The 144,179-nt window shown below is 49.2% G+C and overlaps 5 protein-coding genes across 5 annotated transcripts; all 5 read left to right on the top strand.

Moving 5' to 3' along the window:
* The first annotated feature begins 78,972 nt into the window (after positions 1-78,972).
* Positions 78,973-82,589, top strand: LOC141204935 (uncharacterized). The gene is made up of 3 exons (XM_073663977.1): positions 78,973-79,002; positions 79,044-79,134; positions 81,523-82,589. The coding sequence occupies exons 1-3, from the start codon at positions 78,973-78,975 to the stop codon at positions 82,560-82,562; spliced, it is 1,161 nt and encodes a 386-aa protein (XP_073520078.1). The 3' UTR covers positions 82,563-82,589.
* Positions 80,599-81,048, top strand: LOC141204990 (fucolectin-1-like). Its single transcript, XM_073664043.1, has one exon. It carries the CDS (start codon positions 80,599-80,601, stop codon positions 81,046-81,048), a length of 450 nt encoding a protein of 149 aa, XP_073520144.1.
* A 25,484-nt stretch (positions 82,590-108,073) lies between the features above and the next one.
* On the top strand, positions 108,074-143,476 carry LOC141204934 (uncharacterized). The gene is made up of 12 exons (XM_073663976.1): positions 108,074-108,231; positions 108,476-108,616; positions 108,746-108,925; positions 109,009-109,132; positions 109,194-109,198; positions 109,512-109,602; positions 111,990-113,020; positions 128,171-128,428; positions 128,512-128,635; positions 128,719-128,816; positions 129,015-129,105; positions 139,791-143,476. Exons 2-12 carry the CDS (start codon positions 108,539-108,541, stop codon positions 141,380-141,382), a joined length of 3,672 nt encoding a protein of 1,223 aa, XP_073520077.1. The 5' UTR covers positions 108,074-108,231; positions 108,476-108,538; the 3' UTR covers positions 141,383-143,476.
* LOC141205002 (pentraxin fusion protein-like) lies at positions 111,067-111,569 on the top strand. Its single transcript, XM_073664058.1, is given in 2 exon segments — positions 111,067-111,136; positions 111,139-111,569. Coding segments are annotated over 2 exon segments (501 nt in total).
* On the top strand, positions 113,029-128,165 carry LOC141204985 (uncharacterized). The gene is made up of 2 exons (XM_073664035.1): positions 113,029-115,093; positions 128,015-128,165. The coding sequence occupies exons 1-2, from the start codon at positions 113,843-113,845 to the stop codon at positions 128,033-128,035; spliced, it is 1,272 nt and encodes a 423-aa protein (XP_073520136.1). The 5' UTR covers positions 113,029-113,842; the 3' UTR covers positions 128,036-128,165.
* Positions 143,477-144,179: the final 703 nt, after the last annotated feature.

Here is a 144,179-nt window from a genome sequence, read left to right as displayed (position 1 = left end):
AGCAGGGCAGGACAGGACTGCCGGAGCAGCGGGCAGAAGCAGGGCAGGACAGGACTGCCGGAGCAGCGGGCAGAAGCAGGGCAGGACAGGACTGCCGGAGCAGCGGGCAGAAGCAGGGCAGGACAGGACTGCCGGAGCAGCGGGCAGAAGCAGGGCAGGACAGGACTGCTGGAGCAGCGGGCAGAAGCAGGGCAGGACAGGACTGCCGGAGCAGCGGGCAGAAGCAGGGCAGGACAGGACTGCCGGAGCAGCGAGCAGAAGCAGGGCAGGACAGGACTGCCGGAGCAGCGAGCAGAAGCAGGGCAGGACAGGACTGCCGGAGCAGAGAGCAAAAGGGTCAGAGCGGAGCAAGGCTGCCGGAGCAGTGAGCAAGGAGTCAGAGCAGGACGGACAGGGCTCTGTTCACACGGAACAGACAGGAAGGGAAAGGCAGAGCCAGATACCCACAGGGTACTTGCAGTGAAGTAGCACGTGGACCACAAACTCACAAACGGGAGTACAGAGACAACAAGCAGGAGTTAGGTACGAGTTCAGACTCTGCAGAAAAAGGAAAGGAACGGACATAGACGCAAAACAGGTAAAGGATAGGAGAGAGTTCAGACTGGAACTGAGTGTACGGAAGAGACCGACACTGCAGCGGGATACAGGAGCGGGTCTGGGAATACGGCCCCCAGAGAGGCGGAACGAACAGGCAAGGAGCGTGTTCAGACAGGACAGACAAGATACAGGAACGGATCTAGGTAATCGGCCCCTAGAAGGCGGGAGGAACAGGCTAGGAGCGTGTTCAGACAGGCCTGGAAATACAGCCTCCAGGAAAGGCAGCAGGCAAGAGTACACAGACAGGACTCAGTTCAGACACGGGAACTGATACCGCAAGGCAGGAGACATAGACAGGACTCAGTTCAGACAGGAACAGATACCGCAAGGCAGGGACACAAACAGGACTCTGTTCAGACGGGAACAGATACCGAAAGGCAGAGACACAAACAGGACTCTGTTCAGACGGGAACAGATACCGCAAGGCACAGACAGGCAGATCTAGGAATACGGCCCCTAGAAGGCGAAAGAACAGGCAAGAAGCGTGTTCACAAGAACAGACCACAGTTCAGACACAGAACTGGAAAACAGGCAGGAAAACAGGATAGGACCTGGCATGTCAGAGACAAAAAGCCGACTGACAGGACACAATGCTCAGGCGCCATCTTGAGGAAGAAGGTGGTATAAATACCCAAAGATGGGCAGCAATAGGCTGAAGGTGCAACAGGGGCGTGTCCGCAGCAGGTACAAGAAACAGGAAGTTCAGCGGGCGTCGCCCTATGCAGCCAAAACAGACAAACAGACAGCAAGGAGGGAAGCCAGAGAGACATTCTGGACTGGAGATCAAGTGCGCGCTCTTGCACAGTGGGAGATGGACCACCATGCAAGGACGCCGCCAGGTATGTTACAGTACCCCCCCCCTTACGCCCCCTCTTCTTCAGGCCTGCCAGAATCTTCCGCAGGGAATTCGAGGACCAGTCGTTCACTTCAAGGAGATCACTTCCACTGTCCACAGGAAAAATTGATCTCATCTGGTTAGCTAGGATGCTACCTCCTATCCAGCCATCCTTAGCAACAGACGAAACGGGTGGAGTACCAGGAACAGCACACAAGGAAGTCTCTCTCCACATATTTTCAGGTGGCACCCCAGAGGGTACAGGAGACAACTGGAAGTCCTTCACCGGGTTGGAGGGGGACAGAGACTTGGGGGTAATCTCTGCTTCGAGGTACATCTTGTCAAGCTCACAGGAAGAAATAGACGGGTTATCAGGTACATAATGAGGAAAAGTCACTGTCTCTTTGTTATCTGGTGGTACCCCGGAGAATTCAGGAAACAACTGGAGGTCCTCCGCCGGGTCAGAAGAGTGCAGAGGCTCAGAGAAAACATCTGCTTCAGAGTACACTAGGTCGGACTCACTGGAGGAAGCAGGCGAGGTATCGGGTACCGAGTATAGGAAAGTCTCTGTCCATTCACCACCAGGTGGCACCCCGAAGGGTTCTGGAGACAACTGGAGGTCCTCCGCCTGGTCAGAGGGGTGTAGAGACTCAAGGGTAACCTCTGCTTCAGAGTACACAAGGTCGGACTCACTGGACGAAGCAAGCGAGGTATCAGATCCAGGATATAGGAAAGTCTCTGTCCATTCACCACCAGGTGGCACCCCGAAGGGTTCTGGAGACAACTGGAGGTCCTCCGCCTGGTCGGAGGGGTGTAGAGACTCGGGAGTAACCTCTGCTTCGGAGTACACTAGGTTGGACTCACTGGACGAAGCGAGCGAGGTATCAGGTACAGAGTATAGGAGAGTCTCTGTCCTTTCGCTACCAGGTAGCACCCCGAAGGGTTCTGGAGACAACTGGAGGTCCTCCGCCTGGTCGGAGGGGTGTAGAGACTCGGGAGTAACCTCTGCTTCGGAGTACACTAGGTTGGACTCACTGGACGAAGCGAGCGAGGTATCAGGTACAGAGTATAGGAGAGTCTCTGTCCTTTCGCTACCAGGTAGCACCCCGAAGGGTTCTGGAGACAACTGGAGGTCCTCCGCCTGGTCGGAGGGGTGTAGAGACTCGGGGGTAACTACCACTTCGGGGTACCCATTGTCAGACTCACAGGACGAAGCGGACAAAGTATCGAGTACCAAGTGTAGAGAAGTCTCTCTCCATTTGTCATCGAGTGGTATCCCGGAGGATTCAGGAGACAACAGGGGGTCCTCCGCCAGGTAGTAGAGGTGCACAGACTCAGAGGTAACCACAGCTTTGGAGCATCCTTGGACATGCACACCGGTTAAAGTGGGTGAAGCATCTGATGCCGGGTGCAGGAAGTTCTCCTGTGTGGAGTCTGGATGGGCAGAAGTCTCTTCGGGCAGGAGAACCGGAGCACTACCCACGCACATTACCCGTTGGGGCTTCTCTGGGATACAGGGAGATGAAGCTTCAGTAGGGACTTCAAGGTTGGGGTCAGGAGGTCTCAGGGAGGACAGACCCTGGCGTGACGGCTTGCCTCTACGTCTAGCACGTCTGGACTGCCTCTTGAGGTTGGGAGAAGTATTCCGGAAAGCGTAGTCACCCTGTGAGGATTCTGGGTGGGCAGTAGTCTCATTGGGCTGGAGGACTATTGCGGTACCCACACACATTACCCATCGGGGCTGCTCCGGGACATTGGGAGGTGAAGCTTCAGCAGGAGCCTCCGGGTTAGGATCATCGAAGACCATTAGAAAGGCCACCAGGAAGGCCATTAGGTCCAGGAGGATCGGATCCTGTGTTTCATATAGGGGGTTGATCCATTCCAAGGCATCACCCGCCAGGTAAGACATAATGAATGCCACCTTAACCCGATCGGTGGGAAAACATAGAGGGTAGAACTTGAAGTGTAGCATGCATTGCTCCACAAATGCACGACTTTGTCTTGGATCCCCATAGTAACGTGGCGGATCCGCAGGAACGAGAGCAGATAGATCCATCTGGACGGGTGCGTAATTAGCCTGGAACTCAGCTGAGAAAAAAAAAAAATTATTTATTTATTTTTAATGCATGTATTCGCTGGAAAACTTCTCAGAGAGCAAAGGCCGTGGGGCTCAACGGGAACCATGGCCTGAGCATGCTGTTATGCACACGCCCGGACTGACTGGCGTGTGCGGGTGTTGTGGTTCCACTGGACCATGGACCGGAGAGTGCCTGGAGGGGCGTGACTAAGTATCTGGCCGATCCGACCAAGGTGGCACGACGGCATACGACGCCAGTGCACCAGGGAGAAACCGGGCAGAGGGACCAGGTGCTACTCCAGGTCAAACTCCGGACACGGGGGTTGACCCACACTGGGATTACTGGAACAGGCAGGTTAGGCTGGCACAGACTGGTGGATGTAAGCAAACACGGCAGGTATGCAGATGGGTGGATACAGGCGAGTATGCAGGCAGGGAGGTACTGGCCGAAAGGACGGGCTGGAGCACAGAAAGGTTAAGACCCAGTACAGACTGGGTCACAGAACCGCAGATGCGGTAGACAACCACAGCAGAGAGGGAATGCCCGAAGCGGTGGGCAAGAACAGAGCAGGACGGGGCTGCCGGAGCAGCGGGCAGAAGCAGGGCAGTACAGGACTGCCGGAGCAGCGGGCAGAAGCAGGGCAGGACAGGACTGCCGGAGCAGCGGGCAGAAGCAGGGCAGGACAGGACTGTCAGAGCAGCGAGCAGAAGCAGGGCAGGACAGGACTGCCGGAGCAGCGAGCAGAAGCAGGGCAGGACAGGACTGCCGGAGCAGCGAGCAGAAGCAGGGCAGGACAGGACTGCCGGAGCAGAGAGCAAAAGGGTCAGAGCGGAGCAAGGCTGCCGGAGCAGTGAGCAAGGAGTCAGAGCAGGACGGACAGGGCTCTGTTCACACGGAACAGACAGGAAGGGAAAGGCAGAGCCAGATACCCACAGGGTACTTGCAGTGAAGTAGCACGTGGACCACAAACTCACAAACGGGAGTACAGAGACAACAAGCAGGAGTTAGGTACGAGTTCAGACTCTGCAGAAAAAGGAAAGGAACGGACATAGAGGCAAAACAGGTAAAGGATAGGAGAGAGTTCAGACTGGAACTGAGTGTACGGAAGAGACCGACACTGCAGCGGGATACAGGAGCGGGTCTGGGAATACGGCCCCCAGAGAGGCGGAACGAACAGGCAAGGAGCGTGTTCAGACAGGACAGACAAGATACAGGAACGGATCTAGGTAATCGGCCCCTAGAAGGCGGGAGGAACAGGCTAGGAGCGTGTTCAGACAGGCCTGGAAATACAGCCTCCAGGAAAGGCAGCAGGCAAGAGTACACAGACAGGACTCAGTTCAGACACGGGAACTGATACCGCAAGGCAGGAGACATAGACAGGACTCAGTTCAGACAGGAACAGATACCGCAAGGCAGGGACACAAACAGGACTCTGTTCAGACGGGAACAGATACCGCAAGGCACAGACAGGCAGATCTAGGAATACGGCCCCTAGAAGGCGAAAGAACAGGCAAGAAGCGTGTTCACAAGAACAGACCACAGTTCAGACACAGAACTGGAAAACAGGCAGGAAAACAGGATAGGACCTGGCATGTCAGAGACAAAAAGCCGACTGACAGGACACAATGCTCAGGCGCCATCTTGAGGAAGAAGGTGGTATAAATACCCAAAGATGGACAGCAATAGGCTGAAGGTGCAACAGGGGCGTGTCCGCAGCAGGTACAAGAAACAGGAAGTTCAGCGGGCGTCGCCCTATGCAGCCAAAACAGACAAACAGACAGCAAGGAGGGAAGCCAGAGAGACATTCTGGACTGGAGATCAAGTGCGCGCTCTTGCACAGTGGGAGATGGACCACCATGCAAGGACGCCGCCAGGTATGTTACACTGATGGTAGCTGCCCCATACGTAGCACTGTGCCTGAGGTAATGGGGGGGATGGGGAAGTAGTACTCATAGCTGCACAGGCTGATGGTACGGTGTTATTCCCCGGGGAGACGGCCTATATAGCCACTGTTACCCGCAGTCAGAGTGCCCAGAACGCAAGTAACGCCCTGCCTTCTGGACCCTCCTCGGACAGAGGAATAACAGAATCAGGTATGGACCCAGAGCCGGTCCCAGTGAGGACGTGGCCTTAACCTCACTTCTGGCTTCCTCCAGCCAGGAGTTTCAGGCAGCTCTGCACTCAGATGCTAGCCTGGAGACGTTAAGGAGCCTCGCTGAGAAACCCACCTCCGAGTCGGATAAGGAGAGGGTATTCTGGGACCAAGGGAGGTTGTACTGGGAGACAGTTCCCTGTACACCCCAACAGGAGTGGCTGAGGGAAAGACAGCTGGTCGTCCCCTACCAATTCAGGGATGAGTTCTTGCGGATCGCCCATGAAATTCCACTCGCTGGACACTTGGGGGTCAGCAAAACCAAGGCCCGGCTGTCTCATCACTTTTATTGGCCCAAAATGGGGACAGATGTGGTGAACTACTGTCGCTCCTGTACCACGTGTCAAAGAGTGGGAAAGTCAGGGCCGGCTCCCAAAGCCCCCCTGATCTCTTTGCCAGTGATAGAGGAGCCTTTCCAGAGGATTGCTGTGGACATTGTGGGACCACTGGCCATACCCAGCAGCTCTGGAAAACATTTCATCCTTACCGTGGTAGACTATGCTACCCGGTATCCGGAGGCAGTAGCCCTGTCCTCAATTAGGGCGGATAAGGTGGCGGACGCCCTCTTGGCCATCTTTTCGCGAGTAGGCTTTCCCAGGGAGATGCTTACCGACCAGGGGACCCAGTTCATGTCACGCTTAATGGAGGCCCTATGTAAGAAAATGCAGGTGCAGCATCTGGTATCGAGCGCGTATCATCCCCAAACCAATGGTTTGTGTGAGCGATTCAACGGTACCCTCAAACAGATGTTAAAAATGCTGGTTGAGACCCAGGGACGCGACTGGGAGCGTTACCTCCCACACCTGCTATTTGCTTACAGAGAGGTTCCACAGGCCTCGACGGGGTTCTCCCCCTTTTGAGCTCCTGTATGGCAGGCGTGTCCGAGGACCCCTTGGGTTGATAAGGGAATTCTGGGAAAAAGAGCCGAGCTCCCCAGGAGTGTCCATCATGGAGTATGTCATGCGCTTCCGTGACAAGATGCAGACCTTGACGCAGTTGGTGCATGACAACATGGCGCAAGCCCAGGCTGACCAGAAGCATTGGTACGACCAGAACGCCCGAGAGCGGACCTACCAGGTGGGTCAGAAGGTGTGGGTGCTGGTCCCCGTACCAAAGGATAAGCTTCAGGCGGCCTGGGAAGGCCCGTACGTCATTCACCAACAGCTCAACCCGGTCACCTACGTGATCACTCTTGACCACGCGCGGGGTAGGCGGAAGGCTTTTCACGTTAATATGATGAAGGCTCATCAAGAACGTGGAGCCTGCGTCCTACCGGTCTGCAGCCTGCCCGAGAATGGGGAGGACGACCCCCTCTTGGACATGCTGGCCCAAGCGAAGGCCAGCGGGTCCCCAGAGGATGTAGAGATAAGCGCCTTGCTATCCGCAGACCAAAGGTCTCAGATGCGAGCAGTGCTGAAACCCTTCCAAGCAGTGTTCACCATCCTGCCTGGCAGGACTGAAGTGGTGGTCCATGAAGTGGACACCGGGAATCATGCCCCACTCCGGCGGACAGCCTATCGAATCTCCGACGAGGTGCAGCATGTCATCCGCCAGGAGGTCGAGGAGATGCTGAAGTTGGGCGTGATTAAGCGGTCCAAGAGTGCGTGGGCCTCACCTGTAGTCCTGGTGCCAAAGAAGGACCGGACCACCCGGTTCTGTGTGGACTACAGGGGGCTCAACGCTATCACAGCCTCTGACGCACAACCAATGCCACGCATTGAGGAGCTGGTGGAGCGGTTAGCCAGCGCGAGCTATCTCTCCATTATGGATCTGAGTCGGGGATATTGGCAGATTCCCTTGAGCCCCAAGGCCCAGGAGAAGTCCGCCTTTATCACCCCCTTCGGATTGTATGAATCCACGGTCATGCCTTTTGGCATGAAAAATGCCCCTGGCACGTTCCAGCGAATGGTCAACCACCTGTTCCAGGGACTGGAGAGGTACGCAGTGGCGTACCTGGATGATATTGCCGTCTTCAGTCCCATCTGGGAGGATCACCTTGAGCATCTGCAGCAGGTGCTCGGGCGCATTCACCAGGCGGGCTTGATCATTAAGCCAGGAAAGTGCCAGATGGGCATGAACGAGGTCCACTACCTGGGGCACCGGGTAGGTGGGGGTACTCTGAAGCCAGAGCCTGGGAAGGTGGACGCTATCGTGTCCTGGCCCACCCCCAGGACCAAGAAGCAGGTGCAGTCCTTCTTGGGTACCGCCGGGTACTATAGACGCTTTGTACAAAACTATAGTAGCCTTGCGAAGCCCTTGACAGACCTCACCAGGAGGAGCCTACCCCATTCAGTCAAATGGACAGATGAATGCGAGGTGGCCTTTCGGGCTTTGAAGACTGCCCTGAGCAGCTCTCCTGTGCTAAAGGCGGTCGACGGCACACGGCCACTCTTCGTACAGACCGACGCCAGTGAGTTTGGCCTCGATGCTGTACTCAGCCAGGTCGACTCGGGGAACCAAAAACACCCCGTGTTGTACCTAAGTCGGAAACTGCTGCCGAGGGAAGTGGCCTATTCCACCATAGAGAAGGAGTGCCTGGCCATTGTATGGGCCCTCAACCGTTTACAGCCTTACTTGTACGGGCACCCCTTCACTGACCACAACCCCCTGAGTTGGCTGCACACCATGTCCGGTGCCAACGGAAGGTTGTTATGCTGGAGCCTCACCCTTCAGCAGTACGACTTTACCGTTCAACACCGCAAAGGCAGCGAGCATGGCAATGCCGATGGGTTGTCCCGGCGAGGGGAGCCTCCAGAGATACGCCTGGAGGAGTACCAGAAGGTCCTACCTCCATAGCGCAGTCTAAAAAGGGGGAGATGTCAGGCAAAATGTATTTTTGTCCTAGTTTTAAAAATGAGAGATGTCCTAAATCTCCACCCCCTGCTCATTTGGAAGAGGCTACATAGAACTTCTCTGCTTTCCCCAAACCAGGAATTTTTATGACCGCCATAAAGCCTCAGCCCAGAGCAAGCATTCTGGTCTAAACTGGAAATTCCCTCCAAGATTCTATTGTCTAACTGTACAAACTTTTAATGTCGATTTTAATAATGCACATGACTGTCACAAACACACATTTTTGAGATGTTCACCTTTTTCCAATTGTGATGGTGTGGTTTTCGTGGCTGGGAGACCACCAGGAACCTGGGAAATGGATTCTGAGCTTCTGAGCGTCATAGAGATATCATATTTGATATCCATCTTCATGAATAGCGGTGACGGCAAACATGATGTCTCCATCTTGGATGTGGGACCCCCCCATACCAAGATATGAAATCTGAAGGATTTTTATGTCTTATGCAGCTGGGTGGGTTCACAAAACCGAGCCCCTGTGTGAGGTAAACAACATGGGTGTCTCCTAATGTTTTGGCCCCTTACTAAAAACCAGAACGGCCATTTTAATTCATTCTTGCCCTGGGACATCAGACGCATGCACCCCTCGCTGCGTGGAAGAATCACATCTAATTTCCGGGGAGCCGCCCCCCCCCCCCCCCCCGCAGAATCTGAGACCATCACCTCGTGGCGCAGGTTTTGTTATCCCTTATCCTTTTTATTTTAATAACTGTTTATGCATATATGTAAATTGTCTCTTTAATAATATCTTGTATATATTTTGTAAACACTGCCCACTTTCGGGAGCAAATCATTATTATTTACCAGCTTCGTTCTTCTTGTCCTATTTCGAGCAAACACGTTCCTCACCCGATAATTCACGTTACCGAACAGGTACCCAATCCACCTGTTAAGCGATCGGTTGTGGAAGTATACCAATATTTATGCGGTATTGTGGTTTGAGGGTGGCTGGACGGAGGTATATATACGTTCCTGGAAGGAACTGGTGGTATATATACGTCCTGTCACATCACGTGCCACAATAGTCAACATAAATTAGAGCAGCTGCGCCCGTGCTTATCCCCAGTCAATACCGTGTTTGACCAGCAGGATAAGGGGGCGCCAGAGGGCTGCAAGGTCTGACCAAGTGTGTTTCCCTGACAGTAGCTAATGACACCAGGTCGTCCAGGGAGGGTGGTATGTCACGACCGGCTAGCTCATCCTTGATCCGTCCGGAAAGCCCCTCCCAAAAGGTGGACACCAGGGCGTCATTGTTCCAAGTAAGTTTAGATGCGAGGGTTCGGAAACGCACTGCATACTGGCCCACAGTGAGACTCCCTTGGCTGAGACGGAGAAGTGAGGAGGCACTAGAAGATTTTGGTCCGGGCTCATCGAACACCTTCCGGAAGGCAGCGAGGAAAGCCTGAAGATCGGACACCAGGGGATCCCCTCTCTTCCCACAGAGGGTTAAGCCACGCCAACGCCTCTCCGGTGAGGTGAGACATGATGAACGCCACCTTGGCCTGGTTGGAGGTGAGTTTAAAGTGCAGCGTGCACTGATTTATGAAGCCCCAACAAAGAACGGGGTCACCACCAAATCGTGGAGGTGCTGAGAGCCGGGGTCCAAAGCCGGGTGCCACAGCGCCACTGGGTTGAGGTGCTGCCGGAGTGGGTGCTGATCGGTTAGAGACAGACACAGTCGACACAGTCGGGGTGGACAGCGCGTCCAGGCGGGAGTTGACTGTCCGCAGATAGGACAGGATAGTATCCTGTTGGGATCTCTGGTGAGAGACCTCTTGGTACGGGTCTGAGAGCGAAGGACCTGGGAGCCATCGGGTTCCATGGCCTGTGCAAACTGTTACGGGTCCGGGTGGTGGAACCTCTGTGCTGAGATGCAAGGAGGGACCAGAGAGGAGTAACTAAGTGCCAACTCGGACCGACCCTGGCCACACGGCGGCTTAATCGACTCCGCGAACCAGGGAGGGACCGGGCAGGTGGACCAGGGACCGACCTTGTGTGAGAGCAGGAGACGCCCACGGGTCAGATGGCTGAAGCTGACCGGTACAGCGAATGAACACGGCAGGTAGCTTGACGGGTGATCCGGGTAGACAGACAGGCGGGCTCGGCAGGTAGACAGACAGTTGATTCAGGTAGGCAAACAACCGTACACGGCAGGTGGCTTGACAGGTGATCCGGGTAGACAGGCAGGCGGACATGGCAGGTGGCATGACAGGCCTGACAGGTGATCCGGGTAGACAGGCAGGCGGGCACGGCAGACAGGCAGGCTGGCGGGCACGGCTGACAGGCAGGCGGGCACGGCTGACAGGCAGGCGGGCACGGCTGATAGGCTGGCGGGCACGGCTAACAGACAGGCTGGCAGGTACTGGAACCTGAGGGCTGAGGAGAGTGTTAGCACACAAACAACAACCTTGCTCAGGCACCTCCATTTTGGAGGAGGTGCTCTATATAGGAGTGGTTCTTCGGCAGGTGGCCTGACAGGTGATCCGGGTAGATAGGCAGGCAGACATGGCAGGTGGCCTGACAGGTGATCCGGGTAGACAGGCTGGCGGGCACGGCAGACAGACAGGCTGGCGGGCACGGCAGACAGGCAGGCTGGCGGGCACGGCAGACAGGCAGGCGGGCACGGCTGACAGGCAGGCGGGCACGGCTGATAGGCTGGCGGGCACGGCTAACAGACAGGCTGGCAGGTACTGGAACCTGAGGGCTGAGGAGAGTGTTAGCACACAAACAACAACCTTGCTCAGGCACCTCCATTTTGGAGGAGGTGCTCTATATAGGAGTGGTTCTTCGGCAGGTGGCCTGACAGGTGATCCGGGTAGATAGGCAGGCAGACATGGCAGGTGGCCTGACAGGTGATCCGGGTAGACAGGCTGGCGGACATGGCAGGTGGCATGACAGGCCTGACAGGTGATCCGGGTAGACAGGCAGGCGGGCACGGCAGACAGGCAGGCTGGCGGGCACGGCAGACAGACAGGCTGGCGGGCACGGCAGACAGACAGGCTGGCGGGCACGGCAGACAGACAGGCTGGCGGGCACGGCAGACAGACAGGCTGGCGGCCACGGCTGATAGACAGGCATGGCTAGTTGACAGTCTGGCAGGTACTGGAACCTGAGGGCTGAGGAGAGTGTTAGCACGCAAACAACAACCTTGCACAGGTACCCCCATTTTGGAGGAGGTGCTCTATATAGGAGTGGTCCTCCGGCCATTGGCCAGGGACTCTTTAGGACGGCGCGCGCGGCCCCTTTAAGAGGGAGGGAGCGTGAACGCCGTAAGCACAGTGCCCGGGAAGCTGCGCCCTGCGCGCAACAGCATGAGGACGCCGGACCAGGACCGCGCCAGTGAGGGGAACGGCGTCTCTGCCTGGCAGGAGACAGAGACGCCGACGATACACATATTTTGTAAATATAAACAGCAGAACCGTTGAGTATACTGGCATAAGAAGCTTTATTTAATAAATAATTCATTTAAAAACAGTACATCACATCAAATATATAGGATATAACAAGGATGGAGACATGCAGACAAATGAGCCATATTCCTTTGCTGACCTCTACGGGGACCCCACCCAAGGGGTCATGGAGCACAGTGATGCAGGTATAGAGAAAGGAGCAAGTGATCCAACAGCTTAAATTCAACTATACTGAGTTCATGGAGCCCACTCTACCACCAAAGCTATGTAGCACCTCACTCACCCAATGAAGGGGGGCCCAAATCTGAGAGGAACAGCGCAGGGACGGAGCAATGGCAGGAGACAGCCTCTTTTTGACGCACGTTTCGACGGTGATTTCCCTTGGCTTTCTTAAGAGGCATGTGTGGTTGCGCTTTCAGGACCTTTAAGTACGCCCCCCAGGAGGTCACGTGTGTTGTCACGTGATTTTCCAATATGGCCGCCAAGCATTAGATGAAAACGGCGCATGCGCTGCGGCTACTACCGCCTCCATGTACGCGCCCCAGCCGTCAAGACGTCGGCGCGTGCCCGGAAATGCAGGCGAGCGCTATTCCCGGTGACGCTCCGAAGGCTTAGTGACAGCTGAGCGCGGCCACAGGGCGGGGGAGACTGGGCGCATGCGCACCACATCTGTGCACAGATAAATACAGAGGGAAGTATATATGGAGTGAGCAAAACCATTCCCTAGAATCAGTATGGCCGCATCATAAGGTGCCATCCCTTCATAATAATATTCATGCATAATATCAAACAAAGTATCTAAGAGAATATAGCACTAAGTAGTAATCATATAGATGCTGACAGACATCAAAATACAAAGGGGAGGACACACACTGTAAAAGTGTATGTGCATATAATCTTCATCATCCATCTACTCCGTTTCAAATGTCAGGATGGAAGGGGTCCACAAGCGGGATTCGCCTCCACGGATGGTATGGGGCAGAGTAGACAGTTGTTTGGGCGCAATCACTACATAAAAGAAGTAAACACAAACAGTAAGAACACATAAAATCCAAAAAATATAAAGACATATAGCCATGGCCCCTAGTCAATCGAACAGGATCCGCAGGAGAACAAGAACTCATTATATGAAATTCAAAAAATCAAATAACCTATCTCAGAGAAAGGAATAGAGAACCCCAGGTTCTCGTTCAGGCCCCGCGGAGCCACGGTGTCCAAAGTGACAATCCATCTGGCCTCTTTTTGGGCCAGAAGTCGCTTGCCATTTCCACCCCCTGAGCCAAGATGTATGACATCAATGCCACGCACCTTCAACGTCCTGGGGTCACAATTATGGACTACCTTGAAGTGGCGTGGCAGAGTCTTTAGCTCACGGGGATCGACCACAGTCCGAGCCGCACCAATGTCCCGCACATGTTCACGAACCCTGATTCTTAGTTCTCTTGTGGTAAGTCCCACATAAATCAGTTGACAACCACATATGGCATAATACACCACATGGGTTGTACCGCAAGAGATATAATTACGGATCCTAAATTGGCGAGAACCATCAGAGGACGTGACGGACGTGCTGCGCAGGACATTGGTGCAGGCGGCACACTAGCCACACGGAAAGGAACCCACCGTGGGTACGCGGGACCTAAAGGGGTTGGACAAGGGAGGAACATAATGGCTTGAAACCAGCAAATCACCCAGGTTATTAGCCCGCCGAAGTGTAATTTGTGAGTAATTTCCTATAGAATCCCATAGGGAGGGCTCCGCTCCGAGAATGCTCCAGTGGCGGGAGAGGATCCGCCGCATAGTCCCCCACTCATGGTTGAATGTGGAAATGTAGCGGATCCTCTCCGGTGTCCCCCGTTTTGGTACATTAGGAGGATAAATCTGATGGTTACGGGAAGTGTTCCGTGCCCTCACATAGCCACGGCCGATGCAGCGGTTACTATAACCGCATTGTCTGAAACGCTCAGCCAGGTCTGAGGCCTGTCTTTCAAAGTTGGAATCAGTGGAACAGATCCGCCTCATCCTAAGGAACTGTCCTACCGGGACGACCCGAATCGTAGAGGAGTCATGTGCGGAAGCAGCATGTATTAAGGAGTTGACCGAGGTAGGTTTTCTAAAGACATCAGTCTGAATAAAAGAATCACAGTCTACCTCCAAAGTGATATCCAAAAAATCAATCCATTTATGATGATACATATAGGTCAACTTAATAGCACGATTGTTGGAATTGAGCCGCAACATGAAATCGTCAAGCTCCTCCACCGTCCCCTGCCAAAAGAATAGGATGTCATCCATGTATCTAAGCCATGACACGAAGCGGTCCGCGCCCAGTACGCCCTTGTCGCCAAATATATCCCTTTCCCAGGTGCCCAGGAAGAGGTTGGCATACGAGGGCGCACAGGCCGCCCCCATCGCCATGCCACACTTCTGTATCATTGTATCTATAAATAAGAAATAGTTGTGGCAGAGGACTAAGTGGAGGAGCTCAAGGATAAACTCAAGTGATGGGCCGTCCAGCTCGGAAGTTCCAAGGAACAGGCGGGCCGCTGACAGTCCCAGATCATGGCCGATACACGTATAAAGACTCTCCACATTGGCCGTGACCAGGAGAGTGCCATCTGTAACAAGGACGCCATCAACCCGCGCGAGAACGTCCATCGTGTCCTTGATATATGACGGAAGGGTTTCCACCAACGGGCGGAGGTGGCTGTCAATATATTGACAAATAGGACCACACAAACTGCCCAATCCTGACACGATCGGACGTCGCGGCAGGTTGAGGGTGTTCATGTGAATTTTAGGAAGTAAATGCAAAGTAGCAGTCTTAGGAAATCGAACAGTTAAAGCCTCCACTGCCCGCCGATTAATAATACCCTGTTCACAGGCGCGGCCCAGGATCCCCTGGAGCGCAGCAGAGAAGGAGGCCGTGGGATTGGAAAATAATCTGGAATACGTCTTGATGTCTCTTAGTTGACATAGCGCCTCCCTCTCATATTTGGAGCAGGGCCACAGTACAATGTTCCCTCCCTTGTCCGCCGGCTTAATGACAACATCACGGAGCGATTGCAACTGATGTATCACTGTACGTTGAGAGTAAGTAAGATTATCATATCGCCTCCGTGTGGGGAGATGCCTCAAATCCTCCGTCACCAAGCGTACAAAGATCTCGATTGCAGGGCTCAAGGACAAGGGATGGAACCTTGTAGATCTCGGATGTCGCGGCTGTGGTAGCCCACCTCTTATGGGGGGGTTGTTCCTGCTCCAAAAGGAGGTCCTCCAAGTTCTTTAATGCCTTTCTCTCTGCCGCGGTCATCGGGCCATCCTCACCATGCGACCTGGAGTAAAGTTTTTTGAGAATAAGTTTCCGTGCAAACAGATGGAGGTCCTTCAAAGCAGTAAAAAAGTTAAATGCATTAGTGGGTGCAAAGGATAGACCCAAACTTAGGACCTCCATCTGTGCCTCGGTTAGTACATGAGTGGATAGGTTCACGACACGGAGTCCCCCCCGGGGATCACTAACCTGATAAGACGTGGTACGTTTTCTCCTATTAGTAGGTCTTGTCTGGATTCTCGGTAATGGAAGATTATCTGTTCCTGGGCGACCACCTGGGTTTTCCGATGGTATATGATCCCCATTTGAAGCAGTTGAAGCGATTGATGTCGAGCGAGAGAAGAAGTTGTTCCGGGATCTCGAAGTGATCTAACCAAGGGCATTCGCCATCTATATACACTCCGAGATTGTTTATCGTGTATGTCACGTTGAAATTTCTTAATTTTATTAGCATGTATTTCCTTAACCCATTTCTGACACTCCAGATCGACCTCATCGTTCAACTGCTTCAATTTATCAGTAGACATATCTTTCTTAAATTGAACTTGTAATTGTTCAATTTCAATCTCCATCTCATTAAGAGATGTCTCATTCAGTCCTTTCAGTAGTTTAAGAAATCCCAGGGAGCAGGTATCCGCCAGTTCCTCCCATTTATTCTTAAAGGTCTCGTCCTCAATCGGAAATGAGGGAAAGATTTCAACCCGCAAACCTCTGGGGATAAGAGTCTTATCAATATACTTCATTAAAAATGCATGATTCCACCAGGTGCGGGTTCTCCGTTTCAGGAGTGTTTTAAATTTATTAATGTTCTCCTGCAGACCCTGATCTGTCCCAAGGCCACTCTCCGCATTGTCACCAGATAATTCCTTTGCTGACCTCTACGGGGACCCCACCCAAGGGATCATGGAGTACAGTGATGCAGGGATAGAGAAAGGAGCAAGTGATCCAACAGCTTAAATTCAACTATACTGAGTTCATGGAGCCCACGCTACCACAAAAGCTATGTAGCACCTCACTCACCCACTGAAGGGGGGCCCAAATCTGAGAGGAACAGCGCAGGGACGGAGCAATGGCAGGAGACAGCCATATTCCGTTTGCTCCCCGTAGAGGTCAGCAAAGGAATATGGCTCATTTGTCTGCATGTCTCCATCCTTGTTATATCACACTTTTGTGTGGAGATGGGGGTTGAGTCTCCCCTCTAGACCCCCAACCCACACTGTTTATTATGTGGTCCGCAGTTTGTTTATTGACATATTTTGTAAGCACGGGTCCCGTTCGATAATGGTCCATTGGAGCGCCTCCCCTCCAGCTAAACTGAATAGTCTCTGCGATCTGTCTAGTAAGTTTCTTGTTTCTTCTGTTAATCCGTTTTTATTTTGTGTAACTGTATATTCTGTATTGTATTGTCCCCCTTTGTGAAATATTTTGTATATTTTTTCATAAACACTGCTTCCCTTTCAGATTAAATATAAAATGTAATAGTTCTTTCTTCTGTTCTAATCTCACCCCTCCCCCCGAAGCCATATACACTACCTATCAGCCAGAACTGATTGGTGATGACAGTGAATAATCTTAATTGGGTTATTGTGAAGCTGGCAGTGATCGTACGGGGGTGTATACACATATTTCATGAGTTGGAATTCGGAGGTGTGTATGCCATACGCTCACTGCTCGCTTGCCGATAGCTAAGTAATGAAAAATTGGGATCGTGCGTGTGCACAATCCCTGATAAATTGGTGGCAAGCAGTGGGATATTACAGAACATCAGTGGCTGGATTTGACTCGCCCCCTGGCCCGTGGGGTACTCAGGGCCGGGCCTCTGGATGCGGATGGGGAGTAGTAGTGGCGACCCGATCCCGTGCTCAGGGTGTCAGGCTTAAATGGAAACCGTCTTTTGATATATGTATGGGAAGTTCCGACTACGCCACCCTTGGATTGCGGTCAGGGATAACTGCCGCTGCAGTGCAGACCACTGGGGCAGATGTAAGTGTGCAGCACTGAGTAGTATAACCCCCCACGGGAGGAGTGTAGCCCCAGGGCAGTGTAAGTGGATGATGGAGGGGATGATTCTGATCGCAATAGCCAGGAAACGGAGGCCTCAAGAACTGTTCAGGGTCTTTATTGGGACAGGTGAGACGACGCAAAAACAGTCCCGGCTAGAAGGGGGCCTGGATGTCTGAGAACAAGTGGGAAGCCCTCCTGGTCAGGGTGAGGGTGTAGGCCTACCGTGCTCTCTGTGCTCTTTCTGGCCATTTCCCTCCTCGTGGTGTAATAGCCCACGTTCCTGAGCTCGCTGTGTCTTCTCGCCCGTATGGCTTGCAAATTGGGTCCCTTTCTACTCTTGGCCTGGTGCAGCTTTGCTGATCCCTTCTGCTGTGGCGAAACCTCCGGGCTTCTTAGGCCAAGGGACATACAATCCCCTGCGGGCTGGTTATTTGCTGTAGGACTTGGAATCCTAACAGCCTCGGATACCAAAGTCCGGTAGATCAGTTTCTCTCTCAGCCAGGACAGGCTCACTTCGCCTTCCGTCCCTGGATCGTGGCTCCTCTACTGCCACACGACCTCCTCAGTTACAGCTGAACTGACTCTCCCTTCTCTGGGACACCTCTCACTTCAGAGACAGGTCGTCCAGTTCTCCCTAACCCTGCCCCCAGTTCCAGCTTTTATAGGGGCAGCCTGCTCCCCCTACTGGCCTGGGACTGGAGGTGGTGCATGCTAATGGTCCCTAACCAGGGAACCCCCCCTTGCTCTCAGACACAGCTTTATTAAACATTTGTGGCATCCAGGCAAGGGTGACACATTCCCCCCTAGTAAAACTTAGTACTCCGGGACTAAGCTTAAAACAAGAGTAATATGCATGACCATTAAAACATTATAAGGCAAGTAAAGGCAAACGATGCACAGGTTGAGTTCTTAAGGTCACAGTGTGGTCTGTGACCGGGTGTCCATTTCACCAACAACAACGGGGAGCCTTAACCAGACGGGGGGTCTGCCGTAGCCCCAAGTCCTTGACAGTCCTTGTTCATTCCGTTGGTTAAGCTTCAAACATATTTACAGGAAAGTCTCGGTTACTCACAGTTCATAACCTGTTAGTCCATGTATTAACTGAAAGAAACTGAGAAAAAGCGTAGTTACTGGTCATGCGATTACATTTTAAACAATTCAACATTTTGCAGGTTATTTACATTTGCTATCACACCCTACACTTTCCAGCGAGCGGGTATTTGCCCCTTAGTGCTCCGGGTTGACCTACGTAACTCACTGTCTGGTGGTGGTCTAACCTGGCTTTTCTCACTAGCGCTCGGGGTGCAGTCACTGGCTAGACTTACTGGCAGGGCAGGCAGCTGTCTGCGGGTCCTTTGGCTTACTGCAGGCATGGCAGGCTCACTGTCAGCAGAGGGTTGACTCTCCTGGGCTGCTGGTGCAGGCTCTTCTGCCTCTGGGGCTGCTTGTTCTTCTTCCCCTTCCTGCTCTGGTGTAGGTTGTTGCTGAGTTGGTTGCAGGAAATGCAGGACGGGTACCACTATGGCGTTGTTTATTTGAGTCCAGGTCTGAGGGAACTCCCCAAGAACTGTGCTGATCATCTCTTCCTTGTCCTCTGCGGGTTCAAGGTCACTTTGATCCTCTTCTGCACTCTGTAGTTGCTCGGGGCACCTTTTTAGGTGGTCTCTGGAGACGGTACTAGTGTTATGTTCTGCTACCAGAGCTAAGGAAAGAGAGGAGATCTGTCCCTACGATAGAACTCAGCTTAATCCCTACGATGTAACAGACCAGGCTTATCAGGAAATCTCCTGTGAAACGCTCTGATAAGTCTGGACGCGGAAACATCATCCGACCTCACCTCAAGAGTTATCCTCGGGACCGAAACCCTTCCAGGCCACAAGATACTGCAAACTACCTCTATACCGTCTAGAGTTAAGGATGCGAGAAATTTCATATTCCCCGTCCTCCACCACCGGAGGAACAGAGGCAGAGGCGTCACAATCCGATACAACAGCTTTTTTCAACAGAGAGACATGAAATACCGGATTAATTCTCCAGGAGGTAGGAACCTCCAACCTAACAGCAGATTGGTTGACAACCTGAAGCACCATAAAGGGCCCTACAAACTTGGGACCCAATTTCTTTGAAGGAATCCTCAACCGCAGATTCCTAGAGGACAACCAAACCATGTCACCAACAGCGAACAAAACCTCCTGTCGTTTCCTATCAAAGTAGTCTTTAGATTTTCTGTTGGCCTCCTGAAGATTACCACGCACATCCGTCCAAACTCTCTCCAAATCACCGGAAAAATTCTCCTCCTCAGGCACGGCAGATCCCAACTTGGAGAACGACCCAAACGACGGATGTCTCCCAGAACAACAAAAAAAAGGCGAACAACCAGCAGAAGAAGATGTATGATTGTTCAGAGCAAATTCAGCAAGTGGCAGAAACTCAGACCACCCCTCTTGATTGTCTGCCACAAAACAACGCAAGAACTGCTCAACATCCTGGTTTTTCCTTTCTGTCTGGCCATTAGATTCAGGATGATATCCAGACGAGAACGACAAATGAATTCCCAACCTATCACAAAAGGCACGCCAAAAACGAGCCACGAACTGAGGACCCCTATCAGAAACAATGTCAGTAGGAACGCCATGAAGTCTGACAATTTCCTTGACAAAGGCCTTAGCGAGAGTTTTAGCGCAGGGCAGTTTGACGAAAGGAACCAAGTGACACATCTTGCTAAAACGGTCCACGACCACCCAGATGACAGTAAAACCCTCAGAGGGGGGAAGGTCAGTTATAAAGTCCATAGCCAAATGTGTCCAAGGAGCACTGGGAACCTCCAAAGGACAAAGCAACCCCGCAGCAGGAGTATGTGAGGACTTAGATCTAGCACATATAGTACATTGACGCACCCACTTAATGACTTCCTTCTGCCATCCAGGCCACCAAAAACTGCGACCCACCAGTCTCTTGGTCTCAGAGATTCCGGGATGACCTGCCAACCGAGATTCGTGACACTCAACAAACAAATCTCTCCTAAAGGTCCCAGGCACAAACAACCTCCCATGAGGAGTGTTAGAAGGGGCATTCTCCTGTGCTTTAAGAATCTCATTTTCCAAAACGGAGTCCAAAGCAGCTATCACAACACCTTCTTGTAAAATGTTCTCCTCTTTCTCAGCACCGACTATGGGAGAAAAACTGCGAGACAAGGCATCCGCCTTAACATTCTTAGTACCAGGGATGTAAGTAACGGAGAAATTAAACCGCGAGAAAAACAGTGCCCACCTAGCCTGACGGGCATTCAGGCGCTTAGCAGCATCAAGATATATCAGATTTTTATGATCCGTAAGAACCTGAACGGGAAATTCCGCACCTTCCAAGAAGTGGCGCCAGTGTTCAAATGCGAGTTTAATAGCCAATAATTCCCGATTACCAATATCGTAATTCAGTTCAGTCTCCGAAAATTTTTTTGAAAAAAAGGCACAGGGATGTAATCCATCCCCGTTATCCTGAGACAATACTGTGCCAACCCCCACAGAGGAAGCATCAACCTCAACCAAAAACGGCCTAGTAACATCAGGCTGCATAAGGATGGGAGCAGAGGTGAACCTCTCCTTGAGATACACAAAAGCTTCAATGGCCTCAGAAGACCACTGAACCGCATCAGCACCTTTCCTGGTGAGATCAGTCAGAGGTTTGACAATACTAGAAAAATTTTTTATGAATTTTCTGTAGTAATTGGCGAAACCCAAAAACCTCTGTATCGATTTCAAACCAATAGGCCTAGGCCATTCCTGCACAGCCTGAACCTTAACCGCATCCATCTCAAAACCTTTGCTGGAGATAATGTAACCCAAAAAACTAATTCTCTGTACAGCGAACTCACATTTCTCCAGCTTAGCAAAAAGCGAATTGTCCATTAATAACTGTAATACCTCACGCACGCTCCGCCAATGAGACTCCAGATCTGGCGAATAAATCAAAATGTCATCCAAATACACAACCACATTTTTGCCGATTAAAGGTCTAAGGATGTCATTAATAAGATTCTGAAAAAATGCTGGAGCATTAGTAAGACCAAAAGGCATAACCAGATTCTCAAAATGACCCACAGGAGTGTTAAAAGCAGTCTTCCATTCATCACCCTCCTTCATGCGCAACAGATTGTATGCCCCCTTAAGGTCAATTTTAGAGAACCACTTGGCCCCCAATAACTGGTTAAACAGATCAGGAATCAATGGCAGTGGGTAAGGATTGCGTACAGTAATTTTGTTAATCTCACGAAAATCCAGACAAGGACGTAAACCGCCGTCCTTTTTTTTTACAAAAAAAAATCCAACCGCCACAGGAGACTTAGAGGGCCTAATGTGACCGGCGGCCAAACTTGTCTGTATGTATTCCTCCAAAGCCTTCCTCTCAGGAATAGTAAGGTTAAATAAACGACTTTTAGGAAGAGTCGCTCCAGGGACAAATTCAATAGAACAATCATAGTCTCTATGGGGAGGCAAAACCTGCGATTCCTTCTCAGAAAAAACTCTCCAAAAATCCTGAATAGGAACAGGCAATTCTCCCCTATCCAAAGCTGCAATACGCCCCTTACAACACTTGTCATAACATTTATGGCTCCAGGATTTAATTTCACTGGTAGACCAATCCAGTACAGGATTGTGAAATTTTAACCAGGGCAATCCCAATATTACTGGAGAAGGCAAGTTATTCAACACTACCAAATCCAATTTCTCATGGTGAACACCATTAATAGTGAGAGGAAATTCACAGACCTTGAGAGTAATATTCTTCAAAGGGGAACCATCCACAGAAACCACAGCAATGGGGGATGATAAAGGTTCAGGTTTTAAATTGAGTCTTTCCACGAATCCCCCATCAATTACATTCAGTGTAGACCCGCAATCAACAAACACCCGAAATTCCATTAATTTTTCCTGAGCAATCGTGGAAGCAGCTAAAAATACACCCTTGGAATTTAAACAGGCAATACGGGCATGACTGACCATTTTTTTTTCTTTCTTCATACGAAGCTCACAGCCTTTAATCAAATGACCAGATTTTCCGCAATAGAAACACAAGCCTTCAGAAAATCTACGGTCTTTTTCTTGAGAGCGAGGTGCCACCGATCCAATCTCCATCGGTTCACCACTGTTAGTACACACATTCTCATAACCAGAAACTGACATAGCAGAGGATTTGCTCTCATTAACCCTTGCACGCAGTCTCCTATCCACCCGTATAGCTAATTGCATAGCCTGTTGCAAATCTTCAGGTGTAGGATAAGCAATTAGCAGGTCTTTAACCCTTTCATTGAGCCCAGCAAGAAATAGACTTTTCAGAGCAGAATCGTTCCACCCTGTTTGAGTAGACCAACGACGGAAATGAGTACAATATTTTTCCACATTACCTGATCCTTGTTTTAAACGTCTCAACTCAGTCTCAGCTGATGCGACACGGTCAGGATCATCATATAATAGTCCCAAAGCAGAAAAAAAACTATCCACTGATCTGAAGCATGAATCACTAGGTTGCAAAGAAAAGGCCCACTCCTGAGGCTCTTTGCGCAAAAGTGACATTATGAACCCTACGCGCTGGGATTCATCCCCAGAGGACTTAGGTCTCAAACGAAAATACAATAAGCAAGCATTTTTAAATGAAAAAAATTCTCGGTGTTCACCAAAAAATAAATCCGGCAAACATACCTTAGGCTCCAAGAAATGTGCTCCAGGACAGTTACTCACGTGCTGACGGAGCTCGGCCACCTCCAGAGAGAGTCCCTGCAGGCGATGAACCAAATCCTGAACCGACACCATGATGGAACAGAAAAATCTTTCCTTAGAGAATTTGCTGGCTGGACTTACTGTTATGTTCTGCTACCAGAGCTAAGGAAAGAGAGGAGATCTGTCCCTGCGATAGAACTCAGCTTAATCCCTACGATGTAACAGGGGACCTGATCCTGCGATCAGACCTGCTAAAGTCCTAAGCTAGTCTGTACGGAGACCTATAGATGTGGGGAAGGAATCCCTACAAGTACTAAGGACTGGGAGGAATATGGGACACCTAACAGAAATAGTAGCAGACAGACGAACAAACAAAATATATAGAACATAGAGGTCAGTAGACCAAGCAAACTAACAGAGCAAGACACAGAGCACAGGCTAGCTAGAAAGTAGATATACAATGAAGTCCAGCAAAGCCAGAAGGGCGAAGCAGGATTAAATAGGCCAACAAGGTCATGTGACCAGCAAAGGAAAAAAGACCTAAGAACAAGGTTCTAACAACTAGTGGTTTCTCCTCCATCCTTGGTGATTACGCACACCTTCGGGTTGTCGTGATCAGACTACAGTACTGTGTAGGGTTCCCTTTCCCACTGGTCGTCCAGCTTGTGTAGCCTTCTCTTTCACTTCAGGACCTGCTCACCAGGTTCTAGGGGACCAGCAGGGGCGTGTTGGTTGAAGAGTCTCTCTTGCCTTTCTCTCACCTGGGCCAGGCTCTTCTCCACACTCTCCTGTACCTTCTTGTACTGCAGTCGCCTTTCCGTATCCCAGTCCGCATCTGGGGAGGTGTCCTCGGGTGTCAGGATCCCCATCTCCAAGTCTATGGGCAGCTTACCTGGTCTGCCTCGCATCAGGTAAGCTTCAGTGCAGTTTGAAGCATTCACCGGGATATGGTTGTATAAGTCTATCAGGTCCGGCAGTTTCTCTGGCCACAGGCTGCGTTCCTCCAGGGGCAACGTCTTCAGGAGATCAATGACTATATTGTTCATATTCTCACACATCCCGTTGGTTTGTGGGTGGTAAGGAGTTGTCCGAATCTTCTTACAGCCATAGAGGTGGCAGAACTCTTGGAAGATTTGAGCCTCGAACACTGAGCCCTGGTTTGTCAGGACCTGTTCCGGATACCCGTGTGGACGGCAGAAGTATTGCTGGAAGGCCCTGGCCGCCGTTTGAGCTGTCAAGTCTTTTACAGGGACCACCACTAGAAATCGGGAATAGTGGTCCACGATTGTCAGGGCATAAACGTATCCTGACCGGCTTGGAGCCAATTTGACGTGGTCCAGAGCTACCAGCTCAAGAGACTGCTGGGTGACGATGGGCCTCAAGGGTGCCTTCTGGCTGGTGCGGTCCTTCCTCCTTAGATTACAAGGGCCACAGTCTCTGCACCACTTCTCTACAGCCCCTCTCATGCCGATCCAGAAGAACCGTCCTCTTAGCAGGAACTCCAGTTTCTTCCAGCCGAAGTGCCCCGCTCTGTCATGGTAAGCCTCCAGGACCATAGCTGCATCTCGCCTTGGGACCACGACTTGCCAGGTCAGCTCGTGCGTCCGGTGGTTGACTAGTCTTCTGCACTGCTTACGTTCATAGAGGAACAGCCTGCTCTTCTCTTTCCATAGCTGCTTGGCTTCTTCTGGAGCATCCGGATCTAGACGGGCGTCTTCCCGGGTCAGCAGGTCTTTCACCAGGCGGATTGCAGGGTCACCATCTTGGGTCTCGGCCCAGCTGTGGTGAGGTAGGGGATTGATCATGATGGTTGTTAAGTCTTCCTCCTTCACGCAGTGGAAGTATTGAGTGGCTCCATACCGGTGAAACGCAGGGAGTTCTACCTCCTCCAGCTCTTCTGGGTCTTCGCCTCCGTCAGGTAAGTGAGGCATTCTTGATAGGGCGTGTAGCGTCGGCGTCCCTGCCTCCTGCTAGGCAGGGACGCTGTTCCCCTCACCTCTCCGCTCCGTGCCCGGCGTCTTCCTCCCGCTCTGCTGGCAGCGCGCGCTGCTTCCCGGCCACGGTGCTTAGGGTGCGCGCGCGCTCCCCCTCTCGTAAAGGGGCCGCACGCGCCATCCTAAGGAGTCCCCGGCCAATGGCCGGAGGACTTCACCATATATAAGGCACCTCCTCCAAAATGGAGGTGCCCGAGCAATGTTGTTGCAAAGCCTTCACTCTGCTTCAGCCCTCAGGTCCCGTTACCAGTTACCTGCCAGTCACCTGCCAGATTCCTGCTTGTTACCTGCCAGTCACCTGCCAGAATCCTGCCTGTTACCTGCCAGTCTCCTGCCAGATTCCTGCTTGATACCTGCCTGATATCCGCTTACCTGCTTGCAAGCCTGCGGTCCGACGGTCTGCCTTCCTACACCTGTCAGTCTGTCTATGGACCAGCCTGCCCGCTCACCTGGGAGCGCTCACCTGCTACCTGCCTGCTAGCCTACCTGGAGGCTCTGCCGTCACTTGCCGTGACCACCTGCCTGTCCAGAGACTCTTGCCGCTCACCTGGGAGCGCTCACCTGCTACCTGCCTGCTAGCCTACCTGGAGGCTCTGCCGTCACTTGCCGTGACCACCTGCCTGTCCAGAGACTCTTGCCCGCTCACCTGGGGGCGCTCACCTGCTACCTGCCTGCTAGCCTACCTGGAGGCTCTGCCGTCACTTGCCGTGACCACCTGCCTGTCCAGAGACTCTTGCCCGCTCACCTGGGAGCGCTCACCTGCTACCTGCCTGCTAGCCTACCTGAAGGCTCTGCCGTCACTTGCCGTGACCACCTGCCCGTCCAGAGACTCTTGCCCGCTCACCTGGGAGCGCTCACCAGCCACCTGCCTGCTGTCCATCTACCCAGAGACTGTCCCTGTCACTTGCCGTGAGTACCCGTCCTTCTTCTCAGAGACTGTCCCTGTCACTTGCCGTGACTACCTGCCCTTCTACCCAGAGACTGTCCCTGTCACTTGCCGTGACTACCTGCCCTTCCACCCAGAGACTGTACCTGTCACTTGCCGTGACTACCTGCCCGTCTTCCCTGGGAGCCACCCGCTTCCTTACAAGGACCGCCCCCTTGTATAGTTGCTCAGAGGTTCCGCCTCCCAGACCCGTTACAGTTTGCTCGGGCCATGGAACCCGGTGGCACCCAAGCTCCCTCGCTCTCGGACCTATGTCATGAATTGTCCCGTCAGAGGTCCCAACAGGAGTCCATCCTGAGTCACCTGCGGAGTGTCAACTCTCGCCTGGACACTCTGACTGCTCCACCAGCAACCACCGCTAGTGTCATGACTCGCAACCCGGCAGCGCCGCTGCCCACCAATACCATGGTATCCTGCCCCGGACCCCGGCTTCCTGCACCTCCTTGCTTCGGAGGTGACTCCGCTCAAGCTCGGGGCTTCATAAACCAGTGCACCCTGCACTTTGAACTCTTGTCCCACCAGTTTATCTCCGACCGGTCCAAAGTAGCCTTTATCATGTCCCACCTCACGGGGGAGGCTCTGGCTTGGCTAAATCCTCTATGGGAGAGAGGAGACCCCCTGGTGTCCGATCTGCCTGCCTTTCTCACGGCTTTCCGAAAAGTCTTCGACGAACTCGGACTCAAGACCTCATCCGCATCGTCTCTGCTACGCCTCCATCAAGGGAATCTCACCGTGGGCCAATATGCCATACGGTTCCGTACCCTTGCTTCGGAGCTGGCCTGGGATAACGACGCCCTGGTGTCTGTCTTCTGGGAGGGTCTGTCCGGCCGTATTAAAGATGAACTCGCCGGTCGGGACATTCCTACCACTCTCGACGACTTAATAACACTTGCCACCCGGATTGACATCCGGTTCAAGGAGCGCGCCAAAGAGGTCACCCGTGAGAGGAGGTTTCCACGTCTAGCCCCTACTTTCCAGAAACCCGTCACTCCCTCCGTTACTCCCCAGGCACACTCACCTGAGCCTATGCAGGTCGCCCAGACCAAGATGGTCAAAACCCGTCAAGACTTACGCCGTGCCGAGGGGAGCTGCTTCTACTGTGGCAGTAAGGAGCACCGGATCCGTTCCTGCCCAGAGAGGTCGGGAAACACCTGTGTCTAGGATCGCTCAGAGAGGTCGTCCTAGACAAAAGTAAACCCTCTCCATCCCTGATGCTGTCAGTCTCTATCATCTGCGGAGAGAACCGCTATTTCGAACTGGCTCAACTTGACTCAGGAGCTGCTGGAAATCTCATCTCTCAATCCCTGGTAGAGAAATACCGCATTCCCACCAAACCTCTGGCCGTACCTTTATCTGTCGCCGCCGTGGATGGGGGCCTCTTACCACATCCCATCCAACTCATCACCGAATCTCTAACTCTACAGGTGGGAATGCTGCATTCTAAGAGCATTTCCTTTCATGTTCTGCCTGGACTCTCTCACGCACTCTTGCTAGGTCTACCTTGGCTCCAGAAACATGCACCCGTGCTTGAGTGGCAGACCGGAGAAGTCCTTCGCTGGGGACAGGACTGCCATAAGACTTGTCTAGTTCCCGTTCATCCTGCTCGTCCTTCTCCTACCCCAGTCAATCTACCCGGTCTACCGGTTCCCTATTGGTCTTATGCGGATGTCTTCAATAAAAAAGAAGCAGAGACATTACCCCCTCATAGACCATGCGACTGCCCAATCGATCTGATACCCGGCTCTACTCCTCCCTGTGGGCGTATCTACCCTTTGTCCGCTGCAGAGACCCGGTCCATGTCAGAATATATTGAGGAGAATCTGGCCAGGGGATTTATCCGGAAATCTACCTCCCCGGCGGGAGCAGGCTTCTTCTTCGTCAAAAAGAAGGACGGCTCACTCCGTCCATGTATAGATTATAGAGGCCTTAACCAGATTACAGTGAAGAATAAATACCCCCTCCCGCTCATTCCTGAATTATTTGACCGTCTGAGGGGGGCTAGAATCTTCACCAAACTGGATCTCCGTGGGGCGTATAACCTGGTCCATATCCGTCAGGGGGATGAGTGGAAGACGGCATTCAACACCCGGGACGGCCACTATGAGTACCTTGTAAAGCCCTTCGGTCTCTGTAACGCTCCTGCCGTCTTTCAAGAGTTGGTCAATGACATCTTCCGTGACCTTCTCTACTCCTGCGTGGTGGTGTACCTGGACGACATCTTGGTCTTCTCTCCGGATCTTCCTACTCACCGGAGGGATGTTCGTCAGGTCCTGCTCAGGCTCAGGCAGAACCACCTCTACGCTAAATATGAGAAGTGCATCTTTGAGCAGACCTCTCTTCCATTTCTGGGCTACATAATTTCTCAGACCGGCCTACAAATGGAGAAACTGTCTGCCATCCATAAGTGGCCCCGACCAGAGGGGTTGAAGGCTATTCAGCGGTTCCTGGGTTTCGCCAACTATTACCGCCTCTTCATACCGCACTTCTCTTCCCGGACTGCCCCTATCTCTGCGCTCACCCGTAAGGGCACTAATCCCAGAAGATGGCCACCCGAAGCTGAGGAGGCCTTTCTTTCCTTAAAACAGGCTTTCTCCTCCACCCCGGTGCTGCATCGTCCGGACGGCAATAAACAATTCTTCCTAGAAGTTGACGCTTCCTCCTCCGGAGCCGGGGCGGTACTTACCCAAAAGTCATCTTCCGGAAGAATGGTAACCTGCGTTTTTTTCTCCAAACTCTTCTCCTCTTCTGAGCGCAATTATTCTATTGGAGACCGAGAATTGTTAGCCATTAAGCTGGCACTGGAGGAGTGGCGTTACCTGCTCGAGGGGGCTCTTCACCCGGTAATAATTTACACGGACCACAAGAACTTGGCTTACCTTCAGAGCGCCCAGAGACTTAACCCGCGCCAAGCCCGGTGGTCCTTGTTTTTTGCCCGCTTTGATTTTGTTCTTCATTTTCGCCCAGCAGACAAAAACATCAAAGCTGACGCCTTGTCCCGATCCTTCCTGGTATCTGATCTAGAGGAGGAACCTAAGCACATCATTGATCCCGCCAGAGTAATGCAAGTGGCTCCCGTGAATCTAAATCGTCTCCCTCCCGGTAAGACGTTCGTAACAGTACCTGATCGGAAGAAGGTCCTACACTGGGGTCACTCATCTAAGCTAGCTGGCCATGCCGGTCAGAAAAAGACCCTCCAGCTCATTACCCGGCATTACTGGTGGCCTACCCTGCACAAGGATGTAATAGACTTTGTTTCAGCCTGTGTGTCCTGCGCCCGCAACAAAGTTCCGAGACACCTGCCAGCCGGTCGCCTCCTTCCTCTTCCAGTACCTGCTGCCCCGTGGCAGCATATAGCTATGGATTTTATAACGGATCTCTCTGTCGCTGCCGGTTGTACGGTCATTTGGGTGGTCGCTGATCGCTTTTCCAAGATGGCGCACTTCATTCCCCTGCCGGGCCTCCCGTCTGCACCTGAACTGGCTAAAGACTTTATCCGTCACATCTTCCGTCTCCATGGCCTGCCCCTCCACATCGTGTCAGATCGGGGGGTTCAGTTCACCTCACGCTTCTGGAGAGCCACATGTAAGTTGCTTGATGTCACTCTGGACTTCTCCTCCGCTTACCACCCACAGTCCAATGGTCAAGTGGAGTGGATCAATCAGAACCTGACCAGTTACCTCCGGCACTTCGTTAATGCCCACCATTCGGACTGGGTGGATCTCCTACCATGGGCCGAGTTCTCTTACAATAATCACGAGAGCGAATCTTCCTCCAAATCCCCGTTTTTTGTAGTCTTCGGTCAGCATCCTCGGATCCCGTTTCCCGTCTCCACCTCGGTGGACAATCCGGCTGCAGAATCTCTCGTTAGCGAATTCTCCTCCATTTGGGAGAGTACCCGATCCGCACTCCTTCAGTCGTCCGAGCGGATGAAAAAACACGCTGACAAAAAACGCCTGGATCCTCCACAATTCCGTCCTGGAGACAAAGTCTGGCTCTCGTCCAAATATGTCCGGCTCAAGATTCCCTCCTACAAGTTAGGGCCTCGGTTCATCGGCCCACTGGAAGTTATCAAACAAATCAATCCGGTGGCCTATAAATTGAAACTCCCGGCCAACTTACGGATCCCTAACTCCTTCCATGTATCTCTCCTCAAACCCGTAGTACTTAACTCTTTTTCCAAGTCTACAGGTACACCCCCTGCTCCAGTTTCTGCTGAGAACGAATTTGAGGTAGAGAACATTCTGGCCACCAAAAGGGTAAGAGGAAAAACCTTTTTTCTGGCAGATTGGAAGGGGTTTGGTCCTGAGGATAGAACGTGGGAGCCCCGGGAGAACATCCATGCCCCTCTCATCCTTGATAAATTTCTCTCTGGCCTAAAAAAGGGGGGGCCTAAAGGGGGGGGTACTGTAGCGTCGGCGTCCCTGCCTCCTGCTAGGCAGGGACGCTGTTCCCCTCACCTCTCCGCTCCGTGCCCGGCGTCTTCCTCCCGCTCTGCTGGCAGCGCGCGCTGCTTCCCGGTCACGGTGCTTAGGGCGCGCGCACGCGCGCTCCCCCTCTCTTAAAGGGGCCACGCGCGCCGTCCTAAGGAGTCCCCGGCCAATGGCCGGAGGACTTCACCATATATAAGGCACCTCCTCCAAAATGGAGGTGCCCGAGTAATGTTGTTGCAAAGCCCTCACTTTGCTTCAGCCCTCAGGTCCCGTTACCAGTTACCTGCCAGTCACCTGCCAGATTCCTGCTTGTTACCTGCCAGTCACCTGCCAGAATCCTGCCTGTTACCTGCCAGTCTCCTGCCAGATTCCTGCTTGATGCCTGCCTGATATCCGCTTACCTGCTTGCAAGCCTGCGGTCCGACGGTCTGCCTTCCTACACCTGTCAGTCTGTCTATGGACCAGCCTGCCCGCTCACCTGGGAGCGCTCACCTGCTACCTGCCTGCTAGCCTACCTGGAGGCTCTGCCGTCACTTGCTGTGACCACCTGCCTGTCCAGAGACTCTTGCCCGCTCACCTGGGAGTGCTCACCTGCTACCTGCCTGCTAGCCTACCTGGAGGCTCTGCCGTCACTTGCCGTGACCACCTGCCTGTCCAGAGACTCTTGCCCGCTCACCTGGGAGCGCTCACCTGCTACCTGCCTGCTAGCCTACCTGGAGGCTCTGCCGTCACTTGCCGTGACCACCTGCCTGTCCAGAGACTCTTGCCCGCTCACCTAGAAGCGCTCACCTGCTACCTGCCTGCTAGCCTACCCGGAGGCTCTGCCGTCACTTGCCGTGACCACCTGCCCGTCCAGAGACTCTTGCCCTCTCACCTGGGAGCGCTCACCAGCCACCTGCCTGCTGTTCTTCTACCCAGAGACTGTCCCTGTCACTTGCCGTGACTACCTGCCCTTCTACCCAGAGACTGTCCCTGTCACTTGCCGTGACTACCTGCCCTTCCACCCAGAGACTGTCCCTGTCACTTGCCGTGACTACCTGCCCGTCTTCCCTGGGAGCCACCCGCTTCCTTACAAGGACCGCCCCCTTGTATAGTTGCTCAGAGGTTCCGCCTCCCAGACCCGTTACAGGGCGTCAGCGTTGGCATTGGTTCTGCCTGCTCGGTACTTGATCGTGAAGTCATAATTCGAGAGTCGCGCCATCCACCGCTGCTCTAGGGCACCTAGTCTTGCATTGTCCAGGTGTGTGAACGGGTTGTTGTCCGTGTACACTGTGAACTTTGCGGAGGCCAGGTAATGCTTAAACCATTCTGTGACGGCCCACACCACTGCCAAGAATTCTAGCTTGAAGGAGCTGTAATTCTCCGGGTTTCTTTCAGTGGGCCTCAGCTTCCGGCTGGCATACGCGATCACCCTTTCTCTGCCCTGTTGGTTTTGTGACAGTACGGCTCCCAGCCCCACATTACTGGCATCTGTGTGGAGGATAAAAGACTGGCCATAATCGGGGTAGGCCAGGATCTCATCCCCCGTGAGGGCCATCTTCAACTGGCGGAAGGACTCCTCTTCCGGGTTGTCCACTTGAAGGGTGGCTTTTGACTTCTGGATTTGGATTGACCTATCAGGAGGTCCTGCATTCGAGGTGCCATCTTAGTGAACCCAGGGATGAACCTTCGGTAGTAGCCTACCAACCCGAGGAACTGCCTCACTTCTTTGATGTTTGAGGGGCTTGGCCAGCTCTTGATTATTGTGACCTTGTCAGGGTCGGGGGCTACTCCTTCTGCACTCACCACATGCCCTAGGTACTGGACCTTCGGTTTCAACAGGTGACACTTTGATGGTTTCAGCTTCAGACCATAGCCTGCCAGGGCTTCGAACACCTCCGCCAGGTGTTTTAGATGGTCCTCGTAGGTCTTCGAATAGACGATCACGTCGTCCAGGTAAAGTAGGACCGTCTCGAAGTTTCGGTGCCCTAGACAGCATTCCATCAGCCTCTGGAAGGTCCCTGGTGCGTTGCAGAGCCCGAAGGGCATACAGTTGAATTCGCTCAATCCCATCGGGCTGGTGAAGCCGGTCTTCTCCTTGTCAGCCTCTGCCACAGGAACCTGCCAGTACCCACTAGTAAGGTCCAAAGTAGAGAAGAAGTTAGCTGATTTTAGGGCTGCCAAAGACTCCTCTATCCTAGGTAACGGGTATGCGTCTTTATGGGTGATACTGTTGATTTGTCTATAGTCCACACACATTCTCATGGTACCGTCTTTCTTTTTTACCAGAACCAAGGGGGCTGCCCAGGGGCTACAGCTATCTCTAATGACCCCGGCTTATTTCATTTCTCTCAGCATGCCCTTTGCGTTCTGATAGTGTGCAGGGGGTACAGGCCTGTGTCTCTCCTTTATTGGTGGGTGGCTCCCCGTGGGGATGTGGTGTTCTACCCCTTTCACTCTGCCGAAGTCTAGTGGGTGCTTACTAAAGATTCTCTCGTACTCCTGAACCACCCGGTAGACTCCTTGTTTTTGGTGCAGGGGAGTGGAGTCAGCACCCACATGGAGTTTCTGGCACCAGTCCTCCTTTTGTTTCTGGGAGCCATTACCCTCCGCCTGTGGAGATGGAGGCAAAGGTTCGACGGCCCTGATAGCTTTGTGTTCAACAGCAAACAGTTTGGCAAGTGTAGCGTACCTGGGTAAGTGTACCTCCCTCTCCCCAATGTTGAGAATGCGAACAGGCACCCTCCCATGACGGACATTATCCACCCCCCTGGCTGTCAAAATGGTGGGCCTGCTGTCTGAGTACACGGGTTCTACCATGGCTTGGTAGTCTCTGCCTCTCAACCCGATTGCAGTCCGACACCAGATCATTATTTCACTTTTGGGAGGCATGGAAATGGGGAACGGGTCACTCATTCTTACGCTACTGATCTCACCACCAGACAGTTCTACCTGCTGCCGTCTCATCAGAGCCTTTATCTCTTTGTTGAGGACTCTCTGTTGGCTGGATCTAGCATTCATTGCCACCTGCTGTAAAATTACAATTATCTCTGAAAGACAATTTTCAATCACATTAGTACCCAAGGTTATTTTAGGGTGACTTTCACGACGGTCAATGTCCACAATAATCACTTCCTGTGCCGGCAGTTCAGCTTTACCAATCTTAATGGTCATCTCTTTGAACCCCATCTGCGGCACGGGCAAGCCATTACTGGCGATGATGCTCAAGTCATTGTCTGGATACCGTGTTATATCAGCATCAGTCCAATACTGCTTAAAAAGTACATAAGGGATAGTAGTTACTTGCGACCCGGTATCCAGCAAGGCACTCATGGGGATACCGTCCAGCACCACGGGTAAAACCGGGCGCCCCCCGACGTACTTATCACGCCAATTGTAAGGGCCTGGTGATCTTATGCCTGGGGGTTGGCCCTCTGCCCCAGGTTGGACCCGTTTAAATTACAGTACCTGGAAATGTGTCCGGGCTGGTTGCATCGACGGCAAATGTGCTGTCCATCCTCTGCGTAGCGGTCTGTGGGCATCCCTCGGAACGACAGGGTCCTCCTCTGTCGACGCCACGGGACATCCTCCGGACTTGAAGCCAACTCGATGGGTCTTGACGGGTCCACTTGTAACGCCTGGACGGTCCTGGTCAACGCCGCGACGCTCCTGGTCAGCTCCTGGACTTGGTGGTGCAGATCTTTCGACGGGGCTTGGTTCAGGGCCTGTGCATCGGCCCCCACAGAGTCCATAGAGGAGGGCGCCGCCTCCTGGTGATAGGTGAGAGCAGGGCGCCGGGGGTTTATAGCGCCACTTGGTGCGGGTTCACAGAGAACCCTTATGGCCCTGTCCTTAAATTGGGCAAAGGTCAGATCAGGGTTCTGAAAGAACATGAGGCGCAGCTGGGTCCTGTGGGCGCTAGACAGCAGACCTTCTATGAACTGTTCTGTTAGTAGCTTATCCGTTTCCTGCACGCTGCTAGGGTCAGCTTGTTTGATGGCTCTCAAGGCTTCCTGCAAATTTAGGGCATAGTCTCTGATCCTGTCCTGTGCCCGCTGCTTACATCCGTAGAACCGCATTTTAATTTCAGCGGAGGTACGTGTATCAAAGGTACACCGCAGCCGGGCCAGAATGTCCTTTGCAGTCCTTTTCTCCTCAGCGGGCCATGACTTTACCTCCCGCTGGGCTGCGCCAGTTAACTGCCCTGTCAGTATGCTGATTTTCTGTTCCTCTGTCAGGGGATAAACTTGAAATAAACTGTACAGCCTTTCCTTAAAGTCAGTTAATGCATGGGGCTCCCCTGAATACTTGGGCAGCCAGGCCGCTCCGGGGATGTAGGGCATGGAAAACGGCATCACCGCTGCTGCAGCCACACTGGTGGTAGTGGGCGCCTCCGCTTCCGACATCTTCCTCTCCCCTAGTTATCCGTGGCCTACCTCCCATTGATCCTCTTCCGTAGGCCGCGGCTCCGCTGGTGCTGCTCCGGGCGAGGACCTTGCGTCGCGTCCTGGTGACGTCAGCGTCGCTCTCTCTCCTTCCAGGACCTTGCGCAGCGTCGGTGCGTAGGGCGGGGCTTCAGGGCTCGCGCGGTTTGGACGTCCACGCCCCTCTTCTTCCCGCGCGGCGTCCTGAAGATGGCGTCCGATGGCGGGAACACGGCTGAGGATGGCGGGAAACGGCTCCGGATGGCGGGAAACGGCTCCGGATGGCGGGAAACCTCTTTTTCAGGTAAGTATGAAGTCTTTTTCAGGCACGCAATACCCGTTTGTGGCCGGTTGGTCACAATCCTGCCGACTACGCTAGAAAGCTGACTCGCCCCCTGGGCCGTGGGGTACTCAGGGCCGGACCTCTGGATGCGGATGGGGAGTAGTAGTGGCGACCCGGTCCCGTGCTCAGGGTGTCAGGCTTAAATGGAAACAGTCTTTTGATATATGTATGGGAAGTTCCGACTACGCCACCCATGGATTGCGGTCAGGGATAACCGCCGCTGCAGTGCAGACCACTGGGGCAGATGTAAGTGTGCAGCACTGAGTAGTATAACCCCCCATGGGAGGAGTGTAGCCCCAGGGCAGTGTAAGTGGATGATGGAGGGGATGATTCCGATCGCAATAGCCAGGAAACGGAGGCCTCTTGAACAGTTCAGGGTCTTTATTGGGACAGATGAGACGACCCAAAAACAGTCCTGGCTAGAAGGGGGCCTGAATGTCTGAGAACAAGTGGGAAGCCCTCCTGGTCAGGGTGAGGGTGTAGGCCTACCGTGCTCTCTGCGCTCTTTCTGGCCATTTCCCTCCTCGTGGTGTAATAGCCCACGTTTCTGAGCTCGCCGTGTCTTCTCGCCCGTATGGCTGGCAACTTGGGTCCCTTTCTACTCTTGGCCTGGTGCAGCTTTGCTGGTCCCTTCTGCTGTGGCGGAACCTCCGGGCTTCTTAGGCCAAGGGACATACAATCCCCTGCGGGCTGGTTATTTGCTGTAGGACTTGGAATCCTAACAGCCTCGGACACCAAAGTCCGGTAGATCAGTTTCTCTCTCAGCCAGGACAGGCTCACTTCGCCTTCCGTCCCTGGCTCGTGGCTCCTCTACTGCCACACGACCTCCTCAGTTACAGCTGAACTGACTCTCCCTTCTCTGGGACACCTCTCACTTCAGAGACAGGTCGTCCAGTTCTCCCTAACCCTGCCCCCAGTTCCAGCTTTTATAGGGGCAGCCTGCTCCCCCTACTAGCCTGGGACAGGAGGTGCTGCATGCTAATGGTCCCTAACCAGGGAACCTCCCCCTTGCTCTCAGACACAGCTTTATTAAACATTTGTGGCATCCAGGCCAGGGTCACACAGATTCCTGTCACTGAAAACTTGCACGGTTCTTGCGAGAATTCTGTTCAAAGTTTTAAGAAATCAGGCTCTGTTTTAATATTTTTTTATCTGGGACATTGCTGTACGTGTAGCAGTTGCACCTCCCCCACCTTTTTCTTGTTTTTCTGTCCTATCTTTTGTTTGTCAATGATGTCTATGCGTGGAGAGCCCTGGTATCACCAGCAGTCAAAGGACGCTATCACTGCTCTCTGTGAGCTGGGACAGATTGACTCAACAGGCAAAACCAAGGCCTGAATTGTTGCAAGTTGCCATAGAGCCAGTCCGACAGCAGAACCCTGATGATGGGGTCCCACCTGTGATTGCCAGCCATACCGGCAGCCAGGGTAGTATGGACCCCCACCTGCAGATGGTCTTGGAGTAGTTTGCAGCAGACGATCATGACGGGCGACTGCAGCTGATAATGAAATTCCAAGAGGCTGCTGAGCGACAAGCCCAAGATGAGCATCTGTACCAGCTGGCACTAGACCGGATTCAGAAGGAGCCATCCCCCACACAGACCCATGAGTCCAACAGTGCCAACAGTTTTATGCCCCATCCTGAGCATTTTCCTGTAATGGAAAAGGACGGGGACTTGGACATATTTCTGCGGGGATTTGAAAAAGCCTGCAGACAGGACTAGCTGCCTGAGGACCAGTGGCCAAGATATTTAACTCCAGGGCTCAGAGAAAAAGCTTTGGATGCATTTGCTTCTCTCCCTCGAGACCAAGATGGAGACTACAAGGCCATCAAGCAGGCCCTGATAAAAAAAAAGTACCAGCGGACTCCAGAGGTTTACCAGAAAAAGTTCAGAGCCCTCCAACGTGGACCACATGACAGCTACAGTGATGTGGTGGATGGGCTCAGGATCAACTTTGAGCAGTAGGTCCGAGGACTGTCAGTCACCACCATCGAGGGCCTGAAGGATCTGATGGTGAAGGACCAGTTTCTTTGTCTTTTCCCTGTGGAAGTGTGACAGTTTGTACTGGACCGGGAGCTGAAGGAAGCCACCAAAGCAACCCAGATTGCAGATGCCTATAAGGCCAAACACAAATCAGAGGTGCGGAAGTCAGCCGTCGCCAGCTGGAAAGGGGGTAAGCCAACAACCACCCCCAGTGTTCCAGCCAGCCGGCCCTCGGGGTCCTGCCCCATCTTCCAGCACTAGCCTGCATTTGACTCTCGGAGGTGTTATACTTGTGACCAAACGGGTCACATCAGCCTTGTCTGCCCCGAGAGGCAGGAGAGGATCCCCACAACTGAGGCCCCAGGGCCTACTGCAGACATTATTTTTGTGAGTGGGGCAGTTAGCAGGGCCCGTGAGAACTTACCGGTTACTGTGGGCAACACCATTACTGTTGGACTTAAGGACACTGGCGCAGAACTTATCCTCATCCGCCCTAAGTTCGTGTTGCCAGAAGAACTCATTCCTGGGAAGACCCTGGCTGTCACCAGGTTTGAGGGTGTTCGCCGTCCCATACTGATGGCCTGAGTTTTCCTGGACTGGGGTGCGGGGAGGGGGTTAAGGGAGGTTAAGCTATTAGTTCCCAATAGCACGTCCCATTAACGTGCTATTGGGAACTAATCTGGGACGGTTGGTTGCCCGATACATACCTGAAAACCCTCCCAGATCTGAAATGTCATGTGATGTCACTGTCAATAATGTCAATGTGATGCATAATAAAAATGTGTGTTGTGGTAAAGGGGAACTCGGCCACGTCATGTCGCGGGGTGATGCTGCTGAGGATCCCCTAAAAGGAGCAAGTATAAGTGCTATGGGCAATGGGAGCAGGCACGGACACCAGGAAGCAGGTCATCCCGTGCAGGTGACCAGTGTCTTGCCAGATGGTGACATGGACAGTGGTAGCTGCCCCATGACTAGCACGGCTCCAGAGATAATGGGAAAAGATGGGGAGAAACACAGGGAGCATAAGGAAAGTGGTCCTGTGCCGCCTACCAGTGTCATGACAGACTGTGAAATGGCCGCTTGTAGCTGCCCCATAGTTAACCCGGCTCCCCAGGTAGCAATGAGGGGTGGGAAGGTAGGTCCCACAACCGGGCACAGTGAGGGAAATGTGGGTCCCACTGTCTGTCAGGAGTATAGGAGGAAGGTACCCGTAGCCTGTCAGAGGGGTGGGAAAAATGTACCCCAAACCGGTCAGGGTGATCGGAAAGCTCGAACCAAGTCGATCATGGTGGTGGGCGAGTTGGGTCCACAGCTTGTCGGATCAGCAGGAAAGGGTGGTTATCCACTGGAGAATCCCATCTCCGAACCCCTGAAAGAGAGCGTATTATGGGGTGCCGTGGAAGTAGGCTTAAGAGGCGACCTGTAAATTGGCCCCTATGCTACCTCAAAAAGGGGGAGATGTCATGGAAAATGCTAAAAATCTCTCTCTCCCTCCAAACCCCTCTTCCCCCCTCCCCTATACGATTTGTCACAGGAGAAGGAGCTAGCAATCTAGAAAGGCTGCTTCTATGCAAAGTGGTAGGGCACAAAAGAAGTGGCCAAAAACCTAGGCTAATTACCATACCAAATGTAGAGACATGGGTGACAAATAGACACATTTGAGCATATGGGCCAGAGACTGAATGGGCAGGAAACTTCTAGATAAGGTTCAAAGGAAATCTACCACACTCCTCACAATAGCCGGGTCATTCTCATTTGCACAGGTGTTGAATCTGCAGTCTCATAGGCATGACACGAAATATGGAATATCGTAACTTCTATAATTCCGATCGCGATGGGATACATTTTTAGTGGCAGGGTTAGCTAAGGAACAATACGCATATTTTTCTGTATCTGTACGCCCTTCCGGTAAACTATAACGCAAAAGTACAAAAATAATGGACAGCAGCCAGGTCATGTCTGGTCTCAAAAGAAAGGTAAATTCTCTATAAAAAAATATGGCGTCACTTGCTAACTTCTGCTATCAACCAACGAGAAGTTATCGTAGAAGTTAGAGATTTAATAAAAACCATGCGACCTGCCAACGTGAGGTCATCACAGGGGAGTGTGTGGGCAGGGCTCCCCTTTGGCATAAAAGGTCCAGCTGAGTCTGGATCTATACTCATGCCGGGAGATACATATTTGTAAGCACGGGTCCCGTTCAATAACGGTCCATTTGAGCGCCTCACCTCCAGCTAAACTGAATCGTCTCTGCGATCTGTCTAGTAAGTTTCTTTTGTTAATCCCTTTTTATTTTGTGTAACTGTATATTCTGTATTGTTTTGTCCACCTTTGTAAAATCTTTTGTATATTTTTTCATAGACACTGCCTCCCTTTTGGATTAAATATAAAATGTAATAGTTCTGTTTCCTTTCTTCTGTTCTGTAATCTCCTCCCCCACCCCCGAAGCCATATATGCTACCTATAAGGCGTCAATCGGCCAGAACTGATTGGTGGTGGCAGCGAATAATCTTAATTGGGTTATCATGAAGCTGGCAGTGATCGTGTGGGGGCATATACACATATTCCATGCGCTGGAATTCGGACGTGTGTTCGCTATATGTGACATGCAGAAGTAGTGCTGTTGCAGAGTGTGACATGCAGAAGTGCTGTTGCTTTAAAACCATTCAGCAACTATTAGAAGTAACACAAGCACATGAGACAGGAAGTTTTGTGCTTCAGAAGCATCCATCAACTAGAGGGGTTAACACAGTCACAGGAGTAGGGGAGTGTTTTAGCAGGGCCCCAGGGGCATTGTGGGGAAGTTGTTTACTGCCTGGCTGGAGCCGAAGAGAAAGGTGGTGTTTGTGTACTGTATCTCACAGAAGCGCCCTTGCAAGTGAAAAGAATTCAAGTCAGGAGTGAAGCTAAGCACAGGTCAGGTAGAGTCCCTGAACTAACAGTGCAGAGAATTGTCAGGCAGAAAGATAAGGACTGGAAGAAATGGTGTCACAGGGATCATCTCCCTCAGCAACCCCCCCCCTCCTCCATCTCACTGTGCTGTAAAGAATGCTGTGTTCATTAATGTGCCTTTGCATTAGAACTGTGCTGTCCTGTACTACTGGGAAGACTGTGAACTGCTGTGCTGCTAAGGAAACTGTACTGTTTGTCACTGGAGCCTGTTGCTCATAAGACTTAACTTGCACTGGCTGTGCGGCTTCTTATTAAATGCTACTGTTCTACCGTTTGGGTACTCTTGTCAAGTTTGTCTGGTCAGCAAAGTGAAACAACCTACGTGTCTGTGCCTGACGGTCAGTACCCCTGTGTGCCTGAGAGAAACTGCAGCACATGGTCTATAGTCGCCCTGAGTAACGGTTCCCCCAGGATTCCAAAGAATTCATGTAACCTGTCTCGCCCCTAGCTGAACCTAGCGGCGTGCGGGTAGCATTGCTGGCCTGTACTGGGAATCCTGAGCAGGAATTAGCGGGTAGAGGGAGAAGAGGAAAAGTGTCTGGAAAAACACAGCAGCACAGCACCTCAACTCAACTCTGCTACACCAGTTAAAGGAGACCAGCCCTAATGAAAAACTCACTAGCAGCAATGGATGTGGAAATACAAATGAACAGAATTAGTGAGCTGCTTCTTCAGTTAACCTGTGAAGAATTGAGAACAGTAGCAGAACATACAAAGATGTCAGTAGAACAGATTTCCAAAGCACACAACCGCAGGCAACTGTTAGCTGCCATTAATGCAAAAATTGGATGAGCTGGGAGAGAAAGAAGCTGAAGACATCATGGGGACATTCCTCCAGGAACTAACACAGTTTCTAACCAGGTTGAAGTTGGAGTATAGAGGGGCGGCACCAATTACCAAAAGCGGGAATCTCCGTCCACAGACTGAACTACAGGAATTGAAAGAACAATTCAAAGCCCTAACAACGGCCCTGCAGGAATACACCAAAAGCTCTGAACGGGTGATAGACTCAGACAGGACCTTTAACCTGCTCAGGTTAGATAAATCAGGGAGACAGTCCTCTCTAACACCACAAATCACCATAAAGAAAGAGTTCAAGATCCGGGGACAGATTGGAGAGTGTGAACAGAAAGGGAGACTTGTCTTATAGGAACTTGTTGCACCAGATCGATGCAGGCTTACAGAAAGGCTACCAGCCAGATGAGATCGTTGAGGGGGTGGTAAAAGCGATCAGCCCAGGATTGAACCTCCATAGTATGCTAGAAATGAAAAGTCAATTGACCTTGCAACATGTGATGATGATTTTAAAAGGGCACTATAAAGAAGAGAGTACTTCAGAATTGTTCCACCGACTCATTAACCTCTCACAGAAAAATAAGGAATCACCCCAAAATTTCTTGTTCAGAGCAATTGAACTGAAGGATAGACTGATGTTTGCATCCAAAGATGTAGAAGCGGAAAAGAAGTTTTATGCTGGACTAGTCCAGAAGATGTTCTTGAGATCATTGGGAACGGGATTAATCAGCAAAGATATCAAGTTGCAGCTGAAACAGTACCTAGAAGATCCTGGCATTTTAGACGAAGTCCTAATTGAAAAAATGAATGAGGCCGCTAGTTTGGAGTCAGAGAGCAAACAGAAGTTAAAGAAAGGCTCTGCTCCTAAAATCTCCAAAATGAGTTATCTGAAGATGGAGACCCCCAGTGGCCAGTCCGAAGATCATCATAGAGACCCTCCAGTGCCACCTCTGAGAGGGAACCTTAAATCACCAACAAAAGGGAGGCCTGCCAGCTCTGACTGGGAGGAAGTAATAGGAGAACTGCGAGCCGAGTTGATGGAGGTGAAAAAGTTGATTTGTTCTAGGCCAGAACCGGTATCCCTCAGACCCAGGAGTGGGTTCTAAAACAGAAGATACCCAGTTTGTGAAGTGTGCCGTTCTTGAAATCACAGTACGGTGTGTGTCCACTGTCTAAGATGTGGTGAGCAAGGGCATTATGCCAAGGAATACCAATGGTCATGGTCGCTTGGGTTAAAAGAGAGGAGGTTACCAGTGCGAGGCGACTGGTAACCGCGACACGGAGGAGGCCCCAGAAGCAAATCCAAATCTCACCATACCCCAGAACGGTTCATGAGGTAAAACTGCTGCGTCAGTACTATCCCCAAGTGTGTTCCCATCTGCAACAGCTGCAGGGGAGACAGGGGCATCAGTTACTTAATGCCCAGTGCAGAGGTCAAACGATGTACTCCTGGGAGGAGGATTCCTCAGTCAGCACAGATAACCTCATCAGCCTAATTGGTGAAAGGTGCTTTATACAGTGCCAGCTAGATGGACTCCTAGTAAAATCACTGTGGGACACAGGAGCCCAAACGAGCCTTTTAAATGAAGAATGGAGAAGGCGCTACCTGCCACACACTTGCCTTCGGTCACTTAAAAGAACTATTGGGACCAGTGGAACTCCACAGCAAAGCCATCAACCAGACCGAAATCCCTTTCATAGGCTGGGTGGAAGTGACTTTCCAACTCGGGGCCACGAAGAACAGCAACACCATCGAGCTTTTGGTACCTTTTCTCGTGACCAGTGATCAGAACGTGGCAAAGGATCCTATCCTGGGTTATAATGTAATCAGTGAGGTCATCACGAAACACAAGACAGGGGCGTTGGTGGTGGATGCAATCGCCACATCGCTTGCCATACCCAACGCCGTGGCAGAAAACGTGATTCATAGAGTAAAGAAAGCACAGAATACAATGGAACTAAAGAAGTGAAGGTAGGCTTATGCCCAACCATCATCCCTGCAAACCAAATGGTGGTGGTGAGGTGTGGAGTCCGGGTAGAACCGGGAAGAAAAGTCCCAAAAAGTCCCAAAGGTTCGTGCCAAAAGACTTCTCAGAACTTGCGGAAGGCCTAGTTCAAGGTGAGACTGTGCTTACGATTCCTACTGGTGGGTTTGCTCGAGTGACAGTACTGGTGATGAATACTACAAAACACAAAATTAGACTGGATCCAAAGACTGTGTTAGGTCACATCAAAACCGTTAAAATGGTTTATCCAGCCAGTGTGAGACCAGCCCAGGGGTCTACAATGAATTCAGTCTCCCGACCAAGGAACAGGAGTTTCCCAGGGGAGGAAATTGCGCAACCCACCTCGGGGTCCTGGGATCCCCCAGTACCCCTGGAACACTTGTGGGCTGAAGATCTAGCGGTAGCAAAACAGATGCTGAGAGAAGAGTGTCATGCGTTCTCCAAAGATGACTCTGATATAGGCTGTATCCCATCGTTGCATTTGAAAATCAGTTTGAAAGACACAACCCCAGTAACCAGAAGTTACATGTCTGTGCCAAAACCATTACATCGTGAAGTGAAACAATATTTACAAGATGTCATCAACAGAGGTTGGGTCCAAAAGTCGAAGTCATCTTATTCCTCTCCTATTGTCTGTGTTAGGAAGAAGGACGGTATGTTGAGACTCTGTTGTGATTACCGGGAACTAAACCGAAAGTCAGTACCTAATCGGCACCCAATACCAAAGATCCAAGATATGCTGGATAGCCTATCAGGAAGCACCTTGTTCTCTGTCTTCGATCAGGGTAAGGCATACCACTAAGGGTTTGTCGAAGAGTCCAGTAGACCCTTGACAGCATTCATCACAACGTGGGGATTATATGAGTGGATCCGCATACCGTTTGGGCTCAGTTCATCTCCAACAGAATTCCAGAGGAGCATGGAGACATGTTTAGAAGGATTGAGGGACGATATCTGCCAGCTGTACTTGGATGACAATGTGGTACACAGCAAACCTTCCGGGAGCATGTTGAACACGTGAGGATCGTATTACAACAGTATCAACAACACGGAGTTAGGTTGACCCCAAAGGAGTGTGAACTGTTCAAAAGACAAGTCCGATTTCTAGGGAAAATTGTGTCCGGAGAAGGATATACCATGGACCCAGAAATCACTCAGGTACAGGCCTTAAAAGACAAGCGGCCCTCTACCGTCGGGGAGTTGAGGCAGATATAAGGATTCCTCTCCTACTTTAGTACTTAATTTCGCAACTTCTCCAGGATTGCCGCCCCACTTGTCGGGGTCGTAGCGACATTCCACTCGTCCTCCAGTCACTCCAAATTAAGGCTATGAGCATGGGTCAACCATTCAAAGAATGAGTCAGACAACAAGCTGGTTCAAACTCAGAGCATGCTCAGAAGGCTACTGGCAAGCCACGATCTCAGCAATGTTCTGTCTTTATTTCCGCATGCACAAACTTAAATACACTACATAATGGGGAGGGGAAAGGGGTTGTTCGGGGCGGGGTAAGCCATAAATGTCTAGTATCTGGCCACTCCTGATTGGTCCACATCTCCTTAACTCAGTCTCTGGGCAGACAACAGTCAGTTGATGTTTTGGTTTCATTTCTCTGAAACAGGTGCTTGGCTGATACCGGCGCCATCTTAGCATAAGTTTCGATCTGAGTAACACGTAGCAAGGAAAGCTTATTGTTATAAGACACAAAATGGTGGTTAGTACATAAGCAAAGCGTATAAAAGTATAAAAGTATAAAAGTGGAGAGAAAATATATATTCTTTTTTACCCTGACATTCCCCCCTAAACACTAAGCTTTCCCTTGCTTCGGGGCCTTTGAGACTGTCCATGTGTGGGGAGAGGGGAGGTGGATTTCTTCACCCAATCATCTTAGAGACTGCCCCCTTATGGGACGCCCCCAAACAATTGAGCCCTACCCTAAATGACACATGGAGTTCTCCCAACTGACCCTAAACTAGATCTCTCAATTGGACTCTGTCATGGGGGGTCTGGTCAGGCTTGTTCAAAGGAGTGTATTTCTCCATATCTTCCTTACTGGTATCATCATGTAACAGAGATGTGGTTTCTTGATTCAAAAAAGGTCCCGGAGGTTGGAACAGCATTGTTTATAGCTTTCCTGTATGAGGGGACTATGCAGCATACCATGTCATTCCTGCGCAATTCACTATGTCACAGTAATCAAATCGATACGTCTGGATTTTTGCGTGTGTATCTACCCAGAATGTGGTAGCTGTCCACCCTGGGACAGACAGTAAGCATATGGAAAGGATATAGAAGAAGGTAGTCATCTTTTATAGGCTCGTTCTGTCTCTCTTGCAGTGGGAGGCGTGAATCCAGGTGCTCTTGCCCTCAAGCTTCAGAGCTGTAGGAGTAGTCAGGATCACAGTGTAGGGGCCCTCAAATCTGGGTTGGAGACAGTCTCTCCGGACAAACTTCTTTACGTACACCAGGTCGCCTGGGGTGAAATCATGTACCGCATCACCTGTGGATTCTGGGAGAGAAGCAGACACTGCAGAGCGGGTGTTAGTCAATTCTTTAGACAGAGCAATCACAAATTTTACTACTCTATCATGTGTTTCAGACAACTCTTGGGGCCTAATTTCTCCTATTTTAGGTGGGGTCCCAAACAAAATTTCATAGGGAGTTAGCCCATGTTTAGCTTGTGGGGTGTGTCTGATATGATACAATACTATAGGGAGTAGGTCGGGCCAGGGGAGGGGATGATCTTGGGTCATTTTCAAGAGCTGGGTCTTGAGTGTGGAATTCATCCTTTCCACTTTGCCTGACCTGGCAGGATAGTATGGAGTGTGGAGGCCCAAATCTGTTCCCAACATGTTCCAAAGTTCTTTGTAGATATTTGCTGTGAAAGCTGGTCCTTGATCCGATTCTATGACTTGGGGAACTCCAAATCTGCAGGCAATTTCAGTGATCAGTTTCTTGGCTGTGACTTTAGCAGTCATGTTGACAACCGGGTAGGCCTCGGGCCAGGCTGAGAACATATCCACGGCTACCAAAACGTACTCATATTTTCCTGCTTTAGGCATTTGGATATGGTCGACTTGTATTCTCTGCCAAGGGTAGTCTGGTTTAGCCAGGTGTTGGAGAGGGACCCGTGCCGTACACGTTGGGTTGCAGGTAGCGCAGACAGAGCAGGATTTTGAGTATGCAGTCACAGTGGAAGAGATTCCGGGTGCAAAGTACAGTTTCTTGATACATGCCAAGGCTTGATTCTTTCCTCTGTGTGTAGGCCCGTGAGCCCATGCTGCCACGGCTGAGTACATGCGCCTGGGCAAGCAAGGTTTTCCGTCCACTTGATAAAGAGCTGAGTCGATCTTTAAATCTTTGCGACCTGCCAGCACGGCTCCTGCCGCTTTCCATTGCTTGACTTCTTCAGTGGGGGTCTTCCTTTGTTCCTCACACAATTTTTCTTCAGGCATCCTGACCCCCCTGGATTCCACTCGTGTCTCCGCTGGACTTGTATGGTCTTCCGCCGGCTGTTCTTTGGCCCTTGCTCTAGTGAGCACCACAGCTACGGTTTGCAGGGTCTCCCCCATCTCTTCTTCCTTTTCCTGCCACTTTGATGACACATTCTCCACTGCTGCAGTCTTGGCTGCTTGGTCAGCTAGGTGGTTGCCCCTGGCTTCCCTGGAATCTAGTCTTCCATGAGCCTTGACCTTGATAACAGCAACCTGAATGGGTAGTTCCAGGGCCTTCATTAGGGCCTTAATCCATGAGGCATGTTTCACTGGTGTACCTGCAGCTGTGATGAATCCTCTAGACTTCCACAAGAGTCCAAAATCATTGCAAATTCCATGTCCATACCTAGAATCGGTATATATGTTTGCCGTTGTTCCAGCTGCCAGGTGGCAGGCTTCTGTGAGAGCTACAAGTTCAGCTTCTTGTGCAGACATGTATGGTGGTAGAACTTCAGCCTTGAGGACTGTTAGGTCTGTTGTGACAGCATATCCCGTGTGGAACTTCCCTTGAGGGTCTGCGAAACGGGATCCATCAGTCCATAGATGCAAGGCAGGGTGTGCGAGCGGATGTGCCACCATATTCTCTGGAGCAGAAGTCTCTTCCTGCAAAATTTTTATACAATCATGAGGTTCCGCCAATGGACCTTCACCCTGTTCATCTTCCCCCCTAGAAGGTGGAAGCAAAGTGGCAGGGTTGATAGTCAGACATCTGGTAAATGTTATATTGGAGGGCAACAATAGGGAACACTGCAGCCGCAGGTGTCTTTGGTTGGTTAGATGTTTCGGAGATGTTTGTTGCAGAACAGCCGAGAGATCATGGCCAGCCTGTATAACTAGATCATGTCCAAGGACGATATCAGCTGACTTGTCAAGGAGGATGTGAGCAGCGTGGACCGCCTTAAGGCACGTGGGGGCAGTTCGAGCGACAGGGTGCAGGCGGGCTGAGTAGTAGCCTAAAGGCCGATACTTATGATCATAGCGTTGTGCTAGAACTCCAGAGGCATGACCTTCCGATTCAGAGACAAAGAGGTGAAATGGCTGAGTATAGTCTGGTAAGCCCAAGGCCGGGGCAGAGACAACAGCCTGTTTAAGGCGGTCAAAACATAGTCTGCGTTGGTGAGAGACACGTGGATCTTCAGCATGAAGCCAGACGGAGCCTTCGTCCTTAAGACAGTCATACAGGGGTTGCATAAGCTTTGAGGCATCCGGGATCCATTGCCTGCAGTAAGTGATGAGGCCAAGGAAAGTCTGCATAGCGGAGTAGGTGGTTGGGAAGGTGATATCCATGATGGCTTGTTTTCTTTCTTCAGTCAGATGTCTAGCACCTTGTGATATACAATGTCCGAGAAAAATGACCTTGGGCAGACACCATTGGACTTTGCCTTTCGAGACCTTACAGTTAGCTGAGTGAAGAAACCAGAGAAGGGATGTTGACATCTCTGGTAAATTCTCTTCAGTGCCGCAGAGTAAAAGATCATCCACATATTGTAGAAGAGTGACCTGAGGGTTCTCTTGAACCCATGGCCCCAGAATAGACTTCATAGAATGAATGAATTGGTTAGGAGAGTTCTGGGCTCCTTGTGGAGTCCTGGTCCATGTAAGCTGTGCTCCTTGAAAGGTAAAGGCAAAAAGAAACCACGAATCTTCATGCAAGGGTATACTGAAGAAGGCGTTGGCCAGATCTAACACCGTAAACAAGGTGGCCGTTGGAGGCACCTGAGACAAGAGGGTGTTTGGGTTGGGTACCACTGGAGTTTCTAAAATGGTAGCTGCATTGACGGCTCTGAGATCCTGAACCAACCGGTATCTTGGAGGCTCTCCTGGAGCGGTTTTCTTCTTTACAGGAAAGAGTGGTGTATTGCATGGAGATACACATCTAACAAGGACTCCTGACTCCAGGAGGGAAGCGATTTGGGTACCCAAGCTTTGTTCTTGTGCCGCCTTGAGGGGGTATTGTGGCAACCGTGGATACCTGTGTCCAGGCTTGAGGTGTACTTGGACCGGGGGAACCTGCAGGAGGCCAACGTCCTCTGGCCCGCTGGACCACAGAGAGTGAGGGAACTGTGAGGTATCAAGAAGAGTGTGAGGTTGTATGGTCATCATCATGAGAGGGAAGGCTTTGAGAACGCAGCAATCTTCAGTCCCTTGTTCGGAATGAGGATCTCGCAGAAGAAGCTCCATACCATGGTTTCCGAAGGTAATAGTTGCCTTCATCCGCTCTAAGAGATCGGCTCCCAACAAATTAACGGGGCAAGTTTCTGAGACCAAGAATCTTGTGAGTACTCCAGTGAATGGTCCTGCAGACACAGGGACTGTGAGTGGGGAGGAAGTATGTTGGCCTTCCACCCCAACACAGGTGAGGGTATCCGGTGATAGGGATACCGAGGGAGGGAGCTGTGTGGAAGAAATGACAGATGTGGCCGCCCCAGTGTCCACCAGGAACTTTAATGGTTGATGGTCCACCTGTAAAGTGACAGTCCCACAGGCGGCCGTGGAGTGCGTAGACGGGAAAGTGGACACTGATTGACCGGGCCGTCATTGGCGTGGGTGAGATGGTTCACGGGAAGGTCTATGGTTGTGTGGACCGTCATGAAACGAGCGGTCATGGTACTGTCTGCGGGTTGAACAGTCTCTGAGAATGTGATTAGGGCTACCACATTCCCAACACAGTATGCGTCCTTCAGAATCACGAGATTGTCTCTTGTCTCTAGGTGGCCCCCTGTCATTTCTTCTGTCTTGTTTTCTATATGTGGGAGGAGTATCATCACCTGTGCCTTTAACCATTACCCACTTGATTCCATGTTGGTTGCCAGGGGGTGGGTAGCTTTCTTGAGCTTGATATACCATGGCAGGAGCGGCTTTCTTCTTTGGCTTAGTATCCTTTTCTATTTTTAGCATGGCTTTTTGGAAAGCTTTGACAATGTCCACCGCGTCGTTAAAAGAAGAAGAACGGATCTCGGGGCGTACCCTCAGAACCTCATCTCTGAGGGCGTCTTGTAGGCCATCTACTAGGGCCTGAACCAACAGGGCGGCCTGCGTCTTGACGTGAGGACTGTATCCGAGATCCTCAAAATGCATGCTGAGTCTTGCAGCATATCTTTCCACAGATTCATCAGGGTCTTGTTGAACATCTTGTACAGACCCAGCTTGATCTGACAAGCGATCCTGAGCCCAGGCTTTTAACTGTTTCATGTATTCTAGGCCGGATTCATACGTACTAAGGGATCCTGCTTTTGTGGAATCCATGGCCTTTTCGATAGTAGGCAAGAAATATTCCTTGGCCTTCACAGATGTGATACCTGCCAAATCAGCCCAGGTTGCACCATAAATGGCTCTGGTTGTGTCCAAGCGTCTAGCATACTGCATGGGAGATTTATCGGGATCAGGAAGCTTTGAGACCAGAGTGTCTACTTGTACTGGGGTAAAGGGTTGATATTTGATCATCCCTAAAGGTCCAGGAACTTGTTGAGGACCGGGCAGCGTCGCATGTTCCTTGGTGGTGTTTGGGGTGGCAGTTAGGGAGGATTCTTCAGGCAACAGAACCGCATTAGGTATCGGTGTTGGGGAGGAGGTTGCCACTAGTAGCTTAAGGGCCAAAGGCATAGCAGCATGAACTGTTGGACTACGGACACATACAATGCGTATTGAGTCCAATCCATGGGGGAGAGTCTCCATGCCTTCCTTGAGGGCTAGTACGTGTTCCTCCATGCACGGCCCGAGTGGGTAGCCGAAAATTCAAGAAGATATAAGTGGTATCGCTAAAGTGCGTCTGGGCATATCCTGATGACTCAATTTTCCTGCATGAAGGAGTACTGAACGGATGGTAGATGTGAGAGTGGAACGTGACTCTTCGGGGTTCTGGGGGTCATAAATAGGACCCAGTGCATGTATGATAACATCAGCGGGCAGTCTACCCGCACGGGTGACTAAGGTCTGGCCTTTTGAAAGCTCTCCGTTTTCGGCTAAGTGAGCCTGGCATTCTGCAGCCAGAGTGGAACCAGCAGCAAGGGCAATTTTACGAGCCAATCCTCCAACATGGCTCATACGGGTGTTTGCAGGGTTGACTATGGCCCCCACCCGATGTGTAAGGATGTCACCATAGCCTATTGACAGAGTGACAGGGCGTCCTGATGGGTCTACTAGATTCCGGGAGCGGCAGGGGTCCCAGACTTCTGAGGGGCTGGGGGGTGGTGTTCTTTCAGCAGTTGCTTGGAGCAAGGGCCGGAGTATGGGTAATGGATGTGGGGTGGAGGATGCCATAGGAGACGTATGGGATAAAGGGGGGGGGGCTGGAGTATCTTGAGCCCATCCCTCATCTGGCTCCGTATCGTCTTGAGTAACAGTATGTTGGCGGAGGGAGAGTAGTCTGGCCTGAAATTCTGAGGAGTTGAGGAGGATATCCCCAGGATTATGGGCGACCCCTATGGGGAACAGTGGGAGCGCCTCAGCATCGTGGACTGGAGCAGAGGGTATCACATTAGTTTCAGATGGGTGCTCTGGGACTGCGGGCTTTTCCACCCGTGCTGGCGGCTGGTAATAAGCACCGGACGGATCTAGTAGTGGATATAGGCCGGATTGGGGCTTTCCGGGCCTCCCACAACAAGTAAAAGGTGTAGTAAGATGGCCGTTGGAGGGAGGAGTTGGAGTGGGAGTGGGATTGTTCTTGGAGGCAGGAAAAGGTGTAGTAAGATGGCCGTTGGAGGGAGGAGTTGGAGTGGGAGTGGGATTGTTCTTGGAGGCAGGAAAAGGTGTAGAAAGATGGCCGTTGGAGGGAGGAGTTGGAGTGGGAGTGGGATTGTTCTTGGAGGCAGGCTGGGCATCGTGCCATGGGCGGCCCGCCCCACAGACACAGCAGAACTCCGCCCAGGGCGGGTTCTGCTCTCCACACATACGACACGTCCATCCTTCCGATGATTTGGCGTCGGCGCCATTATAGGGTGGTGGCTGAGGGCTCGGTGTAGTGACAGGCATCAACGGGGTTACGGCCAATTTAGGGTCACATAACAAATCACATTCTGCAGCTTTCATGTATCCGAACAAAGGCTCGGCATTCTCTGTCCCCCCCGCACCATCTACTTCTTTCCAGCCCTCAACCTTTAACTCATTCGCTACTCTAAGATGTGCTTGAGCCTGGTGCAGGAGTCCTTGATCACTCAACATCCCTTTATTTATTTATTTTTTTTTGTTACGCATTCCTTCTACACTGAAGGCTGAAGTCTGCCCGTACTGGGTAAACTTATCATTTTATACAAATTCCTAACATTCTTAACAGCCTCCTTGCTTTCCCGTGACTCTACTAATTGGATGACTCCCACTGCACCATCCGGCATCTTGCCAGGTCTTTCAGATTTGAACATAAGCAACATTTTCTTATAGAAAGCAATGATCTGTCGCGACTCAGATCACTGGTGCAGTCCACATGTCGCCACCCCTCAGTGTAGAGCACACCTCAATACACTGATGAGATAGAGAGACACCTCAATCTATTTCCTTTCCTAACCTTGAATGGCGACTTTACAGTGCGACTCACCACGGCACCCTGATTACAGGTCACCACCCGTCAGTGTAGAGCACACCTCAATACACTGATGAGATAGAGAGACACCTCAATCTATCTCCTTTCCTAACCTTCAGTGTAGAGCACACCTCAATACACTGATGAGATAGAGAGACACCTCAATCTATCTCCTTTCCTAACCTTCAGTGTAGAGCACACCTCAATACACTGATGAGATAGAGAGACACCTCAATCTATCTCCTTTCCTAACCTTGACTTTACAGCAGTCTCTGTGGTAGACGAAGAGCACTCCTCAATTCGTCACAGATTCTTTCTCCCTTACACTTCAATTCAAGGATGGCTTGGAATCATCTATCAGTCACGGGAGGCAACTATCTAAGAAAAGTACAGTGACTGGTGGAGGAGGAGGTGGTGTGCACACGAGAACGCGCAGGCATGCGACGTCACTCGGTCTCACAGTTGCTGGTACGGGACGTGGCGCGGGACGCCCAAGGTCTCACCACTCGACCGGTCACCCACCCAGATCCAAACTGATAATCCCACAGGAACCGCTGCGGCTGACACACAGGCAAGTGAGACATATAAAATACATCTCGACTTACCATGTTCGATGGAGGTTGATCAGGCCTCAAATTCAGCCGCCGCGGTCACCACCAGGGAAGTCAGCAATATGGGTCCGGGAGGGCGGCGTACCGCTAGCCACGCCCCACGTTGGGCGCCATTTGTCGGGGTCGTAGCGACATTCCACTCGTCCTCCAGTCACTCCAAATTAAGGCTATGAGCATGGGTCAACCATTCAAAGAATGAGTCAGACAACAAGCTGGTTCAAACTCAGAGCATGCTCAGAAGGCTACTGGCAAGCCACAATCTTAGCAATGTTCTGTCTTTATTTCCGCATGCACAAACTTAAATACACTACATAATGGGGAGGGGAAAGGGGTTGTTCGGGGCGGGGTAAGCCATAAATGGATTGTTCGGGGCGGGGTAAGTCATAAATGTCTGGTATCTGGCCACTCCTGATTGGTCCACATCTCCTTAACTCAGTCTCTGGGCAGACAACAGTCAGTTGATGTTTTGGTTTCATTTCTCTGAAACAGGTGCTTGGCTGATACCGGCGCCATCTTAGCATAAGTTTCGATCTGAGTAACACGTAGCAAGGAAAGCTTATTGTTATAAGACACAAAATGGTGGTTAGTACATAAGCAAAGCGTATAAAAGTATAAAAGTGGAAAAATAGAGAAAATATATATTCTTTTTTACCCTGACACACTATACCTCCTCTTGGGGGGGATGACAGAGACAACAACACCCACGGAGAAAAAGAAGAATGCGGGTAGGACTGGGCTTAAAAGAAACAGCACCATTTCGTCCCAACAGCCTATTCTCTGGACAGCAGACCACCAGGAGGCAATGGAAGAACTAGTAGACTACCTGGTAAAACCACCCATCATGGGATATCCTGATTTCAATTTACCAATTGTTCTTCATTGTGACGCTTCTCAGGTTGGACTGGGAGCTGCCCTGTATCAGCATCAAGATGGAAAAATGAGAGTCATCGGTTACGGTTCTAGAACATTGACAGACGCCGAGAAGAATTACCATCTACATTCCGGAAAATTGGAGTTCCTGGCATTGAAATGAGCTATCTGTGAACGATTTAGAGATTATCTATACTACAGCAAAGAGTTTGAGGTATACACTGACAACAACCCTTTGACCTACAGTACAGACCAAAAGTTTGGACACACCTTCTCATTTAAAGATTTTTCTGTATTTTCATGGCTATGAAAATTGTACATTCACACTGAAGGCATCAAAACTATGAATTAACACATGTGGAATTATATACTTTACAAAAAATTGTGAAACAACTGAAAATATATCTTATATTCTAGGTTTAATAAGTGGGATTTCTTGCCTTATAAATGGGGTTGGGACCATCAGTTGTGTTGTGCAGAAGTCAGGTGGATACACAGCTGATAGTCCTGCTGAATAAACTGTTAGCTGCTTTTTTCTTTCCATAATACAAATTCTAAGTAAAGAAAAATGAGTGGCCATCATTACTTTAAGAAATGAAGGTCAGTCAGTGCGAAAAATTGGGAAAACTTTGAAAGTGTCCCCAAGTGCAGTTGCAAAAACCATCAAGCGCTACAAAGAAACTGTCTCACATGAGGACCGCGCCAGGAAAGGAAGACCAAGAGTCACCTCTGCTTCTGAGGATAAGTTTATCCGAGTCACCAGCCTCAGAAATCGCAGGTTAACAGCAGCTCAGATTAGAGACCAGGTCAATGCCACACAGAGTTCTAGCAGCAGACACATCTCTTCATCAATTGTTAAGAGGAGACTTTGTGCAGCAGAGATGCTTAGCACTTGTTGGCCCTTTTGCCTTCACTCTGCGGTCCAACTCACCCCAAACCATCTCGATTGGGTTCAGGTCTGGTGACTTTGGAGGCCAGGTCATCTGGCGTATTACCCCATCACTCTCCCTCTTGGTCAAATAGCTCTTACACAGCCTGGAGGTGTGTTTGGGGTCATTGTCCTGTTGAAAAATAAATGATGGTCCAACTAAACGCAAACCGGATGGAATAGCATGCCGCTGCAAGATGCTGTGGTAGCCATACTGGTTCAGTATGCCTTCAATTTTGAATAAATCCCCAACAGTGTCACCAGCAAAGCACCCCCACACCATCATACCTCCTCCTCCATGCTTCACGGTGGGAACCAGGCATGTAGAGTCCATCCGTTCACCTTTTTCTGCGTCGCACAAAGACACGGTGGTTGGAACCAAAGATCTCAAATTTGGACTCATCAGACCAAAGCACAGATTTCCACTGGTCTAATGTCCAATTCCTTGTGTTCTTTAGCCCAAACAAGTCTCTTCTGCTTGTTGCCTGTCCTTAGCAGTGGTTTCCTAGCAGCTATTTTACCATGAAGGCCTGCTGCACAAAGTCTCCTCTTAACAGTTGTTGAAGAGATGTGTCTGCTGCTAGAACTCTGTGTGGCATTGACCTGGTCTCTAATCTGAGCTGCTGTTAACCTGTGATTTCTGAGGCTGGTGATTTGGATAAACTTATCCTCAGAAGCAGAGGTGACTCTTGATCTTCCTTTCCTGGGCCAGTTTCTTTGTAGCGCTTGATGGTTTTTGCAACTGCACTTGGGGACACTTTCAAAGTTTGCCCAAGTTTCAGGTTGACTGACCTTAATTTCTTAAAGTAATGATGGCCACTCGTTTTTCTTTACTTAGCTGCTTTTTTCTTGCCATAATACAAATTCTAACAGTCTATTCAGTAGGACTATCAGCTGTGTATCCACCTGAATTCTGCACAACACAACTGATGGTCCCAACCCCATTTATAAGTCAAGAAATCCCACTTATTAAACCTGACAGGGCACACCTGTGAAGTGAAAACCATTTCCGGTGACTACCTCTTGAAGCTCATCAAGAGAATGCCAAGAGTGTGCAAAGCAGTCATCAAAGCAAAAGGTGACTACTTTGAAGAACCTAGAATAAAAGCCAAATTTTCAGTTGTTTCACACTTTTTTGTTAAGTATATAATTCCACATGTGTTAATTCATAGTTTTGATGCCTTCAGTGTGAATGTACAATTTTCATAGTCATGTAAATACAGAAAAATCTTTAAATAAGAAGGTGTGTCCAAACTTTTGGTCTGTACTGTATGTCCTTACTACAGCCAAACTGAATGCAACGGGTCAGAGATGGGTCGCTGAACTAGCTGACTTCAATTTCAGTATCAAGTACAGGCCAGGAAAATGCAATGCGGATGCTGATGGATTGTCAAGAATGCCACTAGTGCCTGAGGAGTTCATGTAAGAATGTTCAGAGGAAGTCAGTCTGGAAACAATTGAGAGCACTACCCAAGCAGTACAAGCTTATCAGGAGGAAGACACACCATTGTGGTGTCAGTTGACGGTGGAAACCACCATAAAAGCGAGAGAACAAGATCACCCCTGGTCTATTCAACAACTACCAAAAGGGAAAATCTGTAGAGCACAACAGTAAGATCAGATAATTGGTGGAATACTACTTTATGTGGACCAAAATCGGTTTCCAAGTAAACGGGAGAGAGACAATGAGTCACCAGCAGTATCTGTTTTAATTAAAGAATGGACGAAGCTCTACCTCAGTGAAGACGGTATCCTGTATCGCAAAGGAGGACAAAACCAGCAGTTGGTACTACCCAGAGTATTCAGTAGATTGGTCTTCAAAGAACTCCATGAAAACATGGGACACCTGGGAGTGGAAAGGACAACAAATTTGATCCGTGAACTTTTCTTCTGGCTGTACGTGCAGAGAGATATTGAGAGGTACGTGACCAGGGAGTGTGGTTGTCTGAAAGATAAATGTTCCAACACATCAACCCGGGCACCTATGGGCAACATCCAAACTATGCATTCATTTGAGATGGTCTCAATAGACTTTCTACATCTCGAGACGTGCAAGGGTGGTTACGAATGCATCTTGGTGGTGATGGAGCATTTCACTTGATTTGCTCAAGCATATGCCACCACCAATAAATCAGGTCGAACAGCAGCAGAGAAGATCTTCAATGATTTTGCTTTGAGGTTTGGGTTCCCTTTGAGGTTACACCATGACCAAGGAAGAGAATTTGAAAACCAGCTCTTTGCCAAGCTAGGAAAGTACTGTAGAATACTGAGATCCAGCACAACGCCCTATTACCCAGAGGGTAATGGACAATAGGAACGTTTTAACCAGACATTATTGTTGATGTTGCGCATTTCAACAGCTGACGAGAAGAAAGACTGGAAGAGTTCTTGTGCAAAAGTGGTACATGCCTAAAACTGTACAAAGAGCGATGCAACGGGTTAATCACCCTTTTTCCTATTGTATGGATGATCGCCAAGACTGCCAGTCGACATCATATTTGATACTCCGGTGTCAGAGACTTACAGAACGTATTCAGAGTACGTTCGGAAATGGAAGGAACGGATGGCAGAGGCATACAACATAGCGTCCAAAGTGGTTACGCAAGGACAGAGCAAGAGTAAGGAGTACTATGATCGAAAATGTTATGGAGCAGAATTGGCACTGGGAAGCCGGGTGCTAGTCAAGAACGTAAGTGAGAAAGGCGATCCAGGAAAACTTCATTCGTACTGGGAAGACAAGGTGTATGTGGTCGTAAGGAGGAAAGCTAATGACAGCCCAGTGTATGAAATCCGATTGGAAACGGGAGACAAGAAAACCAGAATAGTACATCGTAATTTACTGCTACCCTGTGATTATCTTCCACCCCAACAAGACTTCCCAGAAGTAGACCTACATCGTCCGAGATCCACAAAGGGATCATCATAGACTGAAGCTCCAGAGGTGGATAGTGACCTTGAAAGTTCCGATGGAGAAGAACACACTGTTGTATTTCTCAGACCGGCAAGGAGAGGGATGTACCATCCTCAGAAGAATGAACTAAGTCCTGAGGCTCCAGAGTTCGTACCAAGGAGTACAGATGAAGTCCAATTCAGATCTGATGATTGAACACCAGCCCATGAAGAGACCGATCGACACTCAGGAGGAGCAGAATTACCAGACCGTGTGGAAACAAGCGACTCAGGAGAAGTACAGGAACTTACAGAGGCAGCTCCAAGAGCAACTGAGGAAGCACGGGAAATTAGTGCGGCGAAAGAAACTTCTGTGACCGAAGAACCTGTGGTCTCTGAGGAACAACCCACCAGGAGGATGTCGATTCGAGAAGTGAGGAGGCCCGTGATGGTGACGTATGAGACATTTGGTGAACCGAGTCAAGTGCCAAGGACTGTCGAATGGAAACAGGTATCTCTGCCTGTGGACAAGGTAAGCCCACTTGAGTGGTATTCATCACCGAAAGGCAGTATGGAAGATGTTGCTTGGTGGAAAGACTTGTTTTCATGCTTTGATTTTCCTTAAAAGACTTTGTAGAAACTGTGAAAAAATATTTATTTCCGTATAATTTTCTATCAAGGACTTCTTATCAGATGTGATTGATCAAAGTATCAATATCAGGATATTCTTATAAAAAAAAGTATTGATTTATTCTTGAATTTTCCATTAAAAAGAATGATTGCAGAAGTTACATAAAATAGTTAAATAGTTAGAGTGATTGTCCATTTGTCCATAATTAGCTTAATAGTTGAGATTCACCCATCTTTTCCTGGGATCCTGGATGGTAGGTTACGTCTGTCTGTGTCCAGCACGTGTGTCAGGATGATACCATGTGTCCGGGTAAAGAACGTGTCTCCTTGGGCCTACATCAGCAGCTGTTTTCTTCACACATAGATTCTCGTTCTGTGTCCTGTGAAATGGCAAGAGCGCCCCCCTCTAACATGAGATTATATAGGCCAGTCATATAGCACCTGTTCTTCTGCATATGGCACTGAACAAAAAATACACAAATAGCGCGTGTCATCTAGAAACCCTAACACGATGGCTGATGCAATCTTATGCAATGTATGGTACAGAATTCAGAATTAAGAATAAAATGAATATCCGTAATTAAGATTTAACAGAAACAAAGAACTGTTAAAGCAAAGAGAGAGAGAGCTGGTTGAACACGTACGAAAAGCTCCAGCTCAAGAGATGCTGATTGTTTTAATTGTGTTAATTTTTTATTTCTTACAGGCATCCTACAAGAAAAAGGTCGTGAGATTAGGTTGTTATCAATGTTTATGAATGTTATACCAATTTCACAATGCCAATTTGTATATAAAGTTATCCAACCTTCACCACTGTCTCAGAAGTGGTCAGATTGACCAATTAAGATGAATGTCAAGGACGACATTCAAAAAGGAGGAAAGAGTGTGACATGCAAAAGTCCTGTACTATACTGGGAAGACTGTGAACTGCTGTGCTTCTAAGGAAACTGTACCAGGGGTCATATTGGGAGAACCACTAAAGCCTAGCTGACTTTTTTAGTATGGAAGGACTGTGGGGGAAGAAAACACACCGGGATTCTATAGTTGAACGTCGTCTTAGGATGTGTATTACCGTATGAGAACATTTTGCCAAGGCATATAATACTCCTGAGAACATTGCTGTAAGGCATCTATCATTCACACTGGGTACGGTACAATCTCATATAACAATGGCAGATACTTTGGCCTCTATGTAGTTGGGCTTTTTAGCTTTAAACACATAATCGATGATCAGCCAAAAGAGACACTCCCTTGAGACAATGAGTAGGAAGTAGAACACATTAATATAATCTATAAATTTTATTAAACACATAAAAATGACATACATATTAAAACAAAAATATACAAAAAGGAGAACACACACTGCCAAAAAAACAAGATTATACTATAATATATATACACAATATAACACACTCCACACGGAGAAATATAGTACCACATCAGTATTGCTAGTGCAATAAAAATCGTATGTAAGTCAAAACAAATATACTCACCAGATCATTGTATAGTAAATACCCAAGCAGGGGTCACTGTAAAGTGCTCAGTGCAAATATATAGGTTTGTATTGGCACTCAGTTTTGTAAATATCTCCCCCTAGTGGAATCATGCGGTAAGACCAATAAAATACAGCGTGCAGATAGAGATATTCAACTTGTATGCAGGTTGAGGTTAAATAAATGCTGAATATACTGCATAGGTCACAGGATAGCTAAATGCGGAAAAATATCTGTGAATTTAGTATTGTACCAAATGGTTAATTATAAGGTAGTAGGTATCCATTGAATTATAGCAGGTACCAGCAAGACACCCCAGATGGAATGCAGAATAATAATTACCTAGACCTGTTTACCCCTAACGCGCGTTTCACGTAATAGCTTCTTCAGCTTTATAATCGATAAGTAGCGTCACAACATTCCTAAGGAAAATCAGATGGAACTAATTGCAGCTAGCGGACACCGTGGCCGAAAGGTGCTCCACCTCTCATGGACGACGGCCATTTCACGTCAAATGACTCATTATCCTTGCTGGCCACTGGGTAATTCAGGAGTCTGACGCAAGTCTAGAAGAATAAAGTTCTCTTAGCTGCTGATCTACAGTCTAGAGATGAGTAAATTAACTCAAGGTAAGGAAGGAGATAAAAAGAAATCTTCTCACCTTTCTCAGGTCTTTGCACACCTATCCCTTTATAGTGTTTTCATATTTCATCGTCGTTCTGGGTCTCTAGCTATTTCCGTTCCCTAGGCCCTATGCCCTCACTTTGGGGGAGAAGAACGTCAATGACGTATTCTACACCACACGTGACTGTATGCAGTGTGGCTCACGATGCTAAAGAGGTTGTCTACTACTATAGAGAATGCCCCAATGTATTTAAACAGTGGAGATAAGTCTTTTTGTAAATACCTTGTGTGGTCTTTATTGCCTGTGAGTGGCGCTATCGCTGACCCCACAGGCATCACGTGACCCCCCGGCTGCAGCCTCCTCTGGCATCCCCTGATGTCACGTGAACCAGTGTCGCGTTCCTCACTGAGTCATGGGCCGTGGGCGAGGTTTCCCCGCGCGTCACCGCCCAGCATCCACCGCACGCTTTCCCAGTGAATGCCGGAGAAGGAAATCACGCGGTAGATGCTGGGCTGTGACGTGCGGGGTATCCCCGTCCACAGCCCATCAATTGGAGGGGAGTGCGTCACTGGGTCACGCCTGACTTGACGTGAAATCAGTTTATGCCCGAGCCGGCTACAGCCGGAGGTCATGTGATGCCTGTGAGCGGTCAGCGATGGCGCCGCTCACAGGCAATAAAGACCACACAAGGTATTTACAAAAAGACTTATCTCCACTGTTTAAATACATTGGGGCATTCTCTATAGTAGTAGACAACCTCTTTAACATGCCATGTGCCTCAAGTGATGTTGTGAAGATCTGAGGTTGTGGGATGTATATATTCAACTAGGCAGGTTAACGATGCAACAATATTTTATTCCTTACATCAAGTTTTTACAACAACTCCAGATAAATGTACAAAATACAATTGTATTAGTACACACGATCCCTTCCCCGGGGACGGTAGTTCCATTGCCTTTGTACCATGCGATACTCGCTGTCTCCAAATTTTTGGTTGGCCCACAGATTTTGAATCTCCAGCCATTATAGTCTGTATTCACATTCCTCCAGACGACATGTAAAATGAGGGAAGCACAGGTGTCCAGTAGCAACAGTCCTTTAAGAAAGTTTAAATCCAAACAACAGATCCCACAACTGTAGCACGTTTATCAAGCCCAGTTGGTGACTGATCTCCATAGGCCATTCATCCCTGGGCTCCAAGACCTCAGCCTCGATCCTATCCCTTCCACGTCATTACACCACTTCACGATTAAACATGTGGCTTATTGTCCTGCCTCCCTGGGATCAGCCCCTTCGGTGGGCAGAAATGTTCTTCCTCTCCCCCCAAAGCTAACTGTGCATTAGTGGAGGCATTTTTTCTCAGGCCGAACCCATCACCTGGGTCTGCATCTGAGATTTCCTGTGGTGACGGCTGCACTGGGTCTACTTTTTCCATCCACACAATGGGCCTAGTGGCTGAGAGAATAATGGCTTAAGGCTCCTGAGATAAGGCCCAAACAGAAGAAACCCGAAACAAAGATCGAAGATCTGATTGGCATGACCTATGGTAGTGAGACAGGTATGGGCAAGGCGTGTTCACACAGTTTGGGGTTTTTTTGCAGAATTTTTCAGAGCAGAAACACTTTAAAAACCATGAGTTTTGGTAGGAGAGTTACAGAGTTTCTGCTGGGAATTTGATTAAGGAATCAATTTTTACCAACAGTTTTTCATCAATGATTTTCTCGAATGAGAACACCATAGACTTCAATGAGTATGTGTGAAAATCACAGAACACGTACGAATTAACAAATATTTGAACGATGGTGTGGAGACCTGAGGGTCAGTGAGTGCTCTCGTCCACTGGCCCAGCTGTCTTGAGAAAGACCGCATGGACCAGGGCTCATCCCACTGAACTCCCACACTGCTTCCTCATGGGCATATTACTCAGACAACATAGAATGAGGCTAAAACAGTGTGGCAATACTTTATTGAACAACCAAACAGACAATAATATAACGGACAGTCCTAGCAAATACCCAAGATGGTGCAAATTACAGAGTCTCACCCTTCCGCTGGCTCGCCGGGGTTAGAGCAGGTGTGACTTCATGGCATCCAGGGCCTACTACCCCAACCAGTAGCACCCAGCTTTTGGCGGGCACCCACAAAGAGGAGGTAACGGCAAGCTTAGGAAGCTAACCGAGTGCAGTGAGGTATGTGGCCAGGTGACTTTGTCCCAACCTGAATTCTTCAAAACGTTTTTGAGGGTTATGTGATGGTCAGTTGAGAAGATCTGAATTCTTCCAGGTAGGGCCATGGTCCCTTAAGCTGGCATACTGTAGAGTCTCTGTCTGGGGAACAGAGGCAGATCCCCTGTGACTATACAGCGTAAAATCTTAATTATGCCAGACATACTTTCTGATGGCAAGAGCAGTATACCTTTCTTTTTATGTTGACTTTTTAACTTGTGTTCTTCTTTAGTTGATTAACACAGACTATTATTTGTATAACCCTGAATGTTATCTGCTCTTTGATTCTGAAACAATGTTTATTTACAAGAGGCCCTTGCTATACCAACTATGTAAATTGATTAGCTCAAACAATGAGACATGACGTTGCCCTCTCCCCCAACCTGTGACTGATGACCTTACACAGATGTAAATATAAACAGGGATGTCTGTAGTTCTGCAAGCAGAGAATCAAGGAGAAGCAAGAGGACACCCAGACCCTGAAACCATCAGCTTGGAACCATGGATTTTACCTAAAGATACTCAGATTTGGATTCTACATGATTCAGGCCTAAGGGTATCGGCCCTGGCTGGAAAGATATGGATCAGCTCCATTAACCATCAGAGAGACCATGGATACATTTTGGGGAGACCAGGGTGGGATGAAGAAGTCACCTGGCCCCATGGATATGTTGTTTGGGGTTGCCAGGAGGGACCCTCCGGTCGCCTGCAACCCATGGAGACATTCGGAGAAGCCAGATTGTGACCCGCCGGTCATCTGGCCCCATGGAAACTCTAGGAGAGACCAGGTTGGGACCCTCGGGTCTCCAGGTTTTGTACCTCAATGGACTGCTAGTTTCCTAAGCTTGCCGCTACCTCCTCTCTGTGGGGGCCCACCAGAAGCAGAGGGCCACTGGTTGAGGTAGTCGGCCTTGGAAGTCTCCAAAGTCGCAGCTGTTCTATCCCAGGCGGGCAGAGAAGGAAAGGTGAGACTGTGTAATGTACCACCTTGGGAATTTGCTGGGACTGTTCTATGTGTTTATTGTTTGCTTTGTGGTTCAATAAAGTATTGCCACGCTGTTTTACCCTCACCCTGTGTTGTTTGAGTAGTGTTACACCCATGGAAGACCCCGGGTCTTCACACCCCCTTTTATAGTTCACAACTATCCTTCAGGCCATCATGCACAGGTCAGGGGGAAAGTGAGATGAGGTCAACTCTCAATGTTTGAGTATTTAACCCCTTAACGACCACCGTAATGCATTTTCACGTTGGCAGTTAAGGGTTCTTATTCCTCAGCGCTGTGAAAATGCGTCACTGAGGAATAAGGCTGTAGCGTACCCCGGCGTCGGAAATCCTCGAAGTCTCAGCTACCGGGGGTAGCTAAGACCCTGGAGAACATGATCAGAGCCGCTATTTCCAGTCCCCGATCACGTGGTTGCTGCTAATCACTGATCACGAAAAAAAAAGATCTGCCGGCCGGTGATCGGCAACAATAAGGAATTTTCCCTATTGGTTCCTTTTGATCACTGTGATAAACCCTATCACAGTGATCAAAAGAAAAAAAATAATAAATCAAATCCCCCTTTGTCCCCCCCTTAGTTAGATAAAAATTCTAACATAAAAAAAATATTCTTTTTCCATTCTTTCCTCCATGATGAAGCGGTCATTTATACAAGCGAAACGTGCGTAGGGGACGTGAGGAATCTTCTCACCAGGTTGACGGTCCCATTGGCGTCCATCTCCAACTGCTGGGTATGTTCATGAGTCCAATTATTTAATATGTATTCTCCCTTGAGCCTATTGATAACTACCAAGATGTACTAGGTACTATACCTTCCCTTTGGCTCAGGGTTTAACTTATGGACTCATTAGATACTCTCAGTATGTACTACGTATAGGAATGCCCTTGTGGCATAGTCACTATTCATGATACCACATTGTAATTGGCGCCACTGGCTACTTACAGCTTGAGGTCTGTGTTGATCACTTTTTTTGTGCATAAATGTTATATGGTGTGTTTTTTGTTACTGATTTTAATCTTTATATGTAATAAAATTTGAATAATCGTTCTAAGCTATTGAAGGCTCCATTTTTCTCCTTGTTATAAATTATGGCATGTATATGGAGTTATTTTTGGTGGACAAAAGGGGCACTGTTTCCACTTTTGAACCTCTAATCATGATGTTTGTGATCCAAATGGGTTGTTGTATAATTTTTCCATTCTTTGCAGTTAGGGTTATTGTTGTGTAAGGGTTGCGTTAGGGTTACGATTAGGGTTAGGCTTACGATTAGGGTTGGGGTTGGGGTTGTGTTAGGGTTAGGATTAGGGTTGTGTTAAGTTTAAGGTTAGGATTATGGTTAGGGTTAAGCTTGTGTTATAGTTCCGATTAGGGTTGTGTTAGGGTTAGAATTGTGTTAGGGTTAGAGTTGTATTAGCGTTGTGTTGGGGTTGGGATTTTTTCAATAGTAAAGAAAAAAAATGACGACAATATGGTGACTTGTGTTGAGCGCAAGTACTCGCTTCTTGAGTTTGCATCAGGTACTCGGGTGATATGCTCGAGTCCTCACCCCGCATGTTTCGTGGTTGTTATACAGCCAAAAAAACACAGGGATTGCCTGCTATACATGAGCAATCCCCGCATGTTTTTTTTGGGTGTATAACAACCGTGAAACATGTGGGATGGGGACTCAAGCAAGTCACTCGAGCCCCCCCGATACTTGGTGCATACCTGAGTATCCGATTCAAACTCAAGTAGTGAACACTTGCGCTCAAGACTAATGACATTAGGTCATCATATTGAATAAGTTATCAAATTCTGTGTCGTACCTCCGGGTTCAAAATGTTCACTATACCCCTTGATAAAATCCTTGATGGGTGTAGTTTCCAAAATGGGGTCACTTGTGGGGGTTTCCACTGTTTAGGCACATCAGGGGCTCTCCAAACACGACATGGTGTCCGCTCTCGATTCCAGACAATTTTGTGTTCAAAAAGTCACACAGTGATCCTTCCCTTCTGAACCCTGCCGTGCGCCCAAACAGTGTTTTCCCCCCACATATAGGGTATCTGCCTACTCAGGAGAAATTGTACAACAAATGGTTTGGTGCAATTTCTCCTGTTACCCTTATGAAAATGCAAAATTTGGGGCTGAAAAACATTTTTGTGGGAAAAATGTGAAAATTTTATTTTTACGGCTCAATGTTATAAACTTCTGTGAAGCATCTGGGGGTTCAGGGTGCTCATCACACATCTAGATAAGTTCCTCGAGGGGTCTAGTTTCCAAAATGGTGTCACTTGTGGGGGGTTTCCACTGTTTAGGCACATCAGGGGCTTCCCAAACGTGACATGGCGTCCGCTAATTATTCAAGCAAATTTTACATTCAAAAAGTCAAATGGTGCCTCTTCCCTTCTGAGCCCTGCCGTGCGCCCAAACAGTGGTTTTCCCCCACATATGGGGTATCGGTGTACTCAGGAGAAATTGCTCAACAAATTTTGTGGTCCATTTTCTCGTTACCCTTGTGAAAATAAAAAATTTGGGGCCTTAAGTAAACTTTGTGTGAAAAAAGTTAAATGTTCATTTTTTTCCTTCCACGTTGCTTCAGTTCCTGTGAAGGTTTAATATACTTCTTGAATGTGGTTTTGAGCACCTCAATGGGTGCAGTTTTTAGAATGGTGTCATTTTAGGGGATTTTCTGTCATATAAAAGCCTCAAAGTCACTTCAATTTTGATGTGGTCCCTATAAAGTATAGTTTTGTAATTTTGTTGGAAAAATTAGAAATTGCTGGTCAATTGTTAACTCTTATAACTTCCTAACAAAAAAAAAATTTTTGTTGCAAAAATTGTGCTGATGTAAAGTAGACATGTGTGAAATGTTATTTATTAACTATTTTCTGTGACTTATCTCTTTTATTGAAGGGCAGAAAAATTAAAAGTTGGAAAATTGCAAAACTTTCGCCAAATTTCAGTATTTTTCACAAATAGACGCAAGTCATATCGAAGAAATTTTATCACTATCATGAAGTACAATATGTCACGAATTAACAATCTCAGAATCAGTGGGATCCGTTGAAGCGTTCCAGAGTAATTACCTCATAAAGTGACATTTGGCTTGGTCATTAAGGACATAATTGGCTCCGTCACTAAGGGGTTAATCAATCTGCATAATTTGTCCTTCCCTGCTTGCAAGTAAATAAGTTGCATGGACTGATACAATGGTAGTCAACATATTAGCAAACATCAATTGTTCAATGACGGGCATCCCTGCCATCCAAGGATAGCAACACAATACGTATGCTGAAACAAACGTCAACTCAAGAGTCAACGTTAAGGCTCATATAACAATGGCCTATGTCTCTTGACCCACCAAAGAAACACGTCTGGCCTAATCAAGAACAAATGCTGTGTCGTCACATTGGGGAAGTATAAGAAAATCACTGATGTTTAAAAGTTATAGAAAAGCTTGACAGCGAAAGCATAATAGGGTCTTATCAGGTATAAAATTAAACATTTTTCAAAGGGTTATGCTAACCTGGTATGTTTGTGTTCACAAAAACAGTTATCAAGACGTGGGTAGTGTGAGGCAGTGACCGGCATCGTATACGAGGGACGTTATATATCCCCCAGAATGTGTACAGAGACCTGTTAAATCCATTAGAGTGCATTGCAGTCACAAACTCACCTGCGGCTGCAATGCAGGAATGAAGGTGAGCATTGACCTGGTCAGGCTATCTGGCTAAGACAGATTAGTAAAACCCGGCAGGGCCTTCATTTCTTGGAGGAGTCTACAGGAAGGCAGTGGGGCGGCCTCCTCCCTCCAACCCGGGTTTTCCACTGGCTCTTGCCACAGGTCCTTTAAAAACCCTGCACTAAGGATTAGTGTTATTCAGTGTTGGGACCTGCTAGGAACATAGCAGGAAAGCTCGGCGGGCCTGTGTATAGCTGAACCCACGCCTGGGAAGGCTCTGCCCCCGTCAGGCTCTGAGCGGCCCGTCACGGCCGTTGCCCCCGGCAACCATTGTGTATAGACTCATGTTAACCTGGCTGCGAACCGGAGGACTTTCTGTTAACCTGTGAGTTGCTGAAATAAAAGCTGTTTATGTTGGACTTGCTTGGGTCACTGCCTCAGTTACTGCATGGTGTGAACACCACCACCTTACAGCTTGGTGGGGAATGCGGGCAGTGTGACTGAGGCATACCCCCACCGGCAGCTGCATGACCACAATCCGGCCGGCCACCTTTCAGCCTAAACCTGTGGACAAAATGGAGGAGCTATTAAGGCAATTGGTCCACACGCAGCTGTAGCAACAGCAAACCAATGAGCTGATCATGCAGCAGCTCACAACTCTGCGGGAGACGCCGACGGCACCAACTCCGGAACGTCGAGAGGCCCGGGACAAGGTTCACTCCGCGTTGAGGAAGATGGGACCGGAGGACGACGTGGAAGCCTTCCTGACCATTTATGAGTGCACAGCAGAGCGGGAAAACCTACCAGCCGGCCAGTGGGCAGAAGTGGTAGCTCCGTTTTTGGTCAGCGATGCCCAGAAGGCCTACTTCGACCTCAGTCGGGAGGATGCCCAGGACTACCAGAGGCTCAAAGGTGAGATCCTTGCCCGACTGGGGGTCAATACGTACGTGAGGGCTCAGCGCGTGTTTTCATGGGCCTATGTGGAGACCCGACCTGCCTGGTCTCAGGCTTATGACCTTTTGCAGCTGGTCAAGAGGTGGCTCCAGCCTGAGTCTTTGACTCCAGCCCAGATGGTGGAGAGGGTGGTGGTCGACCGGCTGGTGGGGACTCTGCCAGGCGCTATCCAACATTGGGTGGGACAAGGAGACCCCGGCACCCTCGACCAGGTGGTCAGCCTGATCGAGCGCTACTCGGCCACTCAGGACTTTATCAGAGACTCTGCCCCCTCGCAGCAGTCACGCCGATCTCTGCCAACCCAGGAACCGGGAAAGGGGTCGCGTCCCGCTGCTGAGGGCAGTCAGCGCCATACCCGTGCTGAAGGGGTACCCCGGAGTGAGTGGCAGGCGACCGGTTCCCTCCCAAACGATCATAAGACCGAACAGTACTACCACCATTAGGTGCATGGCGGTGTCAGGGGCCTGGACATGTGGTTGCTAACTGCCCCCTGACTACGGAACCCATGAACTGCGGGTATAACCGCCGGGTCTCAATATATGCCCAGACTGTCTGCACTGCGAGCGCCGAGCCCCCGGACAGTGAACCACAACTATGCCAGGTACTGGTTAATGGGTACCCCACGGAGGCCCTCCTAGATTCGGGGAGCCTAGCGACTTTGGTACATGGGTCGCTGGTGGCAGGAGACAACCCCGGTGGACGGACAGTCGGGGTTGTGTGTATCCATGGGGACCTCCGAGAGTACCCAACCGCGGAGGTAGTTTTGTCCACGCCATGTTTTAACATAAAACATGTGGTGGGGGTGGCAAAAACACTTCCCTATGGGACTGTGTTGGGAAGAGACTTGCCCCTGTTCTGGACTCTGAAAAAACAAAATCCACTCTCCCCAGGTAAAATGTATTACAGGTGCTGTACCCGACGAACCCGAGTCAGGGGTACCTGCCGTAGGTGTGTCCAACCTAGGGACAGAGTGTGACCCCGATAGGTTTCCCCTAGAGGTGCTGGCAGGAGAGGTCGAGGAGACCCCATCGACCCCCGAGCTGGAAGTGTCCCGGGGCACGTTTGGGACAGCTCAGCTACAGGATCCCACTCTGACTCGGGTTCGGGAAAGGGTGTTAGAGGTAAATGGCGTAGCTCAACAGCCCAGTGCAGATACTGTATTTCCACGCATGGTAGTCAACGGTGAGTTGCTCTATAGGGTAGACAAAATCAGGGACGAGGTCGTGGAACAGTTAGTGGTACCTCAGTCGTACCATCGGGCGGTTCTGGAGTTGGCACACACACACCTGCTGGGTGGACACTTAGGGGTTAAAAAGACGCAAGATCGTATCTTGCAGCGGTTCTTTTGGCCGGGGATTTATGCGGAGGTCCAAAAGTACTGCGAATCCTGCCCCGAATGTCAGTTGACCACACCCACTGCAAGTTTCCGTAGCCCATTGGACCCCTGCCAGTGATAAAGGTACCTTTTGAACGGATTGCAATGGACTTGGTAGGGCCCATTGTAAAATCCGCTCGTGGCCACCAACATACACTGGTGGTCGTCGACTATGCCACCCGGTACGCGGAGGCTATACCGCTACGCCACACCTCGGCAAAACAGATTGCACCGGAGCTGTTTGCCATGTTCTGTCGCTTTGGACTACCTAAAGAGATCTTGATGAATCAGGGGACCCCTTTTATGTCCAAAGTGATAAGGGAACTGTGCAAACTGCTAAAAATTAAACAATTGCGCACCTCGGTGTACCACCCTCAAACCAACGGGCTAGTAGAACGGTTCAATAAAACCCTCAAGTCCATGTTAAAAAAGGTGGTTTCTAAGGACGGAAGGGATTGGGACATGTTGCTACCCTATTTGATGTTCGCCGTCCGTGAGGTACCCCAGGCTTCCACAGGGTTCTCTCCCTTTGAGTTATTGTATGGCAGACACCCTAGGGGTCTGTTGGACGTAGCCAAAGAGACGTGGGAACAAGAGCTGACTCCACATAAGAGTATACAGTGCCTACAAGTAGTATTCAACCCCCTGCAGATTTAGCTGGTTGACACATGCGGAATTAACTTGGCATTGTGACACTTGTACTGTAGATCAGCCTGGAAGTGGGAAATGCACTGCAGCAAATTTTTCTTTTTTTTTTTTAAACGTTAAAAGTTATTCAGAGTGTCATTTATTATTCAACCCCTCAAACCACAAGAATTCTGTTTGGTCCCCCTAAAGTATTAAGAAGTAGTTCAGGCACCAAGAATAATGAGCTTCACATGTGTGGATTAAAGATCTCTTTTGCCAGCCTTTTCTGACTATTTAAGACCCTCCCCAAACTTGTGAACAGCACTCAGACATGGTCAACATGGGAAAGACAAAGGAGCATTCCAAGGCCATCAGAGACAAGATCGTGGAGGGTCACAAGGCTGGCAAGGGGTACAAAACCCTTTCCAAGGAGTTGGGCCTACCTGTCTCCACTGTTGGGAGCATCATCCGTAAGTGGAAGGCTTATGGAACTACTGTTAGCCTTCCACGGCCTGGACAGCCTTTGAAAGTGTCTTCCCGTGCCGAGGCCAGGCTTGTCCGAAGAGTCAAGGCTAACCCAAGGACAACAAGGAAGGAGCTCCGGGAAGATCTCATGGCAGTGGGGACATTGGTTTCAGTCAATACCATAAGTAACGTACTCCACCGCAATGGTCTCCGTTCCAGACGAGCCTGTATGGTACCTTTACTTTCAAAGCGTCATGTCAAGGCTCGTCTACAGTTTGCTCATGATCACTTGGAGGACTCTGAGACAGACTGGTTCAAGGTTCTATGGTCTGATGAGACCAAGATCGAGATCTTTGGTGCCAACCACACATGTGACGTTTGGAGACTGGATGGCACTGCATACGACCCCAAGAATACTATCCCTACAGTCAAGCATGGTGGTGGCAGCATCATGCTGTGGGGCTGTTTCTCAGCCAAGGGGCCTGGCCATCTGGTCCGCATCGATGGGAAGATGGATAGCACGGCCTACCTGGAGATTTTGGCCAAGAACCTCCGCTCCTCCATCAAGGATCTTAAGATGGGTCGTAATTTCATCTTCCAACAAGACAACGACCCAAAGCACACAGCCAAGAAAACCAAGGCCTGGTTCAAGAGGGAAAAAGTCAAGGTGTTGGAGTGGCCTAGTCAGTCTCCTGACCTTAACCCAATTGAAAACTTGTGGAAGGAGCTCAAGAATAAAGTCCACATGAGACACCCAAAGAACCTAGATAACTTGGAGAAGATCTGCATGGAGGAGTGGGCCAAGATAACTCCACAGACCTGTGCCGGCCTGATCAGGTCTCATAAAAGACGATTATTAGCTGTAATTGCAAACAAGGGTTATTCCACAAAATATTAAACATAGGGGTTGTATAATAATTGACCCACACTTTTATGTTTAAAATTTAATAAAATTCAACTGAGCAACATAACTTTTTGGTTTGTAAGATTTATGCTTCTGTTCATAAAACCTACTCTCGTTTGCAGTTTGAAGGCTCTAACTTATTTGCATCTTATCAAACCAGCTAAATCTGCAGGGGGTTGAATACTACTTGTAGGCACTGTAATTGAACACGTGGCTAGTATGCAGGACCGGATCGCGGCGGTCATGCCCATCATGAAAGAACATCTGTTAGATGCCCAAGCATCCCAGAGGCGCAAATATAATAAAAGAGCCAGAATCAGGTGTTTTAACAAGGGCGATCGGGTGTTAGTACTGGTACTCACAGCCGAGAGTAAACGCATGGCCAAGTGGCAAGGGCCATATGAGGTTCGAGAAAAGGTGGGGGAGGTAAATTACCGGGTGTATCAGCCCAGAAGGAGGAAACCTGAGCAGCTTTATCATGTAAACCTGCTAAAACCTTGGAAAGATCGAGAGTGTTTAGTTACAGACGTCACTCCGGGCATATCACCAGACAGAGAGTTCTCTACCTTCAGCCAGGGATGCATCAGGGGGAGAGGTCAGGATAAGTGAGGCTCTCACTAAACAGCAGCGTCGGGAGGCTCGCTCGCTGGTGCAGCAGAATACCGACGTGTTCTCAGACCTACCGAGTAAGACTACAGTTCTCCAACATGACATTGTCACCGAACCTGGGGTAAGGGTGCGAATGAGACTGTACCGGGTACTCAAAGCCCGGAGGCAAGCCATCACGGCTGAGGTAAAACAGATGCTCCAGTTAGGCGTCATCAAGGAATCACGGAGTGAGTGGCCTAGCCCCATCGTACTGATTCCGGAACCAGACGGATCGTTACGGTTCTGTAATGATTTCCGAAAACTAAATGAAGTGTCGAAGTTTGACCTTTATCCAATGCCCAGGGTGGGTGAGCTGATTGAGAGCCTTGGGCAGGCCCAGTACTTTACCACGCTCGATCTCACCAAGGGTTACTGGCAGGTACTTCTCACGAAACCGGCGAAGGAAAAGACCGCCTTCATAACTCCGGAGGGTCTATATCACTATGTGGTCTTACCTTTTGGGTTACATGGGGCCCCGGCTACATTCCAGAGGTAGATGGACATAGTGCTCAAGCCTCATCAGGAGTATGCATCCGCGTATCTAGATGATATTATCATCTTTTGCACCGACTGGCATACGCATCTATCCCAGGTACAAGCAGTGCTGGATTCTCTTAGAGCCGCGGGGTTAACGGCAACCCCAAAAAAATGTGCGATAGGGCTAGAGGAAGCCCAATATTTGGGGTATGTGATTGGCCGAGGAGTTATCAAGCCCCAAATCAATAAAGTTGAGGCCATAAAAAATTGGCCTAAACCGTCAAGTACAAAGCAGGTGAGGGCGTTTCTTGGCATCCTTGGGTATTACCGCCAGTTTATAGCTAATTTTGCTGGGAGAACGGCGGCCCTAACCGATCTCTTGAAAGGAAAAAAATCGGTAATGGTTCGGTGGAACCCTCAGACAGAAGAAGCCTTTCAGTTCATGAAATTGGCCCTGTGTGGACAGCCGGTCCTCATCAGCCCTAACTTCAAGGAAACCTTCATTGTACAGACAGATGCTTCGGAGGTAGGCCTAGGGGCGGTATAATCACAAAAAATGAATGGTGAAGAGCACACGGTCACCTACTTGAGTAGAAAACTTGTCCTGGCAGAGAAAAACTATAGCGTGGTAGAGAAGGAGTGTTTGACTATTAAATGGGCCTTGGAATCGCTACGTTATTATTTATTCGGGCGTCAGTTCCGCTTGGTGACGGACCACTCACCCTTGGTAAGGATGAGAAATGCCAAGGAAAGGACTGCGCGAGTCACCAGGTGGTTCCTGTCACTGCAAAATTTCAGTTTCTCTGTAGAACATCGCCCTGGGAAGTTGCAGGCAAACGCGGATGCCCTGTCCTGGGCACCCAGTATAGTGTCAAATGTTCAACCCCACAATTTTGAACAGAGGGGGGGGGGATATGTGAGGCAGTGACCGGGATCATATACGAGGGACGTTATATATCCCCCAGAATGTGTACAGAGACCTATTAAATCCATTGGAGTACATTGCAGTCACAAACTCACCTGCGGCTGCAATGCAGGAATGAAGGTGAGCATTGACCTGGTCAGGCTATCTGGCTAAGGCACATTAGTAAAACCCGGCAGGGCCTTCATTTCTTGGAGGAGGCTACAGGAAGGCAGTGGGGCGGCCTCCTCCCTCCAACCCGGGTTTTCCAGTGGCTCCTCCCACAGGTCCTTTAAAAACCCTGTATTAAGGATTAGTGTTGTTCAGTGTTGGGACCTGCTAGGAGCATAGCAGGAAAGCTCAGCAGGACTCTGTATAGCTGAACCCACGCCTGGGAAGGCTCTGCATGAGTCCATTGTGTATGGACTCCTGTTAACCTGGCTGCGAGCCGGAGGACTTTCTGTTAACCCGTGAGTTGCTGAAATAAAAGCTGTTTATGTTGGATTTGCTTGGGTCACTGCCTCGGTTACTGCATGGTGTGAACACCGCCGCCTTACAGTAGTCAGCTGCTGCAGATCCACAGGTTGTCAGACCAAATCAAAATAGATGGAGGAAAAACAGTGATTGTCTGCGCTGCTAAAGGATCCAGGATACACAGATTAATTGCAGTTTTATCATCGACACGTTTCGAAGTTGACACATTTCTTAAGGATATAACCACATTGTGAAGTAACAGGGTCTTCTGTTGGCAGAATACTACTCAGACAACACAGGGTGATGGTAAACAGTGTGGCAATAATTTACTGAACCACCAGCAATTAATAACATATAGAACAGTCCCAGCAAATACACAAGATGGTGCAAAATTACAGTCTCACCCTCCCGAGGCCTGCTGGGATTAGAGTGGGGAGATATGTGGCCAGATGTCCTGATTAACCCAACCTGGATTGTTCACATCATCTCTGAGAGTTCAGCAGTGATCAATGGAGCAGTTCTGTAACTTTCCAGCAGGACTGGGCTCCCTTAGGCTCTCATCCTGTTGTTTCTCTGTGAACAGATGCAGAGGCCCCCATTTTATAGTTCACATTTGTCCTTTCAAGCCAACCTTCACAGGTAAAGGGTCAGGGATCATGATATTAATTTACAATGCTCGAATATCCACAGCTCATCCCCCCAATATTGTCTGTCAAACATCCTACAATGGTATTTAACATATCTTAGCAAATATTCATTGTTCAAAGTCCTTGTATGGCAGACGATACATTTTAAGATCTGAAGATGTAGATAACAGTCATTCATCTGTAGCATTGGCGTCTCTGCCCCCTGCCAGGCAGAGACGCTGTCCCTCTCACCGCCGCGCTGGAGGAAGCTCTCTCCCGGTGTACCTCAGAAAAAATGGAGGAGGCTCTCTCTGTGGAAATGTGGAGTAAAATCAGCTCACCCTAAAAGGCAGTAAAATAAATAATAATAATGAAATGGAGGAGACTCTGTTTCTTTCCTTGAGCACCTCAAATAAAACCTCTCTGTTTACAACTGAAAAAAAGAAGGAAGCGGAGTACACACAGCTCCGCTCCGTACACCTCGGACACGCGCGGCTCCGCTCTGTACGCCTCGCACACGCGCGGCTCCGCTCCGTACGCCTCGCACACGCGCGGCTCCGCTCCGTACGCCTCGCACACGCGCGGCTCCGCTCCGTACACCTCGTACACACGCGGCTCCGCTCCGTACACCTCGTACACACGCGTCTCCGCTCCGTACACCTCGAACACACGCGGCTCCGCTCCGTACACCTCGTACACATGCGGCTCCGCTCCGTACACCTCGAACACACGCGGCTCCGCTCCGTACACCTCGTACACGCGTGGCTCCGCTCCGTACACTTCGAACACACGCGGCTCCGCTCCGTACACCTCGTACACATGCGGCTCCGCTCCGTACACTTCGAACACACGCGGCTCCTCTCCGTACACCTCGTACACGCGTGGCTCCGCTCCGTACATCTCGTACATACACGGCTCCGCTCTGTACACCTCGTACACACGCGGCTCCGCTCTGTACACCTCGTACACACGCGGCTCCGCTCTGTACACCTCGTACACACGCTGCTCCACTCTGTACACCTCGTACACACGCGGCTCCGCTCCGTACACGCCCGGCTCTGCTCCGTACGCCTCGTACACACACGGCTCCGCTCCGTATGCCTCGTACACGCGCGGCTCCGCTCCGTACGCCTCGTACACGCGCGGCTCTGCTCTGTACGCCTCGTACACGCGCGGCTCTGTACGCCTCGTACACGCGCAGCTCTGCTCTGTACGCCTCGTACACGCGCAGCTCTGCTCCGTACACCTCGTACACGCGCGGCTCTGCTCCGTACACCTCGTACACACGCGGCTCTGCTCCGTACACCTCGTACACACGCGTCTCTGCTCCGTACACCTCGTACACACGCGTCTCTGCTCCGTACACCTCGTACACGCGCGGCTCTGCTCCGTACACCTCGTACACACATGGCTCTGCTCCGTACACCTCGTACACACGCGGCTCCGCTCTGTACACCTTGAACACACGCGTCTCCGCTCCGTACACCTCGAACACACGCGGCTCCGCTCCGTACACCTCGTACACATGCGGCTCCGCTCCGTACACCTCGAACACACGCGGCTCCGCTCCGTACACCTCGTACACGCGTGGCTCCGCTCCATACACTTCGAACACACGCGGCTCCGCTCCGTACACCTCGTACACATGCGGCTCCGCTCCGTACACTTCGAACACACGCGGCTCCTCTCCGTACACCTCGTACACGCGTGGCTCCGCTCCGTACATCTCGTACATACACGGCTCCGCTCTGTACACCTCGTACACACGCGGCTCCGCTCTGTACACCTCGTACACACGCGGCTCCGCTCTGTACACCTCGTACACACGCTGCTCCACTCTGTACACCTCGTACACACGCGGCTCCGCTCCGTACACGCCCGGCTCTGCTCCGTACGCCTCGTACACACACGGCTCCGCTCCGTACGCCTCGTACACGCGCGGCTCCGCTCCGTACGCCTCGTACACGCGCGGCTCTGCTCTGTACGCCTCGTACACGCGCGGCTCTGCTCTGTACGCCTCGTACACGCGCGGCTCTGTACGCCTCGTACACGCGCAGCTCTGCTCTGTACGCCTCGTACACGCGCGGCTCTGCTCCGTACACCTCGTACACGCGCGGCTCTGCTCCGTACACCTCGTACACGCGCGGCTCTGCTCCGTACACCTCGTACACGCGCGGCTCTGCTCCGTACACCTCGTACACGCGCGGCTCTGCTCCGTACACCTCGTACACACGCGGCTCCGCTCCGTACACCTCGTACACGCGCGGCTCCGCTCCGTACACCTCGTACACGCGCGTCTCCGCTCCGTACACCTCGTACACGCGCGGCTCTGCTCCGTACACCTCGTACACACATGGCTCTGCTCCGTACACCTCGTACACACATGGCTCTGCTCCGTACACCTCGTACACACGCGGCTCCGCTCCGTACACCTCGTACACACGCGGCTCTGCTCTGTACACCTCGTACACACGCGGCTCTGCTCCGTACACCTCATACACACGCGGCTCTGATCCGTACACCTCGTACACACGCGGCTCTGATCCGTACACCTCGTACACACGCGGCTCCGCTCCGTACACCTCGTACACACACGGCTCTGCTCCGTACACCTCGTACACACACGGCTCTGCTCCGTACACCCCGTACACATACGGCTCTGCTCCGTACACCTCGTACACACGCGGCTCTGCTCCGTACACCTCGTACACACACGGCTCTGCTCCGTACACCTCGTACACACGGCTCTGCTCCGTACACCTCGTACACACACGGCTCCGCTCCGTACACCTCGTACACACACGGCTCTGCTCCGTACTCCTCGTACACACGCGGCTCTGCTCCGTACACCTCGTACACACACGGCTCTGCTCCGTACACCTCGTACACACGGCTCTGCTCCGTACACCTCGTACACACACGGCTCTGCTCCGTACACCTCGTACACACGCGGCTCTGCTCCGTACTCCTCGTACACACGCGGCTCTGCTCCGTACACCTTGTACACACGCGGCTCCGCTCCGTACACCTCGTACACACGCGGCTCTGCTACATCCACACTGTAAACCCCTCCTGACCCCACACATAAACTTCAGCTCATCCAGCACCATGACAACCAGCACAGCAGAGTCCTGCATCCACTGAGGCCCCTGATCATGTGACCCCTGACTCCTCCCCTCCTGTGACCTCATCACAGGTCCTGTGCGCACAGAGCAGCCATATATGTGGTGGCGGCTCTGCAGGTGGAGGTATGTGGAGACCCCATTACTCTCTATCAGGATTAGCCGTTATTCACACTCGTGCGTCTATTTTGTGTCTGCTTTTCTTGCATGATGAAATAAACCATCCCTCTGATTGACAGCTGGCTGCTCGCAGGGAGGCTGCTGACAATCAGTGTGATGTCGTCAGTCACGTCCCATCAAGAAAGCAGAGCCAAAGAGAAGCCGCTGCTCCGTCTACGTGACTCATCAGGAGCCGCAGAGTCACCAGCAGGAGCAGTCCGTGACCGCTCTGTTCCGGCAGACATTAAGGAAGGCAGTTAGGAACTATCTGCCTTTCACTTTTAATATGTTCGTGTTCACACCACAAGTGCAGCGTTCAGGCCGAACCTCCTCCAGTCCTCAAAGCGGAATTCATTAATGGCCGCCATAAAAATCCACTACTCACTAGTTTCTTCTTCCGACATCATCCAGGATCAGATCCACAGATTACTGCTTTATACCAGAATCAGTGATTGTATTATTACATAGAATTATTGATGACGTTACATCTTCTCATCTTCTTCTCATTCAGGTCTCTACAATATCGGATCCTCTCAGTGAAGATCTTCTATATAAGAGACGTTTCCTGTCAAAGGTTGATATGGACAGAGACAAGATGGCGGAGAGGATATTCCACCTCACCCTAGAGATCCTCTTCCGGATTACTGGAGAGGTGAGAGATTCTGATGACGTCACATTACATCATTCTTATCTATGGGAATAACAGATGGACAGAACTGGAGAGGTGAGGACTCTGGAAATGTCTGGAGGGAGATTTATTAATGTGTCTCTCCATAACCAGGATTACACAGTAGTGAAGAAGACCTCTAGTGAGCGCTGTCAGGACACTGTGTCTGAGGGATGGGGAAGACCCCTGAGCCCAATCACAAGGCCCCCACCTCACCCCCTGATACATGAGGACATCAATGCCCAGAAGATCCTAGAACTCACCTACAAGATGATTGAGCTGCTGACTGGAGAGGTGACACTGCTGGGAATGCTGGGACATTATACAGTGACGCTATGGAGGGATCGGGGGGATGACGGTATCATTGTATGTGTCAGGTTCCTATAAGGTGTCAGGATGTCGCTGTCTATTTCTCCATGGAGGAGTGGGAGTATTTAGAAGGACACAAAGATCTGTACAAGGACGTCATGATGGAGGTTCCCCAGCCCCCCACATCACCAGGTAATAGACAGGACTAAATACACAAGGCCTATAATTATCTGTATGTAAAGAATGAATTCAGTCCCTGTATGTGTTTCCTCCAGATCTGTCCAGTAAGAGGACAACGCGAGAGAGATGTCCCCATCCTCTTCTTCCACAGGACTGTAAACAAGAAGACCCCAATGTTCCTCAGGATCATCAGGTAGATGGAGAGAAGGTGTCATGAGATCTCCCCTATGATGTGTAGACGGCTGTGAAGGTCTTGTGCTCAGTCTTGTTTTATCCACCAGTATTATATGGTTTATACTTGTGTAATGAGAACGGTGGAGATGGCAGGATTAGAGCTGATCATAGATGGGACTTCTCCATCTGTCTGTGACTTTTACAATATTTGTTTCAGGGTGAAGATCTGACCCATATTAATACTACAGAGACATATGTGAGGGGTGATGAGCGGTGTAAAGAGGAGATTCCTACATATGACCACCCAGGTGAGTAGTGACCACTAAATGCAGAGAAGTCACAGATCCTGTGGTCATTATATTATGAGTTTGATCACACAAGTAATTGACGTGCATTTTACTTGCAGATAGATTTGATGCGTAATAAAAAAAAAGCTTTTTTTTTCACTTTTTTTGATTAACGCGTTTTGGCAGCAAATCTTTAATGCTCAGAGTTTTATTTGCTGCAGAAAGGCTCCATGTCTCCAATTGTAATGTAGTTGTGAGTTGCCAGATTACAGCTGAATGTCAAGAAGAGAGCCGGGTCACACACAGAAGTCAGGCAGGTGGACATCTAAGCTGGAGAAGCCAAGGTCAATATCTAGCAGCAGTACACGTCCCGGAAGAGCAGTCAAGTGAGAAGCCAAACCGTTCTGCGGTCAACAAGAAGTATGTAGGCAGATCAGGAAAGGGTTGAGAAGTAGGGTCAGGTAATTATCTGGTCAAAGCCCAGTTTTGATTCTCCATTGAACATTTCACTAGAAAAGATCAGTGACAATACACACAAAGGAAATAAACGTGTCTATAACAAAACAGGTGTAATTGCAATAATGTCCTAGGAGAAATACTTCATTTTCTGGAACAATTTTAATGGCGCCAACTATTTCAACCATGACTGTGTACAGAGAAATGTGAGACAATATAGAGATTAAAAATACAATTTATTAGATCGCAGTTGAAAACACATAAAAATACAAAAAGCCATTTAAGAGGGATCAATGTAATCACAAAAAACAATGGAATGAGGCATCTGGATGAGTCCTGGATAAGTCCTAAGCATACAGCCTTGAAGGGGTATTCCCATCTCCAAAATCCTATCCCAAAATATAGTAGGTGTGATAATAATAACAGAAAATACCTCCAATTAGAAATGTACTCCGAGTGTCCTGGGATCACCACGCTGACGTACCGACCTCCATCCCCTTACAGCAGAAGCACAAGGTGGCAGAGATAACATTCGTGACTGTGCCGCACACTGGAATGTTATTGTCGGGGGAGTTGCCAATTCGGACCTCGGCCCCCATGAGTGGCTCAGGGCAACAGTCCATCCTGTTGGTTATGGCGACGCTGGATGTCTTGTAGCTCTTGCCCAGGTCCAGCTTCCACCAGGGATCCTTCTCCAGGTTGGTGTGGGTGCAGAAGTCACTATTGAAGTCGGTGTCTTTGTTCTCATCGATGGCGTTCTTAGCCAATATGCTCCTGGTGGCATACGGATAGTCCGACACCTGGGAGGCCACTCCGGTCCTTGCTATGTTTGTGGTCCAGGTGCAGGAGCAAATCCCAGAGCCAGAACCACAGATCCCAGTAGAATCAGAGAAGATACAAGATTCATCCAGATTGTGCAGGAGCTGCTCCTGTGAGTACAGACTGCAGGGAATAGTCACTGATTACCAGGGAACCAGCATTTATCAGATGTGGAGATTACACAGGACCTTCACTTACATCTCCTGCAGGATGAATCTTGTATCTTCTCTGATTCTACTGGGATCTGTGGTTCTGGCTCTGGGATTTGCTCCTGCACCTGGAGCCACAAACATAGCAAGGACCGGAGTGGCCTCCCAGGTGTCGGACTATCCGTATGCCACCAGGAGCATATTGGCTAAGAACGCCATTGATGGGAACAAAGACACCGACTTCAATAGTGACTTCTGCACCCACACCAACCTGGAGAAGGATCCCTGGTGGAAGCTGGACCTGGGCAAGAGCTACAAGATATCCAGCGTCGCCATAACCAACAGGATGGACTGTTGCCCTGAGCGACTGATGGGGGCCGAGGTCCGAATCGGGAACTCCCCCGACAATAACATTCCAGTACGCGGCACAGTCACGAATGTGGTCTCTGCCACCTTGTCCTTCTGCTGTAAGGGGATGGAGGGTCGCTACGTCAGCATGGTGATCCCATGACACTCGGAGTACCTGTCGATGTGTGAGGTCGAGGTTTATTCAGACTCCAATTAGAAATGTGGTATAGTTCTCCTGATTCTTTGTCACTTACCCCATGTGCAGAGCATTGCAGTAGCTTAGGTATCCATAGTTATGACCACTAGCAACTAACTTGCAATGCCCTGAACATGGGGTAAGTGACATAGCGAATCAGAAGAACTATACTACATTTCTAATTGGAGATATTTGCTAATCTTATTTTTATTACACCTCCTACATATTGGTATAGTTTCTCGGAGATGTGAATACTCCATCTTACATGTTTTTATGGCGTGTATTTTTATCTGTTGCTGTAGATTGTAATGTAATAAAGCTTATTTTTAATCCTCCTTTTATTGCCTGAAACGTTTCTGCCTGTATGTATGTATAGAGAAATGTTATAAAATATAAGGAATTGATATAAAAAAATAATAAAATCAGATTTATTCTTGGCAGATGACTGTGGTGTCAAACCAGATACCCATGAAAAGCGTGCCATTATTCCAGCTATACCTCCAGCCCTTCAGAGCAAAAATCAATCATCTGAGCCTTTTCAATCCGTCATCTACTTGGATTCATCACAGACTGTTAAGCAAAATGAAAGCCAGAGAAGGGATGTCGAACATCAAATAATTCCCACAGGGAAGAAACCATTTTCCTGTTCAGAATGTGGGAAATGTTTTAAAACTAAATATAAATTGCTTAAACATCAAAGATTTCACACAGGAGAGAAGCCATATTCATGTTCAGAATGTGGGAAATGTTTTATCCAGAAACCAGATCTTCATAAACATGAAAAATTTCACACAGGAGAGAAGGCATATTCATGTTCAGAATGTGGGAAATGTTTTATCCAGAAATCAGATCTTCATAAACATCAAAGAATTCACACAGGAGAGAAGGCATATTCATGTCCAGAATGTGGGAAATGTTTTGAACATAAATCTAAATTGCTTATGCATCAAAGAAGTCACACAGGAGAAAAGCCATTTTCATGTTCAGAATGTGCGAAATGTTTCAGCAATAAGTCAAATTTGCTTAAACATTACAGAAGTCATACAGGAGAGAAGCCATATTCATGTTCAGAATGTGGGAAATGTTTTATCCAGAAATCAGATCTTCATAAACATCAAAGAATTCACACAGGAGAGAAGCCATATTCATGTTCAGAATGTGGGAAATGTTTTATCCGGAAACCAGATCTTCAAAAACATCAAAGAATTCACACTGGAGAAAAGCCATATTCATGTTCAGAATGTGGGAAATGTTTTATCCAGAAACCAGATCTTCATAAACATTACAGAATTCACACAGGAGAGAAGCCATATTCATGTTCAGAATGTGGGAAATGTTTTATCCGGAAACCAGATCTTCAAAAACATCAAAGAATTCACACTGGAGAAAAGCTATATTCATGTCCAGAATGTGGGAAATGTTTCACGCAGGGTTCATGTTTAATACAGCATATACAGTTACACAAAATAAAAAGGGATTAATAGAAGGACTTACTAGGCCGATCGCAGAGACGATTCAGTTTAGCTGGAGGGAAGCAGTCAAACGAACCGTTATGGAACAGGACCCCCGCTTACACAAATATGTATAACCCGGCATGAGTATAGATCAATATTCGGCCTGATCTTTTATGCCGACAGGGGCACTGCCCACACACTCCCCTGTGATGACCTCACGTGGGCTGGTCTCCGCCCTTCTTGGTTTTATTAAATCTCTAATTTTCTGCGATAACTCCTCACTGGTTGATTGCAGAAGTTAGCAAGTGATGCCATCTTTTTTATTGCAAATTTACCTGTGACGGATCAACCCCGTACTCCAAGATTTTGCCACATGGGGGTTGTCGTAGCGCCTATGCAGCTAATGGGACATAATGTTACAAAGTGGGGTGAATATTGTGGATCACATATTGTTGGACATTTTGTGATGTGACCAAAGCACTCCTGGCCCCCACCTTCCTGTGCTCACTTAGCAGTGGCAAACAGACAATGTGCTGATTAATGGGTTGTTGCCTAACTGCTGTCTGGGAGCCTACTGTGGGTATTATCTGGTGAGAACAATGGGTGCTAAATATAGCCTGTGTGATTCTCTATAAAACCTGCTTGTAAGAATAAAAGTTTTAGTTCATCTTGGAGACACAGTGCGATAGTCATATTTTATATATCCCAGTGTAAGAAAAGCCTTTCCATGTCCGGGGCCGGCAGAAGAAGATTGGACATCTGCGGATGGGGTAACTAGCTCCCGTCACACTGGTGGCAGCGGTGGGATGCGGTCCATCTTCTTCAGGAACCAAGGACTGAATGGAAGATATCTACCGGAAGCTAAAGAGGAATACTTTGAAGAACCTTGTGGAAGCTCGAGGGTTAACCGCCAGCAACAAAACAAAAGCGGATTTGATAGCAGCCATTATGGAGCTCGACAATGCAACAACCTCCAACGGGAACGTGGAAGAGACTGAATTCCAGAGGGAGGTAAAGAGCAGACTGGCACTTTATGCTCCCAACCCGGCAGTACAGATCATAGATAAGGTGATGGCTGATGTGCGTACTGATCTGGATAAAAAGATGGAGATGGAGAGGACAGAGCGGATGGAGCTAGCCAGGATGGAGATGGCAGAGCGGACCAAGATAGAGCTAGCCAAGATGGAGATGGCGGAGCGGAGACAGGAGATACAGCGAGCTGGGGAAGCCCTGGCTTCCTCCCCGGTACCAGCAGGGGTAAGCCACAAAATGATCCAATACAATGCCTTCCGACAGTTGGGGGAGGCAGAGGAAGACATTGATGGCTTTCTGCAGGACTTTGAGCGGCAGTGTACACTTCATAAAGTGGAGCCGGAGGATTGGGTCCAGATTCTGGCCAACAAGCTGACAGGCCGGGCAGCGGATGCCTATCACACTGTATCGGATCAGGACTGTATGGACTATAAGCGAGTCAAAGAAGTGATCTTGGCCCGGTATGCTCTAACACCAGAGGCATACCGTCAAAAGTTCCGCAAAACCACAAAACGGGAAACGGATACCCACGCTGAATGGGCCTGTAAACTATGGCAGTCACGCTTACAGTGGGTACAAGGTAGCAAAGCAGACACGAAGGAGGACGTCCTACAGCTCATCATGTTAGAACGATTCTTTTACTGGGTTAACTCCCGAGACGCAAGAATGGCTTCGGGACTGACCGATGAACATTATGATGCCAGGAGGGCCCAATTGTCAGGGTCCAAAACTGTCTCAAGGGGCCCTCCCATGGGTCTGGAGGCCCCTAAACCACAGAAGCTTGGCGGGGGACCCACCAATACCCCGGCCTACCAGAGTCCTCCTGGGGTGCGATGCCACACCTGCCATCAACTGGGTCACCTGCAGAGACACTGTCCCAACCGGACCCAGCGCACCCAGTGGCCAAAACCGGAAACGACTACCTTCAACCGGGCCGCTGTACACTGCTACCAAGACGAAGCCGACCCGGCATCGGTGGCTATGGCTGAAACATATCCTGTCACTACCCGGAGACAAGCTCGAGCTGCGGAGGCGGAATCACACTCGGAGGAGGCCCAGGTAAGACACTACAGCTCTTCTCGTATTCCCATAGCCAGACACATTTCATGGGACACCCCAGCAGAATTTAGGAAGGAGGTACTAGAGGATCCCTCATTGCAGGGGTATCGCGGGAAGGCACAGGAGGGAAGAGGGGTACTGGAAGGTGAACAGTTTATATGGCATCAGGGACTCCTCTACAGGGTTACCGGGCAAACTCACTCAGGGACGAGCCCCACTGTAAAACGACAGCTGGTAGTTCCCAAAAAGTATAGGCAGGAGTTGCTGCGAATCTCTCATGACATACCCTTGGCGGGGCACCTCGGAGTCAGCCCCACCAGGCATCGTCTGACACAAAACTTCTTTTGGCCAGGGTTATTCCATGATGTTCGTCAGTACTGCCAGACCTGTGACAGTTGCCAGCGCATTGGCAAGAGGGGAGATCGCTGCAAGGCCAAATTACACCCCCTTCCCATTGTGGAGGAGCCATTTAGCCGAGTAGCGGTCGATCTGATAGGGCCGTTAGCCAAACCCAGTCCATCAGGGAAAAGGTATATATTGACAGTGATAGATTACACCACGCGGTATCCAGAGGCGGTTGCCTTACCTAACATACTGGCAGAGACGGTGGGGGCTGCTCTGCTCCAGGTTTTCTCACGGGTTAGATTTCCCCGGGAGATTATCTCGGACCAGGGCACCCAATTTACGGCAGAGGTGACCAGCCAACTGTGGAGACTGTGTGGTGTAAAGTCCATTAGAAGCGCCCCATACCACCCGCAAACCAATGGGTTGTGTGAGCGCTTTAACGGAATGTTAAAACAACTCATTGGGACGTTCACCCGGACCTACAGGGACTGGGAGAAATTCTTGCCGCACCTCCTGTTCGCCTATCGGGAGGTGCCCCAAGAATCTACGGGGTTCTCCCCATTTGAACTGTTATATGGGAGGCGGGTGAGGGGGCCCCTAGACTTAGTACGAGAACTCTGGGAAGGGGAGGAAACCATAGCAGGAACCCCTATCGTGCCCTTCGTGCTGGAACTCCGGGACCGCCTGCAGGAGTTGACTCAGGCTGTGTGCGTGAACATGCAGGCGGCCCAACGGCTCCAGCGCGTATGGTACGATCAGAGGACTAGAGAACGCACCTTCGAGATAGGACAGAAGGTCCTGGTACTAGAACCGGTTAGGCAGAACAAATTCCAGGCCGCATGGCAGGGGCCTTACCGGGTAGTGGGGAAAATAGCCGACACCACCTTCAATGTCGCCGATTGTGACGACCCCAGGGTTATCCGCATGTTCCACGTGAATATGCTGAAGCCCTACCGGGAGCGCCCTGAAGAGGTAGCTTCCATCTGCGCACCCGAAGCAGAGGATTTAGCCGAACTCCCCTTACCTGATGTCTTAGGTGAGAGGACTCAGTCGAAAACCTGGGACCAGGTACACTTAGGAGAAAACCTAGGGACCCGGGAGAGAGAGCAGGCCGAGACATTGCTGAGGCAGCGTCAGAGGATGTTCTCAGAGAGACCGGGGTTCACCCGACTTGCACAACACAAGGTTGAGACACAAGATCAGACCCCCCTGAGACAACCCCCCTTCCGCGTCCCGGAGTCTGTACGAGAAGGGATGCGACAAGAGATACAGGAGATGTTGCGTTTAGGGGTCATTGAGGAGTCAGATAGTCCCTGGGTGTCCCCTGTAGTGTTAGTGCCTAAGAAAGATGGGACTACCCGGTTTTGGGTAGACTATCGCAAGCTAAATGAGAAAACTGTGACAGATGCGTATCCCATGCCGCGTGTGGACGAGTTGTTAGACCGGCTGGCTGGGGCAAAGTATTTGACCACCATCGATCTATGCAAAGGCTATTGGCAGATTCCCCTAAGTCCTGATGCTATTCCCAAGTCTGCATTTGTCACCCCGTTTGGCTTATTCCAGTTTTGGGTTATGCCATTTGGGATGAAGAATGCCCCCGCGACCTTCCAGAGGCTGGCTGACCGGCTTCTGGATGGTCTCCAGGACTATGCTTGTGCCTACCTGGATGACATCGCCGTCTACAGCGCGACATGGGATGAGCATCTAAATCATCTAGAGACAGTATTGGATAGGATCCACAAAGCCGAACTCACCCTGAATCCCAACAAGTGTCACGTAGGCAAAGCAGAGGTGCAGTATTTAGGACATTGGGTGGGGGGTGGAAAACAACGACCGGAACCCGCCAAGATTGAGGCCATAGCCAAGTGGCCCACCCCACGTGCTAAAACCCAAGTCATGGCCTTTCTAGGGACAGCGGGGTATTATAGGAAATTTGTCCCTAATTACAGCAGCATTGCCAAGCCCCTCACTGATCTGACACGTAAGAACCTCCCCCGCCAGTTAACTTGGACCCCCGAGTGTGAGGAAGCCTTCCGCCAGCTAAAGGACGCTCTCACAAATACCCCGATATTGGCCGCACCCGATCCAACTAAACGTTTCCTTGTTCACACGGACGCATCTATGTTTGGGTTAGGGGCAGTACTGAGCCAAGTTGGGCCGGACGGCCAAGAACACCCAATAGCTTATCTGAGTCGGAAATTACTGCCTCGAGAAGTCAGCTATGTGGCCATCGAAAAGGAATGCCTGGCAGTAGTATTTGTAAATATATTTGTATGGAAGATAGTATTCCCTCATAACGGATCATAACCCCCTGGTATGGCTTAATCGGGTCTCCGGGGACAATGCCAGACTACTACGGTGGAGTTTGGCGCTACAACCGTTAGACTTCACCATCCACTATAGACCCGGCAAGCAAAATGGTAACGCCGATGGACTAAGCCGACAAACTGACCTGCTACCAACCTCATAAATCGTGGACCTCCTCCAGCTGATCCGTCGGGGAGCAGACTGGGTAGGCCGATCATGTCCGAGAAGGGGGAGGATTGTGACGGATCAACCCCGTACTCCAAGATTTTGCCACATGGGGGTTGTCGTAGCGCCTATGCAGCTAATGGGACATAATGTTACAAAGTGGGGTGAATATTGTGGATCGCATATTGTTGGACATGCTGTGATGTGACCGAAGCACTCCTGACCCCCACCTTCCTGTGCTCACTTAGCAGGGGCCAACAGACAATGTGCTGATTAATGGGTTGTTGCATAACTGCTGTCTGGGAGCCTACTGTGGGTATTATCTGGTGAGAACAATGGGTGCTAAAAAATAGCCTGTGTGATTCTCTATAAAACCTGCTTGTAAGAATAAAAGTTTTAGTCCATCTTGGAGACACAGTGCGATAGTCATATTTTATATATCCCAGTGTAAGAAAAGCCTTTCCATGTCAGGGGCCGGCAGAAGAAGATTGGACATCTGCGGATGGGGTAACTAGCTCCCGTCACATTACCTTTACTTAGAGACCACACATTACATGACTCACTGTCCGTTATTTTCATTTTCAGAAAGGCTCTAACTTGCTTCTTTAAGAGTGGTCTTGGCCAGTATTGGATTGCATCTACTTTACTGATCTGGGGTTTGATCTCGCCTCTACCTACTACATATCCTAGTTATTTGGCCTCTTTATTTCCCATGGCAAAATGTTTTCAGATTTATAGAAAACCCTGCCTTCCTGAGAGGATCAAACACCGCCTGGACCTTTTGCAGGTGACATCTCCAATCTGGGCTGAAGATTACGATATATAAAGTATGATGCAGTGTAATTCTTACGGATTGCGAGGATCCAGTCCATGGCACTCTGGAAGGTGGCCAGGGCTCCCTGCAGACCAAACAGCATCCGGACATATTGGAAACATCCGTCGGGCATAGAGAAGGCAGTCTTCTCCTTGGCTTCTTGTGACATGGGGATTTGCCAATATTTCTTAGTTAAATCCAAGGTGGTTATGTGGCGCCCCTGAGAGTTCAGTCGCCACAGGGGTACTGCACTTCATGGAACGAGGTGTGGTATCTCCTCTCCGAGGTAAGGATGGAGCACCACACAGGACCCCACCACACATCCAACACTACACACTCCCATTCTGAAGGGGGTTTAGAGCACAATGTGCTGCCCCGGTCCTGAATGGAGGAGTAAGGGGGGAACCAAAAGTAGGGGGAACCTTGTAGTGAGTAGGGTGGAGGAAGCACTTTACGGTTACACTAATACATCCATATAAATATGGATGCCATCTTTAATACCGGGTCTTTTGTCGCAGTTCCCTGGAGGTGACAGTTAGTACAAGCTGCAGCTGCCTCAAGATGCTGCTATTCCCGGTCTCAGGCCTTGAGATTGGGGGCTGGGGCAGAGTTGAGTTACAGCTGGCTGTGTCCTATGTCTTAGTTCACACCAGAAAGCCTAGGAGGGGAGCAGAGGAGAAGAGCTCCACAGGCGAAAGGATCTCAGGGGATGTGGACGGAGCGGAGTCGCCACCTGCTACCCTTATTCTGGCCCCGCCAGAGAGACTCCTGCCGCAAGAGGGGGTACCGGTCCCCGATTATCTGACTTTGTACTCCAGGTCTCTGTCAGAAAAGTCCGGAGGCAGAAGTGGATCCCAGGGGGAATACGGATGGAGCGGAGTCGCCACCTGTATCCCCTTAATCTGCGTCTATCCAGAGGGACCCCAGCATTACGCCACGTTTACACCCCAGTCACCAATAAGGGACCTAGGCGGTCCGGGGGCTACAAGCCACCTTCAGCGGACATTGCGGTACCCGTACGGGACTTAGTAGGGGCACGAGGCGGTTCTAGTACAGCAAGTGAGAGGAACACACTGGTGCAGGGGTTTTGTCTGGTGCACCCGAGCTACCCGGAGTGAGCTGAACCCCATCCTGGTGGCCGCAGCGCGCCGTGAGGAACAAAGAGAAGCTTTGTTGCTGAAAACAAGTCTACCGTGAGTAAAACCTGGATGACTTCATACACCGCCTCTTCTCTCTCATTTCTGCGCGGCACCGCACCCACCATTCCTCTGCACTGCACTTCTTCTACTCTGCCCTGAGGCCTAGCTCCACCTGTGGGGAGCTATTCCATCCCAAGCTGCTAGAACACCGGCCTCAGAGGACTGTCGCAGCGCTGGTGGTCCTCAGCAGAAACCACAGGTGGCGTAGCCGACAAATAACCACTCATGCACTACCCCATATTTTTAATGTGTGCGCCCTGGCCACGGACCGGGCCAAGGCCACGACTGCATCCCCCTCTACCACCGGCCCGCCGTCCGAGTACACCTTTCCCAGGGAGGGCTAACGCTACCTGAGTAGTAGTGGGTCACACAGTTATATACCTTGCCAGCCCACGTCTCGCGATCAGATCATCGACACACGGCATCTGATATGCGTTGAACTTGGACTTCATTCAGCTTCCTATAATCGTTACAGAACCTCCATTCGCCATCAGGTTTTGGAACCAGGACAATAGGGCTAGACCACCCTCTCTGATTCCTCAATGACTCAGAGATTCCTTGGAGAATAGCTCTTGCCAGGACTCAGGAATTAGATAGGGCTTCAAGTTCACCCGCACATGGGATTAAATCAGAACCTCATGTTCTATGACCTTTGTACAAAATAGCAATTCTAAGAACAGGTCCCTGTTCGGCTGCAACAACTCCCGCACTGCTATTTTTGAGCCTTCAACGGCATCTTTGCTATTATGACTCTTTCAACATCTGCTTCTGGCGTGTCCAGAAAACACGGAGTTTCAACTGGCTCCCTATCTTGCCACATACGTACACTTGGTACAGTTTTAGTCTTCCTGGTTATTATTATTAATTAATATAGCGCCATTAATTCCATGGCGCTTTACATGTGAAAAAGGGGTATACATAGCAGACAACAAGTACAATAGTTTAAACAAAAATAAGTCACCGACTGGCACAGGAGGCGAGAGGACCCTGCCCGTGAGGGCTCACAATGTAGAAGTGGGGGTGAGGATGCCGTAGGTGAGGGTACAGCTGGTCATGCAGTGAGGGTTACTGCAGGTTGTAGGCTTGTCGGAAGAGGTCGGTCTTCAGGTTCCTTTTGAGGGTTTCCACGGTAGGCGAGAGTCTGACGTGTTGGAGTAGAGAGTTCCAGAGTAGGGGGGATGCATGGGAGAAATCTTGTATGCAATTGTGGGAAGAGGAGAAAGGAGCAGAGTAGAGAAGGTGGTCCTGCGAGGATCGGAGGTTGCATGCAAGTAGGTACCGGGAGACTAGGTCATAGTTATATGGAGGAGACAGGCTATGGATGGTTTTGTATGCCAAGGTTAGGGTCCTGAACTTGAGTCTCTGGGCAATGGGGAGCCAGTGCAGGGATTGGCAGCGGGAAGAGACAGCGGGGGGACAGGTGCATTAGTCGGGCAGCAGAGTTTAGGATGGATTGCAGGGGTGCGAGAGTGTTAGAAGAGAGACCACTGAGCAGGAGGTTGCAGTAGTCGAGGAGAGAGATGATGAGGGCACGCACTAGTGTTTTTGCAGATTCATGGTTGAGGAATGTGCGGATCCGGGAAATATTTTTGAATTGGAGTCGGCATGAAGTGGAAAGGGCTTGGATATGAGGTTTGAAGGAGAGATTAGTGTTAGAACCTTGCTCTTAGGTTTTTTTTCCTTTGCTGGTCACATGACCTTGTTAGCCTATTTAATCCTGCTCCGCCCTTCTGGCTTTGCTGGACTTCATTGTATATCTACTTTCTAGCTAGCCTGTGCTCTGTGTCTTGCTCTGTTAGTTTGCTTGGTCTACTGACCTCTATGTTCTATATATTTTGTTTGTTCGTCTGTCTGCTACTATTTCTGTTAGGAGGTGTCCCATATTCCTCCCAGTCCTTAGTACTTGTAGGGATTCCTTCCCCACATCTATAGGTCTCCGTACAGACTAGCTTAGGACTTTAGCAGGTCTGATCGCAGGATTAGGTCCCCTGTTACATCGTAGGGATTAAGCTGAGTTCTATCGTAGGGACAGATCTCCTCTCTTTCCTTAGCTCTGGTAGCAGAACATAACAGTAAGTCCAGCCAGCAAATTCTCTAAGGAAAGATTTTTCTGTTCCATCATGGTGTCAGTTCAGGATTTGGTTCATCGCCTGCAGGGACTCTCTCTGGAGGTGGCCGAGCTCCGTCAGCACGTGAGTAACTGTCCTGGAGCACATTTCTTGGAGCCTAAGGTATGTTTGCCGGATTTATTTTTTGGTGAACACCGAGAATTTTTTTCATTTAAAAATGCTTGCTTATTGTATTTTCGTTTGAGACCTAAGTCCTCTGGGGATGAATCCCAGCGCGTAGGGTTCATAATGTCACTTTTGCGCAAAGAGCCTCAGGAGTGGGCCTTTTCTTTGCAACCTAGTGATACATGCTTCAGATCAGTGGATAGTTTTTTTTCTGCTTTGGGACTATTATATGATGATCCTGACCGTGTCGCATCAGCTGAGACTGAGTTGAGACGTTTAAAACAGGGATCAGGTAATGTGGAAAAATATTGTACTCATTTCCGTCGTTGGTCTACTCAAACAGGGTGGAACGATTCTGCTCTGAAAAGTCTATTTCTTGCTGGGCTCAGTGAAAGGGTTAAAGACCTGCTAATTGCTTATCCTACACCTGAAGATTTGCAACAGGCTATGCAATTAGCTATACGGGTGGATAGAAGACTGCGTGCAAGGGTTAATGAGAGCAAATCCTCTGCTATGTCAGTTTCTGGTTATGAGAATGTGTGTACTAATAGTGGTGAACCGATGGAGATTGGATCGGTGGCACCTCGCTCTCAAGAAAAAGACCGTCGATTTTCTGAAGGCTTGTGTTTCTATTGCGGAAAATCTGGTCATTTGATTAAAGGCTGTGAGCTTCGTATGAAGAAAGAAAAAAAAATGGTCAGTCACGCCCGTATTGCCTGTTTAAATTCCAAGGGTATATTTTTAGCTGCTTCCACGATTGCTCAGAAAAAATTAATGGAATTTTGGGTGTTTGTTGATTGTGGGTCTACTCTGAATGTAATTGATGGGGGATTCGTGGAAAGACTCAATTTAAAACCTGAACCTTTATCATCCCCCATTGCTGTGGTTTCTGTGGATGGTTCCCCTTTGAAGAATATTACTCTCAAGGTCTGTGAATTTCCTCTCACTATTAATGGTGTTCACCATGAGAAATTGGATTTGGTAGTGTTGAATAACTTGCCTTCTCCAGTAATATTGGGATTGCCCTGGTTAAAATTTCACAATCCTGTACTGGATTGGTCTACCAGTGAAATTAAATCCTGGAGCCATAAATGTTATGACAAGTGTTGTAACGGGCGTATTGCAGCTTTGGATAGGGGAGAATTGCCTGTTCCTATTCAGGATTTTTGGAGAGTTTTTTCTGAGAAGGAATCGCAGGTTTTGCCTCCCCATAGAGACTATGATTGTTCTATTGAATTTGTCCCTGGAGCGACTCTTCCTAAAAGTCGTTTATTTAACCTTACTATTCCTGAGAGGAAGGCTTTGGAGGAATACATACAGACAAGTTTGGCCGCCGGTCACATTAGGCCCTCTAAGTCTCCTGTGGCGGTTGGATTTTTTTTTTGTAAAAAAAAAGGACGGCGGTTTACGTCCTTGTCTGGATTTTCGTGAGATTAACAAAATTACTGTACGCAATCCTTACCCACTGCCATTGATTCCTGATCTGTTTAACCAGTTAATGGGGGCCAAGTGGTTCTCTAAAATTGACCTTAAGGGGGCATACAATCTGTTGCGCATGAAGGAGGGTGACGAATGGAAGACTGCTTTTAACACTCCTGTGGGTCATTTTGAGAATCTGGTTATGCCTTTTGGTCTCACTAATGCTCCTGCATTTTTTCAGAATCTGATTAATGACATCCTTAGACCTTTGATCGGCAAAAATGTGGTTGTGTATTTGGATGACATTTTGATTTATTCGCCGGATCTGGAGTCTCATTGGCGGAGCGTGCGTGAGGTATTACAGTTATTAATGGACAATTCGCTTTTTGCTAAGCTGGAGAAATGTGAGTTCGCTGTACAGAGAATTAGTTTTTTGGGCTACATTATCTCCAGCAAAGGTTTTGAGATGGATCCGGTTAAGGTTCAGGCTGTGCAGGAATGGCCTAGGCCTATTGGTTTGAAATCGATACAGAGGTTTTTGGGTTTTGCCAATTACTACAGAAAATTCATAAAAAATTTTTCTAGTATTGTCAAACCTCTGACTGATCTCACCAGGAAAGGTGCTGATGCGGTTCAGTGGTCTTCTGAGGCCATTGAAGCTTTTGTGTATCTCAAGGAGAGGTTCACCTCTGCTCCCATCCTTATGCAGCCTGATGTTACTAGGCCGTTTTTGGTTGAGGTTGATGCTTCCTCTGTGGGGGTTGGCACAGTATTGTCTCAGGATAACGGGGATGGATTACATCCCTGTGCCTTTTTTTCAAAAAAATTTTCGGAGACTGAACTGAATTACGATATTGGTAATCGGGAATTATTGGCTATTAAACTCGCATTTGAACACTGGCGCCACTTCTTGGAAGGTGCGGAATTTCCCGTTCAGGTTCTTACGGATCATAAAAATCTGATATATCTTGATGCTGCCAAGCGCCTGAATGCCCGTCAGGCTAGGTGGGCACTGTTTTTCTCGCGGTTTAATTTCTCCGTTACTTACATCCCTGGTACTAAGAATGTTAAGGCGGATGCCTTGTCTCGCAGTTTTTCTCCCATAGTCGGTGCTGAGAAAGAGGAGAACATTTTACAAGAAGGTGTTGTGATAGCTGCTTTGGACTCCGTTTTGGAAAATGAGATTCTTAAAGCACAGGAGAATGCCCCTTCTAACACTCCTCATGGGAGGTTGTTTGTGCCTGGGACCTTTAGGAGAGATTTGTTTGTTGAGTGTCACGAATCTCGGTTGGCAGGTCATCCCGGAATCTCTGAGACCAAGAGACTGGTGGGTCGCAGTTTTTGGTGGCCTGGATGGCAGAAGGAAGTCATTAAGTGGGTGCGTCAATGTACTATATGTGCTAGATCTAAGTCCTCACATACTCCTGCTGCGGGGTTGCTTTGTCCTTTGGAGGTTCCCAGTGCTCCTTGGACACATTTGCCTATGGACTTTATAACTGACCTTCCCCCCTCTGAGGGTTTTACTGTCATCTGGGTGGTCGTGGACCGTTTTAGCAAGATGTGTCACTTGGTTCCTTTCGTCAAACTGCCCTGCGCTAAAACTCTCGCTAAGGCCTTTGTCAAGGAAATTGTCAGACTTCATGGCGTTCCTACTGACATTGTTTCTGATAGGGGTCCTCAGTTCGTGGCTCGTTTTTGGCGTGCCTTTTGTGATAGGTTGGGAGTTCATTTGTCGTTCTCGTCCGGATATCATCCTAAATCTAATGGCCAGACAGAAAGGAAAAACCAGGATGTTGAGCAGTTCTTGCGTTGTTTTGTGGCAGACAATCATGAGGGGTGGTCTGAGTTTCTGCCACTTGCTGAATTTGCTCTGAACAATCATACATCTTCTTCTGCTGGTTGTTCGCCTTTTTTTTGTTGTTCTGGGAGACATCCGTCGTTTGGGTCGTTCTCCAAGTTGGGATCTGCCGTGCCTGAGGAGGAGAATTTTTCCGGTGATTTGGAGAGAGTTTGGACGGATGTGCGTGGTAATCTTCAGGAGGCCAACAGAAAATCTAAAGACTACTTTGATAGGAAACGACAGGAGGTTTTGTTCGCTGTTGGTGACATGGTTTGGTTGTCCTCTAGGAATCTGCGGTTGAGGATTCCTTCAAAGAAATTGGGTCCCAAGTTTGTAGGGCCCTTTAAGGTGCTTCAGGTTGTCAACCAATCTGCTGTTAGGTTGGAGGTTCCTACCTCCTGGAGAATTAATCCGGTATTTCATGTCTCTCTGTTGAAAAAAGCTGTTGTATCGGATTGTGACGCCTCTGCCTCTGTTCCTCCGGTGGTGGAGGACGGAGAATATGAAATTTCTCGCATCCTTAACTCTAGACGGTATAGAGGTAGTTTGCAGTATCTTGTGGCCTGGAAAGGTTTCGGTCCCGAGGATAACTCTTGGGTGAGGTCGGATGATGTTTCCGCGTCCAGACTTATCAGAGCGTTTCACAGGAAATTTCCTGATAAGCCTGGTCCTAGGGGATCCGGAGGATCCTCTTAGAAGGGGGGGTACTGTTAGAACCTTGCTCTTAGGTTTTTTTTCCTTTGCTGGTCACATGACCTTGTTAGCCTATTTAATCCTGCTCCGCCCTTCTGGCTTTGCTGGACTTCATTGTATATCTACTTTCTAGCTAGCCTGTGCTCTGTGTCTTGCTCTGTTAGTTTGCTTGGTCTACTGACCTCTATGTTCTATATATTTTGTTTGTTCGTCTGTCTGCTACTATTTCTGTTAGGAGGTGTCCCATATTCCTCCCAGTCCTTAGTACTTGTAGGGATTCCTTCCCCACATCTATAGGTCTCCGTACAGACTAGCTTAGGACTTTAGCAGGTCTGATCGCAGGATCAGGTCCCCTGTTACATCGTAGGGATTAAGCTGAGTTCTATCGTAGGGACAGATCTCCTCTCTTTCCTTAGCTCTGGTAGCAGAACATAACAATTAGAGTCAAGGGTTACCCAGAGGCAGCGAGCTTGTGAGACTGGGGAGAGTGGGTGGCCATTGACTTTGATAGATAGGTCAGGAGGGGGGTTGAGTGAGATGGTGGAAATGTCATGAATTCGTTTTTATCCATATTAAGTTTTCGGAACCTAGCAGAGAAGAAAGATGAAATAGCAGACAGACATTGTGGTATTCTGGTTAGTAAGGAGTTGATATCGAGTACAGAGAGGTAGATCTGTGATGGACCTTGTAGTTCCCTTCACCAAGCTTCTCTACCACCTCATAGGGGTCTTACCATTTGGCCAAAAACTTACTCTCCACCCTGGGAATTAGTACAAGGACTCTGTCCCCGGGGCTGAACTGCCTCAGCCTGGCTGACCAGTTGTAGACCCTAGATTGAGCCAATTGTGCCTGGAGGAAATGTCCTTTTATGATGGGCATCACCTTAGCAATCATCTCCTACATTTTGGTGACATCCTCAATGATGCTCCGATGGGGCGTAACCTCGGCTTCCCAGGAATCCTTCGCTATATCAAGGAGACCCCTTACATGTCGGCCATATAGAAGTTCAAATGGAGAGAATCCGGTCGAGGCTTTGGAACCTCCCGGATAGAAAACAACAGATACGGGAGGAGACAGTCCCAGTCTTGACCGTCCTTCTATATGACCTTCTTAAGCATACTCTTCAATGTTTTATTTAACCTTTCCACAAGGCCGTCCATTAGGATGGTACATGGATGTCTTCAGTTGTGTAATTTGCAGGGCCTTATACAGTTCCCTCATCACCTTACTCATAAAGGCTGTTCCTTGGTCGGTAAGTATCTCCCCCGGTAATCCGGTCCAGGAAAAAAATGTGTACCAACTCGTGGGCTTTACTTACCACAGAGGAGTTTCTCATGGGAACCGCTTCAGAGTACCACGTAGCATAGTCAAGGATGAACAATATGTATTGATGCCTACAAGCAGATTTAACCAGGTGATGGACCAAGTCCATGGCAATTCGTTCAAACGGCACTTCTATGATGGGTAATGGTACGAGGGAACGTCGAAAGTGAGAGGAGGGGCGATTATCTGGCAGGTGGGACAAGACCTGCAATACTTTAAGATTTCCTGGTGACATCCAGGCCAATAGAACCTCCGCACAACCTGTTCTAAAGTTTTATCCAATTTTATTCACATCCAAATGGTCAAGACATGTAAATGGACCATGTCCATCATCCTTCGTCTACATGGTCAGGGTACCAACAATTGCTCCACTATTTCCTCTCTGACCTTAACGCTGTACAATAACTCCCCACTCAACATAAAATAGGGAAACCTGGTGTCAGCCCCTGGCTCTGGCGCTATTAATGGATCCTTTAGCATTAGCTCCCTATCACGGGCGGACCTAACATTTTCACCGGTCACCCCTACATCAGGTATGTTGGCCCCAAGGGACACTACCTTGTCATCCCCCATAAGGACACAGAAGGGAAACCAGTCAGACTCTGAGTGTGGTGACAGTTCTTTAGGGGTGACCCATCTCTTAATCGAGCACTGTCGCCCTCCCCCAAAAGTCCCAAAACAAACAAAAGTCCTGGCCTATAATAATGGGGTGCAGTAAGTCCTAGACCACGCCAATCTCATGGGACTCAGTAACTTGGCCCATTCCAATGTCCACTCTGGCCACTGGATAGCCTTTAGCATCCTCGTGAAAGCAATTGACGTCAACCTTCTTTCCAGGGATCAGCTGGAGAGGAAATGTGGCCCTCACGAGGGTCAACAAACTTTCTAAGCCTAGCAGTCCAGTCACTTGCCGACCATTCCCCATTACGGGACAAGCTTGTGGCCCCTTGTTGCGTGGAAAGATCGCACTGCAAACTGGATACACATAGTATGAACAGTGGCAACCCAGGCTACAGTCCATCTGCTCGGAAGTCAGGGGACAATGGGGGGCTATATGGCCTGGGCCGTGATATTTTCAGCATATATTGCCAGCTGGAAACTTTGGTATATCCTCCCCTGAGCCTTTTGACCTTGGATGACCCACCCCTTTTTGGGGGTCCCCAAGGAACCATCCACCCCGTGATATCTTTCGAACAGTCTGACCAGGTCATCTGCATTCTGGGGATCCCCCTGGGCAACCCAAGTCTGTATTGGCCTCGGAAAGGAGTGCACAAACCGGTACATTACCACTCACTCTACCATCTGCACAGGGGTAGAGGTCTTTGCCTGCAACCATTTTTGGACGTGGTTCAGCAAATCAAACATTTGGTAGGGAGGGGGTTTGTCACAGTGATATGCCCAGCGGTGGACACGTTGTACCCTGACAGTCATTGTCACTCCTAAGCGCATCTTTTAAGGCTAAGTCAGAGTAGGCCTTCTGGAGCTCCCCGTTAAGTGTGGCATCAGCACATTGCCCTGGCGAGAGTTTCTCCCTCTCGGCGAATCTTTCAAAAATGGCCTCTGTGTCGTCACCCTTGGTCATTTTCTGCAGGGCTCTCCTTACTTCCTTCTGGATGGAGAAATCAGCTGACCTTGGAGTCGAAGCTGCCGCCATGCCACGAACCTCGGTTGCATAAGCAGCTTATTTGGCTCCTGTTGCGCCAGCTGTTTTTGGTACTGCTGCTACAGCTGGGCTTGTACCAGGTGTTTCACTAGGTTCTCCATGCCGCCTTTACCCAGGGCATGCAGTACCTCTGTACCAGTCACACGTGTTCCCTGGGAACGCTGCCCGTATTTCTAACACCAATTGTGGGAATGCTACTCACTTGGGTGCGTGGTGAGGTAACACAGGAACCGCTTCCATTTATATGTCCTTGCTGGGTTATTGGTTCTTCATAAACCACATCACAAGCATAGGAAAATAAACGGCCTTTCAATGGAGGCAAAACAAAGGAAACAGTTCCAACAGGGGCACTTTAGAGACAGTCTAGGACAGGGGTCTCAAACACGCGGCCCGATGCGGCCCCTCCGGCTGCTTCTTGCGGCCCGCAGGCACATAGACCCCGTAATGATCGCAGCTCTCTCCAGCAGCCGCTGATATCGGCGCTGTATTGCAGTGTATTGCCGCACAGAGACCGGCTCTCTGCACAGCAATATCAGTGCCAGCCGCCGGCCTATCAGAGGCCAGCAGCTGACATCTGCGTCCCAGCGCGGCGGCGTATGACGTCACTGACACGCGCAGATGTCAGCTGCTGGCCTCTGATAGGCTGGCGGCTGGCACTGATATTGCTGTGCAGAGAGCCGGTCTCTGAGCGGCAATACACTGCAATACAGCGCTGATGTCGGCGGCGGCTGGAGAGAGCCGCGATGGTTACAGGGTCTATGGTGCCTGCTGGGCCACAGGTGCAGAAAGGACGCCGAGGGAACGGAGGACAGGTGAGAATCTTTTTTTTTTTTTCTCTGTCATGTGAAATACAGCACAGGGGACCTGTGCTCAGTATGGGGGGGGCACCGTGCGCAGTATGGGGGGACGGGCACCCTGAGCGCAGTATGGGGGGACGGGGACCCTGAACGCAGTAAGGGGGGATGGGGGCGGGGACCATGAGCGCAGTATGGGGGGACGGGGACCCTCAACGCAGTATGGGGGGATGGGGACGGGGATCCTGAGCGCTGTATGGGGTGGGCTGGGACCCTGATAGCTGTATGGGGGGAGCGGGGACCCTGAGTGCAGTATGAGGGGACGGGGACCCTGAGTGCAATATGGGGGGAGCGGGGACCCTGAGCGCAGTATGGGGGGACGGGGACCCTGAGTGCAGTATGGGGGGGACACCTGGGTGGGGGACATGTCTGCAACATGGGGACCTGGATGGGGGACATGTCTGCAACATAAGGACCAGGATGGGGGACAATGTCTGCAATATGGGGGACCATGTCTGCAATATGGGGGACCATGTCTGCAATATGGGGGACCATGTCTGCAATATTGGGGACCTGGATGGGGGACCATGTCTGCAACATGGGGACCATGTCTACAATATGAAGGCCATGTCTGCAATATGGGGGAGCTGGATGGGGGACCATGTCTGCAAAATGGGGGATCATGTCGGCAATATGGGGGACCATGGACCATGTCTGCAATATGGAGGACCTGGATGGGATATCATGTCTGCTGGATGGGGGACCTGGATGGGAGACCATGTCTGCAATATGGGGGACCTGGATGGGAGACCATGTCTGCAATATGGGGGACCTGGAGGGGAGACCATGTCTGCAATATGGGGGACCTGGAGGGGAGACCATGTCTGCAAGACGAAGACCAGTTCAAAAGGTGTATAGAAAATAAAATGGTATCACTAAAAATGTCACTTTGTCATGCAAATAATGCGGCCCCCCAAATTAAATGTTTTTCCGTGTGCGGCCCATATGCCCAGCTGAGTTTGAGACCCCTGGTCTAGGACAACCACCTCTGTGATACATACTTCCCATCAACTATGTGTCCGGAAGCCACCTTACATCATCTTAGACCGAACAAGGAGTTAATGGCTGAAATACATACAAACATGTATACAGCCATAGTGAGGTAATGAAGGTGCATACAAACTGACAGCTTCCTTCATGCACGTACACTCCCATCATCATTCATCTTACTGACCCAGAACTCGCTCTATTTAGATGGTACTAATAGATAACTCAGGATATAGTAATCAGAAGCTTCATGGTTAAGGTGAAGAGAGTCTTGATTTCTAGGATATTTACTGCTTTGTGGATTAATAAGTAGACTGCGGGGACCCCCAACCAAACCCCGACGCTCAGCCCCCCTACCGCCGCCCCTTTCCTTGCCAATAATGTACCACGTACAACTGGATGGATGAGGATCGGTCACAGCTTTATTAACTATTTCCATTCATTTTATTAGAAAGGCATTTCATTTTTTCCATTCGCTCGTTGCCCCATGCCCTGTGTCTCCACACAGTCAAGTCGGCCAACAAGTGGAACTTTCTAACATATCCTTTATTTCCAGGCCATGGAGGATCCTGCATACCTGCATGCAGGACTCCGACCCCCACCCATCTCGCTTAACGCTTGCTCGACTCCGTCTTGGAGCCCTGACAAAAATATATCCGGACCAATATCTGTTAAGGGAACTCCATCGGGCATTATAAGGCCTGTTTTATCCCCTTCCAGTTGTCGGTGTCGTATCACTACCCCGCCTGTGTCCTTTACAAGTTTTTCCATCCGTGCTTTGATTATCCGCTTTGTTCGTTCGATGGCTGTCTCGAGCACCTCGTCATACCACTCTCGGCACTATCTCCGACCACACTATCGTTAATTTTGGGAAAAATGCTCTGAAGCGCCCCGTGTCTAGCTTCATCATTGTAATTAATTCTACACTCTTGTAATGGCCAAGGTCGTTTCCCCCGGCGTGTATGATTAAGATGACCAGACCTCTTGCTCCTTTCCCTATCTCGATCACCTCTAGGAGTACCTGTGGCCATCACAGGTCTCTAATGCCTCTCCAGTTGAAATATGTCTCACGAAACCCCAAGTTCCTCCCGCCTCGGCGGACTTTCGCCCTTTTTTCTGCCCAGTATATGTACGAGTGGCCTATAACCCAAACTGTTGGCTTCGTGTCACCTGGAAGAAAACAAACCACGCTAAGATAACAAGTCCGGTCTTATGTATCTCACGAAACAAGCGGATCGCCATCTCCCTATCCTTTGAACTTCTATTTCTGACAGTCCTGCTCTTGCTCCTTCCATGGCTGTGCCTATGCGGAATGAGTGCGTTCCGTACTCTTTAGGGGAATTCCCTGCTGATGTTAGGTGTGAGGACCTGGCCTAAATACTTTTCCAGCACTGAGCACCCATTTTCATCGATCTTATTTTTGCATTTTGTTAGAAATTTGCTTGCTGTGTTTTGTTAGTGATTTGTTTGCTCATCAGTTCAATCTTCGGTATCCATTCCATTCAGTGACCTTATCTCAGGGGCCTTGGACCATTGTTCTTTCAGCCAAGGGACCCCTTATGTAGAGGGAAAGAGTGGACACAGTGGAGCTGTCACCACAACGCTAAGGGGGAGGGTGTCATCACTTCTGACCTTTGGAGGGGGCTGACCCCAGGGAGGAAAACAGACACATGCTAGAGTGAGAGTTGTGTGGAAGGATTGAAGGAAGAGGATGGAGACTGTAGACTTGGAAGGATGGATGGATAAACATGTTACCACTATGGATTATGTCGCTTGGATTTAAACTTTCTTCAAAGGACTGCTGCTACTGGATACCTGTGCTTTCATTGTTTTATCTGCCGTCTGGAGGATCATAGACTGTGGCTACAGACTATACTGGTTGGAGATACGAAAATCTGTGGGCCAAACAAAAGTTGGGAGACAGTGAGTATGGCTTGATACAAAGCCAGTGGAACTACTGAACCCAGATTGGGAATTTGAGGACTGAGAGAACTGTATTTTGGCCATTTACCTGGAATTCCTTTATTACCATGGCTGTGATCAATAAAATATTGACGCATCGTTAACCTGCCTAGGTGATTACTTACAACCCACAACCTCAGATCTCTACAAGTGGTGGCAAGCGGTGGGATCACCTATCTCTGGACAGCATACCAGGGAAAGTTACTGAGCGGTTACTTGGCAGAAGAGATGGCAGACTCCATCTACAAGAGGCTCAAAACGGAGGAGCTGAGAACTCTTTGTTCTGGGAGAGAGCTAGAGTGGTTGCCGGAGGATAACCGTGCGACCCTAATACAACGCTTGGACGATTGGGACTGTGAACAGTCACAGGAGGAAGTCAGTTCAGACGTGAAGGAGGGCATCTCCGTGGAGGGACCACAGCCCAGGGCTGTCATCTAGATGGCAGAGGATCAACCGAGTTGAGGCGGCTGCTGGACACACTAGGAGAGCGGGCCACGGAGATGGAGTGGACGGCAGTGCTAAGCAAATATCTGGGTGTGCATGTAGCAATACTCCCACCCGCCCCAGTGCAGAGGACAATGGATAACAGGAGAGAGGGGCCTACATCTTTAAGGTACCAAGATATACCACAGTTTAATGAGGACACCTCAGATATTGATGAACATCTCTGGTTATTTGAGAACCTCTTCCTGCTGCATGAGGTGTCAGTCAGTGACTGGCCCAGATTTTTGAGCGTTGGCCTGACCGGAAAAGCAAGAGAAGCTTTTAATAACTTGTGTTCGGTGGATCAGAGGTATGCAGTCACACTGGAAACCTACCGGAGGAAGTTTCGGGAGACTGACAAGCCCACTGCACACACACATCGGGAGTTTGCCAACACGCTACGTACGGCATGCACTCGGTGTATAGAAGGACTGGGGGCTCGGGAAGCAGAACATGTAATGGACATAATCATGTTGGAACAATTTATGTCAAAGCTCCCAGGTAATTTAAAAGAATGGGTGGCAGATAGAAAACCACTCAGCCTGGATGAGGCTGCCAGATTGGCTGATGATTGGTCTGCCAATCGACCCGGGCAATGTAGAAGTACAGCCCCAGTGAGTCGGGAACCAGGGCTTACACGGAGGCCAGTGAGACCCATGGACCACTGAGAGGAGGCACATTAGGCATTTATTAAATATTCATTGGAACTGGTATCTTGTTAATGGGGATCCGTCGATGTGTGATAAGAAGAAATTGCTTTGTGGTCTGATGGCTATATATGTTTTAGGTATTTTAACCGGACAAAGTGTCCCTTTTGTGGGTTGTACAAGCACCCAAGTGCCCCTGCCAGCTGGGTCTCCCCAATTCAGAGTTGGAAATGAAATGCCATTCCGGCCAGCCACTGCTGCGCCGACGCCCCTGACAAGCCTTTCATTATTAGCTGGTGGAGAAATTATATGGTGACTTCTAACCTGGCTTGGTCACATTGGTCAACCCGTCTGCCTGCCACTAATCGTGTCCACTCTTCCCATGCCTTACCGTATTGCTTGCCACGTCGACGGGGTGACTGACTCTCAGATTAATGGCATCAGCTGTTCACCACTAGATCCTATAGGGATGGGGGGCAAAAGGAGCTCTCTGAAAACCTGCCAATTAAATTGTGATAAAGCGTTAATAGTTGCGTAGTAGACCTAGCACTGGGAGAGACGATGCCATCTTGTTTATACAGTGCACTAGGCTGGTGTTTTTTGTTATGAAACGTATATTTTTGTTCGCCAGGCGCGTGCCCCATAGTTCTGTTGCTGCCACTATCGGGAAGAGTTCAAGAAGTGTCTGTTTTTTTTGTCAGTCTTTGTTCTGACCAATAAGGAGGCCATAAGCCCGTGCACCATTGGTTATCTAATATTGCTGCATAATCGCCCGATTCTGCCACCCTGGTGAATAATTTTAACTCAATGTTGGACTGTTCTGCTGACATGAGTAACGTGTGACCGTTGAATGATTGTAAAAAGGTTTTCCACACCTCTAAGTCCATCGGTAGCTGCCTGTTGATTCTGATTCTGTGATTCGCTTTTGATATCTTTTTTGTAGCGAGCGATAAGAAAAACCCTGTCGACTGGCATCACCCAGCTCGCAAACATGAGAAGGCCTAGTAACACTTGCATCTGCTGTAGTGCTACTTTCCTTACTGCGCAAAATCCCTCGATCAGGTGTAATGTTTTTTGTATTTTTTCCGTTGGGAGGTGGAACAACCTTTCCGTTGTGACGATTTCGATGCTCAAGAATGATAGCTTAGTTGTGGGGCCTACGATTTTTGTTGGGCATAAAGGGACTCCGAACCGTCAAGAGATGTTTGTGAATTAGTTCAGTAGTGATTGGCATTGGTTTGAATTTTTGGGTCTGACGAATAGGGAGTCATCTAGATAATGTGTGACGGACCTATTGCTGGTTTCGTACCTCTGCACCCATTCCAGGAAGGAACTGAATAACTAAGTAATAGCAAGATATTGAACAACCCATTGGGAGGCAAGTGTCGTAGAAGTAGTCGTTGTCCACTAGGCATCCCAACAGGTGGTAGCAATCTGGGTGTACTGGTAGTAGGCAAAAGGCGGATTCTATGTCTGATTTAGCGAGCAGCGCTCCCGGCCCCACATCTCGTACTAACATTACTGCTCTGTCGAAGGACGCGTAGGAGACCGAGGCGTCTTCCGACGAAGTACCGTTGTTCACAGACTCTCCTTTCGGGTAAAACAAATGGTGGATCAGGAGAAATGAAGCTGACTCTTTTTTGGGGATTATTCCCAATGAGGAAACTCTTAGATTACTTAGTGGTAGTTTTGGGAAGGGGCCCGCTATTCTGCCTAGAGCTACTTCTTTTTGAATTTTTTTTCTAAGTATTTCGGGGTGCTCTCTTGCTGATTTTAGGTCATTTGAAAAAGTGGGTGATTTATTGAGCTTGAATGGGCTAAAAAAAAAGTATGTGAAACCAAAACGTAAGTGCCCCGCTGCTTCTTTTCTAGGATATCTCTCTAGCCAAGGGCCTTTCGCGGCTACGCTTACAGGGGTCCTTGGATTCTGCCTGTGGGAGTTTAATTGATAATTTGCTTGCGGGATGAGAACATTTTGCCGTGGGGTGGGCTCCCCCGCAGGCTGAGCATTCGTGTTTGTATCTGCATAAGGCGTAGAAACGACAATGTCCCACGTTACACTGCCAGCAGGCCCCTGATCTTCGTACGGCCACTGAATTTGGCCTGCTGTTGTCGGTTGTCCAGTAGTTGCTGTTGGAAAGGGATGGTGTTTTTGTGATAGCATTAGTTGTAGCCAAACTTCTGTAGCTTTTACCCCCCAGCCTAGCTGTGGTTGAAGGGCCAACCGCCTCCGGAACTCGTTGTCGTCGCACCACCATGCTGAACCGCCGTGGGCTTTGTACGAGTAATACACCATAACTTGGTATATGAATAATTCCGAACAGCGTTCCGGATGCTTTTGGCCCATAATGCAAACGCTTGTAGCCAGTTACTCATTGTTTTTGCGACCTTTTGTCTGTGTTTGTCGAACGGTCTGTCGGCTATCCTTCTCTGTTTGCTATAGTATGCTGGTCAGCGGATACGAGTGACCATATGTCGATGTAATCGTTATTCCATGTTTTGGTTTCCTCATCTATGTGTGATCCTAATGGACTAATCCCACAAAAGAATGCGTCCTTGTGCACGCAAGCTAATGGCGGTGTAACTTTTGTTGTATTTGTCGGGCCTGGCGGCACTGATAGTTGTTCAACTAGGGCTTTAAGGGCCGCTATCAAGTGTGTGTTACTACTTCCCCTTCCAGTTATATCGCACTCACCCATTCCTGCGGCTGGAGGAGGGTCTCCGATGTGTGGAAGAACGCCATCACCAGTCTCGTTCACGCTCGATTCTAGGACCACCAGGGAAAAAGGAAGGACATCCCCTTGTTTATATAACCATGGGACGGCTTGTGGCAGCCGTCCCTGTCACTTCATTGGTCCCTTCAGGGACTTCCTATCTTTAAGGGGAAGTCAGTAAGGGGCAGCGAAGGGGGATCACCAATCGCCATGGCCCGGGGAGGGGCCACCGCAGTCAAAGGCTCTTTCCTTATTTAGTGCAACGCCTGCCATAATGTGTGGTTGCTCATTTTTGTCTTTCGCCAGTTGATGGACGCTATCCCCTTGTGTATGAGCTCCTGGATGTCAGGGGAATATCTTTGTCTGCAGAATTATTGTGCAACTAATTGGAAACAGTCAGAAGTGCCAAACATGGAATCTGTCAGCTTCTTGACCTGTGGGCGATCCAGTATCCTTCACCGTAAATCTCCCATTTAAGACGGGCCCACAAGTTGTCACTAGGATTAGGTCGGGTGAAGAGGGAGCACACGGTTCAACTCAAAGCTGCTCTCCTTACACCTTGTACAGACACGGCTCCGCTCCGTACACCTCGTACACACACGGCTCCGCTCCGTACACCTCGTACACGCGCGGCTCCGCTCCGTACACCTCGTACACACACGGCTCTGCTCATTACACCTCGTACACGCGCGGCTCTGCTCTTTACACCTCGTACACGCGGCTCTGCTCTTTACACCTCGTACACGCGCGGCTCTGCTCTTTACACCTCGTATACGCGCGGCTCTGCTCCTTACACCTCGTACACGCGCGGCTCTGCTCCTTACACCTCGTACACGCGGCTCTGCTCATTACACCTCGTACACGCGCGGCTCTGCTCTTTACACCTCGTACACGCGCGGCTCTGCTCCTTACACCTCGTACACGCGCGACTCTGCTCCGTACACCTCGTACACGCTGCTCTGCTCATTACACCTCGTACACGCGCGGCTCTGCTCTTTACACCTCGTACACGCGGCTCTGCTCTTTACACCTCGTACACGCGGCTCTGCTCATTACACCTCGTACACGCGCGGCTCTGCTCATTACACCTCGTACACGCGCGGCTCTGCTCTTTACACCTCGTACAGACGCGGCTCTGCTCCTTACACCTCGTACACACACGGCTCTGCTCCGTACACCTCGTACACACGCGGCTCTGCTCCTTACACCTCGTACACACGCGGCTCTGCTCCGTACACCTCGTACACACGCGGCTCTGCTCCGTACACCTCGTACACACACGGCTCTGCTCCGTACACCTCGTACACGCGCGGCTCTGCTCCGTACACCTCGTACACACGCGGCTCTGCTCCGTACACCTCGTACACACGCGGCTCTGCTCCTTACACCTCGTACACACGCGGCTCTGCTCCGTACACCTCGTACACACGCGGCTCTGCTCCGTACACCTCGTACACACGCGGCTCTGCTACATCCACACTGTAAACCCCTCCTGACCCCACACATAAACTTCAGCTCATCCAGCACCATGACAACCAGCACAGCAGAGTCCTGCACCCACTAAGGCCCCTGATCATGTGACCCCTGACTCCTCCCCTCCTGTGACCTCATCACAGGTCCTGTGTGCACAGAGCAGCCATATATGTGGTGGCGGCTCTGCAGGTGGAGGTATGTGGAGTCTCCATTACTCTCTATCAGGATTAGCCGTTATTCACACTGTGCGTCTATTTTGTGTCTGCTTTTCTTGCATGGTGAAATAAATCATCCCTCTGATTGACATCTGGCTGCTCGCAGGGAGGCTGCTGACAATCAGTGTGATGTCGTCAGTCACGTCCCATCAAGAAAGCAGAGCCAAAGAGAAGCCGCTGCTCCGTCTACGTGACTCATCAGGAGCCGCAGAGTCACCAGCAGGAGCAGTCCGTGACCGCTCTGTTCCGGCAGACATTAAGGAAGGCAGTTAGGAACTATCTACCTTTTACTTTTAATATGTCTGTGTTCACACCACGAGTGCAGCGTTCAGGCCGAACCTCCTCTGGTCCTCAGAGCGAAGCTCATTAATGGCCGCCATAAAAATCCACTTCTTCTTCCGGCATCATCCAGGATCAGATCCACAGATTACTGCTTTATACCAGAATCAGTGATTGTATTATTACATAGAATTATTGATGACGTTACATCTTCTCATCTTCTTCTCATTCAGGTCTCTACAATATCGGATCCTCTCAGTGAATATCTTCTATAGAAGAGAAGTTTCCTGTCAAAGATGGATATGGACAGAGAGAAGATGGCGGAGAGGATATTCCACCTCACCCTAGAGATCCTCTTCCGTCTTACTGGAGAGGTGAGAGATTCTGATGACGTCACATTACATCATTCTTATCTATGGGAATAACAGATGGACAGAACTGGAGAGGTGAGGACTCTGGAAATGTCTGGAGGGAGATTTATTAATGTGTCTCTCCATAACCAGGATTACACAGTAGTGAAGAAGACCTCTAGTGGGCGCTGTCAGGACCCTGTGTCTGAGGGATGGGGAAGACCCCTGAGCCCAATCACAGGACCTCCACCTCACCCCCTGATACATGAGGACATCAATGACCAGAAGATCCTAGAACTCACCTACAAGATGATTGAGCTGCTGACTGGAGAGGTGACACTGCTGGGAATGCTGGGACATTATACAGTAACGCTATGGAGGGATCGGGGGGATGACGGTATCATTGTATGTGTCAGGTTCCTATAAGATGTCAGGATGTCGCCGTCTATTTCTCCATGGAGGAGTGGGAATATTTAGAAGGACACACAGATCTGTACAAGGACGTCATGATGGAGGTTCCCCAGCCCCTCACATCACCAGGTAATAGACAGGACTAAATACACATGACCTATAATTATCTGTATGTGAAGAATGAATTCAGTCCCTGTATGTGTTTCCTCCAGATCTATCCAGTAAGAGGACAACACCAGAGAGATGTCCCCGTCCTCTTCTTCCACAGGACTGTAAACAAGAAGATCCCAATGTTCCTCAGGATCATCAGGTAGATGGAGAGAAGGTGTCATGAGATCTCCCCTATGATGTGTAGACGGCTGTGAAGGTCTTGTGCTCAGTCTTGTTTTATCCACCAGTATTATATGTTTTATACTTGTGTAATGAGAACGGTGGAGATGGCAGGATTAGAGCTGATCATAGATGTGACTTCTCCATCTGTCTGTGACTTTTACAATATTTGTTTCAGGGTGAAGATCTGCCCCATATTAATACTACAGAGACATATGTGAGGGGTGATGAGCGGTGTAAAGAGGAGATTCCTACATATGACTACCCAGGTGAGTACTGACCACTAAATGCAGAGAAGTCACAGATCCTGTGGTCATTATATTATGAGTTTGATCACACAAGTAATTGACGTGCATTTTACTTGCAGATAGATTTGATGCGTAATAAAACAAAAGCTTTTTTTTCACTTTTTTTGATTAACGCGTTTTGGCAGCAAATCTTTAATGCTCAGAGCTTTATTTGCTGCAGAAAGGCACCATGTCTCCAATTGTAATGTAGTTGTGAGTTGCCAGATTACAGCTGAATGTCAAGAATAGAGCCGGGTCACACACAGAAGTCAGGCAGGTGGACATCTAAGCTGGAGAAGCCAAGGTCAATATCTAGCAGCAGTACATGTCCCGGAAGGGCAGTCAAGTGAGAAGCCAAACCGTTCTGCGGTCAACAAGAAGTATGTAGGCAGATCAGGAAAGGGTTGAGAAGTAGGGTCAGGTATTAATCTGGTCAAAGCCCAGTTTTGATTCTCCATTGAACATTTCACTAGAAAAGATCAGTGACAATACACACAAAGGAAATAAACGTGTCTATAACAAAACAGGTGTAATTGCAATAATGTCCTAGGAGAAATACTTCATTTTCTGGAACAATTTTAAGGGCGCCAACTATTTCAACCATGACTGTGTACAGAGAAATGTGAGACAATATAGAGATTAAAAATACAATTTATTAGATCGCAGTTGAAAACACATAAAAATACAAAAAGCCATTTAAGAGGGATCAATGTAATCACAAAAAAACAATGGAATGAGGCATCTGGATGAGTCCTGGATAAGTCCTAAGCGTACAGCCTTGAAGGGGTATTCCCATCTCCAAAATCCTATCCCAAAATATAGTAGGTGTGATAATAATAACAGAAAATACCTCCAATTAGAAATGTACTCCGAGTGTCCTGGGATCACCACGCTGACGTACCGACCTCCATCCCCTTACAGCAGAAGCACAAGGTGGCAGAGATAACATTCGTGACTGTGCCGCACACTGGAATGTTATTGTCGGGGGAGTTGCCAATTCGGACCTCGGCCCCCATGAGTGGCTCAGGGCAACAGTCCATCCTGTTGGTTATGGCGACGCTGGATGTCTTGTAGCTCTTGCCCAGGTCCAGCTTCCACCAGGGATCCTTCTCCAGGTTGGTGTGGGTGCAGAAGTCACTATTGAAGTCGGTGTCTTTGTTCTCATCGATGGCGTTCTTAGCCAATATGCTCCTGGTGGCATACGGATAGTCCGACACCTGGGAGGCCACTCCGGTCCTTGCTATGTTTGTGGTCCAGGTGCAGGAGCAAATCCCAGAGCCAGAACCACAGATCCCAGTAGAATCAGAGAAGATACAAGATTCATCCAGATTGTGCAGGAGCTGCTCCTGTGAGTACAGACTGCAGGGAATAGTCACTGATTACCAGGGAACCAGCATTTATCAGATGTGGAGATTACACAGGACCTTCACTTACATCTCCTGCAGGATGAATCTTGTATCTTCTCTGATTCTACTGGGATCTGTGGTTCTGGCTCTGGGATTTGCTCCTGCACATGGACCACAAACATAGCAAGGACCGGAGTGACCTCCCAGGTGTCGGACTATCCGTATGCCACCAGGAGCATATTGGCTAAGAACGCCATTGATGGGAACAAAGACACCGACTTCAATAGTGACTTCTGCACCCACACCAACCTGGAGAAGGATCCCTGGTGGAAGCTGGACCTGGGCAAGAGCTACAAGACATCCAGCGTCGCCATAACCAACAGGATGGACTGTTGCCCTGAGCGACTGATGGGGGCCGAGGTCCGAATCGGGAACTCCCCCGACAATAACATTCCAGTACGCGGCACAGTCACGAATGTGGTCTCTGCCACCTTGTCCTTCTGCTGTAAGGGGATGGAGGGTCGCTACGTCAGCATGGTGATCCCATGACCCTCGGAGTACCTGTCGATGTGTGAGGTCGAGGTTTATTCAGACTCCAATTAGAAATGTGGTATAGTTCTCCTGATTCTTTGTCACTTACCCCATGTGCAGAGCATTGCAGTAGCTTAGGTATCCATAGTTATGACCACTAGCAACTAACTTGCAATGCCCTGAACATGGGGTAAGTGACATAGCGAATCAGAAGAACTATACTACATTTCTAATTGGAGATATTTGCTAATCTTATTTTTATTACACCTCCTACATATTGGTATAGTTTCTCGGAGATGTGAATACCCCATCTTACATGTTTTTATGGCGTGTATTTTTATCTGTTGCTGTAGATTGTAATGTAATAAAGCTTATTTTTAATCCTCCTTTTATTGCCTGAAACGTTTCTGCCTGTATGTATGTATAGAGAAATGTTATAAAATATAAGGAATTGATATAAAAAAATAATAAAATCAGATTTATTCTTGGCAGATGACTGTGGTGTCAAACCAGATACCCATGAAAAGCGTGCCATTATTCCAGCTATACCTCCAGCCCTTCAGAGCAAAAATCAATCATCTGAGCCTTTTCAATCCGTCATCTACTTGGATTCATCACAGACTGTTAAGCAAAATGAAAGCCAGAGAAGGGATGTCGAACATCAAATAATTCCCACAGGGAAGAAACCATTTTCCTGTTCAGAATGTGGGAAATGTTTTAAAACTAAATATAAATTGCTTAAACATCAAAGATTTCACACAGGAGAGAAGCCATATTCATGTTCAGAATGTGGGAAATGTTTTATCCAGAAACCAGATCTTCATAAACATGAAAAATTTCACACAGGAGAGAAGGCATATTCATGTTCAGAATGTGGGAAATGTTTTATCCAGAAATCAGATCTTCATAAACATCAAAGAATTCACACAGGAGAGAAGGCATATTCATGTCCAGAATGTGGGAAATGTTTTGAACATAAATCTAAATTGCTTATGCATCAAAGAAGTCACACAGGAGAAAAGCCATTTTCATGTTCAGAATGTGCGAAATGTTTCAGCAATAAGTCAAATTTGCTTAAACATTACAGAAGTCATACAGGAGAGAAGCCATATTCATGTTCAGAATGTGGGAAATGTTTTATCCAGAAATCAGATCTTCATAAACATCAAAGAATTCACACAGGAGAGAAGCCATATTCATGTTCAGAATGTGGGAAATGTTTTATCCGGAAACCAGATCTTCAAAAACATCAAAGAATTCACACTGGAGAAAAGCCATATTCATGTTCAGAATGTGGGAAATGTTTTATCCAGAAACCAGATCTTCATAAACATTACAGAATTCACACAGGAGAGAAGCCATATTCATGTTCAGAATGTGGGAAATGTTTTATCCGGAAACCAGATCTTCAAAAACATCAAAGAATTCACACTGGAGAAAAGCTATATTCATGTCCAGAATGTGGGAAATGTTTCACGCAGGGTTCATGTTTAATACAGCATATACAGTTACACAAAATAAAAAGGGATTAATATAAGGACTTACTAGGCCGATCGCAGAGACGATTCAGTTTAGCTGGAGGGAAGCAGTCAAACGAACCGTTATGGAACAGGACCCCCGCTTACACAAATATGTATAACCCGGCATGAGTATAGATCAATATTCGGCCTGATCTTTTATGCCGACAGGGGCACTGCCCACACACTCCCCTGTGATGACCTCACGTGGGCTGGTCTCCGCCCTTCTTGGTTTTATTAAATCTCTAATTTTCTGCGATAACTCCTCACTGGTTGATCGCAGAAGTTAGCAAGTGATGCCATCTTTTTTATTGCAAATTTACCTGTGACGGATCAACCCCGTACTCCAAGATTTTGCCACATGGGGGTTGTCGTAGCGCCTATGCAGCTAATGGGACATAATGTTACAAAGTGGGGTGAATATTGTGGATCACATATTGTTGGACATTTTGTGATGTGACCAAAGCACTCCTGGCCCCCACCTTCCTGTGCTCACTTAGCAGTGGCAAACAGACAATGTGCTGATTAATGGGTTGTTGCCTAACTGCTGTCTGGGAGCCTACTGTGGGTATTATCTGGTGAGAACAATGGGTGCTAAATATAGCCTGTGTGATTCTCTATAAAACCTGCTTGTAAGAATAAAAGTTTTAGTTCATCTTGGAGACACAGTGCGATAGTCATATTTTATATATCCCAGTGTAAGAAAAGCCTTTCCATGTCCGGGGCCGGCAGAAGAAGATTGGACATCTGCGGATGGGGTAACTAGCTCCCGTCACACTGGTGGCAGCGGTGGGATGCGGTCCATCTTCTTCAGGAACCAAGGACTGAATGGAAGATATCTACCGGAAGCTAAAGAGGAATACTTTGAAGAACCTTGTGGAAGCTCGAGGGTTAACCGCCAGCAACAAAACAAAAGCGGATTTGATAGCAGCCATTATGGAGCTCGACAATGCAACAACCTCCAACGGGAACGTGGAAGAGACTGAATTCCAGAGGGAGGTAAAGAGCAGACTGGCACTTTATGCTCCCAACCCGGCAGTACAGATCATAGATAAGGTGATGGCTGATGTGCGTACTGATCTGGATAAAAAGATGGAGATGGAGAGGACAGAGCGGATGGAGCTAGCCAGGATGGAGATGGCAGAGCGGACCAAGATAGAGCTAGCCAAGATGGAGATGGCGGAGCGGAGACAGGAGATACAGCGAGCTGGGGAAGCCCTGGCTTCCTCCCCGGTACCAGCAGGGGTAAGCCACAAAATGATCCAATACAATGCCTTCCGACAGTTGGGGGAGGCAGAGGAAGACATTGATGGCTTTCTGCAGGACTTTGAGCGGCAGTGTACACTTCATAAAGTGGAGCCGGAGGATTGGGTCCAGATTCTGGCCAACAAGCTGACAGGCCGGGCAGCGGATGCCTATCGCACTGTATCGGATCAGGACTGTATGGACTATAAGCGAGTCAAAGAAGTGATCTTGGCCCGGTATGCTCTAACACCAGAGGCATACCGTCAAAAGTTCCGCAAAACCACAAAACGGGAAACGGATACCCACGCTGAATGGGCCTGTAAACTATGGCAGTCACGCTTACAGTGGGTACAAGGTAGCAAAGCAGACACGAAGGAGGACGTCCTACAGCTCATCATGTTAGAACGATTCTTTTACTGGGTTAACTCCCGAGACGCAAGAATGGCTTCGGGACTGACCGATGAACATTATGATGCCAGGAGGGCCCAATTGTCAGGGTCCAAAACTGTCTCAAGGGGCCCTCCCATGGGTCTGGAGGCCCCTAAACCACAGAAGCTTGGCGGGGGACCCACCAATACCCCGGCCTACCAGAGTCCTCCTGGGGTGCGATGCCACACCTGCCATCAACTGGGTCACCTGCAGAGACACTGTCCCAACCGGACCCAGCGCACCCAGTGGCCAAAACCGGAAACGACTACCTTCAACCGGGCCGCTGTACACTGCTACCAAGACGAAGCCGACCCGGCATCGGTGGCTATGGCTGAAACATATCCTGTCACTACCCGGAGACAAGCTCGAGCTGCGGAGGCGGAATCACACTCGGAGGAGGCCCAGGTAAGACACTACAGCTCTTCTCGTATTCCCATAGCCAGACACATTTCATGGGACACCCCAGCAGAATTTAGGAAGGAGGTACTAGAGGATCCCTCATTGCAGGGGTATCGCGGGAAGGCACAGGAGGGAAGAGGGGTACTGGAAGGTGAACAGTTTATATGGCATCAGGGACTCCTCTACAGGGTTACCGGGCAAAAAAACCAGACAATGTGAACTGAGGTCTAAGATGGCAGACATACAAGAAACAGAGGCATGTTCACACTAGCAAAAAAGAAGCAAGACAAAAATATATCTCATACCCTACCATAATTATATATAAATGTAAAGCAAAGTTGCATAATAAATATAGGGTACTTAGTGAACTATTTTTGATCAAAAAAAGTTGGGACCCGGTCCTATTTGTCTACCCTTTTATATGCATTACTTCAACTTTGATATACAGTAAGGTTTTTAATATAGGCAGTATAGGTACCGTCCCAATTTAGGGTCACCTTGCCGCTGGTGGGACGGCTTGTATACTTTTTTTGATCAAAAATAGTTCACTAAGTACCCTATATTTATTATGCAACTTTGCTTTACATTTATATATAATTATGGTAGGGTATGAGATATATTTTTGTCTTGCTTCTTTTTTGCTAGGGTTACCGGGCAAACTCACTCAGGGACGAGCCCCACTGTAAAACGACAGCTGGTAGTTCCCAAAAAGTATAGGCAGGAGTTGCTGCGAATCTCTCATGACATACCCTTGGCGGGGCACCTCGGAGTCAGCCCCACCAGGCATCATCTGACACAAAACTTCTTTTGGCCAGGGTTATTCCATGATGTTCGTCAGTACTGCCAGACCTGTGACAGTTGCCAGCGCATTGGCAAGAGGGGAGATCGCTGCAAGGCCAAATTACACCCCCTTCCCATTGTGGAGGAGCCATTTAGCCGAGTAGCGGTCGATCTGATAGGGCCGTTAGCCAAACCCAGTCCATCAGGGAAAAGGTATATATTGACAGTGATAGATTACACCACGCGGTATCCAGAGGCGGTTGCCTTACCTAACATACTGGCAGAGACGGTGGGGGCTGCTCTGCTCCAGGTTTTCTCACGGGTTAGATTTCCCCGGGAGATTATCTCGGACCAGGGCACCCAATTTACGGCAGAGGTGACCAGCCAACTGTGGAGACTGTGTGGTGTAAAGTCCATTAGAAGCGCCCCATACCACCCGCAAACCAATGGGTTGTGTGAGCGCTTTAACGGAATGTTAAAACAACTCATTGGGACGTTCACCCGGACCTACAGGGACTGGGAGAAATTCTTGCCGCACCTCCTGTTCGCCTATCGGGAGGTGCCCCAAGAATCTACGGGGTTCTCCCCATTTGAACTGTTATATGGGAGGCGGGTGAGGGGGCCCCTAGACTTAGTACGAGAACTCTGGGAAGGGGAGGAAACCATAGCAGGAACCCCTATCGTGCCCTTCGTGCTGGAACTCCGGGACCGCCTGCAGGAGTTGACTCAGGCTGTGTGCGTGAACATGCAGGCGGCCCAACGGCTCCAGCGCGTATGGTACGATCAGAGGACTAGAGAACGCACCTTCGAGATAGGACAGAAGGTCCTGGTACTAGAACCAGTTAGGCAGAACAAATTCCAGGCCGCATGGCAGGGGCCTTACCGGGTAGTGGGGAAAATAGCCGACACCACCTTCAATGTCGCCGATTGTGACGACCCCAGGGTTATCCGCATGTTCCACGTGAATATGCTGAAGCCCTACCGGGAGCGCCCTGAAGAGGTAGCTTCCATCTGCGCACCCGAAGCAGAGGATTTAGCCGAACTCCCCTTACCTGATGTCTTAGGTGAGAGGACTCAGTCGAAAACCTGGGACCAGGTACACTTAGGAGAAAACCTAGGGACCCGGGAGAGAGAGCAGGCCGAGACATTGCTGAGGCAGCGTCAGAGGATGTTCTCAGAGAGACCGGGGTTCACCCGACTTGCACAACACAAGGTTGAGACACAAGATCAGACCCCCCTGAGACAACCCCCCTTCCGCGTCCCGGAGTCTGTACGAGAAGGGATGCGACAAGAGATACAGGAGATGTTGCGTTTAGGGGTCATTGAGGAGTCAGATAGTCCCTGGGTGTCCCCTGTAGTGTTAGTGCCTAAGAAAGATGGGACTACCCGGTTTTGGGTAGACTATCGCAAGCTAAATGAGAAAACTGTGACAGATGCGTATCCCATGCCGCGTGTGGACGAGTTGTTAGACCGGCTGGCTGGGACAAAGTATTTGACCACCATCGATCTATGCAAAGGCTATTGGCAGATTCCCCTAAGTCCTGATGCTATTCCCAAGTCTGCATTTGTCACCCCGTTTGGCTTATTCCAGTTTTGGGTTATGCCATTTGGGATGAAGAATGCCCCCGCGACCTTCCAGAGGCTGGCTGACCGGCTTCTGGATGGTCTCCAGGACTATGCTTGTGCCTACCTGAATGACATCGCCGTCTACAGCGCGACATGGGATGAGCATCTAAATCATCTAGAGACAGTATTGGATAGGATCCACAAAGCCGGACTCACCCTGAATCCCAACAAGTGTCACGTAGGCAAAGCAGAGGTGCAGTATTTAGGACATTGGGTGGGGGGTGGAAAACAACGACCGGAACCCGCCAAGATTGAGGCCATAGCCAAGTGGCCCACCCCACATGCTAAAACCCAAGTCATGGCCTTTCTAGGGACAGCAGGGTATTATAGGAAATTTGTCCCTAATTACAGCAGCATTGCCAAGCCCCTCACTGATCTGACACGTAAGAACCTCCCCCGCCAGTTAACTTGGACCCCCGAGTGTGAGGAAGCCTTCCGCCAGCTAAAGGACGCTCTCACAAATACCCCGATATTGGCCGCACCCGATCCAACTAAATGTTTCCTTGTTCACACGGACGCATCTATGTTTGGGTTAGGGGCAGTACTGAGCCAAGTTGGGCCGGACGGCCAAGAACACCCAATAGCTTATCTGAGTCGGAAATTACTGCCTCGAGAAGTCAGCTATGTGGCCATCGAAAAGGAATGCCTGGCAGTAGTATTTGTAAATATATTTGTATGGAAGATAGTATTCCCTCATAACGGATCATAACCCCCTGGTATGGCTTAATCGGGTCTCCGGGGACAATGCCAGACTACTACGGTGGAGTTTGGCGCTACAACCGTTAGACTTCACCATCCACTATAGACCCGGCAAGCAAAATGGTAACGCCGATGGACTAAGCCGACAAACTGACCTGCTACCAACCTCATAAATCGTGGACCTCCTCCAGCTGATCCGTCGGGGAGCAGACTGGGTAGGCCGATCATGTCCGAGAAGGGGGAGGATTGTGACGGATCAACCCCGTACTCCAAGATTTTGCCACATGGGGGTTGTCGTAGCGCCTATGCAGCTAATGGGACATAATGTTACAAAGTGGGGTGAATATTGTGGATCGCATATTGTTGGACATGCTGTGATGTGACCGAAGCACTCCTGACCCCCACCTTCCTGTGCTCACTTAGCAGGGGCCAACAGACAATGTGCTGATTAATGGGTTGTTGCATAACTGCTGTCTGGGAGCCTACTGTGGGTATTATCTGGTGAGAACAATGGGTGCTAAAAAATAGCCTGTGTGATTCTCTATAAAACCTGCTTGTAAGAATAAAAGTTTTAGTTCATCTTGGAGACACAGTGCGATAGTCATATTTTATATATCCCAGTGTAAGAAAAGCCTTTCCATGTCAGGGGCCGGCAGAAGAAGATTGGACATCTGCGGATGGGGTAACTAGCTCCCGTCACATTACCTTTACTTAGAGACCACACATTACATGACTCACTGTCCGTTATTTTCATTTTCAGAAAGGCTCTAACTTGCTTCTTTAAGAGTGGTCTTGGCCAGTTTTGGATTGCATCTACTTTACTGATCTGGGGTTTGATCTCGCCTCTACCTACTACATATCCTAGTTATTTGGCCTCTTTATTTCCCATGGCAAAATGTTTTCAGATTTATAGAAAACCCTGCCTTCCTGAGAGGATCAAACGCCGCCTGGACCTTTTGCAGGTGACATCTCCAATCTGGGCTGAAGATTACGATATATAAAGTATGATGCAGTGTAATTCTTACGGATTGCGAGGATCCAGTCCATGGCACTCTGGAAGGTGGCCAGGGCTCCCTGCAGACCAAACAGCATCGGGACATATTGGAAACATCCGTCGGGCATAGAGAAGGCAGTCTTCTTCTTGGCTTCTTGTGACATGGGGATTTGCCAATATTTCTTAGTTAAATCCAAGGTGGTTATGTGGCGCCCCTGAGAGTTCAGTCGCCACAGGGGTACTGCACTTCATGGAACGAGGTGTGGTATCTCCTCTCCGAGGTAAGGATGGAGCACCACACAGGACCCCACCACACATCCAACACTACACACTCCCATTCTGAAGGGGGTTTAGAGCACAATGTGCTGCCCCGGTCCTGAATGGAGGAGTAAGGGGGGAACCAAAAGTAGGGGGAACCTTGTAGTGAGTAGGGTGGAGGAAGCACTTTACGGTTACACTAATACATCCATATAAATATGGATGCCATCTTTAATACCGGGTCTTTTGTCGCAGTTCCCTGGAGGTGACAGTTAGTACAAGCTGCAGCTGCCTCAAGATGCTGCTATTCCCGGTCTCAGGCCTTGAGATTGGGGGCTGGGGCAGAGTTGAGTTACAGCTGGCTGTGTCCTATGTCTTAGTTCACACCAGAAGGCCTAGGAGGGGAGCAGAGGAGAAGAGCTCCACAGGCGAAAGGATCTCAGGGGATGTGGACGGAGCGGAGTCGCCACCTGCTACCCTTATTCTGGCCCCGCCAGAGAGACTCCTGCCGCAAGAGGGGGTACCGGTCCCCGATTATCTGACTTTGTACTCCAGGTCTCTGTCAGAAAAGTCCGGAGGCTGAAGTGGATCCCAGGGGGAATACGGATGGAGCAGAGTCGTCACCTGTATCCCCTTAATCTGCGTCTATCCAGAGGGACCCCAGCATTACGCCACGTTTACACCCCAGTCACCAATAAGGGACCTAGGCGGTCCGGGGGCTACAAGCCACCTTCAGCGGACATTGCGGTGCACGTACGGGACTTAGTAGGGGCACGAGGCGGTTCTAGTACAGCAAGTGAGAGGAACACACTGGTGCTGGGGTTTTGTCTGGTGCACCCGAGCTACCCGGAGTGAGCTGAACCCCATCCTGGTGGCCGCAGCGCGCCGTGAGGAACAAAGAGATGCTTTGTGGCTGAAAACAAGTCTACCGTGAGTAAAACCTGGATGACTTCATACATCGCCTCTTCTCTCTCATTTCTGCGCGGCACCGCACCCACCATTCCTCTGCACTGCACTTCTACTCTGCCCTGAGGCCTAGCTCCACCTGCGGGGAGCTATTCCATCCCAAGCTGCTAGAACACCGGCCTCAGAGGACTGTCGCAGCGCTGGTGGTCCTCAGCAGAAACCACAGGAGGCGTTGCAGACAAATAACCACTCATCCACTACCCTATATTTTTAATGTGTGCTCCCTGGCCACGGACCGGGCCAAGGCCACGACTGCATCCCCCTCTGCCACCGGCCCGCAGTCCGAGTACACCTTTCCCAGGGAGGGCTAACGCTACCTGAGTAGTAGTGGGTCACACAGTTGTATACCTTGCCAGCCCACGTCTCACGATCAGGTCATCGACACACGGCATCTGATATGCGTTGAACTTGGACTTCATTCAGCTTCCTATAATCGTTACAGAACCTCCATTCGCCATCAGGTTTTGGAACCAGGACAATAGGGCTAGACCACCCTCTCTGATTCCTCAGTGACTCAGAGATTCCTTGGAGAATAGCTCTCGCCAGGCCTCAGGAATTAGATAGGGCTTCAAGTTCACCCGCACATGGGATTAAATCAGAACCTCATGTTCTATGACCTTTGTACAAAAAAGCAAATCTAAGAACAGGTCCCTGTTCTGCTGCAACAACTCCCGCACTGCTATTTTTGAGCCTTCAATGGCATCTTTGCTATTATGACTCTTTCAACATCTGTTTCAGGCTTGTCCAGAAAACACGGAGTTTCAACTGGCTCCCTATCTTGCCACCTACGTACACTTGGTACAGTTTTAGTCTTCCTGGTTATTATTATTAATTAATATAGTGCCATTAATTCCATGGCGCTTTACATGTGAAAAAGGGGTATACATAGCAGACAACAAGTACAATAGTTTAAACAAAAACAAGTCACCGACTGGCACAGGAGGCGAGAGGACCCTGCCCGTGAGGGCTCACAGTGTAGAAGGGGTGGGTGAGGATACCGTAGGTGAGGGTACAGCTGGTCATGCAGTGAGGGTTACTGCAGGTTGTAGGCTTGTCGGAAGAGGTCGGTCTTCAGGTTCCTTTTGAAGGTTTCCACGGTAGGCGAGAGTCTGACGTGTTGGAGTAGAGAGTTCCAGAGTAGGGGGGATGCATGGGAGAAATCTTGTATGCAATTGTGGGAAGAGGAGAAAGGAGCAGAGTAGTGAAGGTGGTCCTGTGAGGATCGGAGGTTGCATGCAAGTAGGTACCGGGAGACTAGGTCATAGATATATGGAGGAGATAGGCTATGGATGGTTTTGTATGCCAAGGTTAGGGTCTTGAACTTGAGTCTCTGGGCAATGGGGAGCCAGTGCAGGGATTGGCAGCGGGAAGAGACAGGAGAATAGCGGGGGGACAGGTGCATTAGTCGGGCAGCAGAGTTTAGGATAGATTGCCGGGGTGCGAGAGAGTTAGAAGAGAGACCACAGAGCAGGAGGTTGCAGTAGTCGAGGAGAGAGATGATGAGGGCACGCACTAGTGTTTTTGCAGATTCATGGTTGAGGAATGTGCGGATCCGGGAAATATTTTTGAATTGGAGTCAGCATGAAGTGGAAAGGCCTTGGATATGAGGTTTGAAGGAGAAATTAGAGTCAAGGGTTACCCAGAGGCAGCGAGCTTGCGAGACTGGGGAGAGTGGGTGGCCATTGACTTTGATAGATAGGTCAGGAGGGGGGTTGAGTGAGATGGTGGAAATATGATGAATTTGGTTTTATCCATATTAAGTTTTAGGAATCTAGCAGAGAAGAAAGATGAAATAGCAGACAGACATTGTGGTATTCTGGTTAGTAAGGAGTTGATATCGAGTACAGAGAGGTAGATCTGTGATGAACCTTGTAGTTCACTTCACCAAGCTTCTCTACCACCTCATAGGGGTCTTACCATTTGGCCCAAAACTTACTCTCCACTGTGGGAATTAGTACAAGGACTCTGTCCCCGGGCCTGAACTGCCTCACCCTGGCTGCCCAGTTGTAGACCCTAGATTGAGCCCCTTGTGCCTGGAGGAAATGTCCTTTTATTATGGGCATCACCTTCGCAATCATCTCCTACATTTTGGTGACATCCTCAATGATGCTCCGATGGGGCGTAACCTCGGCTTCCCAGGAATCCTTTGCTATATCAAGGAGACCCCTTGCATGTCGACCATATAGTAGTTAAAATGGAGAGAATCCGGTCGAGGCTTGTGGAACCTCCCGGATAGAAAACAACAGATACGGGAGGAGACAGTCCCAGTCTTGACCGTCCTATATGACCTTCTTAAGCATACTCTTCAATGTTTTATTTAACCTTTCCACAAGGCCGTCCATCTGGGATGGTACATGGATGTCTTCAGTTGTGTAATTTGTGGGCCTTACACAGTTCCCTCATCACCTTACTCATAAAGGGTTTTCCTTGGTCGGTAAGTATCTCCCCCGGTAATCCGGTCCAGGATAAAATGTGTACCAACTCGTGGGCTTTACTTACCACCGAGGAGTTTCTCAGGGGAACCGCTTCAGGGCACCACGTAGCATAGTCAAGGATGAACAATATGTATTGATGCCCACAAGCAGATTTAACCAGGTGATGGACCAAGTCCATGGCAATTCGCTCAAACGGCACTTCTATGATGGGTAATGGTACGAGGGGATGTCGAAAGTGAGAGGAGGGGGCGATTATCTGGCAGGTGGGACAGGACCTGCAATACTTTAAGATTTCCTGGTGACAACCAGGCCAATGGAACCTCCGCACAACCTGTTCTAAAGTTTTATCCACTTTTATCCACATCCAAATGGTCAAGACATGTGAATGGACCATGTCCATCATCCTTCGTCTACATGGTCAGGGTACCAACAATTGCTCCACTATTTCCTCTCTGACCTTAATAACGCTGTACAATAACTCCCCACTCAACATAAAATAGGTAAACCTGGTGTCAGCCCCTGGCTCTTGCGCTATACTGTTTAAGACGGTTACATTATTGAATGCCTCCTTTAGCATTAGCTCCCTATCAAGGGCGGACCTAACATTTTCACTAGTCACCCCTACATCAGGTATGTTGGCCCCAAGGGACACTACCTTGTCATCCCCCACAAGGACACAGAAGGGAAACCCGTCAGACTCTGAGTGTGGTGACAGTTCTTTAGGGGCGACCCGTCTCTTAATCGAGCACTGTCACCCTCCCCCAAAAGTCCCAAAACAAACAAAAGTCCTGGCCTATAATAATGGGGTGCAGTAAGTCCTAGACCACGCCAATCTCGTGGGACTCAGTACCTTGGCCCATTCCAATGTCCACTCTCGCCACTGGATAGCCTTTAGCATCCTCGTGAAAGCAATTGACGTCAACCTTCTTTCCAGGGATCAGCTGGAGAGGAAATGTGGCCCTCACGAGGGTCAACAAACTTTCTAAGCCTAGCAGTCCAGTCACTTGCCGGCCATTCCCGATTACGGGACAAGCTTGTGGCCCCTTGTTGCGTGGAAAGATCGAACTGCAAACTGGATACACATAGTATGAACAGTGGCAACCCAGGCTACAGTCCATCTGCTCGGAAGTCAGGGGACAATGGGGGGCTATATGGCCTGGGCCGTGATATTTCCAGCATATATTGCCAGCTGGGACCTTTGGTATAACCTCCCCTGAGCCTTTTGACCTTGGACGCCCCACCCCTTTTTGAGGGTCCCCAAGGAACCATCGACCCCGTGATATCTTTCGAACAGTCTGACCAGGTCATCTGCATTCCGGGGATCCCCCTGGGCAACCCAAGTCTGTATTGGCCTCGGAAAGGAGTGCACAAACCGGTACATTACCACTCGCTCTACCATCTGCACAGGGGTAGAGGTCTTTGCCTGCAACCATTTTTGGACGTGGTTCAGCAAATCAAACACTTGGTAGGGAGGGGGTTTGTCACAGTGATATGCCCAGCGGTGGACACGTTGTACCCTGGCAGTCATTGTCACTCCTAAGCGCATCTTTTAAGGCTAAGTCAGAGTAGGCCTTCTGGAGCTCCCCCATTAAGTATTGCATCAGCACATTGCTCTGGCGAGAGTTTCTCCCTCTCGGCGAATCTTTCAAAAATGGCCTCTGTGTCATCACCCTTGGTCATTTTCTGCAGAGCTCTCCTTACTGCCTTCTGGATGGAGAAATCAGCTGACCTTGGAGTCGAAGCTGCCGCCATGCCACGAACCTCTGTTGCATAAGCAGCTTATTTGGCTCCTGTTGCGCCAGCTGTTGTTGGTACTGCTGCTACAGCTGGGCTTGTACCAGGTGTTTCACTAGGTTCTCCATGCTATCTGACGTTATTTACTGGCTTATGGCCGCCTTCACTGGGGGCATGCAGTACCTCTGTAGTAGTTACACATGTTCCCTAGGAACGCTGCCCGCAATTCTAACACCAATTGTGGGAATGCTACTCACTTTGGTGCGTGGTGAGGTAACACAGGAACTGTTTCCATTTATATGTCCTTGCTGGGTTATTGGTTCTTCATAAACCACATCACAAGCATAGGAAAATAAACGGCCTTTCAATGGAGGCAAAGCAAAGTAAACCGTTCCAACAATGACACTTTAGAGACAGTCTAGGACAGGGGTCTCAAACACGCGGCCAAATGTGGCCCCTCCGGCTGCTTCTTGCGGCCCGCAGGCAAATAGACTCCGTAATGATTGCGGCTCTCTCCAGCAGCCGCCGATATCAGCGCTGTAGTGCAGTATATGGCCGTGCAGAGACCGGCTCTGTGCACAGCAATATCAGTGCCAGCCTATCAGAGGCCAGCAGCTGACATCTGCGTCCCAGCGCGGCGGCGTATGACGTCACTGACATGGGCAGATGTCAGCTGCTGGCCTCCGCGCGGCAATACACTGCACTACAGCGCTGATATCGGCGGCTGCTGGAGAAAGCCGCGATCGTTACGGGGTCTGTGCCTGCGGCCACAGGTGCAGAAAGGACGCCGAGGGAACGGAGGACAGGTGAGAATCTTTTTTTAGTTTTTTCTCTGTCATGCGAGATACAGCACAGGGGACCTGTGCTCAGTATAGGGGGGGGGGCACCATGCGCAGTATGGGGGGACGGGGACCCTGAGCGCAGTATGGGGGGGCGGTGACCCTGAGTGCAGTATGGGGGGACGGGGACCATGAGCACAGTATGGGGGGGGGACCCTGAGCGCAGTATGGGGGGATGGGGACGGGGACCATGAGCGCTATATGGGGTGGGACCCTGAGCGCTGTATGGGGGGGGGGATCCTGAGCGCTGTATGGGGTGGGCTGGGACCCTGAGCGCTGTATGGGGGAGGGGGCGGGGACCCTGTGCGCAGTATGGGGGGGCGGCCCTGTGCGCAGTATAGGGGGACACCTGGATGGGGGACATGTCTGCAACATGGGTACCTGGATGGGGGACATGTCTGCAACATAAGGACCAGGATGGGGGACCATGTCTGCAATATGGGGAACCATGTCTGCAATATGGGGGACTTGGATGGGTGACCATGTCTGCAATATTGGGGGACCTGGATGGGGGACCATGTCGGCAATATGGGGACCATGTCTGCAATATGAAGGCCATGTCTGCAATATGGGGGACCATGTCTGCAATATGGGGACCATGTCTGCAATATGAAGGCCATGTCTGCAATATGGGGGATCTGAATGGGGGACCATGTCGGCAATATGTGGGACCATGTCTGCAATATGGAGGACCTGGATGGGAGACCATGTCTGCAATATGGAGGACCTGGATGGGAGACCATGTCTGCAATATGGGGGACCTTGATGGGAGACCATGTCTGCAATATGGGGGACCTGCATGGGAGACCATGTCTGCAATATGGGGGAGCTGGAGGGGAGACCATGTCTGCAATATGGGGGACCTGGAGGGGAGACCATGTCTGCAAGATGAGGACCAGTTCAAAAGGTGTATAGAAAATAAAATGGTATCACTAAAAATGTCACTTTGTCATGCAAACAATGCGGCCCCCCAAATTAAATGTTTTTCCGTGTGCGGCCCTTATACCCAGCTGAGTTTGAGACCCCTGGTCTAGGACAACCACCTCTGTGATACATAATTCCCATCAACTATGTGTCCGAAAGCCACCTTACATCATCTTAGACCGAACAAGGAGTTAATGGCTGAAATACATACAAACATGTATACAGCCATAGTGAGGTAAGTGAAGGTGCATAGAAACTGACAGCTTCCTTCATGCACGTACACTCCCATCATCATTCGTCTTAGTGACCAGAACTCGCTCTATTCAGAGGGTGCAGATAGATAAATCGGGATACTCCTCTCCGTACGCCTCGTACACACGCGGTTCCGCTCCGTACACCTCGTACACACGCGGCTCCGCTCCGTACACCTCGTACACGCGAGGCTCCGCTCCGTACACCTCGTACACGCGCGGCTCCGCTCCGTACACCTCGTACACGCGCGGCTCCGCTCCGTACACCTCGTACACGCGCGGCTCCGCTCCGTACACCTCGTACACGCGCGGCTCCGCTCCGTACACCTCGTACACGCGCGGCTCCGCTCCGTACACCTCGTACACGCGCGGCTCCGCTCCGTACACCTCATACACGCGCGGCTCCGCTCCGTACACGCGCGGCTCCGCTCCGTACACCTCGTACACGCGCGGCTCCGCTCCGTACACCTCGTACACGCGCGGCTCCGCTCCGTACACCTCGTACACGCGCGGCTCCGCTCCGTACACCTCGTACACGCGCGGCTCCGCTCCGTACACCTCGTACACGCGCGGCTCCGCTCCGTACACCTCGTACACGCGCGGCTCCGCTCCGTACACCTCGTACACGCGCGGCTCCGCTCCGTACACGCGCGGCTCCGCTCCGTACACGCGCGGCTCCGCTCCGTACACCTCGTACACGCGCGGCTCCGCTCCGTACACCTCGTACACGCGCGGCTCCGCTCCGTACACCTCGTACACGCGCGGCTCCGCTCCGTACACCTCGTACACGCGCGGCTCCGCTCCGTACACCTCGTACACGCGCGGCTCCGCTCCGTACACCTCGTACACGCGCGGCTCCGCTCCGTACACCTCGTACACGCGCGGCTCCGCTCCGTACACCTCGTACACGCGCGGCTCCGCTCCGTACACCTCGTACACGCGCGGCTCCGCTCCGTACACCTCGTACACGCCTGGCTCCGCTCCGTACACCTCTTACACACGCGGCTCTGCTCCGTACACCTCGTACACACATGGCTCTGCTCCGTACACCTCGTACACGCGGCTCCGCTCCGTACACCTCGTACACACGCGGCTCTGCTCCGTACACCTCGTACACACGCGGCTCCGCTCCGTACACCTCGTACACACGCGGCTCCGCTCCGTACACCTCGTACACACGCGGCTCCGCTACATCCACACTGTAAACCCCTCCTGACCCCACACATAAACTTCAGCTCATCCAGCACCATGACAACCAGCACAGCAGAGTCCTGCATCCACTGAGGCCCCTGATCATGTGACCCCTGACTCCTCCCCTCCTGTGACCTCATCACAGCTCCTGGGCGCACAGAGCAGCCATCTTCCTTCCATTTAGGATCCTGTAGATTCAGTCGTTCTCATCATTATCTTCCATCTTCTAGAAAATTTACCTTAAACCTTAGTGGATGGAGAAGGACAAGAAGAAGAAGATGGCGGAGAGGATATTCCACCTCACCCTAGAGATCCTCTTCCGGCTTACTGGAGAGGTGAGAGATTCTGATGACGTCACATTACATCATTCTTATCTATGGGAATAACAGATGGACAGAACTGGAGAGGTGAGGACTCTGGAAATGTCTGGAGGGAGATTTATTAATGTGTCTCTCCATAACCAGGATTACACAGTAGTGAAGAAGACCTCTAGTGAGCGCTGTCAGGACCCTGTGTCTGAGGGATGGGGAAGACCCCTCAGCCCAATCACGAGGCCCCCACCTCACCCCCTGATACATGAGGACATCAATGACCAGAAGATCCTAGAACTCACCTACAAGATGATTGAGCTGCTGACTGGAGAGGTGACACTGCTGGGAATGCTGGGACATTATACAGTAACGCTATGAAGGGATCGGGGGGATGATGGTATCATTGTGTGTGTCAGGTTCCTATAAGGTGTCAGGATGTCGCCGTCTATTTCTCCATGGAGGAGTGGGAGTATTTAGAAGGACACAAAGATCTGTACAAGGACGTCATGATGGAGGTTCCCCAGCCCCTCACATCACCAGGTAATAGACAGGACTAAATACACACGGCCTATAATTATCTGTATGTAAAGAATGAATTCAGTCCCTGTATGTGTTTCCTCCAGATCTATCCAGTAAGAGGACAACACCAGAGAGATGTCCCCGTCCTCTTCTTCCACAGGACTGTAAACAAGAAGACCCCAATGTTCCTCAGGATCATCAGGTAGATGGAGAGAAGGTGTCATGAGATCTCCCCTATGATGTGTAGACGGCTGTGAAGGTCTTGTGCTCAGTCTTGTTTTATCCACCAGTATTATATGTTTTCTACTTGTGTAATGAGAACGGTGGAGATGGCAGGATTAGAGCTGATCATAGATGGGACTTCTCCATCTGTCTGTGACTTTTATCATATTTGTTTCAGGGTGAAGATCTGACCCATATTAATACTACAGAGACATATGTGAGAGGTGATGAGCGGTGTAAAGAGGAGATTCCTACATATGACCACCCAGGTGAGTACTGCCACTAAATGCAGTGAAGTCACAGATTAAAAAAAATTGTGTTACATGTAATAATCTGTGTCCTGTCCGGATTTGTAATCTTTATATTAATTGTTTATTAACCCCTTACTGACAATGTCAGTAATAGTACGTCCCTGTGCCCTGGGCCTTATGGCTAACACCCGGTAATATGTGCCAGGAGCGGTCCCACAGTGGCACATTAATCCCCAAAATGCTGCGATCGAAGTCGATTGCAGCATTCCGGGAGCAAGGGAAGGTAACCCCTCTTACCTTGTATCCAGGATCCCGCGCTCTCTCTGCTGGGTCTGGTAGTTGCCATGGTGACCTGATGTCATCATGACGACATCCGGGTCACCAGGCATCAGCAAGTTAGTTAGATCGTTCTCAGTGCACGTTCTAACTAACTTGTGCCAGTGCAGGACTGACAGCCCGCATAGCACAGAGATGCTCCTGCACCTCTATGCTATGCAAGTGATCAGGCTGCAAAAAGTGAAAGTCCCATAGTGGGACAAAGTGTAAAAGTAATTAAAAAAGTGCTAGAAAGTGGGTAAAATTAAAATAAAAATTGCAAAAATATTAAAAAAATGAAAAATAATGAAAAAATAAAAATAGTGTACCCATAAATAAATATTATTATAAAAAAAAAAAAACATTAAAAGTACACACATTTGGTATCGCCACATCCGGAACGACCAGACCTATAAAACTGTCCAACTAGTTAACCCCTATAGTGAACACGGTAAAAAAATAAAAAAACGAAGAAAAAAATGATGCTTCATCATCATACCGCCAAACAAAAAATGAAATAAAACGCGATAAAAAAGACGAATGTAATTAAAAATAGTACCGCTGAAAACGTCATCTTGTCCTGCAAAAAACAAGCCGCCATACAGCTCCATCAGCCGAAAAATAAAAGTTATAGCCCTCAAAATAAAGCGATACAAAAAAATATTTTTTTCTATAAAATAGTTTTTATTGTATAAAAGCCCCAAACCATAAAAAACTATATAAATGTGGTACCGCTGTAAACGTACTGACCCGAAGAATAAATTTTACCACACGCGGAATGGCATAAAAAACAAAAAGCAATTTCTGAATTGTTGGTTTTTGTTTATTCTGCCTCCCAAAAATCAGAATAGAAAGCGATCAGAAAATGTCATGTGCCCGAAAACGGTACCAAGAAAAGCGTCAACTTGTGCCGCAAAAAAACAAGCCCTTGTATGACTCTTCAGCCGAAATATGGAAAAATTATTTTTCTGCCCTTTAGGGTGTGACAGCTGCCAAATATAGAAACCCGATATGAATCTGGTATCGCTGTACTCGCACCGACCTGAAGAATAAAGTTGTCTAATCACTTATACCGCACGAGGAACGGTGTAAAAAATAAACTCTAGAGTTAGGCTTGTGCTAGGGTTAAGGTTGTGCTAGGGTTAGGTTTGTGTTAGGGTTAGGGTTGTGCTAGGGTTAGGATTGTGTTAGGGTTGTGCTAGGGTTAGGTTTGGGTTAGGGTTGTGCTAGCGTTAGGTTTGTGTTACTGTTAGGGTTGTGCTAGGGTTAGGATTGTGCTAGGGTTAGGGTTAAGGTTGTGTTAGGGTTAAGGTTGTGCTAGGGTTAGGTTTGTGTTAGGGTTAGGGTTGTGCTAGGGATAGGATTGTGCTAGGGTTAGGTTTGTGTTAGGGTTGTGCTAGGGTTAGGGTTGTGCTAGGGTTAGGTTTGTGTTAGCGTTAGGGTTGTGTTAGGGTTAGGGTTGTGCTAGGGTTAGGTTTGTGTTACTGTTAGGGTTGTGCTAGGGTTAGAGTTGTGCTAGGGTTAGGGTTGTGTTAGGGTTAGGATTGTGTTAGGGTTGGGGTTGTGCTAGGGTTAGGGTTGTGCTAGGACTGTGCTAGGCTTAGGGTTGTGCTGGGGTTAGGATTGTGTTAGGGTTGGGGTTAGGGTTGTGTTGGGGTTATGATTTTTTTAAAAGTAAAGAAAAAAATGATGACTAGTGTTGAGCACAAGTGCTCGCTACTTGAGCTTGCATCGGGTGCTCGGGTATGCACCGAGTATAGCGGGTGCTTTAGTGACATGCTCGAGTTTCTGCCCCATATGCTTTGCGGCCAAAAAAACCTTGCGGGGATTGCTTGCCATGTACGAGCGATCCCCACATGTTTTTTTTGGGTGTCTAACAACTGTGAAACATGCGGGGCGGGGACTCGCACATGTCACTCAAGCACCCGCGATACATGGTGCATACCCGAGTACCCGATGCAAACTCAAGTAGCGAGCACTTGCACTCAAGAGTAATGACAACTTATTCAATATGATGACCTAATGTTATCAAATTCTGTGTCGTACCTCTGGGTTCAAAATGTTCACCATACCCCTTGATAAAATCATTAAGGGGTCTAGTTTTCAAAATGGGGTCACTTGGGGGGTTTCCACTATATAGGCGCATCAGGGGCTCCCCAAACGCTACATGGCGTCCCCTCTTGATTCCAGCCAATTTTGAGTTCAAAAAGTCACACAGTGCTCCTCGCCTTCTGAACCCTGCCGTGCGCCCAGCGTATTTTCTCCATATATGGGGTATCTGCGTACTCAGAAGAAATTGCACAACAGTTTTTGGGGTCAATTTTCTCCTCTTACCCCTGTGAAAATAAAAAAATTGGAGCTAAAAGATAATTTTTGTGGAAAAAGTTAATTTTTTTTTATTTTCACAGCTCTACGTTATAAACTTCTGTGAAGCACCTGGGGGTTCAGGGTGCTCACCACACATCTAGAGAAGTTCCTTGAGGGGTCTAGTTTAAAAAATGTGGTCCGCTGTGGACGGTTTCCACTGTTTAGGCACATCAGGGGCTCTCCAAACGCGACATGGCATCTTCTAATTATTTAAGCAAATTTTACATTCAAGAAGTCAAATGGCGCATCTTCCCTTCCGAACCCTGCAGTGCGCCCAAACAGTGGTTTTCCCCCACATATGTGGTATCGGCGTGCTCAGGAAAAATTGCACAACAATTTTTGCGGTCAATTTTTTTCCAGTCATCCTTGCGAAAATAAATAAATTTGGGTCTAAATTAACATTTTTGTGAAAAAAAGTTAAATGTTCATTGTTTTCTTCCACATTCCAAAAATTCCTGTGAAGCACCTGAAGGGTTAATAAACTTTTTGAATGTGGTTTTGAGCACCTTGAGGGGTGCTGTTTTTAGAATGGTGTCACTTTTAGGTATTTTCTGTCATAAAGGCCCCTCAAAATCACTTCAAATGTGATGTGGTCCCTAAAAAAAAAAAAAATGGTTTTGTAAATTTTGTTGGAAAAATGAGAAATCGCTGGTCAACTTTTAACCCTTATAGCTCCCTAACAAAAAAAAATTTTGATTCCAAAATTGTGCTGATGTAAAGCTGACATGTGGGAAATGTTATTTATTAACTATTTTGTGTAACATATTTCTCTGATTTAAGGGCATGAAAATTCAAATTTAGAAAATTGCAAAATTTTCTAAATTTTCTGACAAATTTTCAGATTTTTTTTCCACAAATAAACGCAAGTCATATCGAATAAATGTTGCCACTATCATGAAGTACAATATGTCATGAAAAAACAGTCTTGGAATCAGTGGGATCCGTTGAAGAGTCCCAGAGTTATTACCTCATAAAGTGACAGTGGTCAGAACTGTAAAAATTTGCCCGTTATTAACGTAGAAACCACCCTCGGGTGTAAAGGGGTTAAAGAATACTGCCACTTAAATGACTTTTATGTTACACCGACATGGATACTGTTCTTGTGGCAAGTGCTGCAGGTCAAAAATATCTGGAATGACTTGGTAAACTTAAAGCGCACCTGTCAGCAGGATTGTGCTCCGTAAACTACATACACTGTCTGGTGGGTGACATTACACTGGTTAATACAATACCTTGGTTGATGAAATCTTGTGGTTCTTGTGTAATCTTTACTTTCAGTTTGGAGATAATGCTATGCTTTGGGGCAGTCTATGGGGGGTGCTCTATCTGGTGCGCTGCTTACATATTCATCTGTATGCTCTTATGACAGCTCACTGTGCCTTCACTGACCTGCCTCCTATTTTACCTAGGCCCGAACTACTAGATGTGACGCACCCCCTGGGCCGTGGGGTACACGGTGTCGGGCTGGTCGTTGCTAGGGGAGATGTCACAGTGGCGGTGACCCGGTCCGTGACCCAGGGCGGTCAATCAAAAGGGGAATATTTATTTACAGGGGATTTATAGTTCTTAGATACAGTTCGTGACGCCACCTGTGGTATGCGGCTAAAGGGAGCCGCCGCTGCGGAGCAGGTCCTCTGGAGGTGTTGGTAATGCAGCAGAGTTGGTTCAGCTCTCCACAGGTAGAGCGTAGCTCCAGTGCAGTGTAGATGTTGCTGTTATGGTGTAGTGCAGAGGATGGCGCAGATAATGATCACAGAGACAGTAAGGTGCAGTCCTTCAGGGTTTACTCACGGTTTCTTAGACTTCCAGTTACCAGTACTAGAGTAACTTCCCACGGCGTTCTGTGCTTACTCAAGGAGGGGTTCAGCAAACTCCCAGGTCTCTCCGGAGTACGTAACGGGACCCCCTTCTGTGTCTTCCTTCTGGCCGTCTCCCTGCACCTCGCACCCAGTGTCTCAGGCCAGTGGCTGCGGACCTTGCCGGGCGACGTCTTCTCTGTCCCCTGGGTCCTCTATGGCCACCTTTCTGGTGATTAGATGTGGCTTGTGGCTACAGTACCTGAAATACTGCAGCCTCTGGTTTCCTAGTTGAGGCTTAAAGAACTCTGCTAATTTAGGGACCTGACCCCTCCACCTGCTGGCAGATTCGGGCGTATGGGTGGCCTCCAGCACTATCTGTACCCCTGGGGTCCCTTCCACATTCCTGGAGCCTTTCCTGCTCCTCTCTCTCTCTCTCTCCAGCCTTGGGCCTCTCTGGCTAGGCCCTCCTCCAGAGCAGAGCTCCTACAGAGCTCCTGCTCCTCTCACTGTCCTCCTCTGACTGAGCTGATCTCTTCAAGATGGCTTCTCTCTATATACTATCCCTAACAAGTGCTCCCCTGAACTTCTTCCTCCACCCACACCCACTACATGGTTCCCGATCACTTTGGTCCCCCCCCCCTCCAGCCAGGGACAGGGCTCAGCAGGAAGCGATGCATCTTGCCCCTCCTGCCGGTCTGGAGTAGTGTAGTGTTGGATGCAGGTGTTAGGGTCCCGGGCAGTACTCCTTCCTTACCTGAGCGTGAGATGCAGTACCTCTGTGGCGACTGAACCCGCAGGGGCGCCACAGATGCATTATGTAAAATATAATTGATGAATTATATAAAATGAATTGTATCGATCACCCATGACAGCACTACGAGAGAGGGGATTCGTCCTTCAAGGACAGGATACCCACAGACTTAACAGGGCAGCACCTCTCCCACAGATCAGTTGTTTTCCTGTCCTTGATGAGTGAATCTTTGTACTGGAAGATCATTTTCCCAGGCCCAGACGGACGGTTCAGGCAGCGGTATTTTCCCTGCCTTGGCCAGTGCAGGGTCCCTAGAAGCGCCACAGTGGGTCCAGGAGGACTTTAACGGTTGTGTGCGGGTGCAGGTGAGCAGCATCCTGGGCGAGGATAGCGTGGCTCATCGGGTGTTGGCACATGCCTGGAAGCGAGATACAGGGCAGCAGCATGTGCAGTGCTTCCTTGGAATTCAGGCCAGCTGGCGTTTTCCGGTCTGAAGGTGCGCCTCTCTGATGCGAAGAAGGCGTGTTCGATGCCAGGATGCGCCTGAACACCATTTTAGCAGCGGCCGGGGCGTGCCCAGATAGTGCAACTGGGGCATGCCTGGATGAAGCGTGAGCCGCTTGACCGGAAGTGTGAGGGAACCGGGCGTTCCGGAAGGGCCTGGAGAGGTGGGGAATAGCGTTTCTCCGGCATCTAAATAACGGCAGGAGCATCAATCGGTGCTTCCTTGCTCATTGTTCCCTCCAGAATAATGGATATCACTGAGCAGCAGCAGCCTGATAAGAAGCCCCAGAAGCAGGCGGAACACCGTCGACCCCGTAGCAGTAGTTTTGGTGGCAGTGTCTGTGAGAGACAGAGGTCTGCGGGCATTGGCGAATCCAGACAGAGGAGCTCCAGGAAAGTAGACGAGTTTTCGGCCTCTAGAGATGGTCTTTTGACTGAGGTGGGTTCCCCTCTAAATCTCGTACTATTTGATTGCCTCACACTGGTAAGTGATCTTTGTGAAAGTTCACTCAGTGATGTAGCCTTTCCCTTTTTTGTCAGTTATTGCCAGGGAAAGAAGTGTACAGCAAAGTCTAAACACAAGGAGTGTGCGCTTTGCAGAAATCTATTGCCTGACTCCAACCAAAAAAAAACTTTGCCAGTCTTGTATAGAGCAGACAGTAGCGGAGGAGACCACTAACTCTGCCACCGATTTAAGATCAATTATCATGGCGAAAGTCCCTTAAATCCCTTTCCCAGGAAGAGGTTCATAGAGGTAAGAAGAGCCAAAAGGGCTAGCCAGTGGTCCCGGGGTTACATGTGTCTAGCGTTTCAAATAATGATGACGAATCCTCCTCAGACTGTAGCGCTGGCATTCTTTGTTTTCCTATAGATGAGATGGACAAACTCGTAAAGGCAGTTTGGACCACAATGGGGATAGTCGAGTCCAAACTCGAGAAATCAGTTCAGGACATTATGGGACCAAAAAAAGCAGAGGTCATTTCCTGTGAATGAAAAAATCAGCCCCCTAATTTAGAGGGAATGGAAAAGATCTGAAAAGAGAGGCTCCCTTCCCCTATCAATTAAGAGGAGATATCCCTTGGATGAGCCTTCCTTGTCAAAGGGGGACAAAGCCCCAAAACTGGATGCGGCCATAGGAAAGGCGGCTTAGATGTACATGGGAGATGTTGACTGGTGCTTTAAAGCCAACAATGGCTGCTACATGTGCAGCCAGATCCTTAATCATCTGGTTGGATCATCTGGAAACAGTTAAAAGAAACTATGTCAAGACAATGTCAAGACACAATATCTTGGCCACTGTCCCACTTATGCGAGGGGCTGCAGCTTTTCTATCTTCGCTTCGGCTGATTCAAGTTTGTTTAGCGGCAAGGTCAGCAGCCATTTCTAACACTTATGGTTAAAATGTTGGCCAGGGAAACTCCAGGCTAGATTGAGACTGTGTGCCATTTCGTGTGAGGGGGAACACCTGTTTGGCCCAGCTTTGGAAAAGGCTGGCGATGCTAAAAAGGGATATCCTAACTTGTCCATCCCAGCCTACAAGCGATCCTTCCAGAAAAGAAGGTTCATTCAAAGGAAGACCTCCACAGATCAAGACAAATGGAAAGATCAAAGAAGAAAAGGTAGCAGCTTCATGTTCGGAACCTCTTCCCAGGATTCCAAAAAAGTCAGTGATTTCCAGCCCAGGTGGGGGGAGACTTTCGTCCTTCTTCCCAGCCTGGGAAAAAATATCGGGAAACAGTTGGATTCTCGGCCTGATAAAATCCGGTCTAGAAATGGAGTTCTGCTCAATCCCGCATGGAACATTCGTGGTAATACCCTCTAGGTCTTTGTCAGCAGGGCAACGGACCCCAGAGGCCGAAGTCTCAGCTGGTACAGAAGGCTGTCCTATTAGAAGTTTCAGTGTCAGAAAGAGGGAAGGGGTTTTAAGCCCCTCTCTTTCTAATCAAGAAACCAGACTGCTCATCAGGATGATAATAAATTTGAAGGGCTTTATTAAATTCCTGAGAATCCTTTCATTCAAAATGGAATGTGTAAAATCTGCAATAAAGTTACTCTTCCCAGAAGAGGTGATGGCCCGTCTCCGGGAGAAGAATGTATTGATTATCCTGTATTTGTATAATTTTCTGGTTGTAGGCAATTCGACCCGGCATTGCACTAGTCAGTTACAGGAGGTGATATCCACCTAAGAATGTTTAGGTTGGCTATTGAACCTTAAAAAGTCAAAGATAGAGCCCCTAAAAATACAGGACTATTTTGGGCTTCTGCTGGACTCAGAGGTGCAGGAGTATCATTTCCCAAGCAATAGAAAAGAAAAGATCTGAGGCCAGATGTTAAGGGCCCTGAAATTCCTCATCCTGTCCCTTAGAAGCGCTATGTCCCTTCTAGGTTTCTAACTTCGTGCATTTCAGCAGTCTTGTGAGCCCAGTTCCATACTAGAGCTGTTAGAACTCTCCTGTTAGGTTTCTTCTATCTTGCTGGTCACATGACCTTTTTTGCCTATTTAATCCTGCTCCGCCCTCCTGGCCATGCTGGACCTCATTGTAATTTCTACTCTTAAGCTAGCCAGGTGCTTTGTTTCCTTTCTCAGTCTGTTTAGCTAGGTCTTTGGACCTCTATGTTCTATGTTGTTTGTTTGTCTTTTTACTGCTACAATTTCTGCTAGGAGGTGTCCATCTTTCTCCCAGTCCTAGTTCTTGTAGGGATCCCTCCCTCACATCTATAGGTCTTCGTTCAGACTAGCCGAGGACTTTAGCGGGTCTGATCGCAGGATCAGGTTCCCCGTTACATCGTAGGGATCTAGCTTAGTTCTATTGTAGGGACAGATCTCCTGTCTTTCCTTAGTGCTTGTAGCAGATCATAACAAGAGCCTTGCAGTGGGATGTGTTAAGAAATGACATTTCCTTTAGAGGACACCTGGAAGGAAGGTTGACGCTATCCCCAACGTCAATGCAGTCCCTCCTTTGGTGGCTGGATGTCACTAATCTGTCCAGGTGGGCTCCCTGGAAAGTCACACCGTTGTTCACCACGGATGTGAATCACAGGTATTGGGGGGCTCATCCAGAAGACGTAGTAAACCAGGGCTTTTGGACAGGGGACGAGAGAGTTTTTTCCTCAAACTTGAAGGAATTACTTGCAGTTGAGTTGGCAGTAAGAAGACTCCTTGTGTTCCTACAGAGTCATCATGTCAGGGGCTTTTCATGGTTGAGGACAATGTCTGTCACTGACTCGTGGGTCCTCCCGCAGATTCCAAATCTCCTCTCTGGGGCCAATTCACCATCCACAAGTAGCCAATCTTCATTTGATGGCGTGGCCTCACCTTTGAAAGAAGGGTTCTCCAGGCTGTGATCCCTCCCTAAATTCTTAATTTTCTCTATAATTCTGTCATGGTGCTGTCATGGGTGAGTCTTATGAGTTTTTTCGGAACCCATGACAGCATCCTTATAATCCCTCCCGTCACGTGTGTGTGAGCACTTCTTTCACTAGTGTTATAAGTTCACAGTTTTAGTTGTGATTTGTGTTTTGGCAACAACCAATGGAGGTCCTATCGTGCTCTGTAATCCAACTGATGCGGAGGAGAGGTGCCAACCTTTTAAGCCTGTAGGTTTCCTGTCCTTGAAGGGCGGATCCCCTCTCTCATGGTGCGGTCATAATCCTGTTATCGGTAAGACTTTATAATGAAAAATATGAGAACAAAAATTGAAATGCCGGGTGAAATTTTCTGGTTCCGCACTGTATTATCTCAATAATTAATTATATTATTCTGTAAATAAAGTCTAAAAATAAGTGTTAAACAATGCAAGAAAAAAATCCCCAAATGGCCAATGCTGCCAATAAAAAATAGCTTAATTTGAAAGAAAAAAAACAAACCTGGAATATTTGGTATCACCATTTCCATAACAAGTTGTATGTATAAAACTATTTCAATATTTATGTAGCACGATGAACAGACTTAAAAAAAAGTTGAGAAACTATGTCTGAATTACAGACATGAATTATTCTACATAATAAAAAAAAATCAAAAAGTGACCAAAACACAAAAAATACACCATTAAAAAACACAGCTCGTTATGCAAAAATAATTCCCCATATAGAAATAATAGATCACGTAGGCAGAGGCCTGTCAATCTAAGACAGCGGGCGGAGAGAAGCCGCCAGGAACCCGCCTGTCCGACTAGTCTATTAAAGTATGAATTCCTCTAAAACGCCGCAGAGTTTCAGAATGAAACGTACCTGGCTGACATCATACAGCCAGTGTCTTCTGTACACCGTCCGCGCATTGGGAGCCACTGGGGACCAACATGGCAGCCACGGGGGACTTTAGCAGACCCACAGCTGCAATAATAACTCATGGGGGGGAAGCGATGTGTACCTAACTATTTAAATGCCACTCAGCCACTGCTGCTAAAGGCAGATGCAGCCTGTGTAACAAAATTCCTACTGCGCCTCGACCGCATGACATAATTTTAGATTATGTCATTGCACATAGATTAATAAATTCAGGCTTGCATCTGGTTTATTGGCAGGGCTTCACCGTTCATTACCGTACTGCTCCACCGCGCTGCCCTGCCCCATCGCGCTGCCCTGCCCCATCGCGCTGCCCTGCCCCATCGCGCTGCCCTGCTCCACCGCGCTGCTCTGCCCCATCGCGCTGCCCTGCCCCATCGCGCTGCCCTGCCCCATCGCGCTGCCCTGCCCCATCGCGCTGCCCTGCTCCACCGCGCTGCCCTGCTCTCTGCTAAAGTGCATTTAACGGTCAACACTGAAATCAGAAAACTGCTGAAAAACTGTGTAGTGTCCTAATATCATTATCTTTCTCTATCGATAATTGAGATCTATTTTGACATCACACTTTTAGTTGGTTAATGACTGAATTTTGCTATTTCATATAGAAATCCTAATAAATATAACATTAACAATATAAAGATACAGTTACATTATTACAAATATATTTGTTTTATTCTTGGCAGACGTCTTTACCGGGAACTCAGAGAGACATATGATATCCTCAGGTTTGAAAGCAGATGATCATGGTATCACACCAGATACATGTGAAGAGCATGCCATTGCTTCAGATACAACCTCAGCCCTTCACAGAAAAGATCTATTTTATGATCAACAGGTCCTGTCTTCTGATTCGTTACAGAATGCTGAGCAAAGTAAAAATCACAGAAAGGGAGCTAAGAAGCGGAGAGCTCACTCAGGGGTGAAGCCACTATCATGTTCAGAATGTTGTAAATGTTTTAATCATAAATCAGATCTTGTTATACATCACAGAATTCACACAGGGGAGAAGCCATATTCATGTTCAGAATGTGGGAAATGTTTTACAGACAAATCAAATCTTCTTAAACATCAGAGAACCCACACCGGGGAGAAGCCTTTTTCATGTTCAGAATGTGGGAAATGTTTTATTTGGAAAGCGGATCTTGATCGACACCAGAGAACCCACACAGGGAAGGAGCCTTTTTCATGTTCAGAATGTGGGAAATGTTTTAATTGGAAAGCGCATCTTTATATCCACCAGAGAACCCACACAGGGATGAAGCCTTTTTCATGTTCAGAATGTGGGAAATGTTTTATTCGGAAAGAGCACCTTGATAACCACCAGAAAACCCACACAGGGGAGAAGCCTTTTTCATGTTCAGAATGTGGGAAATGTTTTATTCAGAAAGAGCATCTTGATAACCACCAGAAAATCCACACAGGGGAGAAGCCTTTTTCATGTTCAGAATGTGGGAAATGTTTTATTCGGAAAGCGGATCTTGATCGACACCAGAAAAGCCACACAGGGGAGAAGCCGTTATCATGTTCAGAATGCTGTAAACGTTTTAATTGTAAATCAGATCTTGTTATGCATCAGAGAATTCACACAGGGGAGAAGCCATATTCATGTTCAGAATGTGGGAAATGTTTTATGCGGAAAGCGCATCTTAGTAACCACCAGAAAACCCACACAAGGGAGAAGCCTTTTTCATGTTCAGAATGTGGGAAATGTTTTATAGACAAATCAAATCTTCTCAAACATCAGAGAACCCACACCGGGGAGAAGCCTTTTTCATGTTCAGAATGTGGGAAATGTTTTATTCGGAAAGAGTATCTTGATAGCCACCAGAAAACCCACACAGGGATGAAGCCTTTTTCATGTTCAGAATGTGGAAAATGTTTTAATTGGAAAGCGCATCTTGATTTCCACCAGAGAACCCACACAGGGATGAAGCCTTTTTCATGTTCAGAATGTGGGAAATGTTTTATTCGGAAAGCGCATCTTGATTACCACCAGAAAACCCACACAGGGGAGAAGCCTTTTTCATGTTCAGAATGTGGGAAATGTTTTATTCAGAAACAGCATCTTGATAACCACCAGAAAACCCACACAGGAGAGAAGCCTTTTTCATGTTCAGAATGTGGGAAATGTTTTATTCGGAAAGCGGATCTTGATCGACACCAGAGAACCCACACAGAGGAGAAGCCTTTTTCATGTTCAGAATGTGGGAAATGTTTTTATCAGAGATCAAATCTTATTGAGCATGTGAAAACTCACACAGGGGAGAAGCCATAGTAATGTTCAGAATGTGGGAAATGTTACAGGTGTAAAGTAGATCTCGTTAGACATCAAAGAAGCCACACAAGGGAAAAGCTATTTTAATGCCCAGATTGTGAGAAATGTTTTAGTAGGAGATCAAGTCTTCTAGACCATCTTAAAAACTCACATTAAAATCATAATTATTTTTAGTATGTTGGAAATTTTTACCCACACAACTTCATAGTATTCAAACTGCTCACATGGGGAAATAATCATTTTTATTTTTTTAAACGTACTTATTTGACAGATCATACAAAAAATACAATAGTTACCAGCATATGCCAAAAAGGTTCTTTAACTGCAGGAGTCTAGAGGAACTGAAGAGGAGACAGGCTGGTATGCAGGGCTGGTATTGGAGGGAAGGGGGAGGGCAAACTGGGCAATTTCTCAAGGCTCTCACTCTTTTAGGGGCCCTCAGTATTTCTAGTCTGAGGTTAAGACTGCTAAAGACCTTTGGTGACATCACGGTCATTTTACCATAATGTCACCAAAGGTCCTTTAACAGCAGGAGTCTATAGGAACTGAAGAGGAGATTGGCTGGAATGTGCTGTATGTGTGTACCATGGGGAAAATAAGTATTTGATACATTTCCGATTTTGCAAGTTTTCCCACCTACAATGCATGGAGAGGTCTATAATTTTTATCGTAGGTCACTTCATCTGTGAGAGACAGAATCTAAAAATAAAAACCAGAAAATCACATTGTATGATGTTTACATAATTAATTTGCCTTTTACTGCATGAAATAAGTATTTGATACAATAGAAAGCAGAACTTAATGTTTGGTCCAGAAACCTTTGTTACAATTACAGAGGTCAGACGTTTCCTGTAGATCTTGACCAAGTTTGCACACACTGAAGCTAGGATTTTGGCCCACTCCTCCATACAGATCTTCTCCAGATCTTTCAGGTTTTGGGGCTGTCAGTGGGCAACATTGAGTTTCAGCTCCCTCCAAAGATTTTCTATTGGATTCAGGTCTGGAGACTGGATAGGCCACTCCAGGACCTTGAAATGCTTCTTACGGAGCCACTCCTTAGTTGCCCTGGCTATGTGTTTCATGTCATCATGCAGAAAGAGGAGGGAAGGAGGTTTTTGGCCAAAATCTCACAATACATGACCCCATCCATCGTCCCTTCAATACAGTGCAGTCGTGCTGTCCACTTTGCAGAAGAGTACCCCCAAAGTATGGTGTTTCCCCCACCATACTTCCCGGTTGGGACGGTGTTCTTGGGGTTGTACTCGTCCTTCTTCCTCCAAACATGGCGAGTGGAGTTGATACCAAAAAGTTCTATTTTGGTCTCATCTGACCACATGACCTTCTCCCATGCCTCCTCTGGATCATCCATACGGTCATTTGTGAACTTCAAACAGGCCTGAACATGTGCTGACGTGACCAGGGGGATCTTGGGTGCCCTGCAGGATTTTAATTTTAATCCATGACGGCGTAGTGTGTTACTAACGGTAATGTTTGAGACTGTGGTCCCAACTCTCTTCAGGTCATTGACCAGATCCTCCCGTGTATTTCTGCGCTGATTACTGACCTCTCTCAGAATAATACTTACTCCACGAGGTGAGTCCCAGACCGAGGAAGATTGAGGTCATCTTGTGTTTCTTCCATTTTCTAATAATTGTGCCAAAAATTGTTGCCTTCTCACCAAGCTGCTTGCCTATTGTCCTGTAGCCCAATCCAGCCTTGTGCAGTTCTACAATTTTGTCCCTGGTGTCCTTACACAACTCTTTGGTCTTGGCCATGGAGGAGAGGTTGGAGTATGATTGAGTGGACAGGCGTCTTTTATACAGGTAACGAGTTCAAACAGGTGTAATTAATACAGGTAATGAATGCACAGTAGGAGGGCTTCTTAAACCAAAAAAACAGCAGAATTCTTTCTGGTTGGTAGGTGATCAAATACTTATATCATGCAAATTAATTATGCAAAAATCATACAATGGGATTTTCTGTTTTTTATTTTTAGATTCTGTCTCTACCATTTTATGAGCTGCCTTGAATAATAACCAAGCTTATTCTATGGAAAAGTCTTATTTGTACAAGTACCCTGTGAATTGTAAAGTGCTGCCAAATATAAAAGTAATTATTATACATATAGTTGCAATAAAAATTATTCAACTTCCTTTCCAAATTCCGTTTATTTCCAAAATTTACAAACGTTTTAATAAACTAATGAAACAAGAACAATATAAAAAGCTCAACACAACTAATATAACATGTGGTTTCTCTAAATTCACCACAAAATTGCACGTTTAATGACTCCTGCCATCCAAGAGTGATTCCATCCCTTCATGAGCTGCATCTTGAGTACTTAGTAGAACCCTTTCACTGCTACATTCAGAAACCTTGCTCACCTCATTAATATTCCTTGCATGCCTTCTGTCTCTTTCAATTGTGCCCTTTGAAACATGCAGGCAGCATGTAATAAACTCTCCTACATCTAGGACTTTTTCCTCTCAATTCCCTCAACCTTTATGTTCTCACTGAAACATGGATCCAGCAGTCGGACACCACCGCTGCTGCTGCTCTCTCTCCTATGGTGGCCTACACTTCTCTCATACCCCGAGAACTGACAACAGATCAGGCGGAGGTGTTGGTCTGCTCCTTTCAACAAAATGTACTTTTCAGGTTATTCCCCCAGTACCCTCCCTTATCTTCCCTTCTTTTGAGGTCCAGACTGTCAGACTCTACCGGCCTTTCTCCCTGCGAGTGGCGGTTGCTTATCACCCTCCGGGCACCTCCAGTCAGTTTCTGGATCACTTTGCTT

Source organism: Phyllobates terribilis, unplaced genomic scaffold (assembly GCF_046119375.1).
Source record: "Phyllobates terribilis strain yellow unplaced genomic scaffold, ASM4611937v1 Scaffold_136__1_contigs__length_4911898, whole genome shotgun sequence".
NCBI lineage: Eukaryota > Metazoa > Chordata > Amphibia > Anura > Dendrobatidae > Phyllobates > Phyllobates terribilis.
This window is presented reverse-complemented; position numbering and strand designations above follow the sequence as displayed.

Bases quoted from the DNA above. Each gene is read 5' to 3' on its own strand.
- LOC141204935 (XM_073663977.1), top strand. From the start codon at position 78,973: ATGGCAGGATTAGAGCTGATCATAGATGGG. The intron at 79,003-79,043 runs ACTTCTCCATCT...TATTTGTTTCAG, and splicing joins TAGAGCTGATCATAGATGGG to GGTGAAGATCTGACCCATAT. The intron at 79,135-81,522 runs GTGAGTAGTGAC...TATTCTTGGCAG, and splicing joins TCCTACATATGACCACCCAG to ATGACTGTGGTGTCAAACCA.
- LOC141204934 (XM_073663976.1), top strand. From the start codon at position 108,539: ATGGATATGGACAGAGAGAAGATGGCGGAGAGGATATTCCACCTCACC. The intron at 108,617-108,745 runs GTGAGAGATTCT...CTCCATAACCAG, and splicing joins TCTTCCGTCTTACTGGAGAG to GATTACACAGTAGTGAAGAA. The intron at 128,817-129,014 runs GTAGATGGAGAG...TATTTGTTTCAG, and splicing joins ATGTTCCTCAGGATCATCAG to GGTGAAGATCTGACCCATAT.
- LOC141204990 (XM_073664043.1), top strand. From the start codon at position 80,599: ATGAATCTTGTATCTTCTCTGATTCTACTGGGATCTGTGGTTCTGGCT.
- LOC141204985 (XM_073664035.1), top strand. From the start codon at position 113,843: ATGGAAGATATCTACCGGAAGCTAAAGAGGAATACTTTGAAGAACCTT. The intron at 115,094-128,014 runs GTAAGACACTAC...TCCATCTTCTAG, and splicing joins CACACTCGGAGGAGGCCCAG to AAAATTTACCTTAAACCTTA.